At 44.0% G+C, this 130,016-nt stretch overlaps 3 protein-coding genes across 8 annotated transcripts; 2 read left to right on the plus strand and 1 right to left on the minus strand.

The window, feature by feature from the left end:
- The first annotated feature begins 258 nt into the window (after positions 1-258).
- On the plus strand, positions 259-43,431 carry SCYL3 (SCY1 like pseudokinase 3). Its single transcript, XM_045983198.1, is given in 15 exon segments — positions 259-1,166; positions 5,547-5,677; positions 5,679-5,762; positions 15,386-15,571; positions 18,606-18,719; positions 20,594-20,650; positions 21,802-21,904; positions 23,119-23,230; positions 24,969-25,046; positions 26,984-27,123; positions 28,341-28,525; positions 37,488-37,659; positions 40,221-40,379; positions 41,675-42,369; positions 42,782-43,431. Coding segments are annotated over 15 exon segments (2,628 nt in total). The 5' UTR covers positions 259-814; the 3' UTR covers positions 42,842-43,431.
- Positions 43,432-43,568: 137 nt separating this feature from the next.
- On the minus strand, positions 43,569-91,185 carry C17H1orf112 (chromosome 17 C1orf112 homolog). 3 transcript variants are annotated; one of them, XM_045983196.1, is made up of 24 exons: positions 90,969-91,185; positions 88,746-88,785; positions 86,985-87,073; positions 85,022-85,126; positions 84,399-84,539; positions 83,038-83,203; positions 81,456-81,540; positions 79,204-79,342; positions 67,473-67,553; positions 66,061-66,125; positions 62,893-63,041; positions 62,502-62,631; positions 61,214-61,400; positions 60,363-60,445; positions 59,956-60,007; positions 58,580-58,669; positions 54,141-54,326; positions 51,826-51,948; positions 50,675-50,770; positions 48,653-48,766; positions 46,824-46,928; positions 46,082-46,162; positions 44,894-45,013; positions 43,569-43,760 (listed from the first exon to the last, which is right to left on the minus strand). In XM_045983196.1, the coding sequence occupies exons 1-24, from the start codon at positions 91,062-91,064 to the stop codon at positions 43,572-43,574; spliced, it is 2,712 nt and encodes a 903-aa protein (XP_045839152.1). In that variant the 5' UTR covers positions 91,065-91,185; the 3' UTR covers positions 43,569-43,571. The 3 variants fall into 3 exon arrangements, with proteins under 3 accessions (XP_045839152.1, XP_045839151.1, XP_045839153.1); XM_045983195.1 differs by having other exon boundaries at positions 44,894-45,094; XM_045983197.1 differs by lacking the exons at positions 43,569-43,760; positions 44,894-45,013; positions 46,082-46,162; ... (13 more) ...; positions 79,204-79,342; positions 81,456-81,540 and having other exon boundaries at positions 83,041-83,166.
- Positions 91,171-93,704, plus strand: METTL18 (methyltransferase like 18). 4 transcript variants are annotated; one of them, XM_045983204.1, is made up of 2 exons: positions 91,171-91,229; positions 92,219-93,704. In XM_045983204.1, exon 2 carries the CDS (start codon positions 92,341-92,343, stop codon positions 93,526-93,528), a length of 1,188 nt encoding a protein of 395 aa, XP_045839160.1. In that variant the 5' UTR covers positions 91,171-91,229; positions 92,219-92,340; the 3' UTR covers positions 93,529-93,704. The 4 variants fall into 4 exon arrangements, with proteins under 4 accessions (XP_045839160.1, XP_045839157.1, XP_045839159.1 ...); XM_045983201.1 differs by lacking the exon at positions 91,171-91,229 and adding an exon at positions 91,714-91,855; XM_045983203.1 differs by lacking the exon at positions 91,171-91,229 and adding an exon at positions 91,753-91,844.
- The last annotated feature ends 36,312 nt before the right edge of the window (positions 93,705-130,016 follow it).

Consider the following 130,016-nt stretch of genomic DNA (forward strand, 5'->3'; position numbering starts at 1 on the left):
GCCCCCGACAGGCACCGGCTCCCGGCGCTTCGGGACAGCAGCGACCCCCGCCGCCGTCGCTCACCCACACGCGGGAACCGGGCCTCCCACCGCACCCCTTTCCGGCCGCCGGGGACGGCCTGAGGGCCTGGGACGCCGGGAGCCCTCGGCTCCGCGGCCCGCGGCGGGGCTGCGAGCGGGGGCTCCGCGGACCCCGAGGGGTCTGTCCACCGCGTCAGCACGTTCGCTTCTCTCACAACGTCCTGTGAGAACCAACCACCAACACCACGAACCGCACGACCCGTCCCGCCGTGCTCCTCGCCGGATCGCGCGCAGCGTCAAGGGACCCGCCCCGTCGCTCGAGCCGGAACCGCCCCACCCCGGGCGGCTGCGGCCCACGGGGCGCAAACAGGCGCGGCCGCGGGCGGGAGAGACGTCCCCCTGCGACAGGCCGCGGCGGCTTTCCGTCCTCCCTTCTGCGCCCGCCCCCTGACTCCCTGTTAGAGGCGACGGCGGCCATTTTAGGTTCGGGCGGATGTCAAGTTAAACTCGCGGCTTAAGGCCTGAAAACTAAGGTCAAGACCAGCTTGCGAGTTCAACGTAAACTCCAGGAGAGGAAACGGCTTCACAGGCTGACCAGGCCGCCGGGAGCGGGGACTGAAGACGCGACAGGAAACACTCCCCCTCGACCCCGCCCCCCGCGCCCACACTGAAGATGGCACCGGCCTGAGAGTCACCTGTGCGGCCGCTCTAGCTCGGTTCCGGGTTCGTTCTCCTCAGCGGCGGCGTCGGAGGCCTGAAGGCTGGCGTTCTGTCCGCTTCCGGACCCGTCTCTATGGTGTCGGAGGGAGCGTCCCCCGCGAAGACTCCGCGCGTGGTGGCCCCGGCCGCGCAGGGTAGGCGAGGGAGCTTGGTGTCAGCAGGGGGCGAAGAGGGCCCCGAGCCAAGACCCTCGGCCGCCCTCCCGCAGGTAACGGGGAGCTCCGCGCCGCATCCCCCGGCAGTGCGGACCCGGGCCGCGGGGGAGCGGCCGCGAGTGGAGGCGGGGGGGCGCGCGCCCCACTCGCGGGTCGGCGCTCGGCGCGGCTGCCGGTTGAGCTGTGGCCTCCGCCCCGCCTCCCCCTGCCTGTGCGGGGCGCCCTGCGGATCGGGGCTTCGCGGGCGGCGGAACCGGGCCTGGCCGGCAGGTGTGCGACGGAGGCGCCGCCCCGGCCGCCCCCGGCGGAGGCGGAGGGGCCCCGCTGGCCCCGGGCCGCAGTCGGCGCCGCGGGTCGGGCGAGAGTGCGGGGCGCTGAGAGCCGAGCGGGGCTGGGAGCGGGGGCCGCTCCCGTTCTTGGGGGGAAGCGCCGGCCGCGGAGGCCCCCGGAGGCCCAGCTGGCTCCGTGCATGCGTCGTGCTTTTCCTTAGGGCGAGGGGGAAGCGCGTCCCGGAGGAGCGTGTTGGGCAGCCGGGTGCGCCCCGACGCGGGCCCCGAACCCCGGGGTCACCGCTCGCGTAGTTCTGGGACCCGCGTGCGTGTCCGCGGTCGTCTGAGACGCGCTGCGCCGCGCTGCGCTCTCCCGGCCCCGGAGGGCTCGGGTCCGTGCCGCGGGCTGCGCTCGGCACGGGGGACGCGCCTGCAGCCGACCGCAGGGCGGGGGCAGCGGCGTCGCCGGACCACCGCGTCCGCTCCCTGCAGCTCGGTGCGGGCCGCTGTCTCCGGAGCCGCGGAGCACAGAAGCGGGTCGCCTGGGTTCAAGTTTGAGGAGGGAGAGAGAGTCGCGCAGGTGACGCGGGTTTCCTGGTGGAGCGTGTGAGTTGCGGGTGACCTAGGCCAGCGCGTGCGTCGTCCACAGGTGGCGCAGAACCGCGAGGCGCTGCCCTGGGAAGCCGCGGGGCGGGGGCAGGTGACGAGACCGACGCGGTTCCAGCCGGAACCGCCTCCCAGCGTTGCGGAAGGCGGTGGTCAGTCCTGCAGACTAACCTTGCTGGGTCGGGATCTGAGGCTGCGCTTTTCTGTCTTGCTGTGACTTTTTCACTTCAAAGCGGTCGACAGCACATCTCTTTCTTGCCTCCTCATAAAGTTTGCCCTGGACGTAGGCTGTACCCCTCCTGCCCAGAGCACCGCCCTCCTGGTGTGGGTAGGTTAATCGCGCTTTCTCTCCAGAAAGGGAGTCGTTTCGTTTCGTTGTTGTTGTTTTTTCTTTCCGAAGTTGTATTTCTTAGTGTCCTAAGCCCAAAAGACACACTGCTAAGAAAATTACCAGTTTGAACCTCATAAAGATTTCGTAACTCTAGATGTTGAAAAGCCCAGTGTTCCCACAAGGATGTATTTTGCAATTTAGAAATGACTAAGTTGGGCACCTGGGTGGCTCTGTCGGTTAAGCGTCTGCCTTCAGCTCAGGTCATGATCCCAGGACCCTGGGATGAGACCTGCCTCCAGCCCATATTGAGCCCATATTGGGCCCCCTGCTCAGCAGGGGTGCCTGCTTCTCCCTCTCCCTCTGCCACTCCCCCTGCTTGTGTATGCTCTCTCTGTCCAAAAAGAAAAAGAAAAAAGACTAAATGCCTGTTGCTGTACTTCTGCTGACGTCCATTGACTGAGCCAGAGCACCGCTCCTCAATCCCGGTGACCATCTTATCTCCTTTGGGGACTGATATTAAAACTAAACAAACACGTGATAGTCTGCCAAGAGGATTTTCATTTTCTTGCAGTTCTTTACGTGTTGATTTTGGAGAGCTGTGTTTCGTGGCAAACAGAGAAGGAAGTTAGACTAACCTCAGATACACACTTTTCAGAGTAACCCTTCTCGGACTAATTCCTCCAGTCTGACTGGTTTTTCACACGCAGCAGTTACCGTTTTCTGCTGGTGAAATGGCGGCTGGTTTCAAAGAACATGGACCCATTCAAGCTACCTCAGGTGGACCTCTGGCCGCCCCTGGTCGTAGGAGTGTCAGCGAGGCAGGGAGGAAACGGATTTACAGCTGGGTTTCCCAGGGCCTCAAGATGGAGCGTAGCAGCGTGCGCTTGCAGACCTGGCTGAGCTGCTCCAGCCTTTGCTTTTCCTTCTGCTGCCAGCTGCCGTCCTCTGTGCTTGCCAAGTCCTGCTTCTTCATGGCTTTGGCTCGCCATAGCCCTGACTCTACCTCATGGCATCCTTTTTCCTTCAGCTAATGGAACTCTTCTCTCGTCATTCAGATTCCTGAGGCAGGCAAGGATCTGGCCATTTTAGCTCTTCACCCAGGCCCTGGGTGCTAGGGATGGCTAACGTGTGACCTGATTGGCCTTTGGCCCAGGGAAGGGCCTGACCCATTAACTATGCTCTAGAGAAGAGGAGCGAGACCCAAGTGCTGCACGTGACCCTCATGGTTCCGCGGGGGATTGTCCCAGGTCGGGTGGGCACCCACCATCTCCAGAACAGGGGACTTAACAGTAGTTGCTTTTCCCCATGAGCCTCCATGAACACTGATTTTCTTGGTAGTCCTCGTGGAGACTGGGACGTATAGTTGAGACACTTGGCATTTTTAATACCGTTTGCTCTTAAGATAAATTGCAGAGGAGGTATCAATCAGCTCAGGGGATTTGTTACAAAGACAACTTAGTTCTTATCTGCAGAAATATTCTTGGACTTTGAGTCATTTCAAGTTCAGATCGCTTTAGCCCTCGTCGTGTTGTGTTCCTGCTGCACTACGTCGGTGGGCCTGTGGGCCTTGGCGTTGTCTGGTAGGCGTGTGTCTTGAGCAGCATTTCATGCTTCGGTAACACACTGTTGTGTGGAACTTCACTAAAGTGGAAAAAAAATCTCAGTAATGGGTCCGTGTGTGATTGCTGGTATACATTTATTTAAAGGATGGGATTTTTTTAACTGAAATTTTTAAAGATCTTCATCGCACATGGCCCTGGTATTTAGAACTAGCAACTTCTTGCTCCGTTGCCAGAGTCGGTTAAGAGCCTTCGTTATGCTTAATTCTTTACACTGTGGTAAAGCCAGAACTGCATACTGACACGCATTTTTCAAACATATGTAGTTTGGCCTCTACGGGGTAAAAACATTTGAACCAATGTTGGAAAGTATGGAAATTTCCACATAAATCTTCAGGCTCTTGGATCCTTATGGTAGATGGCCTGATCTGGGTGGAACTTTGGGGTGGCTGCTCCCCTCAGAGCCAAGCCTCCAGGTAGGCGGCCGCAGTCCTGCTCGAACTGTGGGAATTTGTATCCCGGCTGCAGAGAAAGATGGGGGAGATACAGGCACGTGTCTGTCTGTCTGGGAATTACCCATGATCTGACCCCTCCCCCAAACCTCTGTTAGGACTTGAGCATGTTTTTTTGTTTGTTTTTGTTTGTTTGGGGTTTTTTGAGCATGTTTTTTCAAGTCTTTCTGTGAATGTATCTCTATACGTGTATGTAGATGCAAGCGTAGATGGAGACATAGATATATGATGTATATTTCTTTTGGAAACAATGTTATTGAGGTCAAATTGACATGTAATCAACCGAACATACTTTAAATCATACAGTTTTCCAAGTTTTGGTATTTGTAATCAGCCTTCACCATAATCAAGATAATAACTCTGTCGATTCCCCCCAAAGTTTCCTTACCCCCCTCCACAATCCTCTCCTCTCCCCCAACCCCTCTGTCTGGGTCTCCACCCCGGGCAGCCGCTGATCTGTTTCCTGTCATTATAGGGTAGTTTGCATTTTCTGGAATTTCACGTATGTGTGCATTTTTTTAGCATTTGGGATGACAGAGTTTTGCACTTTCCCCTTTGGACTTGGCTGGAGCATGAGGAGAGGTGCGGGTGCGCTCTTTGTTGTGGTCATTGCCCTTTATGTTCCGTGAGTTGTCTCTTTCCTTTCCCCTTGTTCCGCTGGTGTTCTCACTGCTTTGCTTGGCCTGTATGAGCTCTCCACTTGTTAACATGTTTTTCCTCATTGTTAGAAATACGCCAGGTTGGGGCGCCTGGGTGGCTCCATCATTAGGCGTCTGCCTTCAGCTAAGGTCATAATCGCAGGGTCCTGGGATCGAGCCCCCCATTCGATTCCCTGCTTGGTGGGAAGCCTGCTTCTCCCTCTCCCACTCCCCCTGCTTGTGTTCCCTCTCTCACTGTGTCTCTGTCAAAAATATATGTAAAATCTTTAAAAAAAATACTCTAGGTTATAATGTTCTTTTTATAATTTTAAGCTGTTGTCTTTTACATTATTGTACAGAAGTTTTCTCACTGATGAATTATCAGATTTTTGCTGCCCTTTCCTGTGAGGCCGGTATGTGCACGGGTTAGGGAGCACGGATGATCTTGTCCTGGTTTTGATCGGCCCCGAGCCCGGGAAGGGTCTCCATGGGAGGGAAGGTGGTGTTGGGGACCGGCAGGAACTGCCTGTGATGCTTAAGTGCATTTTCTCTGGAGCCGTGGGTGGGTACTTGCAGGCTTGGCTGGTAACTGGATGAGCTTTTGCCATTTTTACTGCCACACAGCCTTGCTGGTGAGGACGGGAGGAGCGAGCAGGTGGAGGTCTGGGTCGGGGTGGCCGGGATCTCCCGCACACGGGGCAGACAGACTCAGGCCGGGGGTGTTTTCTGTTTCAGCCCCGCTTGGCCTTGAGGCAGAGGCGCCGCCTTGCCCCACTGCAGAAGGGATGGGATCGGAGAGCAGCGCTTTGAAGAGCTACAAGCTGAAGGAGCCGCCTTTCACCTTGCCCTCTGGACTCGCCGTTTACCCCCGCTGTCCTGCAGGATGGCAGATGCGCTTCTGTCTTCGTGTATAAGCGGGAAAACGAAGACAAAGTTAACAAAGCTGCCAAGGTACCGTAATAGTGAGGCTTCTTCGTGCTTTCTCCCATCTCGTTTTCTGTTTAAAGATGTGAAGTCGAAATTACCGAAGGTCCAAGGAGGCAGATGATCAGGAACAGTGTTCCTATTCCGCTGTCCGTCCTCCGTGGGCAAATCTCCCAATTTATGTGACACGGTCAGATGCCAGGTATAGCCAGAAAGTTCCATGACACTCGGCGTGATAGCTTTTATCGTATTTTTTTCGTGAGAAAGTTTGGAAGGTAATTTTACATGGCCAGTAGAAGGTAAAGGAAGTTAATCTACCTTAGCAGAAATCTCTTAAGTATTGACATTTTGGTAAGTATATTTTTTAATTTGTAAAATTTATTTATTTTTACTTATTTATTTGAATTTTTAACTTTCTAATGTTCGTATTTTAGTTTTTAAATTTGAGCGAGGTTGACACACAGTGTCACATTAGTTTCAGGTGTACAACATAGTGATTCGACTTCCCTGTACGGTAGGCTGTGCGCACCATGAGTGTATTGATGACGGACCTAGAAATAGAATATATTTTAGAAAGTGTGACTGCTGTTTTTTTCTTTTCCCAAGGCATTGTGAGGTCCGAGAAAGATTGTTGAGCTGGAATGTTAGGCTGGACACCCCAGAAAGAACATTGGGCTTGGACTCTAGTTCTTGGGAGGGGCCTCACTTCGATCCTTCACTTCAAGAGGCTTCAGTTTCCTCTTCGGGAGGAGGGCCTCCCCACTCCCACCTTGCGGCTACTGCTTCTGGAAGGGCACCTGCAGGAGACCCCGACCTCTTACCAGAAAACGTGATAGTACCTCGGACTGTGATGCAGTAGAACAATCCTAGCTGTTGTTTTGAACTGGAGAAAACAAACATTTTAGTTGGTATTTCCTTGGATATGGAGTCATTCAGATTATCTTCCGGAAGGTTCGGCAGGGGAAGCAGAGTTGTGGCTGTTCAGTGTTAATGGCAGGCACATTGCTTCAGAGGGACCTAGAGCTTTGTTCTGTTCGAGTTGTGAACTGTAGTCCCTGAGTCCCTCATGCTAGCGATATGTAGGAGATACGGGTATCTCTGGCTTTTGAAATGGTTGTTACCTTTGTGAGTGATTATAAAGGGTTTTAGTTTATCTATTAGTGATACAGTTTCAGCATGTTATTTGTCACATCAGTTCATTTTTTGATGTTATGTCTTTGATGAGGCAGGAAGTTAACTCTTGAAAAGTTAAAAGATGGTGCCTAAGGTTCACATTCCCCTTGGGATGCATTTTCTGTTAGTTGTGGTAAAAAGCATAGCTGGCTATTTCGTTGCTAAGTAATTTCACTTTTTTGTAAGACAATTTTTTTTGTCTTTCTATCCCGTCCAGGTACTGTTAATACTTTTTATTGTGATTCTTGCAGAAGATAAAATGCTTTGCTTCACTGTCAGATTCATATCTGACATGCTTCCTGCTATTTTCATTTAATAAGATTGCACATTTTTAAGTAAAAAAAATTAGGGTGAGGGCGCCTAGGTGGCTCAGTTGTTGAAGCGACTGTCTTCAGCTCAGGTCATGATCCTGGAGTCCCAGGATCGAGTCCCACATCAGGCTCCCTGCTCAGCAGAGTGTCTGCTTCTCCCTCTGACCCTCCTCCCTCTCTTGCTCTCTCTCTCAAATAAATAAATATCTTTTAAAAAAAATTGTGATTAGGATGATTATTACTAGTGAAATACTAGAAATTTATTATCATTCTTAGTTTTTTTTAATAGAACCATAGGATTTTTTAACATTATATTACTCTTTATGGTGTATGTACCAAGAAAGTTGAATAACCCAGATCAGAAATTTTGTTTTGTTTAAGTAGGCTCCATGCGCAGCATGGAGCCCAGCCGGGGGCTTGATGTCACGACTGTGACTGTGATCAAGAGTCAGATGCCCAACCGACTGAGCTACCCAGGGGCCCCAGATGATAAAGTTTTTGAAGGAGAAGAAGATCCACTGTCAGTGTTTGAGGACTTCCGAGCTGGAGGAATTTCAGAACTTGAGAGGGAACGTGTTCCCCCTTCGTACATACTCTTCTAAACCACGGCTGACTCTTTTCCAGAAGTTTTCGGCTCTTGTTCTGCAGGCTGTCTTGTGGCTTTGAATACCTGACACATGAATCTGGGGAATGTGAAATGGCAACAAAATGATACGGAGTTTTGATTTAGATGCAGTACTTGAAAAAATGTATCACGTTTCATCAGGTTTTAGGACCTTGATTTTCCTGGATACCTGAAACATTAATACAGTCAACTCACCTCACTTCCTCCAGAGTTCAGGCTCCCAGTCCTCCCTCTGGTAGTTTCAGTGACCACTTCAAGAGGCTATACAGCGCTTTCCTTGCAAACATTGTTCAGTCGTGAGTGTGCTCTTTCTCTAGGGTTACAAATGAAAACAGGCCCTGTGCGCTGTGACCTCTGGAATAAGACGAAATGCAGGCGTAACCTTTGGCCACAAAACAGTATTAGAGGTCCTCTCGTTTTATCTTGACTTTATTAGCTGTTACAGCATTTTCTCCCTGGCGGTTATGACTCATTTCTAATGAAGAGTAAGGAACGATAAGTCCTAAATCAGAATTTGGTTACTGTGTTTGCCGTCATCTGAGCGCTTCGTTAGGGCCTCACGGGGAGGACGGACTCGCAGAACGATTCCTGACTGTCTTCATGCCACCAAGGCAGCCACATTAACTCTGGGAGTACGTATGTGGCTGTTGTGCCCGGGCCTTCTTCGTGATGCGGAAGGGCTGGTCGGCATTTTTGAGAACACACATCGTGTGGTGATGAGAAGAGGTGACTGCTCGCACTGATCACTTCTGGAATGCTCTACAGCTCTTCCTTCTGTCCACGTGCTTTTAGATCCTTTCGCCGTTAGGCCTTTTTTGTGCTATTTACAACCCTTATTCCAGTAAATCAACTTCCCTACACTGTCAGCTTCTTAAAAAAAAAAATATTTCCTTCCCCATATAATCAAAATCTGGTTCTCTTCGAAGGCTGCTGAGCATTAGCCAGTCAGAAGAGCTTCAGAAGTTCCCCTCCCCCGTCCCTCGGCTGTGTTGGGCCACCTCCGGGGGGCGCGGGCCCCTTCCAGCCCTGCCAGTTTTCAGACTTCACGTTCTCCGCCTCTCCCATGTGGTGGCCGCCTTGTGGCTCTCTGCCCAAGTCAGGTGTCCGCCGGAACCTCTCTGAGCTCCAGATCCACATTCTCACTTGCCTGTGGAAATCTCAACCTGGATATTTCTTTGGCACCTCAGATGCGGGCTTTCCTTCCTGGGATGCTTTCTGACATTCCCATCCTGCTCTGTGTTCCTCGTTTCTCATCGAACCTCTAGGTGCTGGCTTTTAGAGACCCCGTACTTCGTCGCTGTCTCAGGTTCGCGTCTTAAGGGAAGAAGGAAGACTATTTCTCCCTGAAAATTCTTGCTCTTTAGTTCAGGCATCTTGGTTATTCTGTCATATTTCTTCAAGGCAGTGAAACTACCGCTCGCTTCCTGGCTAGAAACTTACAAGTGACTCGGAGCTGAGTAGCCACTGTGTTTTGTGGTTCTCAGAGTGAAAAAGCAGACCAGACCAGGGCAGAATATGGTAGTGAAAAGCTCAGCGCCTAGGGCACGAGTTACCCTGCTGTGGCTCACAACCCGTTTCCGAAAAGTCGAAAGGGTTTGTAGTCAGGACTTTCACACTTAACATCTCCATGTGTGCGTGGATGTGGATGAATGTGGACAGGTTTCCCAGCGCTGCTCTTTTTCAACGATCAAGGTACTTACTCAGAATCCTCTTCCAAAGGCCAGCAGTAAAGCAGTGCATGGGGGGAACAGGGATTCGTAACTCTAGCACAGAGACTTTTTTTTTTAAGATTTTATTTATTTGAGAGAGTGTGTGAGAGAGAGACAGAGCACGAGAGCAGGATGAGGGGCGGACGGAGAAGCAGGCTCTGTGCTGAGCAGGGAGCCCGATGTAGGGCTCGATCCCAGGACCCTGAGGTCATGACCTGAACGAAGGGAGACGCTTGAGGACTGAGCCACCCTCGTGCCCCTACGAGAGCTACTTTCTAGGCGCTCCTTCCGCACAGTCCCCTTTCTCCACCGGAACAAGAGTCATTTATATCTTCCGGTGATGAGAAAAATCTGATCACACTTCACGGGTGCATCTTATCACTCCCTCTGTTCTTTGGGGCAACAGAAGCTTGAATCAAGAAACATTTCTGTTTGATTAATTGCTAACTTCCCTGTGAATGTGGATGTATAATTTATGCAAAATATTGTGTGTGCTGAAGAGGAGTGACGAGTGAGGTTATGGCTAAGTTAAGTGCCCTGTTTGGAATCATGCAATGACTTACTCCTTCCTTTCTTCTTCAGTAAACAAACGAGTCACTGTGGACCAAGAATTCTGCAGCGAATATAGGGTTAAAAAAAAAGGCAGAATGAAATTTATTATTTCATTTATTAACGGGGTGAAATTTACTGACTCTGTATTTCCATGCCAGTACTCAGCCAGGAAGTATTTCTCCGGATTCACTGGTCTGCCCTGAGTATTAGAGGAGTAAAAGAAGGCACAGAAAACCCAAGGAAAATACTTAGAGTCCTAACAAATAAAAGCTGAATGAATATCTTTATTTTCCTGAACGGGCAAAAGTGAAAAGTTAAAAAGTATTTAATTTTTGCTTTGCAAATTAGTTAAAATGATTCTTAAAACGCAAAAAGAAGAGGGAGGCTGCATAATTTTACTCAGAAACCATAGCTTAAAAGGCACTTGCAAGAAGTTCTCTCCACTTAACCATAGTCGTTCAGCCAGCTCACTAGCACAACTCACAGCTCCTCTGGGTCTTTGCTGTGTTTATGTGCATACGTAGGGATTATTTTGAAGGCATATGTACAAATTAATAGTTCACAATTGTGCAAGAATTTTCTAAAGTATTTTTTATTAGAGTAACCTAGGGGAGGCTAATAACAGCTTTCTTCTACAAGCAAAAAATCCTACTGGAGATATTTCTAGAGTTGTCAGAGTTTGAGATTATCTTAAGAAAAGAAAGGAACTAGACCATCCTTTTTCTCAGAAGATTCGCCTACAGTTTTCCCTAATAGACTAGTTCAAAGCAACTGACAGAAAACTTGTACCAGTGCTGTGTTTTGGGCTCCTATTCTTCCAAGAAGATATTTTAGAATGTTCCATTACGGAGTGCTTGTTTGTGAAAATGAAACCTGTGTTGAGGTTTTTCTCCCAGTGGAATCTTGCGTCAGTCTCCTGGTTCGCTGATTGGTTTGCGAGGCTTCCTTGGTGTCCAGTGTCTTGTGCAGGGCAGACCCCAGAGATTGAAGTCTACGTAATTTCTTTGAGAAAAGCTGGGTGATTTGCAAGGAAAACCATCATTCCAGCGTTGTAAATTTTGTTGTAAACGATGATACAGTTATTACTAGCTGGGTTGGCATGGCATCGTGGACGACCGGTCTGAGTTACTCAGGTCAGATTTTCCACAACATGCAGCACGAGGGGAGCTTGGGAAGTCTGCAGCTGATAGGGCTTTAAAACCCTGCAGATCCGCCTCTCACAGTCAGACACAGCACGGCCACGCGCTTGTCATCCGTCTCTGCGTTCTCTGTCTGCTCAGAGACCGGTGTGTGCGGGGAAATTACTACTGGCAGGGGTTCGAAAGCGGGACATCCATAACCTTGGGGCTGTGTACCATGATTCATTGCAGTTCGGGGGAGAAAGTCAAGAGTGTTTTAATTTACTTTTAATCTTTTATTTTGGTACATTCTATCTTGGGGGGATTTTATGGTATTTGTATTTTATTTATGTATGTAAATCAAAAATGTATATTGTAGGTACATATATGAGCTTCTCATCTAATGTTGCTACTGGTGTGAAGTATGTGAGCGAAAATGTTTAGTGCTAACTTTTCAAGATTAATAAAATGGCAACAATTTTAAAGATGGTGAAATATTTTTAAGGGGATTAAGTGCTTGATAAATAGTGAGGTAAAAAGTTAGAAAACAAGGGCACCTGGGTGGCTCAATTGGTTAAGCGACTGCTCTTGGCTCAGGTCATGATCCTGGAGTCCCAGGATCGAGTCCCACATCGGGTTCCCTTCTCATCAGGGAGTCTGCTTCTCCCTCTGACCCTGCCCCTTCTCATGCTCTCTCTCTCATTCTCTCTCTCAAATAAATAAAATCTTTTTGAAAAAGAAGAAGAAGAAAGCAAGATCAACAAAAGATGGCTAAGGTGCTTATCCATTTAAAATGATCCTGTGGCCCGGTGTGGAGTGTTTCTTGGACTCGTTCTCCTGGACTTGGGAAGAGCGTGTGTACGGCAGTTGCTGGGTCTAGTGTTTTCCGACCGTCAGTTTGATCAGGTTTCTTATGCTTTCATTTATTTTCTTGTTTGTTTACTTTTACCAGTTCAGTTGATTGCTGAGAGAGGAGTTTTAAAATCTCTAGCCATGATCCTGGAATCATGGAATTGCTTCTCCCTTTTATTTTTGCTCCGTGTGTATTTTGAGGCTCTGCTGTTAGGGACTTACACATTCATAATTGCGATGTCTTTTTAATGAATTGTCCTTTTACTCTGCAAGAAATGTCCCATTTGATGTCTTGCAATATACTGTCTCGATGTATATTTTCTCTGAGGAGAATACATCCACTCCAGACTTCTTATGCTTAATGTCTTCGCGGTATATCCTTTTCTGTCCATTCACTTTCTGTCCACGTACCTATCTCTGTCTTTATTTTAAAAGTAAGTCTCCTAGGCACCATATTGTTGGGTCTTCTCTTATCTACTCGTAATTGGAGTGTTTAGATCATTAACATTTCATGTAATTATTAATGTTGTTGAATTTTATTATATGTTATTTGTTTTCTATTTGCCCCCTTTTGGATTTTGTTGTTCTGTTCCCCTTCTCTTTTTTTTTTTTTTTTTTTTGGTTTATTTAAATAGCCCTTAGTATTTCATTTTATCTTGATTTTTCAGCTACATTTCTTTATATTTTTTTAAATGGTTGCACTAAGGATTTCGGTTTAATAACTAGCTCATCATCATCTGTCTGGGGTTAGAATTGTACCATTCACATAAAACATAGAAGGCTTGGAATGAGATAGAAGTCTTCAGCCCCAACCCTACTGTCCTTTTGAAACATACGAATCAGTGCCATACACACACAGGCCCACGGTTAAATTGGGGTTAGAGGTACTGATTCCTCGCACAACTGGGCTGACTTTCTCAAAACTTAACTGCTAGTAACATACCGTAGAGTGGAAGACTTGCTGACAGTATAAAGAGTTGATAACGCACCTTACTTGATACATATTATAGCCTTTTTTTTACAGTAAGGTAAGGTAAAGCACACATTAACTGGGAAAGTCGTAAGGAAAAGCCTCGTACAGCACCGTGCAGTGTTTGTTGAAAAAGTCTGCGTAGAAATGGACACGGTTTAAACATGTGTTGTTCGGGGGTTCCCTGCGCATCACTCACGTGGAGAACCTGACCCAGTGGCGGCATGTCTGCTCCGCACAGTCCTGTGCTTCTTACACGAGAGGCCGACGTGGGGCCTTGGAATCCATCCTGATACTGACCGTTTCTGCCGCTCTTCCTTCATTTCTGGAGATCCATGTTTCCCTGTGGTGTCATTTCCTCTTAAGCCTGAAGAACTTCCTATAGCATTTTTTTTCAGGGTGGTTCTTCTGGCAATAACTTTTCTGTTTTCCATCATCAAAAATGCCTTTATTTTATTTTTTTCTTTCCAGAAGGATATATTTGCTACATAATTCAGGGTTGCTACTGTTTTTTCTGTCAGTGCTTTAGAGTAAGAGTTCCCCTTTGTCTTTTGGCCTCTGTGTTTTCTTTTCTTTTTTTTTTTTTAATTTTTTTGTTTATTATTTGACAGAGAGAGATACAGCGAGAGAGGGAACATAAGCAGGGGGAGTGGGAGAGGGAGAAGCAGGCTTCCCACTGGGGGCTCGATCCCAGGACACGTAGGCTCCATCTCAGGACTCTAGGATCACAACTCGAGCCGAAGGCAGACACCCAACCACTGAGCTGCGCAGGCGCCCTGGCCTGTGTTTTCTGATGAGAAATTTGCATCACTCAAATTGTCATTCCCGTCCACGTAATAATGGTTTTCTCTAACTGCCTCTGAGATTTTCTTATTTATCTGATTTTCTCCAGTTTGACGATAATGTGTGTGACGTAGTTTTCTTTGATTTATCCTGTTTGGTGTTTGTTGAACTTCTTAAATCTGTAAACTTAAGTATTTGGCTGAATTTGGAAAGTTCTCAGGCCATTACATTTTTTATGCGCCAGTTCTTTTCTTCTCTTTTTTGGGACTCCAGTTATGTACGTTAGACCTTTATTATTGTCATAGTTTCTTGATGCTGTGATCATTTAAAAAAAATAAAAAAGAAATTTTTCTCTTTGTTCTTCAGACTAGTTAGCATAGGTTCACTGACTCTTGCCTCTCTATCAGTCTACATTTTGTTGTTGAGTCCATTCATTGGGTTTGTTTCTAATATTTTATTTTTCCTTCCTAAAACTTCCTCTTGTTTTAAATAACATTTCTTTCTTTGCTAAGAACTTCTGTTTATTTCCTGTTTTCCTTTACCTCTAGGGAAGAATGGTTGTAACGTAGTGGGGAAGCGGCCTTATATTCTTCTAAGAATTCTGTTATCCGGGCCATTTTGGGGTTGGTATTTCTTGGTTGTCTTTTTGCTTTTTTATGGTTCTTTGTTGAGTAGGAACATTTTGGGTTGCATCCCGCACATTCTGAATGTCATGTTGCATTGATTCTTGTTTGTGTTAAAAATCTTCTGGAGATTACTGAGGTTTTTGAGTCAGCAGTCCATCCCCTTTGGTTCAGGCTTCAAGTTCTCCAGCTGTTCTCCTGCACACTTCCTGTGCGTGGTAGTTCTAACCTCAGTTCATTTCTCAAAAGTTGGCTACGCCAGTTTGGGTCTGTTTTGTCCGTGCTTGATTCAGGAGTTAGTCTGAGACCCGAGTGGGTATAATAGATAACCAGAGCATCTCCTTCTCCAGTTCCTTCCCCTCTGGAATAGCCTCATACTCAGGCTTGTCTGGACTCCTCTCTGTCCTCCTTCTGGCCAGAAAGCTGCCACGGTCTCGGGCAGAGTTTCAGCCCCCTCTGCTACACTGTCCTCCAGGCGGGGCTGCCTTCAGCGCACAGCTGTGAGAAGGGCTGGCCCTAAACCAGACACCTGCTCCCACGGGGGTCTCTTCTGCTAATCTTGACTGCCCTGTTTAGTCTGCGTGCTCTTGTTTACCTTGCCGAGCTCTCAGGTGGCTGTTGCCATACTTTGTTCAGAGTGTATGGTGGTATCGTGGAGAGGCCCGGGCTCCTGGGGGCTTACGCTGTCTGAAGTGAACTGGAAGTCTCTGTAGAATCATTTAAATGTTGGTAAAGTGAATGAAGTCAGAACAGGTCATAGATTTTCCTGTGTCTTATTTGAAATTTAGGGGGGGAGGTGAGGAAAGTAGGGAGCTGGGAGGGACCTTGAACAGAAGTAACCGTGTTCTGACTCTGACCGCGATGTGTGAGAAACTGCAGTTAGTCTGGTTCTGAGTCACTAACTCTCCCAACCCTTGCGTTTGTATCTTTAAAGCATTTGAAGACACTCCGTCACCCTTGCCTGCTAAGGTTTTTGTCTTGCACTGTGGAGGCAGATGGGATTCATTTAGTCACTGAGCGAGTGCAGCCTCTGGAAGTGGCTTTAGAAATGCTGTCTTCCGCCGAGGTCTGTGCTGGCATCTACGACATCCTGCTGGCTCTCATCTTCCTTCACGACAGAGTAAGTACCGCGGACGCAGGCTGCCCCGGGGCCTTGACACAGACCGGAGGGCTGGCATGTGTGGGAGTGTTTCTAAGTTAGGGGAGGTACAGAAATTCTCACGTGAATCTTCCTGCGGGAGACGAGCTCGTTGGAAGGCACGAGAAGGGCTCCAGATAGGTCATGTGTGCAGTGGGCAAGGGCTTCTCTGGCCAGTTTTTTATAGAACTTTATTTTTACAGGACTTTATTTCGGTTTACCACCGTCTCCCTCTGGTTTGGGGGAAATCTTTACCTGAAAACACTTGCATCGGGTATTATTGTTCTTAAGAAAAGAGAAAGCCTTAACATCAGTGTTGCTGTAAACCAGAGTTCCTGTTCGGTCCCCAGAGTTCTGTGACATTTTAGATTTTGAAGGAAGAAATGACCATTTCTTAGGAAAAGGCAGAGCTTTACACACCTGTTCTCATTTGAGTGGGTGTCTACTGAGAGATGGCCTCTTTTTTTTTTTTTAAGGTTATTTATTTATTTGAGAGAGAGTGGGAGGGGGACAGTGAGAGAGGGAGGAGATGGAGGAGAGGGAGGAGAAGGATGCTCCATGGGGACTCGATCCCAGGATCCCAGGATCTCGACCTGAGCCAAAGGCGGACGCTAAACCAACTGAGCCACCCGGGCGCCCCAGGAGACAGCCTCTTAACACTGTGGTCAGGTTTGCTCTTAAGAGGATAAGCATATAGTCTTAGGTTTACTTTTGGTCTATTTTGTGACTGTATTATTGAGCTTTTTTTTTTTTTTTAAGATTTTATTTATTTATTTGACAGACAGAGATCACAAGTAGGCAGAGAGGCAGGCAGAGAGAGGAGAGGAAGCAGGCTCCCTGCTGAGCAGAGAGCCTGATGTGGGGCTCAGTCCCAGGACCTTGGGATCATGACCTGAGCCGAAGGCAGAGGCCTAACCCACTGAGCCACCCAGGAGCCTCTGTTGAGCTATTTCTTTTTTTTTTTTTTTTTTTTTAAAGATTTCATTTATTTATTTGGCAGAGAGAGATCACAAGTAGGCAGAGAGAGAGAGAGAGAGAGGGAAGCAGGCTCCCCGCCGAGCAGAGAGCCCAATGCGGGGCTCGATCCCAGGACCCTGGGATCATGACCTGAGCCGAAGGCAGCCGCTTAACCCACCAAGCCACCCAGGCGCCCCTGTTGAGCTATTTCTTAATGGAATTTACATTCCATTAAGTACTGAGTGAGGCCTTTGGCAGTCCTCTGAGATGAAAAGTTACCAGTCACAGGTTAGAAACACTTGCATTTGACTCATCTTAGTGTATTTTTTTTTTTAACTTTTTCTGTCAATTGGAGACAGATTCCAGATATCACCTTGGATTTATCACCTCTTAAAAATATGTCTAAGATACAGGGCACCTGGGTGGCTCAGTGAGTTAAAGCCTCTGCCTTCGGCTCAGGTCATGATCCCAGGGTCCTGGGATCGAGCCCCACATCAGGGTCCCTGCTCCGCGGAGAGCCTGCTTCCCCCTCTCTCTCTGCCTGCCTTTCTGCCTGCTTGTGATCTCTGTCTGTCAAATAAATAAAATCTTTGAAAAATACATATATGTCTAAGATTCATATAAAGAAGAATTACTAGTGCTTCACATGAAGGAGTATTTTCTTTGTTGGAGCAGGTACATGCACATGGTAGAAAGTTTGGATGGGGTGAGAGCACATGCAGGGAAGAGTAAGCCCCCCTCCCCGAATGCAGCGCCTTACCTCTGTGCAGAAGCCCCCGCGGTGATCAGCCTTAGTCCAGAGAGGGTCGCTGTGTATGTGAACCACATGTCCCTCTGCTTATTCTCCTTTGTTTTTTTCAAATGTAAAAACACCATACACCCTGTTCTGAACCTTCCTTTAGAATATATATATGTATCTTGGAGCATTTCCTATCAAAATTTGCACATACTTGACCTAGTGAATAGAATATTTAAAATACATTTGTCTACTGAAATGATTCTTGGTTTGGAACAAAATACACTTCTATCCTGTTCTCATTTTCTTCTTATTTATTTGACTGGTTTGGTTTTTTTTTAATAGTTTTAAATTTTGGCACTTCTGTGGTCTGGGGGAAAATTCCATTTCCCTCTTCTTCGAGCAGGATTTTTTTTTTTTCCTAACCGACAGTCATTTATTTCTTTTGTCATTGCCCAACATTCCCCAAGTCTTACTCACCAGAAATTAATATAGCTTCTTCATTTCTCCTCCCTGACAATCCTCATCTACCAAAAGGGTTTTTAAAGGTGCAACTGCCCAGGAAAATGTAGAGTGGACAGACCACGTCCTAGACTTGTTTCAAAACTATATTCTGGCAGTATCCAAATCTGGTTTCAATGCTCCCTTGTTTGAAAGTGGTCTTCACAAAAGCCCTCATTTTAAAGCTATGTGGAGCGGTACAGAATACAGACCTCAAGAGTAGTAATCGCCTTTCAGTATTTATCCATATCAGGGTTCGGGGTCTTTGCTCTTTAGGTGGCATGTGCCACAAAAATTGGCAAGAATATAGAAGACCAGTATTTGTGGAAAAGGGGAAGAGAATCTAGAAACACAGCAACAGAGCTGTTCTAAGCAACTCGAGCAGGATTTTTAAATGCCTGCTGACAAGATTTCAGGTGAAGTGGGTCTGGGTCCGTGATAGAATTTAGGTGAGAAAGAACTCAGAGGAGAAAAACAATACAGTAGCCTGTGGGAGCAAAGGTAAACTTTATCGTTAAAGGACTGAAGCAAACGATGTAGGCGGTAACGACGTGTGACCTCACGTTTGAGGAACGTGGTTCTCCTGACGCCGGTGGGAGCAGGGACGGGCGGCAGAGAAGAGCCTCCGTTGCCGTCGCGTGCTCCCCGGCCTCACGGGGCTGAGCCAGGCTTATTCCGTCCCTCATTCCTTCAGGTCGTCCTTCCATTTACCGCGCCGCGAGTGGGATGACTCCCGTATCTCTTCCTGGTGTTCAGTATTTAGTTTTTCAAACTCCTGCTTCAGCAATTCTCGCGGCAGCCTCCTCCTGTTCTTTTCTCCAGGGACAGCTGACACACAACAACGTCTGCTCATCCTCGGTGTTTGTGAGCGAGGACGGGCACTGGAAGCTGGGAGGGATGGAAACCGTCTGCAAAGTTCCTCAGGCCACTGCCGAGGTAAGCCAGGGGATGGGCCCTCGGTGCCACTCAGAACTCGGTAGCATGTTGGTCTGTGAGTCCTGCCTGGGGACTTTGAGCAGCGCTAGGGCGAGCGTAGGTCTGGGGACGTGACTTCGCTGTCGGTGCTCGTGTTCCCAGAACACGGGGCCTTACTCTTCAGAGGGGCCCCCGCCTCCATTCTTGTCTCCCGATTTGGTCGCTGAGGAAACTGAGACTGAGAGGTGAACTGGCTCGGTCAACTTTTTCATGGAACGTGTCTACCCTCTGCTGCTCGAGTACCGGCACTTAATCACATCAGCTAATGTCAAGTGTTGAAATGACCTTCGTGTGTCTGTTTTCTTTGCCAGTGTTTGAGCTTCTTGAGGGGGAGAGAGTCTCTTAGATTTAGTCTCTCCCAGAGTGGTGCCTGGCGTGCATTAGGTACGGAACAAGTGTTCGTTTACAGCCGTCCACGGTGTCCACAGTCACACACTGTCCTGCCAGCCGGAGTCGAGACCCGCTCATCTTAATCCTCGCGGCGGGCTCTGTTGTCGCTGCCTCTGTACCTCTTCACGGTTTGTCTGACCAGGATCTACAAATTTCCCTCCTCAGTGGATGAACCATTCTCTTCTGTTTTGTTTCTTGTTTTCACCATTTTACCTGTTGCCACTAGGCTTGCTCTTTCTGAAAAACAGAACAACACCAAACCAGGCCCCTCATGGCAGCCCTGTGGAAACGGCAGCTCGCTGACTGACTGGCTCTGTCTGGTTTCCCCGTTCTCTTGTGGGGCTTACACACGTGAGCCACGTTAAATGTGCACCCTCGTGGCCTCTTGCCCAGTTCAGATGCTCCTTCCACCACAGAGGTGCTCCTCTAATCACATTTCTGTCCCAGTCAGTCCCTTTCTTCTCAGCATTCACCTTACATCCGGTTAGTGTAACAGCACGTAAGTCATCCTGTGACTCACGTTCCCGAGTCTTCACCGTGGCCTGGGAGGCCCTCCGCAGGCTCTTCCTCAGCCTCCCTTCGGCCTCACATGCCACATCCAGGCACTGAGCTGCACTCTGGCCACCCCCGTGTTCTCTCAGGGCCGGTATCCCGCACCTCTTCTGCCCTTGCCCATTCCGTTGCTGCGCGCCTCAGTCCCGCGGCTCTCTGGAGGATGGAACATAAAGCCAGAAGTCTCCAGTCTAGCCGAGTCTCTTCCTGCCACCCTCCCCTGGGTGTTCCCTCCCCAGCGAAGTCTGTCCCTCCCCCTGTGCTTCACGGCACTCAGCACGTCACTCAGATTGCTAGTTTGCTTCTCGGTTGTGAGCACCTGGCTGGGGCAGGGAGTTCGTCATATTCCTTTTGTATTTCTCGTGCCTTGAGTGGCGTTTGGGACATAGAAGCTCTTGAACAATGGTCTTCGAATCAGTGAATCAATGTCCTTGTTTCGTGGACATCATCTGTGTAGCTCATAAAGTCCTCAACTTTTCTATCTCCTGTGGCAGTGAGCCTTCAGATTGACTTGACTCGGCCAGAAGATTAATGAGGGATTTGTTCTATGTTAGAAAAGCCTTTTATTTGTCAATAACTAGGCAGGATAAGAAAGACGCATCCCTGGTGACTGGTGCAAGGGAGTGAGGTGCAGAGAAGCCTCCGAACAGCAGAGGGCGCCTGCGCGGCGGAGGGGTGAGGCGAGGAACCTCGCGGGGTTCTGAGCCTGGCGCTGTGCCAGGTCCTGTATTCCCGTTCCAATCAGCAGATTGCAAATTGTGTATTTAACATGCAGCACTGGTGTGAAGGCGTCTTTGCTGCTGTTCCCATTGCTGGTTGCTTCTGTAACTTGGTGTAAGAGATTGGTTCACCAAACCTATGTATGAATTATTTTCCTTAATTTATTTCTCTAGTTTCTGAGGAGTATTCAGTCAGTCAGAGACCCAGCATCTGTCCCTCCTGAAGAGATGGTAAGATGATACGCTTCAGCTGTAACGAAGGCTTCTTTGTGTAACTGAGTATGAAACGTAACCTTTCGTCTGCCCCCTCTTTCTTGGCCAAGTTGGATGCCTTTGGCCATGACAGCTTCTCAGACTAATCGCATCACCACAGCAGGGAGCCGTTTTCTTGACAGTCCACTTCCTTTCGGAGGTACGGACGCCTGTGGTACTGTGTAAAGAGAGAGGGCCGGTGCTTCGTCCCCGCTTCGTGGTCTTTGTATGTTGCTGGAAGCCCAAAGAGCTGGGGACGCAGCGCCCCCGCCCTTCCCGCGCTTCCCCTGAGCCACGCATCGGCCTGTCGGTTATGAGCTGGGACTCCCCGAGCCACAGCAGAGTGATTATTGGCATTAATGATCTTGTGTGACGAAGGTTCCCTCTGCAGATTGCCCTGCCAAGTCGATGAACCTTCCTATTCTGTTTTGTTTCTTGTCTTCACCGCCAGCTGCTGGTGAAGAAAGATTGTATTTACCAGTAAATGTGAGGAAGTTGCTTCCTCTAAATTTGTTTTCGTAACTACTGTAAACAGACAGTGATCCCCAGAGACACATTTAACTGCTTTACGGGAAACAGACCCAACTCCAAAGCTGAGTATAGGCCCAAGACTTGAAATAAGCCCTGTTGATCCAGATCGGAACCGTGTGTATGTACTAGTGTTTTTCAGACTGATTTTGGGGTCTTAAATCAAGTTAGAGGTTCTGACAAGCTTTGAGAAAAAGGAGTAAAATAGAAAATCTCATTACGTTCTGTAGGTAGTAAGGCTGAGCATTGTTTTATGAAACTTTTGTTTGCATTGTGTGTATTTATACATATGTGTATGGACTGCTGCCACTAACAATAATAATAACAAAAATTTTTAAAATCTGGGTTGCAGTCAGAAATATTTTTGAAAGCCACAGACATATCCTATATAGCCCTTTTGTTTTCTTTTTGCCCTTGTTTGATATTTTTAAGTCTTTGATAAATTCCTTTCCCTCATCCTGTGGAAGCCTGTAGGCTCGTGGCTGGTACCTGAGGTTAGCTTGGAGTGTCATAAATGCAGATATGAGGGAGGGCTTCAGAGAAAACTGAGATCTGGTTTGTAAGGCAGATTCTCTAGTTTTAATCATCTTTCCTGCTTTCAGTCTCCAGAATTCACGACCCTGCCCGAGTCACACGGACATGCCCGGGACGCCTATGCTTTTGGGACACTGGTGGAAAGTTTGCTCACAATCTTAAGCGGACAGGGTGAGTCGGGATTGTCCCGCTACATCCACAGAATAAGTAGGAAGGTCATTCACAGCCTGTTCTGTGTGGATTCAAAGGACTGCAATCTTTGATCGCAGGAAGGAACCTGTTGCTTACAAATAACCTGTCTAGGGCAGATCTTAACAGCAGTTTCCCTGCTGGAAGAAGCTCTGATTTCTTTACTTTGCGGACTTAAAGCATTTTAAGTAGGAGCCACCTTCAGCTCTGACTCTGGGTATCCACGGTCACTCTCGGGATACTTACTGGGATTGGTCCTTGCGGGCTAAAGCCTCCGTTCCTTACTGGGCCAGCGCGGAAGTGAGCGCTGGTACAGACTGATGCGGAGAGATCTGAAGGAAAGAGGAGGATTCAACATTTTTTTATTAATCCAAAGCAAGCCTAACATTCCCTTATTCTTTCGGAGCCCTTTCGATTTTTTTCTTCTTGGTATAATGTACTTACTGCCTTTTCTTTCGCGGCCCCGGAGAGCCCAGGCTCCTGAGCACGCTGTTTTCTTCTCTCTTGAGCTCTCAGCGGCCGCTTGGAGCCTGCTTCACTCTGCTCCAGCCCCCCAGGCCTTCAGCTGCCCACCTGCTGACGGGCGGGGGCGCGGGAGGCCCACCCCGGGAGTCCCCTGCTGGCCAGGTCGCAGCTCTGATGCGGTTCCGCCCCCCGCGTCTGCAGTGTTCTGGAGTCACGAGCATCATTCAGCTGCTGACTCGGAATTGTCTCAGCCTAGAAATACTTGAGAATTACACCCTTAGGGCCCTAAGGCCTCCCTCGTGGGGCCAAACTTACTACCCCACTGAGTCTGGATGGGTGGTAATCACGTGCCATCCTTGGGAGATCGGAAAACACAGTCGTCCCAGCAACCTGCTGTGTTCTGGGGATGAGGAACCTGGTGGGAGAGGCCTAGGGACCTGCCGCCTCTCCAGCCTTCCCCCGGCTGAGCTTGTCCTCCAGACAGGACAGCCCGGGGGTGAGGGGCTCCGCGGCAAGGCCCGGGGGCGGCAGTGCTGGCTGCGTGGGCAGCTGCGTTTTCTGCTCCGGCCGCGGAGTCTGGCTTCAGGCGAGCAGGAAGCTCTTTGGCAACAGCCAGGCCTTTGTTTGTTTGGGCTTTTACAGGTTGGTTTTTGCTCTCGTCAGTCTCCAGCTATAGAGGTCCTGGAAGGAGGGAGAAGGCATTGGAAACTAACTGTCGCTCTGGATTTCAGTTTCAGCGGACGTTCTCTCCAGCTTGCAACAGACCTTGCACTCAGCCTTGCTGAATCCCCTTCCAAAATGTCGGCCAGCGCTCCGCACCTTACTGTCCCATGACTTCTTCAGGTGAGGGCGCCTGGCGGGCTGTCCCCGCTGCCAGCCTGCACTCGGACCCCGCGTCCGGCCGTGCCGTGTGGCGGCCCCAGGCGCGCGCTCCGGCCTGTGCTTGCCGCTGGCGGTCAGGAGAGGTTCGATCGCGTCCACGTGGGGCAGCAGAGGGCCGCGGTGCGCTGCCTCTCGGGGTCTTACCACAGGAAGTCTGAGGGATTTTAACTGTGGCGAAGGCTGGAGTCTGGAGGCCGCAGCCCAGGGCCCTTAGGACTTGGGTCCGTGCAGAGGCGAGGCTGTGTCCGCCGTTGGCAGCCGTCAGGGAGCCGACTCCCTGCCGCCATCCTGTTGTTGACAAGAGTTTGTTACTGTTGAAATTTTTCTTGTTGGGGGAGAGGAGCTCGTTTTTCTTCAGGCAGAAGATTGTCTTCTTGGTTTAGTAACACGGTGGAAGAGGAGCGCAGAGGCGGTTAGAGGGGGGCGCGCTAGAGTGGTTGCCCTGTCGCTGGACTCAGAGATGGTTTCGAACCTCTCGTCAAGGTCAGTCCTAACTGTGTGTCCTCCTCCTCCTCCTTTCCACCGCCCAGAGTCGCAGCTTTTAGTAGGGAAATCGATCTTATGTTGTTTTGAAACCGAAGACCCTAGTGTGCAGTTGGAGAGCCCCGGGAAGCCCAGAGCGGAGCGAAAGCTGACGTGATCCTGGGAGGGGGGCACGGACCTCTGGGGTAGGACTCGGGCCGCGTTATTTAAGGCAGAGGGGTAGTGTCACTCTGGTTATTAGAATTTTATTTATTGTTTACATTTCAAAGAAACTGTTCAAAACCTTTCTCGTTACAAGAGTCTTTTAAGAGAGGCATTTCTGTGTCCTTTCATATAATTCATACCAATATTTAATTTACCTTGATACAAGATCTCTACAAAGGACAGTCCTTTACAGCAAGTAGATTATCTCATCACTGGTGGTCAGAGTTGTTAGTAAGAATTGTATTTGAAGCAGAGATGGGAGAGAAAGCCAAAACCCACACTGGCTCCCTCTTCTGAAGCTTGCTGCTTACGTGGGAGCCCACTGGATTAGACAGACGTTTGCTTTTCTCTGCTGCTGAGCCAGAGGGAAAGGGGTGTTGATGTAAGACGTGGAGATGCGGGGGGCGGCCGTGCTGGCGGGGCTGCATGCGGATGGGCCAGCAGCCCCGTCCCGTAGGATGGGAGGACTCCCGTAGGATGGGAGGACTGGAGGAGCGCTTCCCTGGGGCTGAGCAGTGTGCGCCTGCTGACCTCTCACCCTCCTCCCTGCTTCGGGCAGGAGCAGTGGGAAGATTCCTGTGACTGGCACGAGAGGTGTCTCTTTGCCCAAGCCTCCCAGAGTCCTTCCTGCCCAGAGCAGACTGGAGGTCCAACCGCTGCTGGTGGCGCTCGGTCACCCAGTACCAGTGCTCTCAGGACAGTTCATGTCACCACATCCTGTTGCAGCAGAAGCTCAGAGGACTCTGACCGCACCGGGTCTGGGAGGGTGTGTTTGCACACCGTGGGCGCTGAAGCACGTATCCGCTTCACAGATCTCGTTGCTGCTCTTAAAATGTTGGATTCTCCACGGCTGGCTCATGGCCTGTGTCTCATGACTGCTTGTCCTTGAAGTGGCACAGGAGAATGCTTCCTTGCCCATTAGCATAGTGTGGTGTGTGGTTACGGCTTCGGTATTTAACGTGCCTTCTCTAACCTGTTGTCCTGCACATTTTTTTTCCTCTTTGGCATTTAGGAATGATTTTCTAGAAGTTGTGAATTTCTTGAAAAGTTTAACATTGAAGAGTGAAGAGGAGAAAACGGAATTTTTCAAGTAAGTTCAGAAAGTGAAGGGCTTACAATTCAGTAACTTGGATTAAGTCCATGTAATCACTTGGGGTGTTCTGGAGAGATGAGTCCACGCTTACTTTCTCGGACCGAGCTTGTTGGACATCCTTTGTGTTGGCCTCCTGGTAGGCCCTGGGATGGACGGTTGGTTCTGGTGGGGGAAACCGTGATGAGCTTGCGGGGGGCGTCCTGAGACCCCAGAGGGGAGGGAGGAGGTGGTGTGGGCCCCAGGACAGCGTGAACTAACGCACAGAGGCAGGGCGTGGTGTGAGCCAAGCATGGCACCGCCAGCAACTGGTCCTGTCGGAGCGCAGAGCCCCAGGCAGGGATGAGTGAGAGATGGGCACCCTCCCGGAGTGGGGGCCGGTGAGGACCAGTGACACTATCGGTAAGCAGTGGGCTTCAGGCATCAAAGCCGTGAAAGCAGCCGTGAGACGGTTACCTCTCCGGGGCTGATCACTCCGGTGTCTGTGGAGGGCGCGGCCTGAGCTCTTCTGGGGGCTTGGGTCAGTCTATAGACCATAGCCGGCTCCAGCGGTACAGTGAAGGCACAGATAAGGGGGCCTTCTGCCGTCAGATTGGCAAGCCCTTAGTGGTGATCCCCAAGAGCATGAGAGAATCCCTCAGGAGAGGCCCCAGCTGCTGGGCACAAGCAGTGTGGAGTCAAGGGTCCCTGTGCAGTCTGTGGGGCTGTGGGCAGAGATGCGCGTGGGCTCCTGGCCACACAGGCCCCGGAGAGACGGCGGCGGCCGTGGAGCCAGCAGTGAGGACTAGGGCGCCGCAGCCTGCAGAGAAAGTGGAGGCTTGGGGGACACCCAGTGCCCAAACTGTAACCTGGGGGCAGCCACCCAGCCTGGTAAGGGGGTGGCTGACCGGTGCGACAAAGCAGTGATGGGGACAGGAGGGCCAGAGAATGTGCACAAGCCCGGTGTTCCCGGCAGAGGCACCGGCGGCCTCGGCTGAGGAGGAGCCGCTGCGGGGAGGGGAGCCAGGCCACAGGTGAGCTCCGAAGGGACGGGAGCGAGGGAGTGAACTCTGGGGAGAACCTCCCGAGACAAACTTCCGAGAAGAAAGAGCACAGAGTAGCCGGAGAAGGCAGTGGAGATGGGAGGGATGTGTTCCGAATGGAAGAGACGTGAGCCGGGCTTCTGGCTGGGGGAGCAGGGCTCGGGGCGCAGAGCAGGGCGCCGTCCAGGCTGCGGGCCCGAGGAGGCCGGGCTGCGGGGTGACAGCCGCTGGGGGCAGCGAGAGGCACAGTCTGCCGCTGGCGACACTGTAGGGGGAATTTGCCCCCGTGACTTCCTAATGCCTGTGTCTTTTTTTTTCCCCCTTGTTTTAAAGATTTACTTACTTGAGAGAGAGAGAGCAGGGCTTGGGGCAGAGGGAGAGAGGGAGAATCCCAAGTACAGAGCCCAACACGGGAATCAGTCCCACGACCCCGAGAGAGTGACCCGAGCCGAAGTCAGGAGTCAGCTGCTGACCCGATGAGCTACCAGGGGCCCAGGACACCGGTGTGTTCTTCACACACAGTGCGTGTGTTATTTTAGGAAGTTTAGTAACAAAAGCTTGTATTTTTATTTACTGTGGACACTCGAGACAATTTCATACCCTACATTTTTTAAATTTGCCGAAAGTCCTTTTAATTGGCTAGGAAGCTCCTGGCTTACTGGGGGAGAGGACCCTGGCGCCGTAAACACGGGGCAGTTTGGAGAACACTTCCCTAGCTCAGGTCGGAGCTTGTCTGCGTGCCGGCAGCCTTGTCTCGCACTCTCTGCGTTTTTCCTAAAATCCTCGGCAGCACCCGTTCACCTTCCCGGGCTGCAGTTCCCTGTGCCCCCCCTCCACACCCTGGGAGCGAGGTCGGAGAGGGCTGTGTCTGAAAGGTCACCCCCAGGTTCCCAGGCTCCTCTGGTCTGCCGCCAGGTTCCTGCTGGACAGAGTCAGCGGCCTGTCGGAGGAGCTGATAGCGTCGCGCTTGGTGCCTCTGCTGCTGAACCAGCTGGTGTTCGCGGAGCCCGTCGCTGTGAAGAGTTTCCTTCCTCATCTGCTCGGCCCCAAAAAAGGTGAATGTTTTTCAAAGGATGATCGGTCATTAAGGAGTTTGGGCATGACGAGCCCTTGTTAGAGCCGAGGGAGATTCCTGCCAGGTGGGGTTAGGCATGTCTCTGAGAACAGTTGTTGGCCCAAGTGACCATTCTGACTCAGGGCGGGCTTCCGGAGCCCACTGGGTCATTAAGGAGCCTCCCCTGGAGAGTCAGGTCTTCTGGAAAACGAGTCCCCACATGTGTACGGCTAGAAGAGGAGACGCACGTGGAGTGTCAGGAGAAGGCTCCGTCCTCACAGGACTTTGCATTTGCAGCGAGGCCTGTGCCTTCTGACTCCCCAAGAGCCACCCATTTAGTTTGTGTTTCCAGTGGAAAGACTGGAAAGCCTAGAAGGAACTTTCCTACTTGGAATTTCTGTTTTTCTCTGAGTGTGAAATGAGGGTGTTGTTCGGACCCTCCGTAGCTTCGCAAGCACTGTGGACGGCTGCGTACCAGGTTAGAGAGCAGAGCGTTAACGTCGCTCTGTGGAATTCCGTGTTAGGTGGGATTCTGCTTTCAGAATTTCTTTTCTTGAAAGATCTCGATCCAGCAAAGCAGCATTATAAGTAACTCTCTTACAACGTAGAATTTCCTTATATCCTTTGCCATTCCCGGAGTTTTTTCTTTGTAGTTCTTGCTGGGTCGAACACGCAGCGGGGTGTGCTTCTCAGTCACCTGGGGAGCCTTTTACAAATGGGCCTGCGGGACTGCGTCGATCCTTGTTTGTAACGGTCCCCAAATGACGACAGGGTGTCTCTCTGGTAACCACTGCCGTAACTGGCAGGAGGGGAGGACCCCCAGCGTCAAGTCCCACTGGGACACTTGCCACCTCCTCGTTGGGCAGGTAGAAGCGAAGCAGCCCTATTGATCTCATCTAGTGTATGAAATTCCCGATTACACCAGCATGGACAGAGTAACTGATTCAGGAGTCAGTGAAAATACAGGCTTGCTTTGTTCCGTTGAGTCTGATCCTGTGTCTCAAAAATATTTCTACAAGTACAGTGTGTTTGAGAAAACTGAGCCGTGAGTGATTTGGGGCAACCAAGAAGGTTTCGTTTGGTTTGGCCCCGAGAACTCATACGGAGGAGTGCTGAGAGTATGCGGCGAGTCCTGCGCTCGGCCTGTGGATTCTCTGTGCCCCTTTCCCGGAAGTGACAGTTCGCCTTTTCCTCTGTCCCTGCCTCTGACGGGCGCAGACACTGCACCGGGGGAGCCGCCTTGTCTGCTGTCGCCGGCCCTGTTCCAGTCGCGGGTGATCCCGGTGCTGCTGCAGCTGTTCGAGGTGCACGAGGAGCACGTGCGGATGGTGCTGCTGTCCCACCTGGAGGCCTACGTGGGGCACTTCACCCAGGAGCAGCTGAAGAAAGTCATCCTGCCGCAGGTCAGGGCGGTGCGGTGCGGAGGGCGCGGCCGGGGCTGGGGGGCGGCGGGGGCCCTGGCTGGGGAGGCTGGAGGCAGCGTCGGGCGTGGAAGCCGCGGGGTCGCAGGGGCTGAGACGAGTCGCATGTCCACTCCGCTCACACGGGCACGTGGACTAAACCAGCATATTTGGTCTTAACCTGGGAAAACCGATTCTGCTTGCTAATTCTTTGCGGAAAAGGAATAGGAATCCTTTGTGGATGCTTTGTGACAGACACTGTTAAGTGTCTGTAATAAAATAATTAAGTAACCATAAAATAATTAAGTCATCATGGAGAGGAGCATGAGATGACTCGGACCCGAGTCTTCCAGCCAGTTTATCAGCCGCTGGGGGCCTGGTAATGACCCCCCGCCCGGGCTCAGGTTTGTGCTGGTGGCGCTGGGGCTCGGAGAGCAAATACCATGATAGAAATCCGTTTTCTTCCGGTTCCGGAGGCCAGAAGTCTGAGCTCACGGTGTCTGCAGTCCGTGCTTCCTCTGAAAGCTCTAGGGGAGAAGCCTTCCATGCCGGCTGCCCCGCTTCCTGGTAGCTCCTGGCGGTCCTTGGTGTGTCTTGGCTTGGAACTGTGTCGTGCCAGTCCGCCTCCGTTGTCCGTCCGTTTCCCCTGTGTCTTCACTTGGCCTTTTTTTTTTTTTTTTTTTTTTTTAAAGATTTTTTTTGCCAGAGAGAGAGTGAGCATGCATGAGCAGGGGGAGCGGCCGGTAGAGGGAGAAGCAGCAGAGAGCCCAGTGAGGGGCTCCATCCCAGGATCCTGGGATCATGACCTGAGCTGAAGGCAGATGTTTAACCCACTGAGTCACCCGGGTGTCCCTTTGCTGGACCTTTTTAAAAAGATCCAGGTCATTGGATTTAGGACCCACTCTAACCAGTGCGACATCATTTTAAGGTCACATTTTGGGTGGACATGAATATATAGGAGACAATATTCAGCTCAGTACAAGATTTTAGAAGATTTTGTCAGCCATGTAGGAACTTTAAAATAATTTGTTTTCCTATGAGATTAATGTATTTGCAAACGATTCCTAAGGCCTGTTTTTATGCCAGGTCTTAGGTCCTGGGGCCGTGGAGGTGTATAACACTTTGCTTTCAAGGAGCTAGGAGGTGGGACAGAGAGGTGTTCATTACCTGTTGCTGGGGTGCCCCAAAACTTAGCGCCTTAAATCAGTAGCCATTTTGGCCTCACAGCTCTTTGGATTGACGGGGCTCAGTTTGGGGATTCTGTCGCAAGCGAGGCCAGCTGACAAGCCGTCCCCTGGCACCTTGGAAGGGATGGCTGAAAGGCTGGGCTTAGCGGGGCCTCTCTTCCCATGGAGTCTCGGGATGTGGCAGGGCGTCTGTTCCCCTTCGCCACATCTCTGACAGTGCCCGTGGACTTCTCACGTGGCTGTCCTGGGCTACCAGAAGCGCCAGGGCAGCTCTCCCGAGGCACAGGTTAGGAATGGACAGTGTCACTTCTGTTCCAGTCTCCTAGTTCCAGTGGGTTGTGCGAGTCAGCCCAGGTTCGGTAGGTGCCGGCTGACACGCTGGCAGGGCTGGCTTTAGGGCCAGGCGGCCACCACGCCGCACGTTGTGTTTACGTCTGCGGCAGTCGCAGCTGCCCTGTTGTCCTCGTGTCTGAAAATGCCGAAGAGGGACGGAGCACTCTGTTTCTGAAATACAGTTCTCCTACGTCTCAGAGTTGGCACCGAGCCGAGCTCAGAGACAGTCCGTGCTCAGTGTGTGCAGACAGTGAAGGCTGCCTGTGTAGGGGAATGGCTTGGCCCATTTTTGAAAAAATGTATTATTTTAGAGCGCGCAGGTGCGAGTGGGGTGGGACAGGGAGGAAGACTCCGAAGCCAACTCCGCACTGAGCGCATGGAGCACGACGCGGGGCTCGATCACGCAGCTGTGGGAACACGACCGGAGCCCAAACCAAGAGGCCGATGCTCGACTGACTGAGCCACCAGGCGGCCCACTTGGCCAATATTTATGTGCTGGGAAGTTCACTTTGGTAGCGGTGTGGACGGTGGGTATAGAAAAGGAGGTCAGGTGGGAAGCCGTTAGTCCAGCAAGGAGAAGGTGAAGAAAGGCCGGGGCAGGTGCGGGGCAGAGGCTGTGGGAGGGACACAGAGGCTGTGGACAGGCGGGACTCAGCTGCTCATTCGAGGCAAGGTGTGAGGAGGCCTCGGGTTTGTGGCCTGGGAGGATTGTTGTGTTACGATTGCCATTGCCATAGTGGTTGGAATTCTAATCATTTGCAAAAGAAACACACGGTAGCTTATTTGCACAGCTTTGTTTTGAGAAAGTGCCTGATTTGTGAGCATTGGGCCTGACATTCTCTGAGTCTTGTTGGAAATCTTGATCTTAGATGAGTGAGGAAACCAGACCAGAAAATGAAATGATGGGTCAAGTCATAATGAGGATTCCTAGAGGAGCTGGGACTGGAACCCGGGGTTCCTGGCACACAGGAGGCTGTGCTGTCATCCGGGGGAGGCCGGCTACCCTGGACCTGAATCTGGCGGTCACGGGTGGCTTTCCTCGCCCCCCGCCCGCACACATGACTCTGCTGGTTCAGAGCAAAGCATCTCCCGAGGGCTGCACGTGACTGTCTTAGTAGTTTCTTCCGGTTGCAAGTAACCGAAACCCACTCAGACGAGCTAAAGCCTAGAGACTTTGCTATAAGGATGTCAGACTGCCTTACGTGGAGACCACGCACCGCTGGGACTCAGCCGGACGGTCTTCACTTCTTTCCTTTCTCCGTTTATCTGTCCCACTTTGACTTCCCGAAGACGGGCTTTCAGTGTTCAATGGACACGTGGCCAGCGTGGTTGTCCCTGTAGTTTCCCAGTTTATTGTCCTCCTTTCAGCAAGCCACAGAGCTAACCGGTCTCTCCACATTCCAGTTCGTGCTGGACGGAGGTCATAGGCTCTGTTTGGGGCAGGTGTCCTGTGCATTGGATGTAAAGACAAGTTTTCCAGGTCCTGTCCTTTGTGTGTGTGAAGCTGGAAAGAGGGGCAGGGCTGGGAACATAAGCACGAGGGACGCAGACGAGGGCTTCTAAGTATGCTCTGTCTCTCGACTGTGATTCTGGTCCTGTGGTGACGCACATATAGATACGGAGAGTGAACGTGTAAAACGGGTTTTTTTTGTTTTGTTTTGTTTTGTTTTTTCTTTTTTACAGATAGAGAGAGAGAGAGATTACAAGTAGGCAGAGCAGCAGCCAGAGAGGGGAGGAAGCAGGCTCCCTGCCAAGCAGAGAGCCCGATACGGGGCTCGATCCCAGAGACCCTGAGATTATGACCTGAGCTGAAGGCAGAGGCTTAACCCACTGAGCCACCCAGGCGCCCCTAAAACGGGTTTTTAATTGAGATGTAATAAACATATAAGCTGTCAGTTTCAGGTGCACCGTATGATTCAGTAGTTGTGTATATCGTGAAACAGTCACCACAGTGAGACTTGTTCCTCTGTAACCATACGTAGTTTACTGAATTCTTCCTTTGCTGAGAACTTGTAAGAGTGATGTTCTTAGCAACTTTATGCAATAAAATAGTATTAGTGATAGTCACTATGCTGTGTGTTACATCCCCATGACCTTTTGTTTTTTTGGATTTATTTGAGAGAAAGAGAGTGAGTGCAAGGAGGGGCAGAGGGAGAGAGAAACTTCAGCAGACCCTGTGCTGAGCCTGGAGCCTGGCCCGGGGCTGGATCTCACGACCCTGAGATCATGACCTGAGCCAAAATCAAGAGTGAGACACTTGACCGACTGAGTCACCCAGGGACCCTTGACTGACTTATTTTATAACTGGAAATTTATACCTTTTTGGCCCCTCCTCACCATCCTCTTTCCCATCTCTGGCACCACCAGTCTGTTCTCTCTATGAGCTTGTTTTGTTATTTTCATCTTTAAAGATATTTTAGTTTTTGGGGGGCACCTGGGTGGCTCAGATGGTTAAGCATCTGCCTTCCGCTCAGGTCCTCATTTCAGGCCCTTGGGATTGAGCCCTGCGTTGGGCCCCCTGCTCAGCAGGGAGTCTGTTCTCGCTCTCCCTCTGCCTGCCTCTCCTGCTCGCTGTCTCTCAGATGTATAAATACAATCTTTATTAAGTAATCTCCAGGCCCAGCATCGCGATCGCACCCACAGCCCTGAGGTCAGGAGTTGCACGCTCCACGGACTGAGCCAGTCGGGCGCCGTTTTGGTTTTTTTCAGATTCCCTGCATAAGTGAGATCGCACAGTGTTTGTCTCTCACTTCACTCAGCACGATGCACTCAGAGTCGATCCAGGTTGTCGCAGATGGCAAGGTTTCATCTCTTACGTGGCTCAGTGGTGTGCGCGTGCGCGTGTGTGTGCGTGTGCGCACGCGTCTGTGTGAAATCACATTTGCCTGATTCCTCGGTCCGTTGACGGACACTTGGTGGCCAGAGCTCCGGTGCTGTAATGCTGCGAGCAGGGGCGTGTGCCACGTGTAAATTAGTGCTTTCCTTGGACAAATTCCCAGAGGTGGAATTGGTGGATCTTATGGTAATTCTTTTCTTTTTTTTCTGACTTTTGGGCGAGCCTCCCTGCTTTTCCACAGTGGCTGCACCCGTTTCCCCTCGAGCGGTGGTGCACCGGCGTTCCCTCTTTTCCACGTGGTCACGTCCTTGTTACTGCTTGTCTCTGTGACGGAAGCCAGTCCGACAGGTGTGCGGCGACGGCTCACTTGTCCTGGCACGCCGCCACGGCCGTGTCACTGTACTGCCGCTGTGCGCGTGCTTTCTGGGACTCACACCGTGACCGGAAGCCTGTCTCCCCCTCCCCTTCCTCCGTTGTCCTCACCCTTGTTCTCCCTCCCCCGGCAACCATCAGTTTGTTCTCTGTATTTACAGGTCTGATTCTGCTTTTTGTTTATCCATTTGTGTGTGTTTTGTTTTTTATTTATTTCATTTATTTTTAAAGATTTTATTTACTTATTTGACAGTTCCAGCAGGGGGAGCAGGAGGGCGAGGGAGCAGCAGGCTCCTGCTGAGTGAAATCCGTATGGCATTAGGCTTTCTTAGTCTGCCTCACTTCCCTTAGCATAACACCCTCTAGGTCCATCCATGTTGTCTCAAATGGCACGATCTCCTCTTCTAACTGTCACGGCCAGGTAGGCTTCCTGTACACCACAGCTTTCTTACCATTTGTCTTTTGATGGACATAGGTTGTTCCCTGTCTTGACTATTAGAAATAGCATTGCAGGAAGCACGGTGTGCAGACATCTTTTCCATTTAGTGTTTGGTATTATTTCTTCTCTGAGTGTTCAGTGTAACTCACTGGTGAAACCATCTGGTCCTGACCTTTCGTTCTTTGGGAGTTTTTGGAGGATGTGGTCTCCTTACCAAAAATCAGCCTGTTCAGATTTTCTGTTCCTTTATGATTCAGTCTTAGTAGGTTGTGTATTTCTAGCAATTTATCCATTTCTTCTAGTTTGCCTAATTTGTTGGCATTCATAAGTAGTCTTTTAGGATCCTCTGTATTTCTGTGGTATCAATTGTAACATCTCTTCCATTTCTGGTTTTATTTGTGTCCTTTTTTCTTGATGCGTTCAGCTGAGGTTTGACAGTTTTGTTTATCTTTTCAAAGAACCAGCTCTTCTGAATTTTTTCTATTTTCTTTTTCATTTTTCATTTTTTTCACTTATTTTTTTCTAGTTCTTTGAGGTATAAAGTTAATGTTTGAGATTTTATTTGTTTCATGAGGTAGGCATTTATCACAGTAAATTCTCCTCCTAAAATTGCTTTGACTGCATTGCATGAATTTTGGTATGTTGTTTTCCATTTCCATTGATCTCATAGGTTTTTTTTGTTTTCTCCTTTGATTTCTTCTTTGACCCATGGGTTGTTCAGTAGCATGTTTAAACTCTATGTATTTGTGAATTTCCTGGTTTTCTTCTTGTAATTGATTTCTAGTTTTATACCACTATGATTGGTAAAGGTGCTTGATAGGGTTTCAGTCTTCTAAATTTATTGAGACTTGTTTTGCGTCCTAACATGTGATCCATCCTGGAAGGTATCCCATGTGTACCTGAAAAGAATGTGTATTTTGCTTTTTGGGGATGGACTGTTCTGTACATATCTGTTAGGTCCCCCTGGTCTGATGTGTCATTTAAAGCCGCTGTTCCCTTGTTGACTTAACGTCTGGATAGGTGGGATGGTGACGTCATCTACGGTTCCTGTCACTCTCGGGCGCTCTGTGTGTGTGGATACTTGCTCTGTGTAGCTGCTTGCATGGTGGGTGTGTAGATCTTTATAAATCTTATATCGTCTTGTTGGACTGCTCCCTTTATCGTTATATTGTCCCCCTCTTTGTCTGCTGCTGCAGTCTTTGTTTTAAGGTCAATTTTATCTGATACAAACTGTTGCTACCTCGGCTTTTCTTCACTTCCGTTTCCATGGAATATCTTTTTCGGTCCCTCCCTTTCAGCTTGTACATGTCTCTAGGTCTGAGTGAGTCTCTTATAGGCGGCATGTTGAGGGGTCTTGTTTTTGTCTAGTTAGTCACCCTGGGCCTTTTGATGAGAGCATTTAGTCTGTTCATATCTAAAGTATGTTGATAGATGTGTACTCCCTGCCATTTTAAAATTGTTTTCTTTTTGTTTTTCTAGTTCTTCTCCATTCCTTTCTTTTCTTGGTCTCTCCTCTTGTGGTTTGTTTTCTAATGTTGTGCTTGCATTCCTTTCCCTTACTTTTTCTGTCGCTGTTACAAGTGTTTGATTTGTGGTTACCACTGGCTCAGGTATAAAATCTTAGTGTATAGCAGTCTCTATTAAGTTGATGGTCACTTCAGTACTTTCTTTAGAACATGTTTGAATTTAATTTTTACTTCCCTTTTATGTGTACGAGGTCATATTTTACATCTTTTTTTATGCGTCCCTTGGCTGATTTTTGCAGATCATAATTGATTTTACTTTTGTGTTTTAACTTCTACATTGGCTCTAAAAGTGATTAGTCTACTGCCTTTACTACGTTTGCTTTTTTACCTGTGAAATTTTTTCCTTTCATTGTTTTCTTACTGTGGATTATGTCCTTTTATTTCCACTCAAATAATTCCTTTTTTTTTTTTTTTTAGACTTTCTTTATTTGAGAGTGAGAGCAAGAGAGGGCATACAGAGGGAGAGGGGGGGAGAGAAGCAGACTCCCCACTGAGCAGGGAGCCCGATGCAGAGCCGGATCACAGGACCCAGAGATCACGACCCAAGCCGAAGCCAGACTCCCAACCAACTGAGCCACCCAGGCGCCCCTCAGATAATTCCTTTTAATGTTTCTTGTAAGGCCAGTTTAGTAGTAATGAACTCCTTTAACTTTTGTCTGGGAAACTCACTCTCTCTCCTATTCTGGAAGATAACCTTGCTGGGTTATTCTTGGTTGCAGGGTTTTCCTTTTGGTATTTGGAATGTCACGCCATTCTCCCTGGCCTGCAGAGCTTCTGCTGAAAAATCAGCTCAGAGCCTTACAGGGTTTTACTTGACTGTTTGCTTTTTGCTGCTTTTAAAACTTTATCTTGATCATTACTTTTTGTCACTTTAATTATAATTTGTCTTGGCATGGACTTTCTTAGGTTAATCTTGTTAAGGGTCTTGTTTGCTGCTTGGATCAGGGTATCTGTTTCCTTCCCCAGATTAGGGATGTCTTCATCTATTATTTCTCAACATATGTTTTCTGCTTCCTTTTCTCCCCTCCTGGGACTCCCTTAATGCCGGTGTTACTGTGCTTGATGATGTCACTCAATTCCTTTAACCTATTCTTTTTTTTTTTCTTTTTGCTTTGCAGTTTTTGTGCTTTCCATTACCATCTCTACCAGATCGCTGATCCATTCTTTTGCATCTGCTAATCAACTGATATTTCCGCTAGTGTATTTTTTATTTCAGTTATTGGATCATTCATCTGTGATGGATTCTTTTTTGCATTTTCTACCTTTGTTGAAATCCTGAGTTCATCCATTTTTTTCTCAAGTCCAGTGAGTTTCTTTATGACAATTACTTCGAATAAGGCATTTTGCTTATCTCCATTTCATTAGCTCTTTTGTTGTTTCATTTGGGGCATAATCCTTTGCTCTTCATTTTGTCTCTGCTTGTTTCTATGCATCAGGAAGTCAGCTACATCTTGAAGGTAGCAGCCTTATATGGAAGAGGACCTGTGGTGCCCTGCAGTGCCTTCCCTGCCAGGTCATCCGTAGCAGGCACTCCAGGGGTGTCTCCTATGTGTGCTTTGTGTGCCCTGCTGTTCTGGCTGAGCCACGTTTGCCTTCAGCACAGGCCGCCCCAGTGACACACTTTGCCTGCTGCGGGCACACTGGGCAGTGTTAGGCCCCTGCACTGTTGAGAGGCCTGAAGCTGCTGTGGGCTCACTGGTAGGTAGGGCTAGTGGTAAGACTACGTGTCTGCAGTTAGCCCGTTTGCCACAGGTATAGCCTCTTGTCACTGTCTTTTGATTGGAGTATTTCAATTCTCCAAGAATTTGGAGAGCCCTCTATAGCTATACTGCCCTGAAGCCTTTCTCAGCTGATCTGACACGAAGCAGGGTCAGTCCCGATGAGTCTTTGCTGGGCGGTCTCCTCGGAATACTCAGTGCTGCTGGCTTAAGAGCGGAGATCTCTGGAGTGCCCAGTTGCCTTCAATCCTAGGGCAGGAGCTGACCTGCATCCTCGACAAGTCTAGAACCTTTTATAGTAGCTTAACAGTAATTTTATTATTTCCAACATATTTATTTTTGTTGTTGTATTTTTAGCCATGTATCAGTCCGTGATTGATTAGGAGGGGAAAATACTGGTTCTGGACCACAGGCAGTTTGAGAGCTACTGACCTCAGACACCGATGTAAGAAACAAAGACATCTGAGCTAGTCTGACTGCAGCCCAGCTGCTTGTTTATGGGGAGAAAGACTGGCAACGTGGCTGTGTACACTTACTACCTGATTTGCTCCTAGGTGTTACTGGGCTTGCGTGATACCAGCGATTCCATTGTGGCCATTACTCTTCACAGCCTGGCAGTGCTGGTGTCTCTGCTTGGACCAGAGGTGGTTGTGGGAGGAGAAAGAACCAAGATCTTCAAACGCACTGCCCCAAGTTTCACTAAAACGGTCGACCTTTCCCCGGAAGGTAAGAATGATTAAAAAGTATAGCTTTTTATTTTAAATGTTTAATTAGATTTTTAACATTATACAAATCATGCAGGTGGGTTGTCTTCCATCAAATGAGAGAGAATGGTAAAGAAACCCAGTTCTTTCTGGGTGTGTAAGGTAGCCAGTTTTAATAGTTTAGTGGGAATCTTTTCTTCCCTTTTGTTAAGCACAGGAACACAGGTGTATGTTAATACACACATGCCCATATATAGGATTTTTTAACAAAACAATGAAGATACGCAATTTTACAACATAATTTTTTTGTGTAGTAGCTTATCAAGGACTGATCTCCAGGTCAGTACATAAAAATGGCACCCTTTTGACAGCTGCCTAATATTTCATTGAATATAATTCATTCAGTGACTTCCCTGTTGATGGATATTGCTTTCATTTCTGGATTATCAATTGCTGCAATTGATGTCTTCTGTGTCCTGTATCTTCATGTAGTCTGGCTTTTATTGCTAGAGGATGAAGTCCCAGAAGTAGACCTATTGGGTCAAAGGGTATATATTTAAAATTTTAATAGATACTGTCACCGGCTAAAAAGGTTGTAGCAGCGTGTAACACTAGATGTTTAAGTTCTTCTGATGTTGATGGCCTTTTAGGTAAAAAGCTGTTGATTTTTAGATACTTCAAGAAATCCTTATTTCTGGCTTGTTCCCATTGGATGTTATATGGGACGGAGCAGTAATTTCTGGTCTTTGTAGGCTATAAAAGTCAAGAGTAAGAATTTTATATCGGCATCATTGCTTCTTTGCTCCTTGGTTTAACCCTGCCTAGGACGGTGACCTTGTTAGGAAACGCAGATCTCAGTCAGTTCTCATGGATAGTGAATTCGACAGTGCACAGAAACTGTCACAGTAGAAAAGAACTGTCAAAATTTTCCTGAATTTTGATGCTGGGAGAATCTGTAAAGCAACACTGGCCTCCTGCAGTTCTGATGGGTCCAACTCTTCTTGGTGCTGATGAAGTCTGTGTCAGGAGCTTGAAGAGGGTGATGAAGCGGCTGCTCCCTCCTCTCCAAGCAGGATGTGTTCGTACACCTTGAGCGAGTGGAGTCTGTGTGTCACCAAACAGCAGATGGGAGGTGTATTTACCTTTCATAGCAGAGGAATATGGGGACGGTGGTGTGTGCAGTTTTGAGATAAGACTCGGGAGTCCCTCTCGAAGGACGGCTTTGCGTGCCAAGTTGGCAGGAGTCCCCAGTCCTTGTACCTGTTGTATTTACTGCCGTTTCCTAGTTCTGGACATTTTATATACCGTTGGCCCATAATCTCTGTACGAAACCAAAAGGGCTCCAAAGCAGGAGTAACAATTTTTACTAAACTTTCCGGAAGACTTAATAAGACAGATCAAAGTCTAATCCCACTGACTTCTCAATTAGGTAAGCTCTTTCTCCAAGACGGTGGAGGAGCTGCGGCGGCAGCCTGCCTTCCCAGCGCCCAGTTAAGAGTGGCCCTTCTTGCAGGACTTGGGAGAATGCTGGGGAGGGGGCACGTATATAGGAGGGGATCCTTGGACTTTTCTCTCCTTCTGTTCTTCTGCACTTTACCTATCCGGTCAGACTTAATATGGGGTAATACTGAGGTTTATGAAAAGGGTTCCTCAGGGAGTCCGTCTGCGTGGAAGAGCGTTGCAGAAGGGGACACTGGGTAAGAACCACTGGCAGGCCGTCAGCAGGGAGCATGGTGGCAGGAGCAAGCAAAAGGGTGCAGGGCTTGCAGAGGTCAGGCCCCGGAGGCCAGACCAGGCCTCCCTGTGATGATGTAGCCCAGGCAGAGGAAGTATTAAGCCAAAAATTTTGCTGTTAATTCTTTGGACCAGTGCTGACAGTTGATTTTGAACTTTCTGGTAAACAGTCCCACCCCACCCTAGCTGGGATTAAATGTCTACCATGACATAAAATTTACCGTTTTCACCATTTTTTCCCATTTTATTACATTTTAATCATATGTAACGCATAAAATGCCTGTTTGCGTGTGGACGTACAGATTGTACAATATACAGAAAACGTATTTTAAAATTTCCCACCACACATTTCATATTCAAACCTGACCAAAAAAGGTTTACAATATCATGTCAAGTTAAAACACATTTATGTTTACAAATACATGTGGATCTTTTTTTAAGATTAGAAAAGTAAACACTAAAGTAGTAAAGTGATTATTTTAGGATGTTAATTATTTTAAATCCATTTTAACTATTTTTAACTGTACACTGTTTGGCATTAAGTACATTCACATTGGTGTGCTGTACTCTTAGACTTCTTATTTCTAAAAGTAGAATCAATTATGATTTTAAATTGCCAAAATGTTAAAGGCCATTTTGTAAAACTCCTCACCTAATGCTTGAATCCTTCCGAGTCCCTTAACATCACGTAGATACTCAGCCTGGCCTGAAACATGCTCTTTCCCTACAACCTATTTTTTTATCTGTGTTAAATGGACCCATTTCCCTTAATTGTTGCTCACTTACCCTGATAGAACAAGAAGGAATTTACTATCCCTTTTATTTTGGGGAGTTTTTATTTATCTTCAGATTCTCCCCCACACGTCGTCTGTAGCCAGCAGAGTCAGATGGCACCAGTCTTGGAGAACCCCTCCTCTGGCGTATTCCCTCAATGTCTCTCTTCTGGCAGCATGCCCATCAGCAAGAAGCACATACAGCAAGCTTGCTACAATGCTCTCTTACAGACAGGTAGAAATATACCATCTATATAGCTTTTCCACTGTTTAGATGAATGTTTTCCTGAGTACCAAGTTTTAAGTTCTGGAAATTAAGGGCACTTTGGGAATACTGAGTCTGATTTCTGTTATCACTTAGAAATCTGTAGTCCATTGGGGTCTCCTCTGTGTTTCCTGGACTGCAGGGCACATACCTCCCGTTTCTTCGTAACTGGTGAGGAGGGCTGCAGGCATTACTTTGGTACTTCTGATGCTGTAGTGCGGCGTTTTCCAGTTGTATCAGAGGATGTTAGTTCTGTTAGATGGCAGGACGTATGCCAGGAGAAAGAGCTGTGTGCTTAAGTAGGTGTGGGGAAATGTTAGTAGCAGAGTCCGGACACATTGCATAAGGTGCCAGGGCCTTGGGCGCCTGGGTGGCTCAGTTGGGTAAGCAACTGCCTTTGGCTCAGGTCATGATCCCAGAGTTCCGGGATCAAGTCCCGCATCGGGCTCCCAGCTCCATGGGGAGTCCTTTCTCCCTTTGACCTTCTCAGCTCTCATGCTCTCTCTCTCAAAGAAATAAAGGCTTTTTTTTTAATATATTTTTTTAAAGGATTTTATTTATTTGAGGGAGAGACAGAGAGAGCACAAGAGGGGAGAAGGTCTGAGGGAGAAGCAGACTCCCCCTTAAGCTGGGAGCCTGATGTGGGACTTGATCCCAGGACTCCAGGATCACGACCTGAGCTGAAGGCAGTCGCCCAACCAACTGAGCCACCCAGGCACCCTTTTTTTTTTTTTTTTTTTAATTAAAGATTTGACTCCCTTTGAGGAAATCTGTTTAAGACAAAGGGTATGTTGGAGCGCCTGGGTGGCTCAGTCTGTTAAGCATCTTAATCTTGATTTCATCTCAGGTCATGAGCCTGCTCAGGATTCTTACTCTCTCTCAAAATAAACAAAACAAAATTTAGAAAGTAAAATGAGGGTATATTGGGTTAAGACAGAGTTACTTGACCACACAACACTTCTTGGAGATGACACTGCCTGGCTTCAGACATTTCTATATTTGTCTGTAGACAGTTATGCCAACAAACTGAATATTTAGTGAATGATTTTATGTTCCAGTTAAAGTATTTGAATAACATGTATCACATCCTTGCTCTCTTCTGCTGGGATATCTTTTGTAAGTAGACCCTAGTCTCCTTGCCTGGGTCTATTTCTAAGAAATGAGAGCCACGCTTTTTGTTTGTTTGTTTGAAGTGTTAACCTTCTCCTAAATATACTGCTTGCTCTTAATACTTTATGAGAGTAGTTTTATACATGTCCCCACAGGTGATCAGTTTCCTCAGCCTATTAAATTTCCCATGAATGGACTCTCAGATGTGAAAAATATCTCAGGAGATCGTGAGCACTTTCCATCAAGTTCTAAAAAGTCTGAGGAGTGGCCTGACTGGAGTGAGCCTGAGGAGCCTGAAAACAAAGCTGTCAGCATCCGGGACTGTCCCACAGAATCCTACGAGGCCTCCACGTCCCCACTTGCTAATGTGCACGCGGAGGAGGCGTGGGACGACCTGGAACCCGGCAGCTCGGATGCTGAGCCAAGTGTGGGAGCTGGAGGCCCAGCTGTGCCCCCAGGTGCCGCTAGGGAACAGGAGGCTCTTCCTGCTTTGCTTTCACTCACTGAAGAGTCCGAGCCTTGGAAACCGAGTCTACCCCAAAAGACCAGTCTTGCACAAAGCGCGGATGACCCAGACCAAACCAGGCCACCAAAAGTGTCGTCACAAGAAAGGCGCCTTACGGCTTCCTCAGAACTTGGTTTAGGAGAGGAGTTCACCATTCAGGTAAAAAAGAAGCCAGTTCCAGATCCAGAGTTGGACTGGTTTGCCGATATGATTCCAGAAATTAAGCCTTCAGCTGCTCTTCTTATTCTGCCTGAATTGAGGACAGAAATGATGGTTTCTGACAAGGATGACGTCTCACCAGTGACGCAGTTTTCCTCAAAATTTGCTGCAGCAGAGATGACTGAGGTGAGGCTTAGTAAGTCGTGCCACTAGTTCCAGGGGTGCCCTTGCGCGTACCAGCGCCCGGTCTCTTGGCCAGACGCGCCCACACACGGTCGCTTCCTGTCAACGGTGTCTGTCCCTCCCCAGAAAGAACTGCAGTGCTTAGACTGGTTAGGGGGCCACTGGTTACTATTACAGCCTTTTTACTTAAAAAGGTTAAATCAAGAATAGGGTGTCACAGACTGTACTTTTATGGTCCCTGGGAAGTTAGTTTCCAGTGCTCTGGTTTCCTAATCTGGAACCAGAGTAATCCTCCTCCTCCTCAGCGTCCTGCTGCGGGAAGGTCCTTTGCCTAGTGCAGGAGGGTTTGGCCCTTTAACATTCGGAAACGACTGGTCTCAGCAGCCTGCCCTTGGTTTGCTTTATCTCGCTGCAGGGAGAGTCTGAAGGCTGGGGAGACGAAGGGGAGCTGAACTGGGAAGATGATAACTGGTGACGACGGGTGTAACTTTAGGGAAAAGGATTTCCTTAAAAAAACAAAAACAAAAATCAAACTAATACCTCAAAGTGGGCTCTGCAGACAAGAAAACCCAAAAGCCTCCGTTTTTGCCGTCTGTGCCGACTGAAGCTCGAGCCCCCGAGTGCTGGCTGGCGCCCCGCGGAGAGGCCCGGCTCTGGATTCGTGGAGGAGGAGCCCATGCGCACCTGACTGAGGCCAGTTTCTGTGAAGAGCAGGTAGCTGCGGAAAGGCTGAAGTTACTGTTTTCCAGGACGATTCCAGAAGAAAATAAACACAAAAATTCCAGCTGATTAGCTTAACTTTGTGCCATTTGTCAGAGGAGTAAGCTTTATTATGAAATAGAACTTAACTGAAAAAGTTTTAGCTGTAAAGTCTATAAATGATCTGAAATTACTGAGGTTTTCCGAGGCAGCTTATTTATTGGTCTACAGCTGCAGCGTCTGTGGCCCTGAGGGTACCCGGGCGGTCCCCGACTGGCCACACGGATTACATTGTACCAAAGTTCTTCCTGAGAAATCTCCCCCACCTGTGCTCTAAATGTCCAATAAAAGACTATTTTCACTAGATCCAGCTTTACAGAAGTGGTTTTGTGTGTGAGCAAACGCAGGCATAGTACGTCATATTCACCTCCAGAGTGCAGCGTAGGGTGGTGAAAGTCGTACCCAGCTCTGTCTGGTGACACGGTCCGGTCCGTTCAAGAGCCGGCCTAGAGTACGCGTCGTCTCAGCTCATCAATCCTTTCCTGGAGCATCGCCATCTTCAGCGGTAGCCAGTCTGGAGCCGGAGCCTTCTGGAGTAAGGACTCTACTGCCTCCAAGGCCCCTGATGCTGCCTGCAGCGCTGACCTGAACTCTTCTTCCAAGGGGAACTCTTGACGGGCTCTCTTTGCATCGGGCTAGCAAATGAGAACAACACGGGGTAAGTAATGCCATGATACCATTCCCAAGATGATCGAAAACTTTCTTTTGGGACTTCAAGAACATAAATTTTATTTCATCATTGGCTCACAAGGGCAGGACGGAACCACCATCCCTGTATCACCTAGAAAAACACGTGAAGGCGTTTCTGATTTGTCACAGTAATTCAGATGCTACTACTATTAGGGCTCAAGGAAACTAGGAATGCTGCCTTGGTTGGGTAATTTCCAGAGAGTGTTCTGACAAAGATCTCGTCCCGACCAAAAAAGCTCGAGGTATGGGTTTTCTAAATGGTTCTGGTTTACTTTTTGATGCTACGTGCTGTGGTCTTTCAGATGCTTTTCAACCCAATAGGAAGTCGTCAGGCTTTCTAGCATCACTGCACCTGGGTGGGGATGGGGACCAAGATGTCTTCTGTAATCACAGTCTAACTAAGGAAGGTCATAAATTCTTAAAGGCTTACTTAGAGCAAAGCTATGTAATTTGTAGGCCTGAAATCTATAAAGTTAAATATGTCTTGAAAACAGGTTATTCACATAGATGTACTTTCTTTACATAAGAATTGTAACTACAACTCACGAGAACATTGTTCCTCTCTCAAACTGCTATTCTAAACACAGTGAGTGCTCAAAACAATATTGTGAATATCCTTAGTCACATCAGCTTTCCACCGTTTAATAGGCAGACGTGATTTCTAGATACTGCCAGAAGTTATTTAGGCCGATCTGATGAATGAAGCTAGGGATCAACCGAAACATTTTGGAAGGTGAGTTCAATGGTTTTCTTCAGTAGTTCAGAAACTACATTTATAGGTTCACCGATCCAGATACATAACTTTCCCAAAGGTTACTATAACAGTTCAAAGTCACATTGAAAAAGAAAATCTGTTGTATTTTTGTAGTCCCACCTCTGTTCTGTGTTGATAGCCTTTCAGGAAGAAATAGGATTTTTTAGAAGAGCAGCTACTGTAAAACAGGAGACTTGTACACGTGTAGGTCGATTGGATTATATTGCGACAGTCAATTTGAGGCCAGAAGCCATACTAGTTTTTTTTTTTTACTTTTGCCAGTAAGAAGGGGAGAATTTCTCCTATCTGAAATGCAGTCCATACCTGTAGAGACGACCACTTTGCAGCTTCTACAGCAACTTTAGCCAAGTGTCCCCGGAAAATGCCTTTTTCCTGTTTCACACGTTCCACTCTGGCAACTGCAGTCTCGTCTACAAACCCGGTCTGCCACGGATCATGACACATCAAGTACACACGTGAACACCAAGCAAATGTGATATTCGCAGAATGAGAAGGCTGGGGCTCCTGGGGGCTCAGAAAGCATCTGACTCTTGATTTCGGCTCGGGTCAGATCTCAAGATCATGAGGTCGAGCCCCGCTTCGGGCTCCGTGCTAGGCACACGTACTCCGCTTAAGATTCTCTCTCTCCCTCTACCCCTGCTGCCCCCAACGAAGAAAAAAGACCATGAACGTGCACGCATGTGTGTTGTGTTTAAGCGCCCGGTGTTAAGCTTTTCCGGCTCATTAGCCTGTGAGCTAGGCAAATTTTGGAAGTTGGACTCATCTGTAAATGCATTATCTTCATGGAATCTGGATGAAATTATAGTGTTCTCCTTCCCTACAGAAAAGTTGAACTGTCATTTTTCCAGGTTTGGAAAAATGACAGTCTTCGATGTGTAGGGTAAGAAACGCATACTTGATCGGGTATGTGGCGGTGGGTAATACACACGTGTGCACAGCCCAGCTTAATAACAGGCGTGGGATTAAAAAAGTAAGTAGTTAAGCATAATTCACTTTCTCTTCGTCTTCTAAACGTGTGACTTACCAGTTCTTCTAGTGCTGCAGTGAGCTCTTACCCTAAAACTACCCCCAGATAAGCTGCAAGCGGGACACAAACATGGAGGTCCAGTGATGGAACAGTTTGGTTCTAACTATAAAAACAGCTTCAAAAATGTCACTGTCTGGAAAACTAGGTCTTGGTCTCTGCCCATGCAGCAGAGCCATGGCTAACGGGTGTCTCGATTCGGGAGGCACACATGGGCCTCTCGGGCCTGCTGCCGTGTGTGCAGTCCGGCAGGAGCCGTTTGGGGGTCTCCCCGGTCCTCCCAGCGCACGAACGAGCAGCTCCACGGCTGTGACTCGTCATACGGGCCAGCCGTTTCATGTGCCACCTCGATGCTAAGCACTACGAAAAATGTAAGCTAAGAAGATACTTCGCTTGGTTACAGTCCTGCAATTTAAAACAACGACAAAATCTGTGATGCTGCTATTTTGAGCTACAGAAATAAATACCTTCTCCAGAAAGGATACAACTTTGTTCCTCGTGTCTTCAGAACGGAGACATTGTGGAACTATCTCCTCCTGATTTGTTCCCTATTAAAAGATAAAGGAGATTAATTTTAATGTATCTCAGCAACTCGCAAAGACAACTCCGTAAGTTTGAAGGGCTACCTTAATCAGAAAGGCAGCCTAAAAGAAAACAGTGTCGAAGGATACTCAAAAGACCACCAGCTCCTGGTTCCTTCAGGGAGCCTCGGGGCCGGGCCGCGTTCTGCACGAGCACAGAGCTGGAGGCGTCCGTCACTTCTGCCCCATCATCCTAATGTCCTGGCCCTTGAGGGGACAGCACAGCTCCAGGCAAGAGAAAAGGAGCACCCCACAGGAGGCTCGCCTTCTCTGTGGCCGCAGCTCACAGGTCCCTGTGTTCATCAACCTAACTCCTAAGTGACCAAGACAAAATGCATTACTCATTTCACACCCAAAAGTACTGTTTGGAAGACGGTGTCCAAGTTGACAAACCTGGTCTGAATGCCTGGTTCTGGTTGTTCCTACTCTCCTAGGACCTTAGGAAACTACCTTCATTTCTCTATGCTCCACTGTTAGATGGTACAAAAGAGATTATTGGTATTATCTCCTCCAAGGAAAAATTTTCATGAATAAGACCAAAAGTAGCTCACTAAGTGTTCTGGAATGTTTTAGAAAATCAAATAATATATTTTGGCGATCACTTTTGATAGGTTGTTCTTATAATTACCTCTGCGAACTGAGTAAACGCCTCCAAGGAATGTTGTTCTACTATCCAATTCCTGTCAGCCAGCAGTAAGGCAAAAATAGAAGACAGACTGGGCAGAAGTTTGTCCTAAAAAGAGAACCAAACCTTATTAACTAGAGGAAAACCTCCGTATCCTATTCTTAATGTCAAGTTTCCCTAATTCTGTCCCAGTGAGCACGCACTGAAACATGTTAGGGCATGTCACTCCTCTGCATAAATGCTTCCAAGCTCCTCACTCCACTCAGAGTAAAACTCGAAGTCCGTAAGCTGCCCTGCACAGCCCCACTGTGTGAGCGTGTTCTCTGCTGGCCCCTCAGTGGGTCAGATGCCTTCTCCTCTCACTACTGCCCCCGTGTGCGGGATGCCTGGCCGGTTCCCTCAGCTTCAGGATACTCAGAGGTCACCTTGGTGAGGACACCACGGCCTGTATATCCTGTTTAAAACTGTACCCCACAAACACACTCTCCATTTCTCTCCACAGCACTCACACTAACTGCTACATCATGTCCTTACTCGTTGCCTTCCAGAGGCTGAGCGTGGGGATTGATTAATTTGGTTCATTAATGAATCCCCAGTGATTAAAACAGCACCTGACACATAGCAAAAACTCAGCAATTTTTTCTTGAATAAATCTATCTTCAGGCTTTAAAGGCCTCTTATATGCTGATGAATCCATCAAACTTTTCAGGCCTCAACTTCACCTTGGGAATATGTAATTTCTGCTAATAAACCATTTGTTCCACAGATGCTGGGCCCGCCAGGGTCCACAGTTACGCATGAATGAAAGAGTACTCCGGAATGTATTTAATGGTAAAAAAGAAGATAGCTCAAATGCAAGTATCTTTGGACACTTTAGTCCAGAGTTGAAAAACTGTCAACCTCTCCGTTTCTGACATGAAAACAAGCAGGATGGTATCATTTGCCTGTAAATAAGTAAGAGCCCTTTAAAAACTAGTCCGTTGTTTTTCTTTCAAAGATATCTATTGAGATAATATCCATCAGATTTTTGCTCCAGTTATGTGAAAAGGTTCTCATCAGTGACCTTTTTTTTTTTTTTTAAAGGATGTATTTATTTATTTATTTGAGAGGGAGAGAGTCTTCAGCAGACTCCTCGCTGAACACAGACCCGACTTGGGCTCGATCTCAAGACCCTGAAATCACGGCTGAGCTGAAACCAAGAGTCAGACACTTACACAGCTGTGCCATTCAGGCGCCCCTCAGGGAGTTTTTTATAGTCTCTCCCATGGAGGTCAAAAAGAAAACAGTCAACGCCCTAGAATTGCTGGATTCGACCACAGCACTGAGGAAGGCAAAACTCAGTTGAGGAGGAGGACCTTCCACTGTGAGGTCTGAAAATTCAGAAGTGTATGCAGTCCTATACGGAATTACATATACTTTCCAACACTTTCAGAAATACTGTCTTAAAAACAAACAGGCTCCCTTTCATGGATGTTAAACTACGAGAACAACTTTGATAAATTTCCTCATTATATACTCTTTCATAAGAGACAAACATGTCTTTCTTCCTCAGGGACTTTGCGTGGTAAAGCCCAACTGGAAGGAGACTCTCAGACCACAGCCAACTCTAAATTCTTTCTATGTCAAAATATATTTTTCTAACAAAAACAAACAAAAAAAAAACCACTTAAAATGAGTTCTTTTGACAAAGTTACCATCTCTTCACAAAATACATCTTCCCCTGACTTTCATTGTCAACAATCCACAGAATTCCAGAAATTAAAAGTCGGGAAATTTTAGTAATTCTCACAAGGATCTTGTTAACACAGGAGCAAAAGAATTAAGAGTATTACCTGGAAAGCTTGAGGTATGAAAAATTTTCCTAGAGAAGATACAAAATCAAGCACTGCCAAACAAACATGGTCCGGAGGCTCTAATTTAAGCAGTGAAGTCTGCAAAGTCACTACCTAAAGTGGTAAAGATCAAAGAACAGTTATAAATGAAAGTAAATCTTTTGTAGAGACGTATGAAGATTCCGATGGGCATGTGGGGAGGGGAAACACAACAAAATCCAAAACAGTCGAACACTACAAAGCCTAAACATATGTGGACTTTGAATAAAATGATCAAATGAGGCCATTATTACAGTGTTCCTCCTACCAACTGCTGTAAAGAAAAGAAAAATGTGTTCCGGAGAAACTATATACTAGTGCTCTTCTTTCAAATCCTTAAAAATTGTTTTGTATTTTAAATTCTAGTGAGGGAGGTTCACTATTTAAAGCAGGGATTGGCAAACTTTCTATGAAGGGCCAGTCAGTCAACATTTTAGGTTTTATAGGTAATATGTTCCTTCCTGCATACTATTTTTTTATTTTTTAATTTTATTTCACAAACCTCTGAAAATATAAAAATCCTTAGTTCTTGTCCCGTAAACAGGAGGGCAGAATCTAGCTACAAAGCCAGAGTTCGCCAACCCCTGATTCAAAGGAACACAGAAAGTCGTCCATAAAAGAAGCAATGCCTAAGTGAACAATTTAGTTATGCTGAAATTTTAGAACTTTAGTTATTTGGGTTTTTTAAAAGTAGGCACAATTCTATCAAGGTTATCCATATTTAATTTCTCAAAGAAGATCACTAGAACTGTCAGAATCCAGTTTGAATCAGTTATTTTACTGCATTCCCATTCTCTGTAATTTAGTAATTCATGGTACACATACAGTAATTTAAAAATAGACCTGACCAGTATTTGTTCATGCTAAGCTCTTAATGTACACAACCACTAACAAAGCTACTAAAACAAACCATTAATAGTTTCACTTCCCAGCATATAGGTCCTATGACAGGGTGTTATTTCTTCCATCATCTTCCTAAATAGGAATTAGTTTTACCTCATAACTTTATTTCTAAACATGCCTGTAAGCTTCGGCCAGCTCTTGATTTGGGGGACCAATTCTGCCCAGTATGGACTAATTCCAGAGCCTCTAACTTCAGAAAAGTGCCTTTTCCTTTTGCCTTTTCCTCTATTGGCTTAGAACCTCCAAAAGGAGACCATACCTAGGCATCATCAAAAGCATCCCCCTGACAGTGACCTCTGACTTCAATTGCAGGGTCAGAGGGAAGCTCTATTCTTAATTTCTTGAGGAATCTCCACACTGTTCTCCAAAGTGGCTGCACCAACTTGCATTCCCACCAACAGTGTAAGAGGGTTCCCCTTTCTCCACATCCTCTCCAACACACGTTGTTTCCTGTCTTGCTAATTTTGGCCGTTCTAACTGGTGTAAGGTGGTATCTCAATGTAGTTTTAATTTGAGTCTCCCTGATGGCTAGTGATGATGAACATTTTTTCATGTGTCTGATAGCCATTTGTATGTCTTCATTGGAGAAGTGTCTGTTCAGACAGACAGAAAACTCAGCAGTCCTCTTAACATCAAAATCATGTTGTTTCTTCAAAGACACAATGAGGATTATCCTTAAGTCCACATCGGTTATATTCCATACTCCCACAGCTGCTGGAATGCCTTTGAAACTGTTTTGAATGTGGGGTTCACACATGATCTATGACTCCTAACCTCAGGGATGTTCTGGAGCAGTTAAACAAATGTTTGACTATTCAGTATCAGGGAGATAAGGACGAACAGATTTAGGCTGAACCAACAGCGCCGTACCCGAACCATACTCTACTGTTAGAGCGAAAGAGACGAGGACACCTCCCTAAGACAAGCAGATCTGCGACACTGAGTTCAGCTCAACAGGAAAGAAGTGACAATCAAACTGAGGAAGAAATCATTAAAAAGGACTGTTTGTAGAAGGCTATTTTAAGTCCTGTTTTTCCAATAATTTCCTCAGCAAAGCATCAACTGGCTTATTGTTCTTACCTGACTTACGAGATGAGGATCTAGAGTCTGAACGAAAAATCCCAATAGTGGAAGTAAAAGACTAAGTGTCTGCTGACCATACGGCTGACCCGTTACCTTAAATAAGAACACAAAAGAGTTCTGGTGAGAATTTTCAATGACATGAAAATAGCAACCTTTTCGTAAGCATTTAATATATCCCGGGCGACCTGCTGTGCTTTCTACTACCTCACGTACACCCCAGAACTTAATGAAGTAGAACTTTACTCACTTTACTAATAGTTAAGAAAAAGGGGGAAAGAGGTTCAATAATTGGCTCAAGATCACGACAGGAAATTTAATGCAGGTGGAGATCTGGTTACTTCTGTTTGCCGCTGAGAAACTTGTGTATGCCTTAGTGTTCTTAAAATTCCATTTCTCTTCCCTGTAACTGTCGTTTTATCGTCGTATCATAAGCTACATCACTGGAAGAGAATCCTCAGGGAGTCCTCACTGAATGATCTGTGAGCACTGGGGACAACGACAGACAGAATACTGCAGAAGGGAAACTGAACTCCACATGAACTTCAATGATAAAACAGTATCCGCAAGACCATCTCTATGGTTTACCAGAAGCGTGAATGTTGCCTCCAGCTTCCAGTGGCTGGCACTACTCAGTCAAAGGAAACAAATGTCATTTGTAAACTACAATAATCTGTGGGACACGCAGCATCGTAACTCTAACCGGTCATCCCCCGGCCTCCGCCACAGCTCGGGAAGAGACACGTGAACCAACCAGAGCCACTCCTTGCCCCTGCCACGTGTAAGCCGAGTCACTCTCCACTGCCCAGAGACGGTATGGAAGACCATGGAACCAGAGAAACAGGCCACACTAGCCCGAAAGAGAGGAGAAACAACAGGAGAAGTAGTCTGCTTTTTTAAATAGGGTCCAAATGGTCACGCAAAAAGCTGGCTGTCCCTGCTGCTCTACAAGGCTCCAGTTTCACTAACGTAATTCCGTCTCTCAGAACTGGCTGGGAGAGTACGAATAGGTGTTTTAAGTTCTAATCACAACTTCTACCAAGCCCCTGAAGAAATTACATACATTTTACTCTACAGGGAAATTTCCAGACTATGCTCTTTTTTCAGTATTTTATTTGTTCTTCAGGGAAATACTCAGTTGCTTTCCTTACCAGGTTAGTGTGTAAAAAAGCCCAGAGCTGACTCCCCATATCCATAATCGCAGTTTGCTGTGGAATATCCAGAGCTTCACGGGCGGAATGACATAGAGCAAGCAACGCAGACAGCAGCGTGTTCTAAAGGGGGGGAGAGACGGAGGAGTCCGAGGTCAGACCCCAGGCTAAAGGAGCTGAGGCCCTGGACGTTATGAGTTACTCTAACCCTTCCTAAACACCCACGTCGAATTTATATTCTGAGACCCAAAGCCATCTTTTCAGCTATTTCTTAATACAAAATTATTTTATTAGAGCTAATTTTCCTTATACACAGAAACATTTGCTTCATTTTCTAAATATTTTTTCCTTTTAGGTTAAAATTTAGTATTAAAATGGAAACATCATTGTATTTTAATAAATAGGCTCAATCAAACGGTCAGTAGCTCTAGCTAATTTATAATGTTCATCAACTAATATTGTTTTTCACATTATGCAGCTAGCAATCTTTTAACATTACTAGATTTTTATTGTTGCTCTTGTTTTATAATGTCTTTAAAATTCCTCAGTAACACTGCATTTAATAAGCAAATACAAAACTTGAGAAGTACACTTATCTAGATTTAAAACAAAACCATCTTTTCTAGATTCACTCCCCTTCACATATTGAATCTTTCTCTGGCCAGGAGTGGGGGTGTTGGGGGACAGTGGGAGTAAAGTGAAGGCCATATGGAAACGGAATGATTAGTAACAATGCCTTTAACCCATTATACTTCAACATTTAAGTTTCAGTGATTCCCGTACAGCTTTTTATTTAAGATTGAAAGTTTAGTCAGGGCAAAGATCTATTCAATTTTAGAAAACAGGTACATTACTTTACCTAATACAAAAGATTTTTCATCTTCAACTACAAAAAATCAGTACACAATAAATATAAAACCTCAACAATTTAACCTACTTTTAACTAGCTGTTTAACAGTTTTCTCAAAATAAGTGCACATAAAAACTTGTATTCCCTTTGCGTATACGTTTTAAATTATCTTGATAATTATCATCAGTTGCATTACGTAACAGTATCAGAACATTTACACTCACTGTGGAGAGAAAAGCCTTTAGAAAACCCTGACCTCCTAACTTAAAATTGCAAATAGGCCCCTAATCCCTTGAATGCCCTGTCCCCATCCCTGTTTTTCTCCAGCTTTCTCCCCAAGCTGATACAACATACTTATACGCATATTTATTACTTATTTTACTGTCCACAGCTGAGTTACAATGCAAGCTCATGAGAACAGGAATTTCTCTTTTGTTCCCTGATGCCTGGAACAGCGCTTGCACATAAGAGCACTCAAAATATGTTTGTTGGGGGGCGCCTGGGTGGCTCAGCGGGTTAAAGCCTCTGCCTTCAGCTCAGGTCATGATCCCAGGGTCCTGGGATCGAGCCCCGCATCGGGCTCTCTGCTTGGCTGGGAGCCTGCTTCCTCCTCTCTCTCTCTCTGCCTGCCTCTCTGCCTACTTGTAATCTCTATCTGTCAAATAAATAAATCTTTAAAAAAAAAAAAAAAAAAAAAAAATATGTTTGTTGGATGAATGAATGAACAAAGAAGGAAATGAAACTAAACTGGAAAATTCAACCACATGTACTATAGTCAATTTTTTCGTAAACTTTTAAAAACCATGTTATTTTTTACTTCTCACAGATGAATTTCTTTTATATTTCATTATTTTAAGAGGGAGTATTCTAAATGAAAAGGTACATAAAGGCTCAGAACAGATGTGTATAAAATGGGGATTGTGTTTTATCAAATAGAAGAATCATGTCTGGGGCGCCTGGGTGGTTCACTCAGTTAAGCGTCTACCTTCAGCTCAGGTCATGATCCCAGGGTGCTGGGATCGAGCCCCACACAGGGCCCCTTGCTCAGTGGGAAGCCTGCTTCTCCCCAGACTGCCATTTCCCCGCTCGTGCTTACTCTCTCCTTCTCTGTGTCAGATAAATAAAATCTTAGGAAAAAAAAAAAAAGTCTGCCTAATCTAATGATGTGTCAGCAAAAATACTACAAATATTTCGTAATAGGTTTCATCTTGGTCCACTGTGTCTTGAACTGCAGTCTCCCTGTCCCCCAATATAATTTATATCAGTCAAGATAATACTAAGTTTCTCACAGACCCCTTTAAAACACAGGAATCTGAAAATCCTGCTAGTTTCTAACCTGAGGGCAGAGACCGTATCTTATTAATAGCCCATCACCGGGACCTCGTACTAGTACTAGTACTGGTACCATGAGCAGTGCTCGGTAAATAGCTGCTAAATGAATCAAATCCATTAAAACTCGTTTTACCAGAGATTCAAGTTCTCTCCAAGTTCGACTACTGCTTAGCCATTCCTGACACCGTGCAGTCCCAACTCTGGTGATGTCATGTCCGGCTTGTTTCCTGAGCTCAGCAGGTAACGCCTGGAGGGAAATACACTGCCAGAGAGGCAGATTTTCTGCTGCTTTGGGGGAAAATTTCTGGACAAACTCCACCTGAAACAAATTGAAGTGTAACATAAGACAATGCGATGACTGGATATTTTTAAGAAGTTTTAAATTGAGTAATAATATCACAAGTACCAGACCACGGTAACTAGAGGAACACGTACCATCATTTCTGCTGCTGTTGCATTTGTTTGCAAAAATGAAAAACACAACTTAAATGGAATGTGATAGGAAGACACTGAGAAATGTTAAAAATAATGCATTTCATTATTAGTCAACCAGCTATTTTTATCCTATTATTTTCCTAAGAGCTTTTGTGCTTGGGACCTTGGAAGTAATATTCCAAAATATGCCAAAAGGCTGATCCGGTAACCCTGGCGGCTGTTATCTCAGCTGACTAGAACACAGAACCTAAAGAAAAGCAAAGGTCATAGGTTTGATTTTCCACTGGGCTGGCTGGCTCTGCTCTCAGACAACACACAGAACTGGTTTCACGAATCAGCCTAGAGCAGTGTGGTTGGCAAATCTATTCTACCACGGAAATAATTCAAAGCCTTTGCCAAGTTAACAGAAAAACAGCACTGTTTTTTTAAAATGAGGCATCAGCAGACAAAACTAAAAACAGAACACAAAAGTTTAAAAGAAAAACACCAAAAACAGTTTAAATGTTAGTCTCCAGTAGAAAACAGCAAAAATACTAATGCACTTAATTTGTGAATAAAGTATAATCTAGGAAGTATATTAATGTAATTTTTAAGTAGAAGAATTCAATTTATAGTATCCCAAATCTGCTTGATAAATGACAAATTCCTATGTTAAGAAAAAACCCACTGTATTAAATTTGAAAAAGAAATCCTATTCCTATGTTTTATATACTATATTTATATTTGAATTTTGTTAGCAGAAAATATTTAGCTGTCAAAACCAAGGGGAAATTGTGTGGCTATCTACTGGAATAGCTGTTAGAGCCAGAAAAATGGACCCTGGAGGAGCTTCGTGTCTATTGTAACACGCAGCTTTATTCGTGAAACCGAACTTCTTCAGCAAAGCCAAGAGAACTGCGCCAACTGATAAACATCAGTTGAACACGACCTTTCTTCTAATAAAATGCAATGAAAGTGAATGAACTAGTTCATTCCCCAAAATAGAAATTATAAATAATGGTGCTCTGGACAACAGAGAAGGGTAGGCATTGACAAAATTCGTTATGTAGAAAGAGTGACCTATGTACTATTCTGAGTTTGAAAACCCTGGTCTCAACACAATTTTCAGTATTTAAAGCCGCCAGTGTTAACAGGGGTCCATAAGAAGTGAAGTATAAGTGAATAATCCGCAGAGACTTAGAAATTCTCTCCTTTAAAGTGAGAAGAGAGGAAGAATACCAGAGTGGCTTAAAATGCAAATAATTATCATACTTTTCACTTTACATTAAAAACAGTAGCACAACCAATAGTGTACTTAAACCAGGTTATATTAAATCCTTTCCTCTTAGGAAACCCCGTACTTTTGCTTGTTTCTACAAACAGAAATACTACCAATAGTTACACACTAAAGAAATACTAGGATATCAGGAACTTCTCTCCATACTGGAACAGAAACACATCCTACTCTCCCTATTTATACTGGCATTTCCCCCAAATTATTACCACACTTTTTTGTAAAGTAAAACAGCACTGTACTGGGATTCACTGATTTCACGGATGTAAATGCTGCATCACTGATACAAAAATCTGGGGTTTTATTTCACTTCTTAAAAACATACCATCTTGTGTGCAAAGGAATAATTATTTCCAGCTTCGCTACTTGCCTCTCCTTTGCCCCAGGCCCTGCTCTCTCTCCGCACTCCTGCCCCAGCCGCCTCTCCACCTGCCCCAACCTAGACCCTGCACCGAAAACGCCTCCATCTCCAACAGCTTCCTCCGGTCCTGCCTACTGCCATCCTGCAGCTCTCCGGAGACGATCTTCTAAGCTAGAACACCCAACACAACCGGATTTGTGCCCGTCTGGGCGCTCGTCACGTACCACCGTTCACTACGAGCACGTTCATAAATTTCTAACTTCTACCAGAACATATGTTTTTTCTGGGATCATGATCTAGTACAGTGGTTTCCAAGTTTTTTATTTTAAACACAAATCGCTATTAAATATGCATGGAAAGAAAAAAAGCAGGTTTCATGCGGTTCAAAGGAGCGAGGCGGCAGACCCAGCAGCCCGCACACAGGAGGCCCCCGAAGCACTGGCAGGGAAGGCCCTGAAGGCGACACTGAGGCAGTGCAAAGTGCAGCTTCTGGAGCGAGGGTCTGGCTAGGACCCCGCCTCGCCCGTCACCACGGGGAGCTTGGAGACATTCTTTTACTGCCCTAAGCTGCTGTTTCTTCATCCGTAGATGAACATCATCCACATACCCCAGGCTGACACAGGAAGTCCAAGGACCGAAGCGTCCAGAACACAGCCCAGTTCTTACTGTGGTCCGTTCCCCTCCCTTCGGGGAGGAGAAAGAGCAGAGCCTGGCAGAAAAACTAACGCTTGTGCGGTGCTGCCTTCAAGCAGCTTCTGTCCCAGGCCTCCCACATCTCAGCCCTGCCCTCCGGGGAAGGTTAGTCTCTCAGGTTTAGGATAAACCAACACCCAAGGACTCTCAGACAAGAATTCAAATTTAGGTATGTCCGTTTAAATTTTAACACTGTAACTTGACCAGGAAATCAGTATTTGATTAAATTAAATGTAACCCCTCAGATATCTATAACACATATACCTGATAGCCTCAATTACTTGGAAAAACTTAGAACTGAGGAGTATCCAAGAGATCTCTAAACATAAACGGGAGTTTATATCAACGTTCCTAGATCACACTGAGAGGTCATTCATTCTGAGCTGTATTATTCTAAACGTTAAAATTTCACAACAACCCTGGGAAGAGAATAATTTTACTCTCATTTAACAACTAAGACAGCGGAGGTTAAAAAGACACCTTCCCTCCCAATCCCACTCCTTTAGGAAGGGCCTCTAAGTTAACAGGACCTCTATGAGGGACAACGTACCAGGAACCAGGGGCAAGAGTTTGAGAAGAGAATAAAAGGTATTAAAATTCGAAGGGATATGCAACAGACAACTCTTCCGGAGTTTGGGAGGGAAGCACATTAACCCTTACATATTTTCTAGAAGGCTAGTAGGTGGGTCTAGTGTGCTTTCAGCCTCGGAACAACCTGCAAGGAAGACGGCTCGGAGGCTGGCATGGCTTCTCTGGTGCCTAACCAACCTCTCGCAGGCAGAAAGGCTCACACGGACCTGAGGCAAATTCTCTATTCACAAGTAACTCCCAGGGCACCTGGGTGGCTCAGTTCCTCGACTGACTCGATTTCAGCTCAGGACAGATCTCAGGGTTGCGAGATTGAGATTAAGCCCCATGTCGGGCTCTGCGCTGGGCGTGGCACCTGCTTGAGATTCTCACCCTCTGCCCTTCCTCCCCCTCTGCACACTTGCTCTCAAATAAATAAATAAATAAAAATAAAAATAAAAGCAAGCACTCCCAATATTTACTGAGCACCCTTCTAAGCATGGCACTATGCTACATATTTTGCATATATGACCTCTAAGTCCGAACAGAAGTTTTCAAATAGTTAACACCTGTCACTCTGTAGACAGGGAACCAAGTTCAGAAACTTCCTTGAGGTCACAGTAAGGTGACCAAGGTCACAGTAAGACCAGATTCAAACCAGAGGATTCAAACCCCCTTCACTAACCTAGTGTTTCCCAAGCTTGTGTCCATGTCAGAATCATACAGGAATTTAACAACAATCATACCACGACTGATGGCCTGCATCATCCAGTTTTAGCAAGAATCCTGCTGAGTCAGTCTGGAAAGCATCCCCCAGCCTTGGTGTGTGTCCAGCAAGAATCCTACTGCCAGTTTAGCAAGAACCACCTCCGTAGCCCTGACATTTTTCCTCTTAGTAATTTTCACCCATCGACCTACACATTGCTCCTTCACTGTAGTCCCTACTAGGCTATGCTATATTCAGACTTGAGCCCAGTTTTACACTGAGGCCTCTTTCCCCTACATCAAGAATCCCAGGATAAAACCCACTTTTATCACTGTACGGCTCTGGTTTTTGTTTAACAACATCAAAATCTAAACACATCTAAAAGCAATAAGCAAAGCAATCAATAGGTCAAAAACTGATGCTCAGATCATATCAACATTTAACTGTGGAATAAATGGGGCAATGGGAAGCCTTCAAAGAGTCTGAATCCTTTTCTCAGCAGATGCTCAAAGACAGTGACTAAGATGATGTCCTTGCCTGTTGGGATGGGGCCATGAAGAAGAAGAGTCGCCTCAACAGTATGGATAGGTTGGTGAGCTGGTAGCATTCTCCAGGGCAAGATTTTATCTGGGAAAAGACAGAAGAGGAGACTGAATTAAAATCGTGGCTTTTACAAGCTTTGATATGCCAAAATAAATAGCAGTTAATAAACAGTTTCTGAGACAGAAGATTGTAAGTTATTTAGATTTTTAATTTAGAGCTTTTCTTTGTTTTTCTTCCATTAACCTAGATTACTTTTATAATGAGAAAGCAATTATGACATTGTATTTGTAAACAACCCTCAGGAATTTCAATTTCGGATTACCATTTGGATGATCACTTGGTATGTTACTCTTCTTACTGAAAGACAACTCATGGAATTTTTTTTAAGATCTAAGTACAGTAGTGCAGAAGTGGATATAACTCTGGATATTCGCTCCATTAAAAGATTTTATAAGCTCAATTTTCTAGACATCAATTCCTATCGTAATACACTAGGAGAGCTTTTACTTAATTAAACAAATGTTTTTTATTTGAAGAAGATACTCTAACATAAAAATTACTTGGATCGGTCTTGTACAAGACATGTTAAGGACTTAGAAGTGGGTACATGTCCAGACAATTAGCCATGGAGACATACATGCCAGCTGTTAGTTATTTCACACTTCCCTGGATTTAGTCTACAACATCTGTAAACAACAAACTAAGACGTGTATGACATAACAGTTACCAAGAAACGAAAGACAAATGGACCCAGATGAGATCTTTATAAAAGGCCAGGGACAAAAAAAACCAAAAACAACATGTCCATATCATATGGAATATATCAAACATCTCAGAACTTAAAAGCAAAGGTCAACGTTGAAAAAATTAAAATAAATCATCACTAAATCATTTTCTCTTTGTAGCTATTTACAAAGTATGACTTCTTTCCCCAAACGCATCAATCACTGTCACATTTGGTCCCTCTCAAATCATCCTGAGAGACAACAAAATCAAGAGGCAGCTTGTCTAAGTCACTTTAAGGGGAAAAAAAAAAAAAAAAACCTCTCAGTAATCCACATTACAACTAACTCTTTTCTTATTTTCTACTTAGCGTTCAATTTTAAATTTACTCATTAACCTACTCTTTCTTTTCCAGAACAATTCATACAACTCTGTAAGATTTTGACAGTATGAAACAATTTCCCTAGTTTGACAGTTTCTGGCACATCTTTCTCAACAGCATCAGCATTAAGCGACAGGAAAGAAACTGTCAAAAAATTTAGCTACCATACTATCTTTCCTTTTGATATTCACATTCTTCAAGATTATCATATCCCTAAATGAACTGCATGTAAAGTCAGTGTTTTAGACCTTGTAATTCTACTCACCAGCTGAGCCACTATGGCGACATGGTGTGCACAGAGTTCAGCAGTCCCGTATCTGTGATACAAGAGAAGATTATCTTTCCAAAATAATTTTTATTATTAGTATTCAGAAAACCAAGGAGATGAACTTCCAAAAAACAATAAATATTCTAAGCTGCAATTTCTCCATGGCCAAGGAACACCACAATATACAAAACTACCTAAGCAACAGTTACTTATTGACTTCAACCACAGAAGGAAAGAGGGAGCCTGGTTCCTGATTTTATGCTATGATACGAAATCAAACCATTCTGAGGAGCTACTAAGGGATTATGGAGACAAAATTTTTCTATAAACTTACAAGTATAAAACATCATTTACTGTCAATTACTACTATAAATCAATCCAAAAACCAAAAAAGCACATTGTACCGGGAAAGGAAGCACCATGCATCCATAGCTAACAGAGACGTGATCATATTAGCACTAAGCACAGCATTCAACAGAGCAACATCCTAATGAAAAACAGAAAGTTCATGATACATTATTATTCATATTACATTTCTCAAAACAATAAAACACCATCACAATCCAAGTACAACAGAACCTCGGTGAGAAGGCTCAACTTTCTAGTATCTGAAGGAGTCTGTAACACCATTCCTTCCACATTTAATGAGTCCCTACTATATATTAAGCATTGGGCTATGGAGAGTCAAAAGTGATTTTAAATGTGGTAACTCAGTCATTAGGATCCACAAAAATCCTAGAGCTGGATCTTAACCACTGTAAAATATCTTTTTTTTTTTTTTACTGTAAAATATCTTAAATGATATTGATCCTTATGTGAATTTTAAGAATTCTTTTCCTACAATTTTATCAACATATTTTCTACTTTAATTCCATTAAAGAAAATCAACATTATGCCTAAGATCTATAGGAGACTTGGTGCTACAGTCTACACTTTCCTTCATTCTCTTTATGAAACTGAATCAGGTAAAATCCTAACACATTTCCTCTTTTCACTTTATCTTTCCATATCTTGCCACCCAAAATGTTTTCTCAAATGTTGTAGCTAGCCATTATATCTGAGTACTACAGGACTCTAGGGTTACCATTTCCTAAGACAGAACTGAATCAAAGGATAAAAGGTACAAACTGAGAGAACAACATTCAAAAAGAATACACACTACCTATTCCTTTCTTCTGTGCAGAAACCAAAAATCTCAATGAAAAGCAAGCAGAGGGGTGATAACCTCAGCGTAGGCAGCAGGTGACAAACTCACCAGTTCAGGGAACAAGGAGGGATGAAAGGAAGCGATGAATGCACAGAGATGAACACAAACATGCTGATACAGGGTGACGGCAACTTCCACTTGCCCTTGACTCTTTACTCCTCGCAGATAAACAGGCAGAGAGAGTTCACCAGCACACTGCTCAAAACTGCAGAAAACAGCTCTGAACAGAGATATCCTGCAGGGAAATGGAGAACACTGAACCCAACACTCTCCACATTGAATATTTAGCAGGTACAATAATAATATGGCATATGGAGGGTTATTTTCCCAAAGCAAAATGTCTCAAGAGGTATATATCAATGAGAGTTTCCAATATGTGTGAACACGCAACCATAAAAATAAAATATAGTCACTGTTAAAGAAATCCCTTAAAGGAGAAGAATTTTTTCCCCTGTATTTTTTTTTTTAATCATTTATCAAATGTCTATCATAGTACTGAACTACACAAAGACAAAATTCATCAAGGAACCTGAAATCTAAATATATATTAGCTATTATATAGAAAACAGGTGTAAGTCACACAGAGGGGCCATTTTAAGATTAAAATAGTTTTAAGAAATCTTCATAGATTTAAGTAACAAATTAGAAATAGGCACAAGATAAAGAGGCAAAGATGACACAGCACGAGAAGACAGGTGTGAACAGCAGTCTGCCCAGAGCGCGGCGTGTGCAGAGAACGAGTGTACCAGTGACGGGACGTGGAGCAATGCTGGACTGCAGCGGCAGAGGGACAGATGTGGAGGCAGAGCTGGATCGGGTTTGCGTGTCTGTGCAGGGAGGGGCGGGAGCTCAGAGCCGGGCTCCAGGAGGTGACTTGCTACCGCACACGGAAGGTGCACAAGGAAAGGGTGAATGCTAGGACCCAGCAATCACGCGTGCAGTGAGTTGCTACAGCCTGGCAGTGGCGAGGAAGATGAATACGAGGAGTGATATTTCCTGGGAGAGAACTTGCAGAATCCAGCATTCTGTTTATCAGAGCTCATCTTGGAGTGGTAGCAAATACATCTACCCTGTTACACTCAACACTTATAACACTAAGTCTACACAAAAGCTTCTAAAACACTAAACAAAATTAATATATTTTTAGCATCTGTTATAGATTTATATGTTTTTTACTTATATTTATAAAGTAGCAATATATATGAGGCCTACGTAGGAATTACTAACTAGAATATCTGATGTAACCAAAAACTTCAGCATCAAGATCAGTCCCGATGACAGGGCATCCCAGCGCATCTGTAAGGTGACCGGATGGAAACACCACCGCGTCTGCTACCTGGCCGTAGCTTCCGAGAGCTGGTTCTCTGTGCACCACAGGGCCTGCACATCCTCGGGCTGAGACGGCAGCTTATCCATGACGACGACCAGCAGAAGACACTGTGGGAGCTGTAGGTCAGGCGGCAGCTCTTGCAGGTGACACAAACATAGTCAGTAAGTCACAACAAATTGCTAAAAATACACTCTCCATATTTTCAACAGAAATCTGATTGTGATGTGTAAAGAAGTCAGAGACGTAACTGCTTTTTGGAATTTTTTTCATTTAAAGAAAAGCAGAAGAAATTTTAAATAAAATCTTTAAAAAGAATGATTATGTAAGGGAAATAACCTTATCTCTAACAAGTCGTAATTAATAGATGATTTAAAATTAAAACGGTCTTGACGCTTACCTAATTTACTGTCTAAAACCACTTGCATGAAAGGTGGGAATGTGAGAAGCTGACTGATGAGCGGGTCCAGTGTAACTAGGAAAGTGCCTGCTATTTCCTCCTGTTGTGCCTTAGAGATCCTGGCAGCGTATAGGCTTGGGGGAAATTTGCTGGAAAGGGGAGGGAAAAAATACATCCATTAAAAGGTATCTTCTAATTGAGGTAGACATAAGTACTCTAAACTGATCTTCCAGCAGTGAAAATATATGAAGAATACACACAGCATGTATTTTATAAAACAAAATTCAAAGTACTAAACTGATACAATTGTATAAAGACCCCCAAACTAAATACATGACAAAATTAAAAGTTTATAATTTTAGACAAATCTTCGGTATTGTTCTGATGCATTTAACACCATTTTGACAGTAGTGTCCTTACAAAAGGACCATGAAGGGGCGCCTGGGTGGTTCAGTTGGTTAAGTGTCTGACTCTTGATCTGGGCTCTGGTCATGATCTCATGATCCTGCAAACAAGTCCTGTGTTGGGCTCCACACTCAGCAGAGGGCCTGTCAGAGATTTTTTCTCTCTCCCTCTCCCTCTGCTCCTCTACCTGCTTTCTCTTGCTCTACAATAAAAATGAATACATCTTAAAAGAAAAAAAAAAAGTCATGTAAATATGACTATCAAATAACCAATAAAAAAACTATATATAGAAAGATACTTCTGATAAATTCTGGCTCAGTCACTTCTGTTAAAAGTTGTTTTAAAATAAAGCAGGATGCTGAATTTGCTATGAGTTAATGCTCAGAAACAAGGGCTTTGCAAGAATTAAACTGTCCCAGAGGAAGACGCAAAGACTTTTTCATGGAAGACTGTCTCAGTTAGTAGACTTGAAACAAAACTTTAGTCAAACCTATGTGAAGTAAAATAAAAACTTGTATTTTGGTGTATTTGTTACTTTTTGCCATTTTATTCTGAGGATTTTTAACTTGAGGATTCCTGAAAATTCCTGTCTACATGCCATGCTCTGCTCCAGGAGCAGGTAACAAAGTAGTGCACAGAATGCACAAGGTCACTGCCTTTATGAAGTTCACATGCTAATGAAGGGAGGCAGTTAGCAAATAAATAAGCAAGAAGTCCATAATATAACAGATGTTAGTAAGTGCCATGGAGAAAAAAATAAAAGAAGATTAAGGTGGACAGAAAATCCTACTGAATTCTGTTTGAATACTAGATCATTCGTGGGTTTGTACAGAGAATTCCATGATCTCATTGATGTCTTATCACTCACTTTGGGTACCATATGGCCAACAGAATAGAGGAAAGCAAGGGAGGAGGCAGGAAGTGGGCAGGATCTCTGTGGAAACCCAGGCAAGGACCCAGTAGTGGACAGCATCAGATGCGAGTTCCGGTGGTGAGAACTGGCCGCGCTGGGGTACGCACACACAGCAAACACACAGTGAAGGTGTGTGATACTGACAGGCTAACAGGTGACATGTGGATATGAGAACAAGGAAAAATGTCAGATATGACAGCAAGGTTTTTTTAGCCTGATCAATTTGAAGAATAGAACTGCCATTTTTTTATTGGGCGGGGCAGGGAAAGGGAGAGAGAATCTCAAGCAGGCTCCCCGCTGAGCACAGAGCTTAATGTGGGGCTCAGTGTCACAATCCTGAGATCACGACCTGAGCTAAAACCAAGAGTCAGATGCTTTACCAACTGTACTACCCAGGCCCCCTCAGATTGCCATCTAAACTGAGATGAGAATGCTACCAGGGAAGCAGGTTCTGTGGGGGGTAGAGATGGAATGGCTGGGAATCAAGAGTTCAGTCTGGGTGAATGTGAGTTCAGACACCCTGATGGGCAGAGTCAGACATTAAAAGGAGAGATGGATTTAACACTGTGAGACGAAATGACCAGAAAGAGATCAGTGAGGCCTGAGAACTAGTCTACTGAGGCACACCCAACTTCAGTGAGGGAGACAAGGAACCTGCTAAGGAGAAGCAGCCAATGAGTTTAGAAGAAAATAAGACAGGTATTCTAGAAGCCAACGGAAGAAAGAGTTGGAGAGGAAGGGTCAAGCGCTGCAGACAGGTTACATAACACGAGGCTGCAAAATGACCCCGGGATGTCACCGATGAACTCAGCAAGAGGGGTTCTGGTCACGTGGTGAAACGGAAAGCCTAACTAAATGGTCTCAAGAAAAAAAAGTACAGACAGTAGTACAGACAGACAACTCCCAGGAGTTCTGTTGTAAACGGAAGCAAAGAAGTGGGAAGGTGTTTGGAGGAGGATATAGAACTGAGAGATTATGCTTTGCATTCTCAGAGATCACAGCACGCTGGTACACTGACAAGACCCAGCTGCGGGGGAAGACTGGTGATACAAGAGGGAAAGGGAACGATTGCTAGAGTGAGGTCCCTGAGCTTGTGAGTGCGGATGAACCAATGCACCCAATGAACCAATGAGAGGCCGGCCTCAGGCAGGCGCACAGAGAGCCAGTTCACGGAACAGGGAGCACATGGACCGAGACACAGGGAGAGCAGTCAACGTGCGGAGGAAGTCATGCTTCCATCTTTCTCAGTGATACACAGTGACGATGTGAACTGACAATGGGAGACAGGGAGAAGGTTTCAGACATGTGGGAAATTTAAGGAGGGAGAAGTATGGGAAAAGTTGTCTAGGAGACTAGAGAGGACTGCTGGACAAATGAGATGACCAAGTATTTCAGTGTCAACTGAGGGCTCCTTGGAGGTAATTGTCAATTTCACATATTACTAGCTCCTATCTAAATTATGATACTTTTCTGTAATTTACATTTTTTTTCTGAGACGGAGTTAACGACTACTAGACAAATCTCACAGAAGTAAAATAAAAAGTTAAAAGATAAAGAAAAATATATCTACACATATATAACCTTTTTTCCCCGGCCTTTGGTATTTATCACCACACCAGTTATTCATCACTCGGGCATTAGGTACTAGTTAAGAATACAAAGAAAAGTGAAGCGCACATGGAAGCTACTCTTTAGAAGCTTCCATCTCCAATTATTTTAAGCAAGCAGATAAAAATTTACTGAAACAGTAAAAAATTACTCAGGTGTTTTATTTTGAATGGCATACACGTAAAGTGTGCGTGGTTCGAATGGCACGTTACGTTTTAACAATGACACGGCGTTCTTCTTACCTGTGTGTCTGAAGATAAAGATGGTGCAGTGCACAGCAAGAATCAGAAAGTAAAGGAAGAAATTCCTAAAATAAAACAATTCTGTTCATTCCTTGCATGCACTTTTCTAACACATATCCTCTCACAAAGATGTGCAAAATAAAATCCTGGATGTACCACGTTAAAAAAAAAAAAAGGTTCTTTCATGAGAATAAAAAGGGGGATAAGGCTAAGTACCTAATTTACCACTAACACTATCACTATAACCACAGTTAGCAGCTATCACGTACTGAATACCTACTAAGTGCTCAGTAGACATGCAGCAAATGACTTTAGTATATCGCTTTATTTCAGTTTAGCCCTCTCAAAACTCTTATGACATATTATTATCCCCATTTCACAGAAAAGAAAGCTAAAGTATCAAGTAACTTGATCAAGTCACAAAGAAAAAACAAGGCTAGGATTCGAGTACAGCTGTGATTGCTCCATTACAGCTGGGCTATCTCTTAGGAAGGAAAATAAATAGTTCTTACTGTATTACAGGATGTAGAAAAAAGCTCTCATTAACTTTTTAAAAATTAAAGATTCCTTTGATAGAAAAGGATTGATTCAAAATGGCATAATTCGGCACAATTTTGCCTCCTACATACCAAACCAGTATCAGATGGCTAAGTGCCCATTAAGTGCCATTGGTGCCAGGACCCTCTCAACGGGCCCTGCCACTGACGCGCCCATCCTGCAAGTGCAGGAGCCAGGGTCCAAGCAGCCAACGACAGAGTGGCGGCCGCCCAGCAGGTCCGGCTCAGGAGCACATGGAATGGGCTGGCAATGTGTCAGAAGTCAGCGTCCCTGCCACAGAACCCTGATTACAACGAAGTCACTGGAGATCTTTATCTCTTCCTCCAAAGCAAGGAAGACAAGTTAAAGACAAATTCAACAGGGACAGAGTATTTTTTTCTTAATCACCTATATGTATTACTAATGTTTCTTTGACCAGCTGCTCTAATCATTCTCTGCTCTTCAAAAAATCTGCCTTGATAACTTACCTACTCTATTCGTGTATCTTCAACTGTCACTGCTATCCTGATGACCCCCCAATATGCAAGTGTTCTCAAAATTAGTTTACAGTTTTAAACCTTTGAACATGTCAACAATTTAAAAATTTTAAATATGGTAGAATTTATAAACAGTATTGAAAGCCAAACTGAATTATCTTCTGAAAACTGACTTGTGCTTATGTAAGTAATTTTATTTATATTTATACTTACCGATGTAACAGATGTTCAACATATACTATTTTAAAAAGAAACCTATAAAATATACTCTTGACAAAATAACTTCAAAATACTGTTTTTGGCGGTAACAATAAAAGCAGGAAAATTTATAATTTATTGTGGATTTCACATTTACACATTATAAAAAATAAGCCTTACCTTGGTATAGTGCAAAAGAGAGTTGGCAAAGAAACGACACAATTTGAGTGTTTTCTGAAATAATTTATAGTCAGCATTATCCTGTTCCCAAAAAAGAAAAAAAGAAAGCATAACAAATAAGAATATGAAATCAACTAAACTTATGAGACAATATTTCCTAAACAGATGCGTTAATAAACATTATAAACATTTTCCAAGCAAACCTAACTCTTCTCTGAACTATTGTTAGAAGCAACACAAACACCAAATGACAGATATTTTAAAAAATTAAGCTCTACTGAAAACAAATCTTAAGTTATAAAGCAAAAGAGGTAGGTGATCATTCCTGGTTGATCTGAAAGTGAAAGAAATTTAAATACCTTATTGCTCTTTGCTATATGGAAATGAACAGACAGTCAAAAAGAAAAAAGTCTCAAATCAATACAAGAATGAGATATGAAAGCAAACAGGAAAAAGATAGGGAGAGAAGACAGTTCACAGAAAATATAAACAGTCAATAAACTAATATTGAAAAAATTCAAATTACAACTTAACTATATATCTTTTGAGGAAAAGGGGGGTGGGCTATTTGCTGAGCAAATATGAAAAAAACTGATAATATCCCAAAGTTGCTGAAGAAGTGAGGTAACAGGCACTTTGTTTTACCATTCCTGGAGCATCAGACAATACACTCCTTGCATTATTATTAAAAGCTAAAGTGTTGAATCCCCTTGATCCAGCAGCAGAAATATATCCTACAGAAACACTAGACAGCACAGAAATGCAACGCAACATTTTTATATAGTGAAAACTGAAATGAATGAAGTATCTGTCAAAAAATTCAAGGTATTTTCATAAACTATAATTGCATAGAGCTATTACAAAGAATTGGGTAGATGTATCTTCCCAGACACAGAAAGCCCTAAGATAATTCAGTAAAAAATCAAGCTGTAAAACAATATGTATAAAATCTTATAATTATTTACAACTGTGTGTCGTGTTAGTATCTGCTCCCTAACCCCACAAAAATAAGTCACAACTTTCCCTGTGGATCTCTCTATAAAGATAAAAGTAGGATTTCACTTTCCATGTTAAATCTTTCTGTAATGTGTGAGGGTTTTGGGAGTAGGTATCACATTTGTTAACTGATAAAACAGTGGCTGTGTGTATGCAGGGGAGGTAGAGACTAGGGAGTCATCCTGCCTGGACGAAACCCCAGCCCCACTACAACTACACATACCTTGGGAAAGCTATTAAACCTCTCTCGAAGACTGCAATGTGTGGCTTATACTACAGTTTATTTTGAGTGTTAAAGTGTTGACACCTGGCAACTTAACTCAATAAATGTGGGTTTTGTCACTCCAAAGTGTTAATACACACTATAATCCCAAAAGCTTAAATTAGTACCATAAAATTAAGTCAAATAGATACTTACTGTCTTTAATTCTGAGAATAATTTCATATGAAGTAACATAACTTTAATGTTAACTATGTTTGATTTCTTTCCAATATAGCAAAACCTTAAATAAACCAATCAAAACAGCACTAGATGATCCATTAATTGACCCTCTTTTATTTTTATTAACAGTATTTGGAAACAGTTACTTTCTTCACCAGAAATCGGTTAGAAGAAAATTCACCTTCTGTGATAATAATAAACATAAATTTTCTTATAAAGTGTTATAGAAGCTTAAAATTACAGACATTAAAGACGAATCTACGCTGACCATGTAATATACTCAATAAGAAATCTTAGGCTTAGGTGTGTATCACAAGAAATCTTCCCTGACTCCATGATTGGGTTCCTACCTTTACTCCCATTAGCCAACATCAAGTTCTCCAAAAATCACACCATTCTCTAATTACCTGTTTATTTTTCTCCCAGCCTAGACTGTAAATTGCTGAGGACAGAAAATGTGACTTACACAGAATAAGATCTCTGGAAGCGCATATTAAATAAATGGCCCGTGACACACAACTTACCATGTTTGCCTGCTTTCAATTTTTCTTTCTCATTCAAGGGAAAATTGTGGAATTTTCCCTTGCAATCCTCCAACCAAAGGATCGAAAGGATTAGTTTGGTTGAAGGATTAATTTTAGTTCATTACTAAGCATACTGATTAAATCTAGAGCTTTTATTCTGACATGTAATCCCATCTAGATGTACTAATTAATTTAAAGCAGGAAGTATGTAGGGGTGCTTGGGTAGCTCAGTTAATTAAGCATCTGCCTTGGCTTGGGTAATGATCTCTGGTTCCTGGAATCAAGCGCCATGTCAGGCTCTCTGCTTGGCAGAGAGCCTGCTTCTCCCTCTCCCTCTCTGAGCATGTGCGCTCTCTCTCAAATAAATAAATAAATCTTTAATAGTTACACATATATAGTTATAATAAGCTATATATTTATGTAGAAAAGGGTATGTTCACTTTCTAAACAGCAACTTACATCAGCATTATATGAGCAAAGGTAGCAATTACGGTGGAAGTTAAATTTATAGTAACTGCCTTACAAATAAATTTCCCTATCTTTATAAAAAACTAAGTCATTGGTGTTAAAAAACTCTACGTTAGAGTCAAGATGGCGGAGGAGTAGCACACTGAGATGACATCAGGTCGCAGGAGTTCAGCTAGAGAGTTACCAAAACATTGGGAACACCTACAAACCAAACCGGAGGTCAAAGAGAACAGCAGCAGCAATTCTAGGAACAGAAAATCGACCACTTCCTGAAAGACAGGACCTGCGGAGAAGAGAATCTGAAGCCACAGAACATAAACCGCAGGGGGAAGGGCCGGCTCCCGGCAAGCAGTGGAGCAGCGGAGAACAAAATCCGAACGGTTAGAATCTGCTCCACTGAGGGATGTTGCTCCACAGGCTAAGCAGGGGTGAAGCCCTCGCTGGGACAGTGTGGTCTCAGTCCCATGGGGTCACAGAAGGATGGGGGTGTCTGAGTGCAGCAGAGCTCACAGGTATTAGAGCGGGGAAGCCGGCTACAGAGACAGAGCCGAAGACAGCTCTCAGCGCGGGGTTACCTTAAACTGTGATCTGAGGCTCAGTCAGGCCATTGCTCTTTCAGCAGGGACCCCACAAGTGGAAGATCCGTGGAGACCCACCGGAGGAGCAGAGCAGCAGGAATCTGCTGGGTTTGGACACCAAATGGGGCCGTGTGCCAGAGACAGCAACGCTGGGTCACAGGCCGGGGGAGCTCGGAGCGCGGCTGGAGACCAGGGGCACGGGAGGGATTAATGGTTTTTCTCCCAGGGCGCACTGAGGGGCAGGACCCCAAGCTCTTGGCTCCTCCGGCCAGAGATTGGGCGGCCGCCATCTTCATTCCCGTCCTCCAAAGCCGTTCGGAAAGCGCTCAGGGAACAAAAGCTCCGAGCGCGAACCCTAGCCCATTGCTTAGCCCCGCCCCTGGCAAGGACGGTGCAATTCTGCCTCTGGCAAAGACATTTGAGAATCACCGCAACAGGCCACTCTGGTAGAGGATCAGCAAGAACATCCAGCCAAGGCCAAGTTCACTGATCAAGGAGAACAGTGGAATTCAGAGGAGGGGAAAGCAAAGCATGAAATTCATGGCTTTCTCCCCATGATTCTTTAATCTTACAAAGTTAATTAAATTTTTAATTTTATTTTTTTCTTCTCCTAATTTTAACTTTTCCTTTTTCCTCTTTTAAAGATTTTTAACTAGTTTATCTTAACAATACCTTTCTAAAGAAAATATTTTTAAACCTTCATTATTATAGTCCTATTTTATCCCTCATTGTATCTAACTTTATTTTTTGTGTAATACAGGGTTTTTTCTTCTAAAGAATTCTGGGATACAGCTTCTTCTAATAGATCAAAATATACCCTAAATCTAGCACAGGGCTTTGTTTTAGTCTCCAGCCTGAGCAAAGTCTCTCCACTTTCTTTTCATTCTTTTCCCAATCAACTTATCTTATCGACTCCTTTTTCAGAATATTTTGAAATTTTCATCTTTGCAGTCATATTCCATCCCTTCATGGTGTTTACCCTTATTTTTGTGTATATACATATATAAGTTTTTCTTTCTTTAAAATTTTGGGAGGTAGTTTCTTCTAAGGGACCAAAATACATCCCAAATTAAGTCGGTGGCTCTGTTCTATTTACCAGTCTAATATATATATATATATATTTTTTTTTTAATTTTTTTAAACGTTTTACCCCCTTTCTTCTCCCCATGATTTGGGGTCTCTTCTGATTAGGTTAACGCACATTTTTCTGGGGTCTTTGCCACACTTTTAGTATTTTATTCTCTCGTTCATATATTCTTATCTGGATAAAATGACAAAGCAGAAAAACTCACCATTAAAGAAAACAAGAGGCAGTACCAAAGGCTAGGGACCTAATGATTATGGACACTGGTAATATGTCAGATCTAGAGTTCAGAATTATCAAGAGTTCAGATTATCAAGGTTCTAGCGGGGCATAAAAAAGTCACAGAAGATATTAGAGAAACCCCTTCTGGAGAAATAAAAGCCCTTTCTGGAGAAATAAAACAACTAAAATAAAACCAAGCTGAAATCAAAAAAGCTATTAATGAGGTACAATCAAAAATGGAGGCTCTTACTGCTGGGATAAATGAGGCAGAAGACAGAATTAGCGATATAGAAGACCAAATGATGGAGAATAAAGAAGCTGAGCAAAAGAGAGGTAAACAACTACTGGACCATGAGAGGAGAATGTGAGAGATAAGTGATATCATAAGAAGAAACAATATTAGAATTGGGATTCCAGAAGAAGAAGAAAGAGAGGGGGTAAGAAGGTATACTGGAGTGAATTATAGTAGAGAATTTCCCTAATACAGCAAAGGGAACAAGCATCAAAATCCAGGAGGCAGAGAACCCCCTCAAAATAAGAATAGGTCCACACCCTGTCATCTAATAGTAAAACTAACAAGTCTTAGTGACAAAGAGAAAATCCTGAAAGCAGCCCAGGACAAGATGTCTGCAACATAAAATGGTAAAAATATTAGACCGTCAGCAGACTTATCCACAGAGACCTGGCAGGCCAGAAAGGACTGGCATGATATACTCAGAGCACTAAACGAGAAAAACATGCAGCCAAGAATATTATATCCAGCTAGGCTGTCACTGAAAATAGGAGGAGAGATAAAAAGCTTCCAGAGCAAACAAAAACTAAAAGAATTTATAAACACGAAACCAGCTCTACAGGAAATATTGAAAGGGGTCCTCTAAGCAAAGAAAGAGCCTAGAAGTAGTAGACCAAAAAGGAATAGAGACAATATACAATAACAGTCACCTTACAGGTAATACAATGGCACTAAATTCATATCTCTCAATAGTTACTCTAATGTAAATGGGCTAAATGCCCCAATCAAAAGACACAGGGTATGAGAATGGATAAAAAAAACAAGACCCATCCATATGCTGTCTACAAGAAACTCATTTTAGACCCAGAGACGCCTCCAGATTTAAAGTGAGGGGGTGGAAAACAATTTACCATGCTAATGGACATTAAAAGAAAGCGAGGGTGGCAATCCTTAGATCAATTAGATTTTAAGCCAAAGACTATAATAAGAGATGAGGAAGGACACTATATCATACTCAAAGGGTCTGTCCAACAAGAAGATCTAACAATTTAAAATATCTATGCCCCTAACATGGGAGCAGTCAACTATAAAAGCCAATTAATAACAAAATCAAAGAAACACACTGTCAATAATACAATAATAGTTGGGGACTTTACACCCCCCGTCACTGAAATGGACAGATCATTCAAGCAAAAGATCAGGCTTTAAATAACACACTGGACCAGATGGACATCACAGATATATTCAGACCACTCCATCCAAAAGCAACAGAATACACATTCTTCTCTAGTGCACATGGAACATTCTCCAAAATAGATCACGTCCTGAGTCACAAATCAGGTCAGATTGGAATCATTCCCTGCATATTTGCAGATTACAATGCTCTGAAGCTAGAACTCATCCACAAAAGGAAAGTTGGAAAGAACCCAAATACATGGAGGTTAAAGAGCATACTACTAAAGAATGAATCGGTCAACCAGGAAATTAAAGAAGAATTGAAAAAATTCATGGAAACAAATGATAATAAAAACACAACTGTTCAAAATCTGTGGGACACAGCAAAGGTAGTCCTGAGAGGAAAATATATAGTGATACAAGCCCTTCTCAAGAAACAAGAAAGGTCTCAAATATACAACCTAACCCTACACCTAAAGAAGCTGGAGAAAGAATGGCAAAGAAAGCCTAAACCCAGCAGCAGAAGAGAAATAATAAAGATCAGAGCAGAAATCAATGAAATAGAAACCAAAAAAAAACAGAAGAACAAATCAACAAAACTAGGAGCTGGTTCTTTGAAAGAATTAATAAGACTGATAAACCCCTGGTCAGACTTACCGAAAAGAAAATAGAAAGGACCCAAACAAATAAAATCATGAATGAAAGAGGAGAGATCACAACCAACACCAAAGAAATACAATTATAAGAATACATTATGAGCAACTATACGCCAGCAAATTTGACAATCTAGAAGAAATGGATGCATTCCTAGAGACATATAAACTACCAAAACTGAACCAGGAAGAAATAGAAAACCTGAACAGACCCATAACCAGTAAGGAGATTGAAGCAGTCATCAAAAATCTCCCAACAAACAAGAGCCCAGGGCCAGACGGCTTCCCAGGGGAATTCTACCAAACATTTAAAGAAGAATTAATTCCTATTCTCCTGAAACTGTTCCAAAAAATAGAAATGGGAAGGAAAACTTCCAAACTCATTTGATGAGGCCAGCATTACTTTGATCCCAAAACCAGACAAAGACCGGATCAAAAAAGAGAATTACAGACCAATATCCTTGATGAACACAGATGCGAAAATTCTCACCACAATACTAGCCAATAGGATCCAACAGCACATTAAAAGGATGATTCACCACAATCAAGTGATTTATTCCTGGGCTGCAAAGTTGGTTCAACATCTGCAAATCAATCAATGTGATATGACACGTTAATAAAAGAACAAGAACCATATGATACTCTCAATAGATGCTGAAAAAGCATTTGACAAAGTACAGCATCCTTTCTTGATCAAAACTCTTGAAGTGTAGGGATAGAGAGCACATACCTCAATATCATCAAAGCCATCTATGAAAAACCCACAGCGAATATCATTCTCAAGGGAGAAAAACTGAGAGCTTTTCCCCTAAGGTCAGGAACACGGCAGGGATGTCCACTATCACCACTGCTATTCAACATAGTACTAGAAGTCCTAGCCTCAGCAATCAGACAACAAAAAGAAATGAAAGGCATCCAAATCGGCAAAGAAGTCGTCAAACTATCACTCTTTGGAGATGATAGGATACTCTATGTGGAAAACCCAAAAGACTCCAATCCAAATCTGCTAGAACTTGTACAGGAATTCAGTAAAGGGTCAGGATATAAAATCAATACACAGAAATCACTTGCATTTCTATACACCAACAACAAGACAGAAGAAAGAGAAATGAAGGAGTCAATCCCATCTACAATTGCACCCAAAACCATAAGATACTAGGAATAAACCTAACCAAAGAGGCAAAAAATCTATACTCAGAAAACTATAAAAAACTCATGAAAGAAATTAAGGAAGACACAAAGAAATGGAAAAATGTTCCATGCTCATGGATTGGAAGAACAAATCTCGTGAAAATATCTATGCTACCTAAACCAATCTACACGTTTAATGGAATCCCTATCAAAATACCATCAATTTTTTTCAAAGAAATGGAACAAATAATCTTAAAATTTATATACAACCAGAAAAGACCTTGAATAGCCAAGCGGCATCACAATTCCAGACTTCAAGCTCTATTACAAAGCTGTCATCATCAAGACAGTATGGTACTGGCACAAAAACAGACACACAGATCAATGGAACAGAATAGAGAGCCCAGAAATAGACCCTCAACTCTACGGTCAACTAATCTTTGACAAAGCAGGAAAGAATGTCCAATGGAAAAGACAGTCTCTTCAACAAATGGTGCTGGGAAAATTGGACAACCACAGGCAAAAAAATGAAACTGTACCATTTCCTTACGTGACACACAAAAATAGACTCAAAATGGATGTACGACCTTAATATGAGAAAGGAATCCATCAAAATCCTTGAGGAGAACACAGGCAGCAACCTCTTCGACCTCAGCTGCAGCAACTTCTTCCCAGGAATATCACCAAAGGCAAGGGAAGCAAGGGCAAAAATGAACTACTGGGACTTCATCAAGATCAAAAGCTTTTGCACAGCAAAGGAAACAGTCAACAAAACCAAAAGACAACTGAAGGAATAGGAGAAGCTATTTGCAAACGACATATCAGATAAAGGGCTAGGATCCAAAATCTAGAAAGAACTTATCAAACTCAACACCCAAAGAACAAAGAATCCAATCAAGAAATGGGCAGAGGACATGAACAGACATTTCTGCAAAGAAGACATCCAGATGGCCAACAAACACATGAAAAAGTGCTCCACACCACTCGGCATCAGGGAAATACAAATCAAAACCACAATGAGATATCACCTCACACCAGTCAGAATGGCCAAAATTAACAAGACAAGAAATAACAAGTGTTGGAGAGGATGTGGAGAAAGGGGAACCCTCCTACACTGTTGGTGGGAATGCAAGCTGGTGCAACCACTCTGGAAAACAGCATGGAGGTTCCTCAAAAGTTGAAAACAGAGCTACTCTACAACCCAGCAATTGCACCACTGGGTATTTACCCTAAAGATACGAATGTAGTGATCCGAAGGGGCACGTGCACCCGAATGTTTATAGCAGCAATGTCCACAATAGCCAAACTATGGAAAGAACCTAGATGTCCATCAACAGATGAATGGATAAAGAAGATGTGGTATATATACACAATGGAATACTATGCAGCCATCAAAAGAAATGAAATCTAGGGGCACCTGGGTTGCTCAGTGAGTTAAGCCTCTGCCTTCAGCTGAGGTCATCATCTCAGGGTCCTGGGATCAAGCCCCACATCAGGCTCTCTGCTCTGACTGCTGCTCTGCCTACATGTGATCTCTCTCTCCCTCTCTGTGTCAAATAAATAAATAAATAAAAATCTTTTTTACAATAATAAATAAATAAATAAATGAAATCTTGCCACTTCCAATGACGTGGATGGAACTTGAGGGTATTATGCTGAGCAAAATAAGTCAATCAGAGAAAGACAATTATTATATGATCTCCCTGATATGAGGAATTTGAGAGGCAGGGCAGGGGGCTTGAGGGGTAGGGAAGGAAAAAATGAAACAAGATGGGATCAGGAGGAAGACAAACCATAAGAGACTCTTAATCTCACAAAACACACTAAGGGTTGCCTGTGAGAGGGAGGTAGGAAGAGGGTGATTGGGTTATAGACATTGGGGAGGGAATGTGCTATGGTGAGTGCTGTGACGTGTGTAAGCCTGACGATTCACAGACCTGTACCTTTGGGGCTAATAATATATTATATGTTAATTAAAAAGTTTAAGAAAAAACTGTACATTAAACAATCTAATACAGTATTCTCTTTCTGAAACCATGTTCAAGACTTAATAGAGAATAAATGCCCATCTTAGAGCTGTTAGAGGTTGAACTGTATCCCCCCAAAAGGATATGTTATAGCCTTAATCCCCGGTACTTTAGAGACTTTATTTGCAAACAGGGCCATTACAGATATAATTAGGTAGGCTGAAGCTACACTGGAGTAGGGTATACCCCCAATTCTGTACGCCTGATGTCCTTATAAGAAGATGGTGTGAAGACTCAGGGAGAGAACAGCACATGATGATGAAGGCAGAGAATGGAGTTCTCCAGCTGGAAGCCAAGGGATGCTAAGGACACCAGAAACTTACAGAATGGCATGGAGCAGACTCTACTCTAGAGCTTTAAAAGAACACAGTCCTCCTGAGACATTTCAGATTTCTATCCTCTGAACTGTGGGAGAATACATCCTGTTGTTTTAAGGCACGCAATTTGTGGTCATTTCTTACGGAAGTCTTGGAACCGAACACAGGGGCCGGTACATCTGTATGCTCGCATAATCAGCATATATGCCGTTATTTTGAAAAGTTTTATTTTGATTTTTTTAAAACAAAGTGAGAAAACTGCTTGGAAGATAATGGTTTGATTCCTCAATAAACATCAATCGTGAACGGCAGAGGGCGTTGCGGCTCACAATTTAAAGTTCAGAATGGAGAAACCAAAGAGACCATCTTGTCCATTTCAGGCAATGGACAGTGAGTAGTGCTAGTCTCTCCACCAGTCCCACATTTTCACAAGGAAAAACATGAACATTTGCATGAAGAGTTAGGAAAGTTTATAATGTAAATTCTTTGATTTCCACATTCAAGTGATTATATAAGCTGAACTTAGATAATACATGTGCAAACAGCCACCCTGGTCAGGCAGCCCCAGGACTTCTCTCTTCCACTATACTATTGCCTGGGCTCTCCCCATGTGTCTCCCGTCCTGCATCTCTTCCGATCTTACTCTCCAGCACAGCTGGAAAGTCTGTGGGGTCAGGTTAAGCAAGAAGGAAACTGGGAAAAAAGGAGGTCAAGGTTGAGAATACAGACGTACAGGCTTAAAGTGAAGAAGGAACAACCTTCCTGCCCTGCCACAAGATACTCAGCCAAAAGCCAACTCCTTACAGAAAGGGGAGGGGAAATGGCAAGGGGACTTGATAACAGGAAGTGGGGGTGGAAAAGAAAAGGGGAAAAGAAAGGATGTAAGGGGAGAACAAATAAGAGAAAGACAAGCAAGAAGGAAAAGGTGAGCTCCTTCCTAAACCTACTCCTGAGTTCCTTCCGAACTCCTTTTCAAAATTCCATCTTCCCCTTGGGTCAGTCCTTTCATATCACCTCTGCCCTAAAAATTACGACCAGTGTTTCAGAAAGGAAGGAACCCTTACACATCCACCCCCACAGGAGCTGGTTGGGGACGAGCACAGATGCAAAGGAATTACCCATATCTGCTAGCAAGTCCACAATGGGAAGAAAGGTTACTGTTACTTTAGGGAAGAAAAATTTAACTCATTTTCCCATTGAAATCATTATATACAACTCTTAGGTCCTGAGTACTATTAATGCTACAATTTAGGGCCATTATGAGTTAAATAAAATTTAAAGAGCTAGTCTGAGAACAGAAGATACTATGTATAAATTGTTATAAGAAAATGAACTATTAATTGCCAGTAAACTTCTTATAAAATTTTATAATACAGTATCTTTTGTAAATGGGATGCCAATTCAACACTAACTTTCTGAAATCAAAATAAATGTAGTAAGTACACATCAATCTGAGAACACTGATACACACACACAGTTACATATCACATCACCACAGGTTCCAACAGATTGCTGAAGAGCAGGCCAACTGTGGGTGAACCAGACAATCTTACATAAACATAGAGCAAGGAGTTAGATTTTTGACCTAGGGTAGAAAAGAATGAAAGGATTCTGAGGAGAATGCCTTGACAACCAGTTATTACATAAAAAGGGGGGCTAGGCAGGAGACAGCTAGTTTCTAGAGGGAGTAAGAGTAGGTAGGAGTCTAATGCAATGTTTGGGGTGAAAAATAATTATGGGCTGTAAATAATCCTAGATGGAAAAAACAACAACAACAAATTGCAACCCTTTTAGGTAAACTGATCCATAGATTCAAATGAGATTTAGTAACTGCCAAATGAATAAAGAGCTACTGTTACATGCTGTTAGACCGTATTTTACCTGTGACTCTGACTGTGTCATCTGCTCAGCTAACTGTAAACAGGAATGGAAGGAGAAAAGAATGTCTTCACACAAGCTGGCAATTATATCTTTGTGTTTCAGCTGATTTTTTATAACCGACTGGTGCTTAAGGCTCTGCCTAAATGAATAAAAAGAAAAGAACACAATCACAAGGAACACATCGAGTAACACAGGTCCATAAAAATATGACTTGAAGTAACATGTAAAAATCACAATGTGTCATATATATTAGACATGGCATAACTGAGACGTGCTGATGATACCTCTGAAGCTGTCATGTTAGCTTATTAAGTGGCTACTTTTTTACTTCCCCTTTACAATATTAGTGGAACTCTTACTAAAAAGTCCCAGGTATTCTGCTAGGCCCTGGGGATGGAAAAGTGAATGAAGACATAATCTCTGCTCTGTCTGCATGGAACTTCTGCTCTAGCACAAGAAAGAACATTAAATAATTTTAAGAATAATCAATTACAGCTGTGATAAATGCTAAGGTAGGGAAGTCCAGGATGCTACAGTAGAGAGATTTAAAATAACGTATTCTCAGGGTAGGAATATCAAAGAACACGATCATGAGGATGGAACATGTCAGCTGAGAACGGAAAGATGAGCAGGAGTCAGCAAGGTGCGGAGGAGCGTCCCAGGCAGAGGGAGGGTGGTGAGAAGGCCCTGGGGTAGGAGAGTTTGGTATTTTGAGGAACTAGGAACAGGGACAGAGCAGCAGACATGGACTGGGGAGGAAGGCAGAGGCCAGAGAGGATTATGTTGTAACCCATAGTAAAATAGGATGGATTTTAAGCAATAGAGTGACATGGTCTAATTGACATTTTCAAAAGATCAGACTGAACACTGGCTAGCAAATGAACTGGAAGAGAACAAGAGTAGAAGACACTCAATGGTAAAGGCGGTGATGTGGCAATTCGCTGGGCTATGGGCCATGCAGAGTTCTTGGGATTTCCTATTGATAAACTCAATTAATTCTCACTATAAACCTACCAAGAGGGAGAATGGTGGTTCAGTTGGTTAAGAGTCTGCCTTGAGTTAGCAGAGCAAAAGTAAAATTAAATTATGCATACACACACACACATACACACACACAAAGTCTGCCTTCAACTTAGGTCATGATCTCGGGGTCCTGGGATCTGAGTCCCACATCAGGCTCCCTGCTCAGCAGGAAATCTGCTTCTCCCTCTCCCTCTGCCCCTTCCCCTTGTTTCTGCTCTCTCTCAAAAAAGTAAATTAAAAAAAATAAAATATACCCACCAAGAAAGCTCTAATTACTCCCATTTTCAGATGAGCAAATTGAGATTCAGAGAAGATAACCAAATTGCCCAAGAGTTCAGGAAGAGTGATTTCAGAATAGATTCAAGCACATGCAGACCGGCTCTGGGTTGACACTTCTGGCCTCTCCACTATTACTTATTGGCAACAATGACTTCCTGGCAGTGCAAGAAAAACATCTAACACCTAAAAATATTATACTGACCTTTACTTTTTATGCATGTGTATAAAGCAGAAGTTCGTAGCCATTTTCTAATACCTCAAATCCACCTCCTCCCACCCCCAGGAATCTGATGAACACTATGGGCATTCTCCCTGGTAACCTTTCATAACGCTCTAGCTAAAATTACTGTATAAATGGAATTAAACTTGAACAACTCAAAGGCATATAATAAGGGGATTATATTCAGCTCTAATTACAACTATTAATTTATCTAAGCCTTAGATAATAAAACACCTTGTGGGTTAAATAACAGCAGCAGTAGGCAATTTCAGAAGTATTAGTGGGAGGCAAACCATAAGAGACTCTTAACCCTAGGGAATAAACTGAGGGTTGCTAGAGGGGAGGCGGGTGGGGGATGGGCACTAAGGAGGGCACTTGTTATGAGCACTGGGCATCATGCAAGTGATAAATCACTAAATTCTACCTCTGAAATGAGTAATACACTATATGTTAACAGACTTGAATTTAAATAATATCTTGAAAAAGAAAAAAAGTATTAGTAACAAAGTAGAACTTTTTAAGTTTTGGATGTAGCCAATTAAAGAGGCCCAGTTTGGTTCGGGAGCTCCGTGTATAGTATCTGGATTAATCAAGACAGCGGTGTCAGTAAATGTTATTTATCCACACCGTACAAAATGTTTTAAATGCAATCTACAAAACTTATGAATAATTAAGATTTTAGATATGGAAAATATATTACAAAAAATAAAAATAAAGAAAGAAAACTTACTTAATTATAAATTTCCAAGTATTGGCATGAAACGCATGGTCCATACTGGAAATAACAGAGCAGATATCCAACAACGAATGAATAACTACAAAAAAAGATAAGAGAACTCTTAGGACATTCAAATGCCATACAGGTGAGTTTCTCCTATATTTAAAACTATCTACTGATCAATTTCGACATCTGTTAAAGTAGGTATTATAGTTAGAAAAAAACCTTTCAAAGTAATTTTTTTTAAAAATAAGTGTCATACTTTGGATTTATGGTTTTTACAAACTACAGAAAATTAATTTTTGATATTTACACCTACCTAAATAAAATTAAATGACCTAAATTAGCTGAAATGTTCAGCAGAATAAAAGTTGTACCCTCTTATAACTGAAATAGTCTGTAGATATTCTAATCCAAAACGACAAAATAAGCTGCAAAGGAAATACCAAACAAGGAATTAGAGCAAATTTGCACAGTATTTATGAAAGGCTTCTACTCTTTCATTTTAGTTGTAAAAATGGTCAGTGACTTCCCCTTCTGAATCCATAGTTCCACTCCACACTGCTCCAGGACTTAGCTTTATGACATGCGTTGGTCAGTAGGATAACAGTAACTATGAGGTCAGCAAAGAGCTAAAAGCTCCTGCCCACTGGGGCTTGCCCTCTCCTGATGATGACCCTGAGGCTGTGGTCAGGCGGCTGAACCCAGGCTAGTCTACTGGATGATGTGCCACATGTGGCCAGCTCAGTGCTTCTGCCTCTGCCAACAGCCAGATGTGACTGTGGTTACTGCAAAAACGTGAACGAGCGAGCCAGTTGTACCACGTGGACCAGAGAAAGCTGTCCCAGCTGAGCCGAACCTAAACTTCTGACTCACAGAATTGTGGATAAATAAAGTAGTTGTTATAACCTAACAGATTTGGGGGGTGTTTTTTTTTTTTTTTTACAGAGCAAGAGGTACCTGGTATACTGCACAAAGTCAACTTAATTCTTTATACAGAAGCTATGAATGAAATCTTTGTCCTTATACATTACTGTTCTTCAAACTCTGGGTTATAATGCCTTGCTGAGTGATAAAATTATGAAGCAGCAATCAGCAATTCTTTAAAAATGCAACAGTATGACAGAGTACATTACACGTAAAACAAGTATTATTTTACATATAATAAATAAATGTGGTATATACAGACACATTCACAAACATACCCATATATACGCAACTATACATGTTCTGGAAAGAAATGCAAACTTCATTTCTTACTGAACTATGGTTTAAAAACTCTGAAAGCTCCTGCCTCAGAATCTGGACTACTTTAGAAAGTATAAAGTTGCATGACTATTTTTGTTAATCACTGTGGAAAAATCACGTATGGTGAATATTAACTGAATATACAAATTTGTTATGGTATCCTGTATCAATTTTATAAATTCTAAAATTTGGAAGATTAAAAATATATTAGGTAGGACTTAAATTTTTTTATACATATTGAGTAAAATACCATGAAGCATTAGAAACAATGTTGGGTTCAATAATTAATGGATATATAGTTTAGTCAGCATATGTCACATATTAAGTAGGAAGTTTTCTCACTTACCTATTACCATATTCAAAATATCATCATTTTCATCTATTAAAGGGTCCATGCAAACCATATCCAGGAGTTCCATTAGCTGCTTTTGAAGACAATAGGCCTCCTTGAAAAGAGCCTGGAGAAGATCTGAAACTAGGTGTAAATGCCCAGAATAGACTGATTCACTATCCTGATCACAAATAAAAATGAGAGAATTAGCAAATCATAAAAAAGCTCAAGAGCCAAATTTACTTTAACTCATTCCATCACTGTACATAACTTTAGTGCTTTCTCCTAAATTACACTTTACTCATTAAACAAATGTTTAGTAACCATCCGTTATGTATCGTGTACTTTAAGAAACACGGGCATGTATAAAGCATGATCTCTGACCTTGGAAATATAGAACTAAAAGCGAGATACGTAACGTTCGGTCAGTACCTGACTTTTAACACCCTATCACCAAAGAGAAGCATTAGTTAAACCAGTGATTTGATTCACCCAATGAAGACCAGTATCAAAACTGCCAGTGACCCACAAATCCTATGCCAGCTTTTATGCTTTAAAGCTGCCTCAGGAATGTAGACATGGACTACAAAAGGGCTGGCGTCCTTTTATAGGTACCTAATCATTAAGGAAATCATCTGGTCCACCAATACCATGACAGAACAATTTCAGGATTCCTGTGACTCAACACAAATCTGTGTCTCTTCTTTCTTTATAGAAAGGAAAAACAAAACAAACAAAAAAAACAAAACCACAAAAGTCCATTTTTAATCACTTCCTTATAACCACTTATTTTCAAACAAATATTTACATACGGGCACACCTCAGAAATAGCTCAGGTTCGACTGCAGACTACTGCAATAAAATGAGTTAAATAAAGTTTCTGTTCTCCCAGTGCATATAAAAGTTATGTTTATATTCCTCTGCAGTTTAAGTGTGCAAAAGCATTATGTTGAAAAAAAGTGTATATACCTTAACTAAAAAATATTTATTGCTAAAAAATACTAACCAGCATCTGAGCTTTCAGCAAGTCATAATCACTGATCACAGATCACCATGACGAATAATGAAAATGTTTGAAACATTTCCAAAATTACCAGAATGTGAAGAAGAGACATGAAATAAGCAAATGTTATTGGAAAAAATGGCACCAACAGACTTGCTGGACATAGGGTTGCCACAAGCCTACGACTTGTAAAAAACAGCATCTGCAGAGTGCAATAAAACTAAGTATGACTGTACGTGGTTCTTTGTTCTATGGAAAAGTCTACTCCAGTAATACAGGCTAACATGCAAAATCTTATGTCCAACACTATTTTCCTCAGCCCTTTTGCCTGTGGATTTCAGGCCATTTAAAGTATACTTAAACTCATACTCACCTTACAATGTACAAATGTACTTTTGATTACATGTAGGATGGAGGAGGGAAGACTATGAATGTTTTCTAGAATGATGGAGTCCTGGGTGGCACAGACATGCTGAACACATCCTGTAAGAGCTGCTAAGAGCTGCACCATTGTCTGGAAATAAGGAGAGAATTTCATTCACACTATGTTTTTGTTCACAAACATAAAAAGTTATCAAACATGCTGGGTACTAGGAATACAGCAGTGAACAAAATAGATCCTGTATTCCTCCTTCACTGAACTTTAGTCTATCAGAACTACAAATATTGGAACAACTGGCCAGCCATTTAGTTTTTTAAAAGTCAGAATCCTAACCCACACATCAAAGCATATGGCAGGTGTTCTACATACAAGTTTTGAAATTATAGGTAGGGCAAGCTATCTTCATCACTTGTCTTATATAAGTTTGGTGTTTATTCAGCATGAAACTGTATAAAAAAATACAATATTTTTTTGCATTCATATCTTTAAGTCTATAAATTTAATTCTAGCAGTGGGCCACTACATAAAGGATATATAGCTAATTAATATCAGTATAAAAATTCTTACACTGTTCAAGGTCTTCCCCCATACCCTTTCTAATAAATTTGACATACCTGTAAAATATTCCTTAGAGTGGTCTGGATTTCTAAATTATGGCTTGACAGTCCTCTGGCTTGACTGGTTAACTCGTACATCATGTCATCAAATAATTTCACAGTCTGGGAAAAGCAAGCATGTTAAAAGAGGAGTAACAGAAAACACAAGAGAGGAAAGACATATCTTTAAAGAAAAAAAAAATCAGACTTTTTTTATTAGTAATAGCCACACGATATTATCTAGCTTAACACCTGCACTTAATAAACAATGCATATGTTTTTCTATAAAACAGTCATATAACACAATCTTTTAAAAACTTCAGACAGAAATTGATTTGTTGTCCATTTCTGTGGTTCGAATCTATTTAATAACATCCATGTAAAAATCACCCAAAGTTCATTTTTTTGGTGCTATAACAAAGGTGAGTGCTACTCTAAACAATAAAAGTTGATGGTCTTCACCAATCGACATTCACATGAGTATTTATAAGTGTATTTTCTGGGGGTGATGATGAATTTGTGTTGAATTACCTATTCCCTTGCATTCTAAATAGTTTCCCGTTTTGATCAACTAAAAATACCATTCCTGGGTTAGAGGTACTATATGTGACCTTAGAACTAAGTTTTTTGTTTTTCGGGTTTTTTTTTTTTTAATGTTATATTCGTCACCATACAGTACATCGTTAGCTTTTGACGAACTGTTCCAAGATTTATTGTTTACCTATAACACCCAGTGCTCCATGCAATACAGGCCCTCCTTAATAACCACCACAGGGCCAACCCATCCCCCACTCCCTCCCCTCTAAAACCCTCAGTTTGTTTCTCAGAGTCCACCATCTCTCATAAGAACTAAGTTCTTTTTTTTTGGTCTGTGAAATTAGCTACCCTAAGATCTCAATACTCAGATTTTTCTAAACAATTTAAATGGCCTAAACATTGCAAGAATAACAACACAATGTAATTAATAGGACACTTTTTCCCAAAGGCAAGCTAACACTCAACATCCTTATTTTAATCTACATAACAGTTGGATCTTTTTCTGGTAGTCAAGAACAAATTCTAAGAAACTTTTAGATAGAGAACAGTAGAATGAATATGAGTAATAGAAATTCTGATGATTACCTGCTTCAAAGCTAAAGTTGAAAAACTTTTAAAAAAATGTTTTACTTTTGGCACCAAAATTCCTTTAATTCCTTCAATTAAAAAAATGCCTGTGCTTTTCAGAGAAAAAATATACTATTATGTATCTAAAAGGTAACAGGAAATAGAGTAAAAGGTAAAATAACAGTTGCTGAACTTAATGTCTTTTCTTGGTTATTTGATTTTACCACCATTCCAGCCTTTTTTTTTATTCTAAGACTTCTTCAATAAAATTTGGCTCCAGGGGAGCCTAGGTGGCTCAGTCAGTTGAATGTCAAACTCTTGGTTTCAGCTCAGGTCCTGGTCTCAGGGTTGTGAGATCTAGCCCTGCATAGGTCTTCGTACTCCCTAGGGAATCTGCTTGGGATTCTTTCTCCTTCTCCCTGTGCTCCTCCCCCATGCTCTCTCCTGCCTTCTCTCTCTAAAATAAATATATAAATCTTTTTTAAAAATTAGACCCATTTTTCTAGACAACAAAATTTAACAATTATTAATAAACTCTACAGAGAAGATCTTAGCTAACTTCATTACTCATCCCAAATATTTATTGTTTATTTTAATTCAATTAAATACAGAAGCACTTTAAATTACCTACAAATAATATAAATTCAATTAAAGGATCTATGCTACTTAAAATGAGAATAGTTTTTAATCACCTCATGATCACACTAATACCATTATGTTCTCACCTGAGATCTATTTCTTACTAAATTATTTGTATATCAAATATGTCTGATACAGTAAAAAAAAAAAAAAGGAGCCAAAGTTAAGAACAAATGATTTAAAACTGAGCATAGATTTAAACAGCCTTAGAACACGTAGATGACTCATAGTACTCCACCTTCGGCAGCACTTGTGAGAAGAAAGTCTCTTCCAGTGTCAGGTGGTTCACATGAGGTAAAAACATTTCCACAATAACTTTCAGAATTTCTATAAAGCAAAATAGTAACATATTTCTAAGTCACGTGGGCCAACAAAGATCACCACCCCTTTCCCAACTGCAAGAATATGTAAGTACTACCAATCTGAAGGTTTGTAGTTTCAAAAATGCCATTTTCTATGTAGAAAAACTATGTTTATTAAAAGATTTTATTGGAACATGTGGGTGGCTCAGTCAGTTGGGTGTCTGCCTTTGGCCCAGGTCACGATCCTGGGACCCTGGGATGGAGCCCAGCATCCAGCTCCTTACTCAGCGGGTAACCTGCTTCTCTCTCTGCCTGGCACTCCCCCTGCTTGTGTGCTCTCTCTCTCTGACAAGTAAGTAAATAATCTTTTTAAAAAATTTATTTCACACACACACACACACACACACACACGAGTGGGGTGGGGGGAGGAGAGGAAGAGGAAGAGAAAGAAGCAGACTCCTCTTGAGCAAGGAGCCTGACACAGGACTCGATCCCAGGGCCCGGAGATTATGACCTGAGCCAAAGGCAAACACTTAACCGACTGAGCCACCCAGGCACCCCTATGTAAACAAACTATTAAGTATCTAAAATAATAACAAGAAAACAAAAACTCAAAAAAAAAAATCTGTATGTCCAGTCTTTGTGGACCACTTAAAGGGTGTGGGTACATCTACTGAATAGAATTTGCTATCATTATAATCACTATTAGAGATCATTTAAAACCATGAAAAAATATTCACAATACTTTAAGGTTAAATGATCAAGCTTCCAAAATAGTATAATCCCAATCTCAATATACACATGTATATACAAAGAATAATAGCCTGGCAAGAATGTATAGAATCAAAATGAAAATGTTCTATACCAAAATCTTAACCATTTCATATTAATGGATATTTCATTATCTTTTCTGATTTTCTGCATGTTTCAAATTTTCTACAATGAACATGTACAAATATTCACTGTAGAAATATATATACTCAGGATAAAAAAATTATTTAAAAAAACTAAACCCAACAGGCAACACAGATTGAAAATCATAAATATCCACAACCAGAGTGAAGTGTAAATAGCATAAGCTAACTCAAAATATGAGTAAACTGTGTAGTCTGGTCTTTAATTCATCTCTTCTCCTAACTAAATAAGTAAATAAATAAGCCAAGTAAGATTAAAGGACACAGACAAGATGAGAAAGTCAACCTGAAAGCAGACAGCAAATGAGGTTTTATGCAAGTCTAACCAGTTTAACAACCAACATTTAAAATTTCAATGTGCTCATAATATGGACATTATCAACAGTTCAGATACCCATCCGAAATAAAATTTGAAGGAATTTGGTCATTTTAAGCCACTGAAATTTAGAGGCTGTAACACTAACCACTAGAATACATTTAAAGGGAGTATGGGAGCACCTGGGTGGCTCAGTGGGTTAAAGGCTCTGCCTTTGGCTCAGGTCATGATCCCAGGGTCCTGGGATCGAGCCCCGAATCGGGCTCTCTGCTCAGCGGGGAGCCTGCTTCCCCCCCCCCACCCCCTCTCTGCCCACCTCTCTGCCTACCTGTGATCTCTGTCAAATAAATAAAATCTTTTTTTTTTTAATAAATAAAATCTTTAAAGGGAGTATGAAACTGTACTGAGATATGAAGGACTCAGTTTTTAATGGCATCAAAGTAAACAATTAAGATAATTTTACTTACGAATATGCTCAATCCAATCGTCAGAATGCTGATACATAGAGTAAAAAAATTAAGGAAGGTAACAGTATCACAGTAATAAGATATTCACTGCTAAGAATAAATCTACAAAGCAGCCTTCTTGAAGTTCAGGCAATATTCAGTAAGAAATTGCAATTAAATTCAAATTCAAATTACTTAATTTTACTTTTAAAAATTTAATGTTCTTAGGTAAACAAACTATAATATAATGAAAGTACTTCAAGGAAATACTTTCAAAACTGAGCAGGGGATAAAATTGTCTTTTCAAACTATGTGTAACTGACATGCTTTTGACAGAGAAACTACTGTAACAACCCACGGATTTCTGGTTTCTAAAACAGAAAAGGAATTTCCTCCTCCTCTGAACCTCTCCAGTATTTTATTTGCACCTGTATAAAGTCACTCAACACTTTCTTCTTTTCATGTTACTTGTGTGACTCTTAAAAAGCTTGTCAGACTGGAATTCTCCTGCACATAGCAGACACATAAATCTGATAGTAAGTTTTCCTACCTCCATTACAAAAGTTGCGGTAATCCCACTATAAACTGTACACTTGTACAGCATTAAGAATTATAAGAAGTTCTTATTATAAAATAAATATTAAAGGATGTCAGCAAGAAAAGTGAACAGATCATAACTCCAGAACACTAACACAAGCACTGATTCTTCTGACAGCTTACTTTGCACACGTTAATTTCACAGCAGCAATCAAAATGAGGCAGTCATTAACTCGTTTTACTTATTTGGAGGGGGTTGAATTTGCCTTACAGAAAATTTTCAGCAAAGGTCAAAAAAACTCTCGCCCCTTCCAAAATTAAACCTAATTTATGATTATGCAGACATGCAGGTAATGACTGGAAAATATGTAAAAGGCAAAATATGAAAATAATGTTTGTGTGATGTGACTATAATTAAAAACTTATCCTTCTTGAAAACTGGCGGGTTGGGGCGCCTGGGTGCCTCCGTGGTTAAGGGTCTGCCTTTGGCTCAGCTCATGGTCCCAGGGAGCTGGGATCGAGCCCCGCATCGGGCTCCCTGCTCTGCGGGAAGCCTGCTTCTCCCTCTCCCACTCCCCTGCTGGTGCGCCCTCTCTCGTTGTGTCTGTGAAATAAATAAAATCTTAGAAAAAAAAAAAAGACAAAAGACAAGACTGGGGGAAGAAGAGGTTTAGGCTGCCCTGCAGGCGGTCTGAGGTGCAGAACCGAGCGGGAACGCGGACCCGCAGCTACTGAAGGCCGCACAGCCCGAAGGGCAGAGAGGACCCGCGCTCCGCCCCGCGTGGCCTGGACCACTGCCCAGCAGGTTCGGAGCGGGCGGACGGCTACGCGCTCTCCCAGTCAGTCGTCGAGGACCGCGGCTCTGAGCCTGCGCGACGTCCAAGAAACGCTGTGCAGCTCGGCGGGGCCGCGCCCACGCGACGCGAGAACGTGTCCCCGAGGCGGCGCGTGCGTCTGCCCGCGGCTGGGAGAATCCGACGCTCCCCGGACTGAAGGTCGTTCTTCCTTCACGCGCAGCTTCGTGCTGAAGGCGGGCTCCCGGCTGGGCTGCCGGAGGGCCGGCTTCCGGGCGCCCACAGCGAGACTAACCGGGCGGCTTCGGGCGGCCGAGGCGGCCAGCCCCCCGGACGCAGCAGGCGAGCCACCTGCGCGGCAGCAGCTCCTCCTCGACGGCCACGACGGGAAGGGCCCCGGGAAGAGGACGGCGCGCGCGTTCCCTGAGCCGCTCACGCCCCCGGCGCCAGGCACGTCCGCGCGCGTCGGTGCCCGCAGCGCTGCGGGGCCCGCACGGTCGCAGCGTCTCGACCCAGCGCTCGGCCGTCTCCGCCTCAGCAGCGGGCAGGGCTCGTCTGCCCCTCACTCAGCGGACCGGTCAGGCCCGTAGCCGTCCCCCGCGCTGCCCCGGCGAACGCGTCCGCCCCGACTGCACGTGCCGGGCGGCCACCGAGGACTCAGCGGCACAGGGAATGGACGAGACGCCACAGGCTCGGACCCCGCCGGGCGGCCACCGGCGCGAACCCGCCCGCGCTCCCGGCGCCCGCGCTTCCCCCGCCCCCTCCTCGGCCTCGGCGGCTCCTCCGTCCACCCGCGACCAGCGAGGGTTCAGACCTCAGAAGCGGCCCCCCCGGCCGCCAGCGCGCCGCGGCCAGAGTGAAGCCGCGAGGCCCGCGCTCCTCCTCCGTGGGGGCGAGGGCCCGGGAAGGATATGAGGAGCCGCGGCAGGACGGACGGCAGCTCCCGGCGGCACAGCTCCTCGGGCCAGCTCCTCAACTCCTCCAGCGGCGCCGCGCGTCCCTCCGACATGCCTCCCCGCGCGCAGCTTCGAGCCGGCCCGCCACCGCCCAGACCGGAAGCTCCCGGCAGGCCTTGCGAGCTCTCGCGGGCGCCAGGACCATAGAGAGGGGGCGGGCGGCGCTCCCGGGACGCTCGAGCCGCGCCTGTTTGGCCCGCGGAGGACTCGCCTCGCCGGTGCGCGCTCCGCTTCCCGAGGGAGGGCCCGGCGTGGCGCGCGGACTGTCCGCGCGGGCTGCCCGGACCTTCTCGGGCCGCGAGCGTTCTCAGGTCCGGGTCGCTGACGCGCCGCCCTGACGCGCTTTGGGGGGTGCAGGCGGAAGCCCCCAGACTTGCCACCGCCTGTTCCTGCGACTTCTGGGCTCCCGGGCCACCTGGGACGTGAGGCCAGAAACGAATCCGAGCCCCGGGGCGCGGGGGGTGTGGGTAGAAACAGGCACGTGTCGCCCACCGCCCCGTGCGACCCCCCGGGAAGGTCCGCGGTCCCGACGTGACGACGCCGCCGGCCGGGCTGGGCGGGAGCGGACGGCGCCGGGGCGCCCCGCGTGCCCAGTGCCGCCCGCAGCCTCGGGGAAGCGGCTCCGCGTGTAGCGACTCTCCGGTCGGGCCGCGTTTAGTTTCTCCGCAGCCGAACCGGCCTTCGCGGGCGGCTCCCGAGTCCTCCCGCTGCGGGCGTCGGCGCTGCGGGTCTTCGCGGGGCGCGTGGCCAAGGTCCCGGGCGGCGGACGCGGCCCGAGGTGGAGAGATCCCGGCGGCTTGCGGAGGTCGAGGCGTCGCGGCAGGACCTCGGCGGTGAGGACGAGGTCAGGCTTGTCTTTCCCGCCGGCCGCTGTGGGCCTTCGTGTTTGTCCGAGTTGCCGCCCTGTTGTGCCCTCGTGTGTGAGGCCTGGGGGTGCGTTTCCCTTTACGTCCGTCTCCCTTCACGGCTTTTACAGAAAAGCGGGGGGGGGGGGGGGGGGGGGGGGCGGGGCTGTGTAATGTTACGTTTTAGTGAAATATGTCATTTTACCTTCTTAAAAAAAAAACCACTTTATTTTATTTATTTTTTAAAAAGCTCCGTGCTCGATGTGGGGCTTGAACGCCAAGATCCAGGGTCACATGCTGGGCCAACTGGCCAGGTGCCCCTCATTTTGCTTTTTAGTAACAATTCTCTTTTTTTTCTCCAGAGCTAATTTGAAAGAGAGAAGACCTGTAAGAAGGCGTGTGGAAGCATCTCTCAGTCTGCGTAACTGTAAGCAGCTGAGGGAAAACTGATCCCAACAAAGGTAACGAAAACTGAAGCAGGTTTATGTGTGTGTCATCAGTTCCACCCAGAAGTCGAATCCTCCGTGGAGTTGAAGGACTGTGCGCCTTTCCTGCGAGGATGACTTTTCAGTTTAATTTTACTGTAGAAAACCTTCTGGAAAGTGAATCCACACCCCGTGGAGATGGAGCTTTGGCCCTGGATTCCTCCAAAGAGTCTTCAGTCTCAGAAAGTGAAAAAGGTCGACGTAGGGGCAGAAAACGTTCTACAGAGCAGCTTGAGTGGCCTCAGGATCATTTGTGGGAGCATAAGCCAGTGGGCAGCGCAGCTCCCTCTCAAGACACAAACGGCTCAGTCCCTGCCGCAAACAGCTCAGGCAACCTGGAGCCACATGAGAAACATCGCGGCGTGAGAGTGGCCAGAGAGCATCCTGTGCCCGAAGACGTAACGAAAGTGCTAGAAAACAAAGTCGTGGAAACATTACCAGGTCCCCAGCATGTTAATGTATCCGTCGTGAAAACCATCTTGTTGAAAGAGAACGTCGCTGGAGAAAACATAGTGTCACAAAGCATTTCTTCTCACTCCGATCTGATTTCTGGGGTTTATGAAGGAGGCTTAAAAATCTGGGAGTGTACCTTTGACCTACTGGCTTATTTCACAAAGGCCCAGGTAAAATTTGCTGGGAAGAAAGTGTTGGATCTTGGCTGTGGATCCGGGTTGCTGGGTATAGCGGCATTCAAGGGAGGGGCCCGAGAAATTCATTTTCAAGATTATAACAGTACGGTGATTGATGAAGTGACCTTACCTAATGTAGTGGCTAACTTTACTGTGGAAGATGAAGGAAATGACGTAAATGAACCCGATGTGAAACGACGCAGGAAATCAAAGATAGCACAAGAATTATGTAAATGCCGGTTATTTTCAGGGGAGTGGTCTGAGTTTTGTAAGCTTATACTAAGTAGTGAAACCTTCTTTGAAAAATATGATCTCATTCTCACCTCAGAAACCATTTACAATCCCGATTATTACAGTACTTTGCACCAGACATTCCTTGGATTGTTAGATAAGAACGGACGGGTGCTTTTAGCAAGCAAAGCACATTATTTTGGTGTAGGTGGAGGCACTTACCTCTTTCAGAAGTTCGTGGAAGAAAGGAATGTGTTTGAGACCAGAACACTTGAAATAATTGATGAAGGACTAAAGAGATTCCTAATTGAAATGACTTTTAAGTAACCGATTTATTGTCCACTGAGTGTCCTAAGTGAAATAAACAGCATAGCCAAAAACTTGTTTCGAATATTTGATTTCTGCTTTGCTATTATTTTTTAAATTACGATGTTTGTTTGTTTATCCAAGTAATATACCAGCTATATTAATAACATGTACTTGCTAGGGAAGATGGAATAAATAGTGTCCTGAGCATTTGATGAGATCTAGGAGATTATTTTGTGGGAACATTTCCTGTTCTCTACCTTTATTTTATTTGGCCTTTCTACCATCTTTGACATTACATAAATTTGTTCTCAGGGAAACTTAACATTTCTTTCTTTTTCTTTTTTTAAAAGATGTTATGTATTTATTTGACAGAGAGAGAGAAAGTGAGCATAAGCAGGGTGAGCTGCAGAGGGAGAGGGAGAAGCAGACTACCCGCGGAGCAGGGAGCCCGATGCGGGGCTCTATACCAGGACCCTGAGATCATGACCTGAGTTGAAGGCGGATGCTTAACCGACTAAGCCACCCAGGTGCCTCAGCACTTGGTATTTTTAGTTTGAACTTCTTCCCAGTCTTCATTAGTTCCTGTTTATACGAAGTGCCTGTGGTCAGATGACCTTGCCATTAATTCTAAGGCCATACAGATGTATCACTAAATGGTATGAACCTAAATACTAGACTGAACACCTTAGGTAATTAGGAAGAAGTTTTTTATTTTTTGTATTCACTTATCTCCTATAAGAGTAAGAATTCTAAGCACTTCAATTCACACTGAGATGGGAGAAATAAAGGGGAATCGTGATAGTATAAAAGTTACACAGAAAACCCAATTAAAAAAAAAAAACAAAAAACCCCCACCAATTGATAACCTAAATTTTCACCTCAAGACACCAAAAAAAGACAAGCAAACTAAACCCAACAGGCAGAAAGAAGGAAATAAAGATTAAAGCAGAGGTCACCAAATAGAGAATAGAGGAACAATAGATAAAATTCAACAAAACCCAAAGTGGGGTCTTTGAAAAGATCAACACACTTGCCAAATCTTCAGCTAGGCTGATCAAGAAAAAGTATCAAATTATTAAAATCAGTAATAAAAGAGGGAGTATTACTAGTGACCTTACAGAAATGAAAGAGCTTCTAAGGAAATTAGGCAAGATTGAACTAAGTGAAAAGACACTGTGTTCAGGGGCTGGGAGACAGTATTGTTAATTCCCCAAATTGAGTCCCTAAGAAAGCCTCCTGTCACTCACACACCAACATTTGTTATCTCTTGTCTCTTTCATGGTAATCACTCCGTGGCTTCTATGAACTTGCAAATTACCTTTTACAACCTTAAAAGACACAAAAGCCAAGTGTTGAGCTCTATTGAATTTAGAATTAAGCCTTTGGATCTCTGTATGGCATTGCGGAAGCCAGATTTTGAAATTAAACTTTTTAATTTTTCTAAAAAAAGATTTTATTTGAGAGAGAGGGAGAAGCAGACTCCCCTGCTAAGCAGGGTGCCCAATGTGGAGCTTGATTCCAGGATCCTGAGATCATGACCTGAGCTGAAGGCTGACGCTTAATGAACTGAGCCACCCAGATGCCCCTAAACTTTTTAAATTTTGATAACTATGGATTCATATGGGAGAATATATGTGAAAAATAATACAAAGAGATTTTGTATTCCCAATGGTGACATTTGCAAAACTATGGTACAGTATTACAACTAGAAAATTGACATTGATATTGTCAAAATAGAAGAGTTTCATCAACACAGAGGTTCCTCTGTTGTCCTTTTTTTTCTTTCTTTCTTTTTTTTTTCTTTTTCCTCGCTCGTTCCTTCCTTTCCTAACCCCCTGGAAACTATAGCCCTGTTCATCTCTATAATTTGTCATTTAAAGCATGTCATACACAGGTGCCCCCGTGGCACAGTCAGTTAAGCGTCCAACTCTCCGGTTTTGGCTCAGATCGTGATTTCAGGGTTGTGGTCTCAGGGTAGTGAGATCAAGCCACCCGTCGGGTTCCACTCCCTGCAGAGTCTGCCAAAGACCCTCTCCTTCTCCACGCCAGCACCCCCATCCCACTCTCTCCTGTCTTGCTCTCTCTCTAAAGTAAATCCTTAAAACATCCTTTTAAAAATAAATAAAAATAAAAACTGGAACCGCACCGTTTGTCACCTTTTGGAATTAATTTATTTCAGTTAACATAATCTAATCATCTAATGTCATTGCATTTATCAATAGGTTGTTCCTTTTGGGGGCGCCTGGGTGGCTCAGTGGGTTAAAGCCTCTGCCTTCCGCTCGGGTCACGATCCCAGGGTCCTGGGATGGAGCCCCGCATCTGGGCTCTCTGCTCTGCAGGGAGCCTGCTTCCTCCTCTCTCTCTGCCTGCCTCTCTGCCTGCTTGTGATCTCTCTCTCTGTCAAATAAATAAAATAAAATCTTAAAAAAAAAAAAAACTTACAGTGCTTATTGTTAACCCCTTCTAGCCAAGGAGTAGGAGACCCTAGGGAAAAAGAATAGCCAAGGAAAATCCCAAATTCTGGGGATCATAGACTCCTTACTAGTTAAATAAGAAAGAGGACAGAAAAAGGTTTTGATTCTAATGTGAAAATGTTCACGTTTGACATACCTGAAGTTGGGATCTGCCTTTCTATTTATAGCTGTGGCATAATTGCAAATAGTTTTTTTTTTCCTTCCTTGGAGGCACCTAGAACAATCATACAACTTGGGCTCAATGAAATGTGCTCTTGACTGGGCATCAGTCAGGCAGGGACTATACAGCACCTTGCCTGACAGAACACTGTGAAGTATCTGCCCCTCACTTCGGTTGTAGTGGCTGCCACTCTTCAGCACTTACTGTATGCTGGGCGGAAAAGTTTTACATGGGCTATCCTTCCTATTCAGAACGGCCCTCGGTCAGGTATTACGGTAATTGCTATCTGCACTTTATAGATAAAGAAGTCGAGACTCAAAGAAATGGGTGATTGATCCCAGTCGCACCCTCCCCTGGACCCAGAATCTGAATAGAAGTCTTTTTAAAAGCTTTTCTCTTTCCACCAGCCCAGTGGACTTGACCTTACCAATGCCTGTCTTTCATTACAGATACTGCTTTTTTAAAAAAAGATTTTATTTATTTATTTGAGAGAGAGCAAGAGAGAGAGAGAGCACCAGATGGGTGAGGCATAGGGATGGGGAGGACAAGACTCCCTACTGAGCAGGGAGCCCGATGCAGGGGCTCAATGCTAGGATCCCCAGGATCAGGACCTGAGCTGAAGGCACTTAACCAACTGAGCCACCCAGGAGCCCCATCGCAATTATTTCTGAGCACCCTTGTATTATTCTGAAATGGAAGTCATAGTTAAATGAACTACACCCAGCATCAATTATATTGGGGGTGCCTGGGCGGCTCAGTCTGACTTGGTCATGATCTCAGGTGCTGGGAGCCTTAAGACCTGCATTGGGCTCCCTGCCCAGTGGGGAGTCTCTTTTTCCTTCTGCCCCTCCCCCACTCGTGTGCACTTTCTCTTTCTCTGAAATAAATAAAATCTTTTAAAAAATTGTATCGTATATAAATTCCTAATGTATATGCAATCACATATGTCATAGACATAATATACATATGTATATTAAACTATAACGAAGAAAGTCACAAATAATTTTTACCTCATCAGGTCAGTGTAAACGTGTAGCGACAGAGAAGACCTGTGTGGTCAGATACTGACACCTGGGCTACCGTTGCTGCAAAACCCACAACACAAAAAACTTAGGATGTAAATTAAAGCGACAAATCTGGAAGAAGGAGGCATAGTAAGTTTTTCATGTAAAGAGTTTAATTTAATCATTTAAAGAGGCATAGACGTTAAAACAGTGAGATTTGAAGTCCAATACCTTGGGTTAAAATTCAGTTTCCCCACCTGTAAAACAGGGTTTATAATGGTATCTCCCTAACAGATTTCTCTTAAGGAACAATAGTTAACACTGAGCACTTATTATATATAGTTCCTTCCAGATGGCTCCCTGGTATAAGTGGAAATTAGTATTTCCAAGAATTCTCATAATATGTAGTCATTCTGTTGCTCAAATAGGAAGCCTTGCTTTTTTTTTTTTTTTTGGTTAAAAACTGAATTTGTGCCTTTACAGGTTACAAATCCCGGTTCAGAACTTGGAGAAACAAGTGAATTCCAGACCTTGCACCCAGCTCCAGCCTCCATTTTCTCCTCTCCGTCCCCTTCACCTCGCAGCTTCTAAGCTGGTCTTTTCGGATGCCTTGGCGTTGCAGATCTGTAAGGATGAAGCCTGCATCTTGTACGTTGTCTCGAAAAAACTCTGTTCCAGTATTCTGTGTCTTCCTTGAAACTGTCCGCGTCTCAGATGTGCCTGGATGATTAGGTCCCATCCCACTGCCGCAGACGTCCTTCAGCCCGATGCTCTGAACCTGAGAGGGAAGGGAATCCTCCACGCTGACCGGGAGTGGACACGCTCCCTGGGTCAAGCGACGCCCGTGCAGTAGTGATTTCAGGGCAGGGGATCAGCTCTTCAGCCAGAGAACACGCTTGTGGAGAGGAGAAACTACCCTCCATGGGGTTTCATCCAGGTGCCTAATAATAGCTATTTGAAAAAGAGGGCTTGTGGGGAAATTCTGCGACCTCATGGACTTCATTCTTTGCCTCCACCCCAGCCAGAATTCCCAGAACTTCTCACTCCGTCACGGGGTGGCGTCATGCTTGCTGATGTTAATTAAGGCTTTTCTTTGGGGAAAAACACACAGTCAACATCACCATCCTAACTCGGACGCAGCCCGGCGGAAAGGGTGTTGTGTGACACAGATTCCTCTCCAGGGCCTGGAGCTCCTCGCCCCCCAGGACGGCTGGAGGAAGCCACCATGCACTTATCACCACTCGGTGTCCTCCCACAATTCTGATTTCTGTCTTCTTAAGGAGCTCGAAGTGAACCCAGATAACCTTTAAACCTGGGTCCATCACTGGGGCGCGTGAGTGGGCGCTGGACTCTTGGTTTCCACTGGGATCGAGATCTTAGGGTGGTGATCTCAGGTTTCGGGGTCAGCCCTGCATTGGACTGTGTGGACCCCACCTTGGTCCTGCCCGGGGCTCCACCCTTGTTGAAGAATCGGCTTGGCTTCCTCTCCCCCCCACCACTCTCTCCCTCTCTCCCTCTCTCTCTGCCTCGCCTAGCCCTCCCCCTACTCTCTCTCCCTCTCTCTGGATTGGATGAATAAATCTTAAAAAAAAAAAAAAAGGCAGGCCCATCATCTATAGAGGAGGTTGTCAAAGGTTGTGCTTTCTCAGGATTAATACCCTATTGGAAAGAAACTATGTAAAAATTACAACAATAACAAACAGCTTGGTAACCCAACTATTACTAAAGACAAGAGGGTATTTTACTCCCCCTCCCCCGAACAGGATAAGTGGCCAATAAAGTTATGATCTCCAAAACAGGTGATGAAGAGGATGCTGTAGGTATCCCTTTCCATGGTGTCCACTGAGGGAACGAGGAAAGATGGGAAGGCTGGCCTTTCAGGGACATCTAACTTGGGCCTTTGCAGTAGAATCAGAAGTACTGGGTCAGGGAACCCCAGATGCCTCAGCCATGCTGCTGCCGGACTGTGTGGTGACTTTGTGCAAAGAAAAGGAAGTTCTGTCCTCCAGGTAGAGTCAGCCCCGCGTGAGGCAGCATGATGGGGCAAAGCAGAACAGGGTATTCTCAGCTCTGTTTGCCTCCTCGGCTCCTCTTGCTAGTCCAGTGGCTTAGTCCTGCAAATTTCCACAACCTTCCAACTAACCAGACATAGGAAAAGGGACAACAAGCTGAGGAGCATCAAGAAATTGATGCCACCAAATGCAGAGAGTGGGCGCTGTGAGAGATCCGGTCTCACAGCCCCGCTGCTGAGCCTCCAAGGCGAGCTGGAGTAAGGCCTTCACCACCTTATCACACAGCACGTGAACTTGAGGGAAACATTCGAACTGGGGGTTAGAGCTACAGACAAGGACTCCCATGTGGCTGCCCCCTTGGACCTGGACACTGTGGTATCGGTTATCAAGGGGACACTGAAGCCTGTTCCTGTTCTCTGTCAGGAGTCTCCGAGGTTCTTGGGCTGTCCTGGCTGCCTAGCAGCTGCAGCACAATTCTGGAAACCTCTTAACATATCCAGCTAGCCGTCTGTGACGCTGTAGCTCTAGAATTTCCTCAGCCCACTCTGTCATCTCCAACGCCCGCCCCCCAACAGCAAGGTCCAGCTCGTGCTCCCAGTATGACAGACGTGCATCATTCAACCATCTCCCCATCAGAAGCTACAAAGAACAAGTCAGTATGCCTCAGGAACCGACCATCAACTCACCCACGCTAAGAAATTCATTTCGTCAAAGAGATATATAGAAAAAAAATATTATCCTTGCTCTCTTCATGGAAATCTAAGGCAGGAAAAGTCTAGGCTCATTCAGATTCTTTACTGGTGTCCAAACTGTCCTAGAATTCAAAATTCTTCTAGGTCTCTGCTAGTCTGGGCTAAATCACTTCTGGTGGATGTCTATGAACTTGATTCTGAAACTTGTCTTAAATAACATGAGAAGACGTTGGGGGCATTTTGGGGGAGAGAATTTGTGTGAAAAGATAGAAAAAAGCCTACAGACTCAAAACCCCCCAACTTGGTCAGTGGCACCCCACATTCCACTAACCCATCTCTAGGCTTCTCTATTATCCAGCCTCCGTGTTTTGGGAATCTTCAGAGGGAGCTGCATTTTCAGTGACTGGTTTTTCTTTCCACAAATTGAACTCTGTTTCCTGTCTCCATTGCTGTTTTCAAGCTTCTCCAGGATTTTTACAACAAGAACCAGAACAGATTCCCTGTTCTAAGGAAACTACCGCAGAGAAACATTTTCTAGGAAGAATGGCACAGAGGTTTCTAATGCTCTCGGTTTTAGTTCCTTTAAAAGGAAATGTGTTCAAACCTGTGTTTTAAACATTACGCTACCATGCTCTTCCCTTTGTGACTGTTTTTCATTTTCCCACAGTGGGAAAAGATCTTATTCTGTGACCTCCCAACAAAATACTCCAGAAACTTTTCTTCCCTGTCTCCTATAGTCCTGTTTGCTGACATAAAACCATGCACTCAGAGATTTGTATCTCTTGGAAATATTCTAGGAATAGGAAGAACTGAGACCCTCCCAGGTGTTAGCCCCTTCAGGTTGAATTTTCTCCAACACTTGGCAAATCACACAGAATCCTGCCGTAAAGCCCAGGTGTGTTCTCATTCCAACAAGAATTCACAAAGTACTTACTTTGTATCAAAAAGACAATTTGTATCTTTAAAAACTTCTGTTAAAGAAATATAATACTTGTAAGAAAAGTTTATTTTTGTGGGGTGTAGTAACTGAATGCATTTGTAGTTACACCGTATTTCTCCCGGATCTTTATAGAGGTGATGTGATAGATAGACGGGTCCTCAAATATATTTAACATTTGTGTTCCCCTTTTACTGTGACTTGTGCATTTCCTTTGTTAATCAAGATACTTTATCAAATTTAATTTATGAAGGCTCAGAGGTTAACTAACAGGAAACAGAACAATAGGGTCACTGATAGCTTTGGACCCAAGCCTCAGAAGAAGAAAGGTACATGAGAGCAAGCGAGCAAGCAAACAAAGCCAGGGAGGGTAGGAAGGAGAGGAGAGAAATGAAGAATGATGGTGAGACAAACACGGAGTTGTGTTAATTAAAATTTTGGGTAGCAGAAAGAGTTCTGGGAAAGGTAAGATGGCGGAACCCAAGGAAAACGACCAGACAACCAGGGAGTCAGGAGTTACCTGGAATTTGCACAATAGTTGAACTTTTAAACAAATGACTAGAGGAGTAAATGCTGGTACTCATGGCAGAGGAGTCCGTCCGGGGACAGTGCTGTGTGACTAAGATAAGAAGCCAATGAGAAGCACTGAAGGCCAGCCCAGATGGCCTTCCGGTGACGTAGCATCTCATCCTGTTCAGTTCTGGTTTATGGGATGACACTGCTGAGCTTTACACCTAGAATGACCGCACATCCCCCTAGAACGACCGCACATCCCCCTAGAATGACCGCACATCCCCCTAGAATGACCATACCTCCCCCTAGAATGACCGCACATCCCCCTAGAATGACCGCACATCCCCCTAGAATGACCATACCTCCCCCTAGAATGACCGCACATCTCCCTAGAATGACCAAACATCCCCCTAGAATGACCATACATCCCACTAGAATGACCATACATCCCCTATATCTGGGGCAGTCCTGGGTCACGCCTGTCGTCCCATCTGGTTTAAAATTCTGACACTCTCATGTGGCATGCTTTGGATAATTTATATGTAAACCTATTTATAAGAATCTTGAAGCACTGTCCTTAACTTCAGAGTTGTGCAGAATAGGGGCGCCTGGGTGGCTCAGTGGGTTAAGCCTCTGCCTTTGGCTCAGGTCATGATCTCAGGGTCCTGGGATCGAGGACCCATATCAGGCTCTCTGCTCAGCAGGGAGCCTGCTTCTCCCTCTCTCTCTGCCTGCCTCTCTGCCTGCTTGTGATCTCTCTCTGTCAAATAGAGGTGAATTATTTTAAAAAAACAATTGTGCAGGGGCACCTAGGTGGCTCAGTGGGTTAAAGCCTCTGCCTTTAGCTCGGGTCATGGTCTCAGGGTCCTAGGATTGAGCCCAACGTTGGGCTCTCTGCTCAGCAGGGAGCCTGCTTCCCTTCCTCTCTCTCTGCCTGCCTCTCTGCCCACTTGTGATCTCTGTCTGTCAAATAAATAAATAAAATCTTTGAAAAAAAAAACAATTGTGCAGAATAAGTCACAATTGAAAAAAAAATTACTCACCAAGTATCAACTTCCAATCATGTGTTAGCCACGCGCCTGAAAATGGGACGTATAGAGAAAATGACATGTCCCATGCTTTTACAGAGCTTCCAGTTTATGGGGGAAATAGTGGCTTCATTAGTGAGCTTCTTGCGTAATGTTGTACTTGCTAGGTAGGCTCTTAACAGGGTTGTCCTTTGAGCTGTAGAGGAAGACCACATGCTTATAATGGGTGTACAAGGGAGAAAATGGAAGGGGAAGAGGATCGGTGGTTATTTCCCAATATCAATCATCTGGTGGTAACTGGGTAGGTCTTCAGACGGAAACAGAAGTTGGACAATCAATCAAAGAGCTAGAAAATTTCACCTTTCTTCTGTTGACTCTGAAGTTCAAGAATTGAATCAGTTCTGAAGGGACAGGTGGCCTCTGCCAAGTGGAGGCAGGCTATTGGGGACCACAGGCTGAAGACGAGTAACTTACCTCTCATAAGGGGAACGTGAATGGGATACTCCCCTTCTCGGTTTGGTTAGAGTCCTCCCCCAGTCGCCAATCCAGAAGACCAGGAATTTTGTTTTATTAGGGGAATTTACTAGTCCCCTTACATACAAATGCAAGCAAATGATTCACATGCAATAGGGGAATGTAATAATGGCGGTCAGTGTCGAGACAGTGCTAGCAGAGGGGAGAATTTCCTTTGGGCCAGTGAAGGAAGACTTCTTATTAGACATAACACCTGAGGGGCGCCTGGGTGGCTCAGTGGGTTAAAGCCTTTGCCTTCAGCTCAGGTCATGATCCCAGCGTCTTGGGATTGAGCCCCACATCGGGCTCTCTGCTCAGCCAGGAGCCTGCTTCCCTCTCTCTCTCTGCCTACTTGTGATCTCTATCTGTCAAATGAATAAATAAAATCTTGAAAAAAAAAAAAAAAGACATAACACTTGACCTCAGACTCAGAAGAGTGGGGTTGGAAGTGCAGAGAACTTACTACCTGCCAAGCACATTCTTAGGCTGGGGCAGGAGACAAGTCTGCATTTCTAACGAGCCTCAGGTGCTGCTGATGGTGCTGTACTCGGGCGGTCCCCTCAGAAGCAGAGCTCCAAATCATGGAGCTACATGACCTGCCGGATGTGGAGACGGCTCAGAGAATGATGAAAGCTTCTACAGCCAATATTTTTCCTGTTAAAATTTGCCACCAGTTAGGGGCGCCTGGGTGGCTCAGTGGTTTGGGCCTCTGCCTTCAGCTCAGGTCATGATCTCAGGGTCCTGGGATCGAGCCCCGCATTGGGCTCTCGGTTCAGTGAGGAGCCTGTTTCTCCCTCTCTCTCTGCCTGCCTCTCTGACTACTTGTGACTTCTCTCTCTCTGTCAAATAAATAAATAAAATATTAAAAAAAAAATTTGCCACCAGTTAAAGTTTCGTTGAAACTTCATCTTACCAATCTAAATTATGTGTTCTACAGGCACTTTTTTTTAAAAAAGGCATTCTTTTAAAATAATCTCGCACAGTCTAATATTTTAGTTTTAAATTGTATGACTGAGAATGAATATTTTTAAAGTTCAGTCTTTTAAAAAGCTATGCCCAAGGGGCCCCTGGGTGGCTCAGTGGATTAAAGCCTCTGTCTTCAGCTCACGTCATGCTCTCAGCCTGGGATCAGCCGGCATCATCGGGCTCTCTGCTCGGCGGGGAGCCTGCTTCCCCCTCCCTCTCTGCCTGCCTCTCTGCCTACTTGTGATCTCTGCCTGTCAAATAAATAAAATCTTAAAAAAAAAAAAAAAGGAAAGAAAGAAAGAACAAAAAAAACCTGTTGTGGGTGCCTGGGTGGCTCAGTCATTAAGCATCTGCCTTCGGCTCAGGTCATGATCCCAGGGTCCTGGGATCAAGCCCCGCCTCGGGCTCTCTGCTCAGCAGGGAGCCTGCTTCCCCTCTCTCTCTGCCTGCTTCTCTGACTCCTTGTGATCTCTCTGTCAAATAAATAAATAAAATCTTTAAAAAAAAAAAAGAAAAAGCTATGCCCAAGATTCAAGGAAAACACCATCCTTCTTATCTGCGAAGCCGATACAGATCTTTAGTTAGAGGACTCTAACTAAACCCGTGGGCTTCACTTGCACGCTACTGATCCGCCCGTGACCTGTGTTTGGTGCAGGAGCTGACTGTGCTGTACTGCAAGCGAGCAGGCTCGGGCTGCGTTCTTATTTTAGTCTGCTTGACCGAGAGCTTGGCACGTCTATAAAGCTCTCAGGGAGAGCAACAGAAACCTTTCTGACATCGTCACTAGCGGTGTAGAGTGTTGTGACTTCCTATTGTTTCTTAACCGCCAGACACATCTCAGACTCAGCAGTGCAGAGCAAAGGTAAGCATCCACGAAAGCAGTAGGAGTGCTGGAACGGCCCCTGGACTAGGAGTCGGACAGCCCTGAGTCCTCGACCTGGCTCACGCCCTCAGTGGGCACGCGCTTCATCAAAGGGCCAGGATCTCTCTTACACTTTCCTCTTCAGTTTATCCCCACTGAGCTATGAGTTTTAAATATAATATTGTATATTAAAGTTTCCTATGAATCTGTGACAGTCGTCTTATTTAAAACTGCTCTTGATTCCCTTTTCTTCTCAATTTGACTAAAACAAATATTCCTAGAGTTGCCACTGCCATTGTTTAGTTCATGGTTTCCTTTGTTTCTCTCTAATCGAGGATTCCCCAATTCACCCAATGCAAATTCAACCAGCGCTAACCTATTCGACCCACACCAGCGCATAACAGTCTTCACAGCTCTCCAATTTCATTTCATCTCTTCCTTGATTAACATCTTTCATGCCTTCCCATTCTCAAAGACCATGATCTCCAGCATGGGGGTATAAGACCCCAAACTGCAATGCAGGAAGAAATATTAGACCAAACCCTTGTATTCATTTTTTATCTAAAACGTAAGAAGAAATTAATTCTAGATTTATCTCCACAGCATAAGAAGCACCAGGAGGTTCGCACCATCTCTGAGTACTCCCCTCATGACTGTCTCTGTCTTTACTTACATTACCTCCGGACCATAACGACCATGCCTACAGAAAAGAGGACTCGTGAAGCCTTCATAAAGAAGGATAAAAGTGGGATTTCTGTGGAAGACCTTCCAGGAGAAATTTGAAGAAAGACTTGTATTGGTACCACTGATTATTCCAAGAGCAGCCCGCTCCAACAGACTTCTGGAGAAAGGTGTAAGTGCCTGAGGAAAGGGCCAGTGTCTTTTTACTCTTTTACCTAAAAAATTTTAGTATCTCTGTTTTTCTCAAGAATAAAGTTCCAGTCACTTAGTCTGCATTCAAGACACACCTAACGTAGCTAACGCTGTTATTTCCATCCTGTCTCTACAACTTCGTTATAACCATTCCACTCAAAGCGATCTTTCATTATCAAAAGTTACTCACCCCCTTACGACCGCCTGCACTTCCTTTCTCTCTCTTTGGATTTTAATTTTCCTTTCAGTTTTATTGAGACATCACTGGCGTACAGCACTAAAGTGCGTAAGTTTAAGGTGTGTGGCGTAGACTTGACTCACATACCTCGCAAAGATTGCCACAACTCAATTAACTTGTCTCATCTCACATAGAAACAAAAAGGGGAAGGAGAAAAAGAGAAAGTATAGTTTTTCTTGTGATGAGAACTTTTAAGATTTACTCTCTTGGCAACTTTTAAATATGCCATGTATCAGAGTTAACGCTAGTTATCAGTACATTATTACCTCCCCAGTACTTATTTATCTTAAAGCCGCTAGTTTGTACTTCTGTCCCTCTACCTCCAATTCTCTCAATCCTCTGATAACTACAAACCTCATCTCCTTTTCTGTGAGTTTTTTTTAAATTCCATATGAGATCACACAGTACCTGTCTTTTTCTGTCTGACTTATTTCATGTAACATAATGCCCCAAAGGTCCGTCCACGTTGCTGCAATGGAAGGATTTCCTTTCTTTTTCATGGCTGCATAGTATTCGTGCGTGTTGTGCGTGCATGCGTGCACATACAGCACGTCTCCTCCCACTGCTCTGTTGATGGACCCTGAAGTTGTTTCCAGTCTCACTACTATAAACAACACCGTAGCGAATATGGAGGTGCAGAGTATCTTTCTGACACAGTGACTTCGTTTCCTTTGTACATAGACCCAGAAGTGGAATTGCTAGATTGGATGATAGTTCGATTTTTTTAATTTTTTGAGGAACCTCCACACTCTTTTCCTTTTTTTGTCTTCGATTTTAACATCACACCCTTCATTTGAGGTTTAACTTAAGCCTCCTCTGTGGTGCCTATCCTAACCTTCGATCCTCTAGTTTGGCTCTTTTCTCTGAACCTCTCTATAAAAGTCTGTGTGACTCCAAATAAAAAGCTTTACAGTACGCACGGTCGCATAACTGACTGCCCAAACTGGGGCAGTGCTTTCTCTACAATAGGAGGTTGGTAAAGAATGATGAACGTTTTCATTGATTTGTGGAAATACTCAGAGTTACCAGATTACATATTATTTCTATCATAAATATTAACATGCAAGAAATCAAATTTGAAAAAAAAACATAGCTTTTCATACAAGAAAACAAAACATTGAACTATGGCACAGAAAAGGTCCTCAAACAGCCATCCTAATGTCAACTTTTGCTCTAACGTTAGCAAAAGGCTAAGATGTATGAAAACCTGGTGAGTAGAAATGTGAATCATTCTTTGTCGTTGTTTATCTTGTGTTCTATGTGGGACTCTCTTGACCTGGTAGACCTGGTTGTATTTTCAGGGGAGCACAGGGCAGTCACTCTGTGGTCAGCAACAAGCCTTCCCCTCAAGCCCGCAGACACAGGCACCTGATACAGTGCTACGGTGCCTTGTTCCCCTCTGGGTCTTTGACCCTCGGGTTAGTTGGCTGAGCCTGGTGTCGACCATCCCAGCACTCCTTTCACTGTCAGTTCTCAGGAGATATTTCCAACCTTGAAACAAAGGAAATCTGACCTCTTCTTCATGATGTCCCTTTACAGTTATTTTATGCTGAACCAAATGCAGCGGCACTGAGCCTTTCGGGAACCGCCCTCTCGTACTGGACACCTTCACTTCCTTCAAGACCCCGCCCTCCTTAGTGAGCACTGCTGGGCTTCCGTGGGCACCACCGGCTCTGGTATCGCCTACGAAGCCCACACTTCCCACAGGGCACAGCTCCAAGGTGCCCAAGCTGTCCCAAAGTGAGGTGCAGAGAACCTTCTGCCCCCCTTTCGGGAGGGATTCCATTCTGTGAGTGCAAAAGCTTCTGATGTACTCAAACTTTTATTCTTTCCTTTAGCAAAGCATTCAGATCCAGCTCCTCTGGACTCTGCCATGGGTTCATTATAGATCTGGGCAGGTACAAAACTGGGAGGAAGACATCATAATTAGAAAACAAGCCTTCTTCCTTTCCCATCACCTAAGGATTTGCTACCAAATCAAGCTCTTTCTTGAAAATAGACTAGTCCTGTCCCAGGTAGAATTGTCAGAGAAAATACAAAGATTTTACTGGAAATGTGATTACTAAAAAAGAATTGATTGTTTATCTGACATCTAAATTTAACTGTACGTCTATATTTACATCTGCTAATTCTAATGGACCCACTCCCCGGGGCTCCTCAGTCTCTCATAATGGTCTTTTGCTGAGTGCAGTTAAGACTCAAGCCACTGAGCTAGTGGCTCAGTTGGTTAAACATCGTCCTTAGGCTCAGGTCGTCATGCTAGGGTCCTGGGATCGAGTCTTGAGTCGGGCTCCTGCTGAGCGGGGAGCCTGCTTCTCTCTCTGCCCCGGTGCTCCCTCTCTCTCTCTCTCATGCGTGCTCTCTCTCTCAAATAAATATATATTTTTAAAAAGACTCAAACCAAAAGCCTGGGCAAATGTTTGTCCAATTTCCTTCATGGTAGATCAACTGACATAAAGGAAACGGCCAAGAATGTGAGAGATGACATAGAAGAATCACATTGGAAATAAGAATACGACCTGTGATGGGAAGGAAATCACCTTTATCCTAATAAAGGAACTGACCACTTAATATCTTAAGTGGTCATTGCCTGTCACCATTCACTAGGCAGCAAAATGTAATCCTACCTCCAAACCTGCAAATAAGCCTGAAACTGGAAACATATGTCAGAGAGGTAAGAGGGGAGACAGGACAGTGCGATATCCTAGAAATGGACAGATGAATGGAGGGAGCGATCAACAGTGTCTAATGCTATAGATTGTCCAAGTAAGACGAAAGCCACTGGATTTAGCAACATGGAGGTCAATGGTGATGTTAATGAGAGCGGTTTTGTGGGTGATTGCAATGGAAACATAAATGGAGTATGTTCAAAAGAAATCTGGAGGAGAGTGACTAGGGACAGAAACTGCCTACAACTAGCTTGAGGAGTGGAGATATAAAGTGACAGTTGGAAGGAGAAATGAGATTTTTGGAATGGTTTCTTAAGCTGGGGGGGGGGAAATAAAATACAGGATGTCTGAGTGATGATAGACTGATTTCTCTGAGATGGAGAACTTGATGCAGAGAAGGAAAGAAAGATAATCACTGGAACAATGGCCCTGGTTGGCAAGGCCATGTGCAAGTGTTGGCCTGAGAAGCCCAGACAGACAATACGCCCATGGTAACAAGAGGAAATGCAAAGTAGATGGTACAGGGGAAGACGAAGCAGTGGGACTTTGTAGAAATCTTCATCTGATGGCTATTTTTTTCAGTGAAATAGCAAACAATGTCATCATTTAAGACTGAGGGTAGGGAAGAAGATCCTGGAAGTCTGAGGAGAGAGGGAATGGTGTGAACAGTCATCCAGACAATAGACAGATGAATGGAACTTGGGAAATATGGTATGAGAGTGTAGGGACCACTTGAAGTTCATAATTACAAATTGCAAGGAAGACCAGTGAGCAAGGTTTTGTGGCTTTTTGGCAATCGCAATCGGCTGCGGGGTGGAGATGCAGACTAGGCAGAGTGCGACTGATGCAGCTTTGGGATTTGGCCGAGAGAGACCAATGACAGGGAGTCCAGTGACTCATTTGTAAGATAACAGTGGTAAATCCTGTACCTGGAATACGTCTCCTCTCCAGTTCACAGTGGAACAACAGCCAACAGCCCTTGGATGGTAGCTCCTAGCAGAATCCTTGCACTGTGTGTGTTGCCTGAGTAAAAGATTACAATAAACATACTTGTGTGGTGCCTCTAGCTGCGCTAAGAAGTAGATCTGGTCAAGCCAGCTACTCATAAGAACCCCTCCTACTCACATCCATTCATTAGTTCTTCATATCTTTTTGCATTTTGCCAACTCGGAACAAGATGAAAAAAGTAGGTTGGCTTCAGCTGGGGGATTTTTTCTTCACCACATTTCAATGTTTTGTGTTTTCCTATATTGGAAAATTGTTGTTTCCTCAATTTTGAATGTTGATTGAGGATAGAAATAATATACAGTCGCTGGTGGCTCTGAGTATGTCTGCACATTGACTAACCCATCAACTTTTGCCAAACTCCTATCTACGCCCTGTCTGAGGTAAGAGCGTAAGACCCATAGTTCCCGACTTGGTAATGGGGAGGCAACAAGCACTAAAAACCTTTGGTGAGTGAGAGAAAACATTTTCTAGGAATTCAGAGAAAAGACTAGAGTCTGGGGGCTTGGGCAGGCTTCAGGGAGGTAGGTCTTGATGTGTAGAAGCAACTAAATTGAAAAAGAAAGAGAAGCCATCGTGGGGAAAGCGTTGGTGTGGGGAATATTTGTTGAGTAAAGCTGAAGATATTGTTCTTGAAAACGGATGAGCCAAATCTTAAAGTCTTAAGGAATTTCGCCTTTTCCCTGAGACATTGGAAAACCATTTCATGTTTTAGCAAAGTGTTGTGAAACACCGACTGTTGCTACATTTCTCATGGTGCTAGGGCATTCTGACAGAATGTTGTTAGGGCTAGCTGTACTTTGGAGGGGTTGGGAATTTTTTTTTTAAAGATTTTATTTTATTTATTTGACAGAGAGAGAGATCACAAGTAGGCAGAGAGGCAGGCAGAGAGAGAGAGAGGAGGAAGCAGGCTCCCTGCGGAGCAGAGAGCCCGACGCGGAGCTCGATCCCAGGACCCTGAGATCATGACCTGAGCCAAAGGCAGAGGCTTAATCCACTGAGCCACCCAGGCGCCCCGGGTTGGGAATTTTTTTAAATGGCTTTATAATATAAATTGAATGATGGTGCCACAATTTACAGTTTCAATGCATATTTTTAAAGCATTTGTATCTTCAACATTAAAACCTTTGTGCATCTTCCTAATTATGCGGCTGAATTATTAGGTCAAAGTGTGTAAATTTTTTTTTTAAGATTTCTGATATATACTGACAAATTACCATCCAGAAAATTTGCACCGATTACCTACCCAACATTTATATGTGAAATATTTTATTTTTTCCAGGAAGAATATATTCTTACACATTTTGCCTATTGGTGGGGAAAAAAGAGATATTTCCTTATTTCAGTGTTTATTTCTTTGCTTGAGAATGAGATGGAACTTTTCACACATATGGATAATCTGGATTTTTTTGCAGTCAAATGCTCTACCACTGAGCTATACCCCCTATCTGGATTTTTTTGTTATGAGTTGCCTTTTCTGCAGCTTATTCTATTAGGAATATTCATTGTTTTCTAACTGTATTTATGTATATAAATATTTATTATATATATGTTTTACAAATATACACATAGGTTATAAATGCTACAATTTTCTTTTCTATTTGTTGCTTGCCTTTTAAATTTGTCTATGGAAACTCTTGATATACATTAATTTTTAAAAAATCAGTATTTTAAAAACTTCTCATTTTATAGGGTGCCTGGGTGGCTCAGTTGGTTAGGCGACCACTTCTGATTTCAGCTCATGTCATGATCTCGGGGTTGCGAGATGGGGTTCCCTCAGCAGGCTCCACATTCAGCATGGAGCCAGCTTAAGGTTCTCTCTGTCCCTCTCTCTCTGTCCCCCCGCCAAAACTCGAGTGCACATGTGTTGTTTGCACACTCTCTCTCTAAAAAACAAAACAAAAAAACTTCTCATTTATGGCAACGTGATGTTTAAAAATGTCCCATCAAAGATTGTATGACTAATGATTCGTGTTTTTTCAAGTATTTTGTTGTTTTCATCTTTAAAAAAAATTATATCAATCCACCCAGAATTTATCTTAATGTAGGATGGGAGGTAGGAATCTAATTTTATCCTTCCCCTTCAGTGATCAGATAGTTATCTTAACCTACCCAGGGCTATCCTTTTTGATGATCTGAAATGTCTTGTTTGTCATATTTTAATTCCCTATACATACATGGATTTTCTTCTGGATTTTCTATCCTGCTTTGTTATTTTGGCCTATTTTGGCAATAGCATCAAACTGTTTTAATCAGTGTACTTTCATAATGTAATTTTAAATCTAGCAAGCAAGAATTTCCTTTCTTAAGCTTTTCTTTTGTAAGGTTGGTGAGATGTTATTCACTATTCATGTATGTTTACTTTTCCCAGGTAAATTTTCAATCGTTCTGACAATTTGTAAACAATTCCTTTGGTATATTGGTTGATGACATATTAAATGTACAGATTCAATTGCTGAGAATTGGAACACTTGGAATATTAAATATCTTAATCAGTAATTTGGCACTTCTCTCCACGTATCCAATTTTTTTTCTTAAGGCCCTATTTATGTTTTTAAATTTCTTCACAAGTCCTACAAATTTATTGAATTTATTTCTATATATATTCTATTTTTTTAATTGTTAAAGTTTATGGAATTATTTCCATTACATTTTTAAGCTAGTAGTTTCTGGCAAATAGAAAAGCTGTTTACTTTGGACATTTCCCTTTTCTTAAGAATTTGTCTTCTTTTTTGAAATACCTCAGTGGGGCACCTGGGTGGCTCAGTGGGTTAAAGCCTCTGCCTTCGGCTCAGGTCATGGTCTCAGGGTCCTGGGATCGAGCCCTACATCGGGCTCTCTGCTCAGCGGGGAGCCTGCTTCCTCCTCTCTCTGCCTGCCTCTCTGCCTCCTTGTGATCTCTCTGTCAAATAAATAAATAAAATCTTAAAAAAAAAAAAAAAAAGAAATACCTCAGATCTCACTCACCTAGAGAAGCCGCCCCCAGAGGTATAAAAAAACGTTTGGTTGAAACCATGCTTTGACTTTTAGATCTGTACCTTAGTAACTGCGTGATCTTGAACCAGCTAGCTAATTGGATCTGAGCACTAGTTTATCTGTAAAATGAGGATTATAAAACTATCCTCATGGGGTTGTGTGTGTGTGTGTGTGTAGATTAAATGAAATCATATGTGCTATACATTTACTAAGTTCCAGTCCTTAGTAAGAGGCACTCAGAACGTGGTCAATAAATGTGTGTCGAGTAAATATTGTCAACCGAGGGCCGTAATCCCCCAAAAGTCAACTGTGGGTGGTTTTCCCTTGCACTTTTTTCAGAGAAGAAAGTAATCAGGTAATAAATGAAAGGCTACGGGCGCCTGAGTGGCTCAGGTGTTAAACGTCTGCCTTCGGCTCGGGTCATGATCCCAGGGTCCCGGGATAGAGCCCCACATCGAGCTACCTGCTCAGTGGGGAGCCTGCTTCTCCTCATTCTCCCCCTGCTTGTGTTACCTCTCTCTCTCTGTCTCTCTCTGTTAAATAAATAAATAAATGAAAGGCTATCAAGCAAGCTTTGATCTAAAATCTGGTGCACGGAGATGCCTGCACACATCATATGATTGGAAGGGACCCAGGAACCCCCATTCATGTATACTTCCTAACCTTTTGTCCAAAGCATTTGAAATGGAGTAGGGAGCCTGCTGTTCAATCAAACAGTGCTCTCTTCTGGGGATTCCTTTGAAAATATAATTACATCAGGACACTAATACTTTCGTGTAAATTATTTTAAAGATTTTAAAAATTTAATTATTTGATAAAGAGATAAAGAGCACTTGTAGGCAGAACAGCAGGCAGAGGGAGAGGAGGAAGCAGGCTCCCCGCCGAGCAGAGAGCCCGATGCAGGGCTTGATCCCAGGACCCTGAGATCATGACCTGAGCCGAAGGCAGAGGCTTAACCCACTGAGCCACCCAGGCGCCCCGCATGTAAATTATTTTATTGAATCACTGTGTGTGTGTGTGTGTGTGTGTGTGTGTGTGTGTCTAGAAGTGAGATACAGAGACAATGATACCTCTGGTGGCTATGGAAGAAGAAGACACACACAAAGAGGGACTCCGAAGATTAATGTTGCTTGTGTGACATTTTCCCAGTAATTTCTCTGAGAAAGGGAACCCGTTTGCAAGTGAAAAACTCTCATTTTCAGTTCAGGGTATTTCCTATTACTCAGTTATCACAGCTTATAAATGTGTGCATTGTAAGTTGGCTAAGTATACAGCAATTCTCCAGGGGCTCTTCACAGTTTCAGGAACAAAGGGAGGAGAAGCATGGTAGGGCAAGGCACAAGGCTGCGGGAAACAGCTTAAATCCTTTGTCTCACCGTGTTAGTCACTGAAGACTATTGTCCGATTGCCATGGAAAGTATCTTCTCAAAGCAAATCTGGTTTGAGCATTGTTTTTCCATCATCTACACCAGTCAAATATATTAGCAATTTTCTTGTTACTGATAGAATTTCGGAAACAGGTCATCCTAAGGACCCCAGTGAGCCTTTGACCTTTCTAAATGGGACTTCAAGCTTTTTATCCAGAACAAAAAGTAACTTTGCAACATGTTAGCCACAATCAATGAAACATCAAAATTTCCACAAAAACATGTCAATATCAATGATCACATTTTAAAATTCTAAGCAAAAAATGTATCCACATTTCAAGGACTCTTTCAGAGTCTTACTTTCATGTTTTACATGAACACCATCAAAAACTAAGGGTGTTCTGTATGGTGACTAACATAACATAATAGTAAAAAAAAAAAAAAAAGTCTTAAAACTCTAAAGCCTCCTGTGGACAGTGTTGGTTCATTTTGTTACCAATATCTCTTTTGTGGCAAATCATAAGTATCCATCCTTCCACACATGTGTCATTCAGCCAGTAAGAATGGAGAATACTGAGCATAGCTCAGTGCTGGGTAGTACAGATGTATAAAAAGAATGATAAAATACCACTCCTTGTCCCAAACCATTTTCATTTCCCATGGACAAAGAAGATATGTTAAGACTCCATGTCTCTGTTCCCTCGTACAAAAAAGTTTCTGTAGCCTCTACTTGCAGTTTACATGTCTTATTTTTCATCATTTCCTTAATATATTCCCAATGAGCTTCTGTCTCACCATTTCACTCAACGGACCCATCACTCGGATTTCCCAACCCAGGGGCGCTTTTCTGTCCTTGCATTATACAACTGCGAGGGAGCCGACGACTGCCGCATCAAACCCTCTCTCCCCTTGCCCTCTGTGATGCCGCACACTCCTGGTTGTCCTCCCGTCTCGTTGCCTGCTCAGTCTCAACCTCCTTTGTCCGTTCATATAGCTCTGATAACTATCTAAATGCTCCCAGAACTCTAAGGCCTTCATCACCTTTTTACCTTGACTACTCAGTATCTCATCTACTCCCACGGCTTTAAATACCATGCATGAGTCAGTGAGGCTCAAGTTATTTTCTTTGGCCGTTTCCTTTCTACTGAGCTCTGATCGTATGCAAGCACCTTCTCGAAATCTTCCCTTGCATGTCTAAAGGGCCCCTCCTGATAAATGTGGCAAAACAAAGTTTATGGTTCTTATTCTCCTTCTTAACTTCATTATCTGGACTCACAGCACTCATTCAGTTCAGGCACAAACATAGGAATCTCTGTTACGTTTCCCCTTTTCCCTACTCCCACATATGATCCATAAACAAATCACATGAGCTCTGCCTACAAAAGAGATTTTAAGTATGTGCCATTTTTTTTATTTCCGTTGCTACAATCCTATTCCAGTCCTGGTCTACGATACTGAAATGGGCCCTAATTTATTTCATTCCCGCATCTTCATAATTAATACTATATAATCATCTTTTTAAAATATAAATCAAAACTTCTAACAGTTTTCAAATGCTGCTGAAATACAATCCATGATAAATTTGTGCAAATTTTCTTATTACACTCGATATGCTCTGCGGGGACTATATTATTCTGCCCCGTCTGTAATTCCAGCCCGAGCATGGTCCATGTCCTCCCTTGCTCACACACACACTACAGGCACACTGTCCCTCTTCTGCTTGCGTGGACAGGCCAGGCTTGCTCCCACCTTAGGGGGCGTGTACTTAGTCATTCACTCTAAACATCTGTGCCCGCATCTTTGCGCACCCAGCTTTCTGGTGGCCTTCAGTCTAAGCTCAGTGTGCTCACCGACTCACAGACAACTTTTCTAACCCTTCCAGCTCGGGTCGACATTCTGCTTCACCGTGCCAGTGTCCATAACCTGTATATTCTTTGCAACAGGTTATCGTTGCCTGAAATGACTCTGTTCAATCACATGCTTACCGATTTACTGTCTATCTTTCCCCCTCTGGAATGTCAGGTCTGTGCGGTCTGGGGTTCAGCTCTCTCATTCACTGCCATATCCTCAGTGCTTACAATGGAGCCTCGTGTGCAAAAGGCTCTCTATCTGTACTGGTTGAATGGTTGAGTGAAAACCCTTCGACTGTTCCCACTGCGTGGAGGAATGTCCAGGGGCTCCACTCCCCAGGGCTTACAAGCTGCCGCCTGCTGCCTTGCCTTCCACTGCCCAGACATCTCTGGACTCTTCTCGGCGTTGACTTGGGCTGTCGCTGCTCACCACCCGCGTATATTGTTCTCAGTCCTCGGATGCTCTCCTGTCTCTGTAGCCACCTTTGCCGGCCTCATTTCTGCTTACCTTTTAGGTCTTAGCTGGGACTCCATTTGCTCTGTGGTCATGGTCGGTCATTTTGCCAAACGGCTTCCGTTCAGACCAGAAAGCTTGGAGTCCACATTTAGTAAGTTCAGAGGTCTCCTTGTCTTCTTGGAACTGGGTGTTTCCCGAAATGTCAATAACAAGACAAATGCTGGTGATTTTGACTGAGACAATGGTTGACAATTTCTGATGAAACTGAGTTTTATTTATTTACTTACTTATAAGTAAGCTCTATGCCCCGTGTGGGGCTTGAACTCATGACCCTGAGATCAAGAGTCGCATGCTCTACTGACGGAGCCAGCCAGGCATCCTGAAAACTTATTTTAAATAGTCTATTACCATAGCAATCAGAAAATAGTCCTAGTGACTAATATAGCAAAAAACAATTTTAAAGGTTAAGTTAAGCAAGGTGTTTCCTATGCAAACCAACGGATTCTGTTTTATTACCCTTCTGCACATGGGCACCTCAGCTCTTCACGGCATGTTTCCTAAGTGATCGTGTTGGGGAATCGGTCTCTAATCACCAAATTTCATGAGAATATTTCTAAGTCAGAGTCAGACGTCTGATTAATTTAAACTGGGCAATATCCTTGAAACAGAGAATTTGTCATTTGTAAAAGTTATTTCTTTCTTCAGGGCAGATAACACGCAGGGAAAAAAAGTGTCCTCCTGTCTACATGTTCCCTGTGACCTTGCAAGTTACCCTTCTGGACTTTCAGACAGGATGAAGTTTCCCCTGCTCTGTGCACTAATTCTTCTTTTACCACAAAACAGTGCACTATAATTGTTTTTCTACTTGTCAGTTAGCAAACAAAATCTCAAGCATGCCTGTGACAACTGAAAGGCAATCATCTTATTCTGCTTGACATTTAATAAATATTTGTTGAATTTGTTGAGTACTGGATTATTGAATGAAAATTAAAAGTAAGTGAGTCAGGATGGAATATCACAAGCTCATCTGTGAACAAGTACGAATTAGAGTCAGAAGAATGTCCTGAGCAGAATAGGCAGAAATCACCACGGGCTGAAGTAGTTGTGGGTTTCTTTGTGGGGCGTGGACAAGAACATGGCATTGGAGGTTGGATATGGTCAAGTAGAGCTGAGTTACAGTTGAGTGACTGGACACAGTTGAGTAGAGGACACTATTCCAGCAACAATCAGTGGCAGAGAAGACTTAGGTGAGAGGCACAGGACCAGTGCGTGGACAAGGACTGGGGTGGAATTAGGGCCATGCAGTCAGGCTGAGGTCTAATGAGGGAAAGCTTTGATGCCTGGGCTAAGGAGTCAGAGCCTTTTTTCTATCGATAATGGGAAAACATTAAAAATATTTAATTGTACAAGTAATATGCTACAAATTCAATTTAAGGAAAATTTATCGACACAGAATGCAGAAGTTTGGGATGGAAGAGAAAGTATGGCAGAAGGAAAGTAGTTTGGTATCTCCCATGAGGTGTGAAGGGAAGGCTTAGATTTGGCAAATGGCTTGGAGAAGATGGAAGCCAATGGTGGTGATACGGCAGGTTAGGGAAGAGATGATCCACTAGTCCTTCTCTTCGAAGTAGTTGTGTGCTTGAACTCCTGGTGGCCTTTGTGGACATCTGCCCTGCATTCTCTATATGCGACAAGTCTCAATGTCCTTCATCAATTCTAAATCAAGACCTTAAAATCCTTAAGATTAGGAGTTTACTTCCTTCCTTCTTTCTTATCTTCCTTCCTTCCTTCCATCCTTTCTTCTTTGCAGTACAACAGACGTAATCTGGTGGACTGGAGACTTGGGCAGAACCTGATGCTGTAGTCTTGAAGCAGAATGTCTTCCTTTCTGGGAAACAACAGTTTTTGCTCTTAAGACCTTCCACTGATTGGATGCTGTTCATTCACGTTATCGAAGGTCGTTTCCTTTACTTAAAGTCAACTGATCTTGTATAACTATAGTTCAGCTATAAAGGTTGGATATTGACATTGGTACAATACACAGCTTCCTCAGATTTCACCAGTTTTATATACGTGCGTGTGCGTGTGTGTGTGTGTGTGTTCTATGCAGTTTTGTCACGGGGTAGATTCATGTAACCACCACCACAGTTAACATATAGAACTCTTCAACCATACGACTCTCCTTTATTGCTTAATGCTTATACTCCACCTTATCTCACTCTCCATCCCAAATTATAGGCAACCACTAATCTGTTTTGTTTTTATTATTTTGTTATTTTAAAATGTTTCATAGATAAAGTCAATATATACCATTTGACAATGGCTTTTTTAAACTTCACTCAGCATTAATTCCCTTGAGATCATCCATGTCACTGCATGTATAAATCAAACTGTAGCTCATAACTACATTTCTTTTTATTTCTGAGTAGCATTCCATTGAAAGGATGTACCACATTTGTTTAACCCTTCACCGGCTAAAGGACATTTGAGCTGTTTCCAGTTTTTTATGAAGGACATCTCTACAAACATTCATATACAAAGTTTCTGTGTTAACAATCTTTTTTTCATTTCTCTGGGGTAAGTGCTCAAAGTTGAAATGCTGGGTTGCATGGTAAGTACACGTTTAGTCTAAGAAACTGCCAAGCTAGTTCCAGGATATCCTTGCCACTTTGCGGTCCCATCAGCCTTCGGTTACTCTTGTCTCCTAAGCTCCAGAACTGTGCTTCCAATTACCTCAGTGTCTCATATGCTCGAACTCAGCTTGTTGAAACTTGAGCTCATTACCTTCCCCTTTAGACCAGTAATCCTGTCTTTGCTGTGTGGACTAACAACCCTTTCCTACCCAAACCAAACACTGAGAGCCATCTGGATTCCTCTCTCGTACCTAATTACCTGTGCCAAATCACCACTGGGGTTGGTCTATTTTATCTTTTACCTCTCAGACAGAAGGGAAGACAGACCATCATCCACCAGAAACCATGATTACCTGTGTTCACATTAGGTTGTCCTACCTTGGGGTACTTTTGTCAAGTTAAGAGCAGGTATTTTTACAGTTGGTAGTTATATTAATGCTCGAAGCAAAGAAAGTGAAAAAGATTAGCTGGTCACCTATAAGTAGGTCTGAATTGCCAACTGAACTCAAATCCCTCCATACAGTAGCAGACTGGAAGACATAGACCTATTCTTGGCAGAGCTCTGGCCTCCGACTTGGGTAAACCTGCAAATGAATGCAATTATATTTATAAAACAACTTATTTTAGCTGTGTGAATAATCAAGTGTTTATGGGATAGTCTGCAGGCTTGGGTCCACTGTCAGTTACGATCATTTGTAAAACAGTCCCTAAAAAAATTGCCCAAGAGTTTAGTTAATAACAATTGTACTTTGGTGACATAGTTACTAAGTGTCTGTATTTAAGATTTCTGAAGGAAATTTTCAAGTGGTTTGAGAGATGGGCCAGAACATGCTTGTTCCTGCTCAGCACTTGGGGCGTTCAATAGAATTTGAGAGTCATGACTCACTGCTGTTACTAGCTACCCTTACCTGGAGGTGACCACATGCCTCCAGACCCCAAACTAGATCTTCCTCGTCCAGGCAGGGAACAAACTATCCTGGGACCAAGCCTCAGGGGCATGACTTACTATTAATCAAATTGATAATCTGAAATAAAGTCCTGCTGAGATGTAAAATAAGGAAATATACAACACGGAGTCGGGTGGCAATCCGCGTAGTGGCCTCCTAGAGGTCCCTCTCTTCCAGTACTCCTCCTAGTTGCATAACCATTTTCACTCCTAGTGGAAAAACCATTGACTCTTCTGCTCTTAGTATAAATGTCTATTAAGAAGTTGCTTATGTTGAGAGAAATCACCAATCCTATGTCCCTAGAGACTGTGTAGTGTGACTGCTTGGCATAATTATAGAGGAGGAAGCCAACTCAGCTTCGTAACAATAGGGAATATGTTCAGGAAATCCCCCATTTAAGCTCATTTCCAACTGGTTTTGCTCAACTAGAGCTAAGGGACTGAAGTCCTTGGAAGTTGTAGCCATTATTACTGTTATGTCCTTCCTTAGGAACAGGTTCCACCAAGCTGCTGTGACTACAGTCCAAGACATTTGGGAAACGAAGCCAGTTTCCTATCTCTTGTCCTCCTGCTTGAGCGTAACTCATTTTCAGTCCCATTTTTCTTCGTAGCCACTCAGGGTCCAGCTCTGAGTTTCCTGTGGATAGACTGGACACAGAGTGAGCCTAAGAAAGCAAGGCTGCAGGTCTGGACGTAATATTTGCCATAGAGGCAGCTAATCCTCTGAGAAGCTTGCCCTGCCCTAGACCTACAGATCTGCAAAATTTTCAGGGAAGAACTCACTATCCGAATTCTTTTTATACTAGCTTTCCATTGCTGCAGTAATAAGTCACCACAAATTAGCAGCTTATAACACAAATTTATTATCTTACAGTTCTGCAGGTCAAAAACCTGACAGGATCTCACCGGGCTAGAATCAAGGTGTCACGGGGCTGTGTTTCTCCCTGAAGGCTCCAGGGAGCGATCCATTTCCTTGCTTATTGGAGTTGCTGGAAGAATTCAGTTATTTGAAGTCCCTGCTTTCTTGCTTGTTGTCAGCTGAGCGCTTTCCCAGTTCCTCAAATCTACATTCCTTGGCTTGTGATTCCCTTCCTCCAGCTTCAAGGCCAGTAGTAGTGGGTGTCCTCATTCTCTCACTTTGAATCTCCTCCTTTGTCCTCTGTCTCATCTCTTTACAACCTAGGTAGGAAAGGTTTCCTGCTTTTAAGGTCTTGTGTGATTAGTCTGGGCTTACATGGGCATTCTGGGACACGCTCACAATGTCAGTCTGTACCCTTAATCACACCAGCAAAGTCCCTCTTGCCATGCAGTGCAACATACAAGACTCGGGGATTCAAGTTTGGGTGTTTTGAAAGGAGGGAGTCCATTACTCTGCCTCTACGTTATCTAAAAGAAAGGATTCGTCATTGATTTATTCAACAAATATTTATTTAGCGCTTGTTATATGCAAGACAGTTTGCAAGGCACTGCATGTTCTGTCCTGTTTAACTTGGGAACTGTGAGAGGCGATGGAGAGGTTGGGCACTGAGAAAATCTACCCCCTGAATGTCCTCTTGAGCCACACTCACGCCATCTACAAGAGGAGGACCGGGAAGGAGCCGATGAGGTGGGAGACCCTCAGACAACCACAGCAGTGGGTGAGATTACCTTTCTCCGACCCCCACGCTGATCCGACTCAGTTTTCACGGATGAGGGCCTGGGTGTGACGGGAGGAGTTGGTAATGGAGTGCTGCCGAGGGAGTGATCCTTCATTCAGAAAGAACTCACGGAACAAGACATAAAAGCGTCCATGTGTGGCACGGGTCACGCTCGCACGCATCCATAGGCTTTGCTCTTTGAGACCTTACAGTGCAGGTCAGAAGCCGTGGCGCTAAGGTGGTTTGATGTCAGGGCAGAGCACTAGTTCGTTTAATTAAAGCGGAAGTCGTGCGTCAGCTCATCTGCAGGTGGAACAGGGCCCGACCAGTGCGGGCTGGCGTCCGGGGGCGCCTGCTTCTCCCTCCACCGGCTGCGCACGCTGCTGTGCTCTTTCTCTCGCTCTGGCAAACAAACAAAGAAAAAAATCTTACAAAAAATATTTTTTAAAAATACAAGATAAATATAAAATATGTTTTATAAAATGCTATCGCTGCTGTTCCCGGAGCACCGGCTCCGTGCCAGATGCCGGGCCGGGCTAAGGTAGCTGTCTCTGGTCTTCCCGGCCATCCGATAAAACAGGCATTGCTATTTTTGTTCCGCAGATGAGAAACTTGTTATGGGTAGAGATTAAATCAATTTCTCAAGGCCATTCAGCTAATAAGTGAGAATCGAGGTTCGAGCCTGAATTATCTGCCTGCAAGCACCAGTAGTTTTTATTTTATACTATATGCCCTGTTTACTAAGAAACAGCAGTGTTTTCCCTCTTTAGAAATACCACAAGGGGACATTGTACTTAACAACATGGGGGACACTTGATCATTATCAGAGTCTACAAGCGCAGAAGAATCTGACTTAGGAAATAAGGAAATAAGAAGAACAGCCGAGGAACACAGGAAAGAAGGAAGTACGTAGGAAGTGGCTGGAAGTCCTTTCCAAAGAAAAATGCTGTTCAGAAACCAGTTATATTTAGAGGTTTCCAGCTTCCAGCCACAGAGCTGTAGGTCGAGCAGAATAACTCTCCCCCAGAAAATGACCGTAAGTTCCGGACTCTGGAGAGTGGCCTACGCGGGTGGGCATCGCAGCGCTGTCTGCAATGGGAGGAAGGAAGGACATAAAGATGAAAAACGTTTCTTTTTTTTTTTCCCAGATTTTTTACCTCAGAGCAAGTTAAAATTTAGATAGAAAAATCCAAAATCTTATCAGCCTAAAGAATCAGAGGGCAGAATTTAGGGCCGTCATAGGAGCTGGAAGGGTGAAATCCAGAAAACGAGAAATCTAGAGAATGGGAGCCAATTCCGCATATAATAAGTCCAAATCTCTAGCTTACCCGTGACCTACAAACAGAACCAGTTTTCCAGGAGATGGTATGAACACGTGCATGTCAGACACTAAGCAAGTTTTCTTTTTAACTGTGTAAAGTTCAGCATTTCCCGAGGGCTCGGTGGTATAGGATGGAGATGAAAAAATAGGCTGGAAGTCACATTTCAGGATAGACCTTTTTAAGTCCATACTCTCTGAATCAACTGTGCCAGCGGAGTTAAACCAACAGTTCTCCTGTCGTGCCTCCGAATAACTTCACCAACATAATGATAATAGCAATTTTCCTGCATTTGCCCTATAGACTTTACGAACCCTTGAGAGGCAGTGGTGTATGGATTAATATTCCCATTTTACAGACAAAGAACAGGTTCAGAGAACACAAAGTGCCCAGAGTCACACTGTAAATTGCAGAACAGGAGCTTAATGCAGATCTACATTCCGTTGACTGGGCGAGGAAGATGGAAGGCCGATTAAGCAGCTCAGTAAATAGCTAGAAGCAAGCTGGCTCCTCTCCTCTTTCTCCACTCGTGGAATGGTAAGCAGAGCACAGTGAAAAGGGAGAACTTGGGTGGGAAGGAATTAGCAAACAGCTCTTCCTGATGGAGGCATCTGCTTCTGAATTCTCACGTGGCTGCCTGCTCTGGAACAGCCGTCTTTCCTAAGATCCTTCCTCTCCCAGTGGCTGGTGCTGGACCTCCATGCTGGACCTCCCAGGGGGCACTGATCCCTCCCCACCCCTTGCCTTACCGTGCTTGGGTATGAGAAAAAAAGCTGATAACCATTTACTATCTTCCATGTGATAGTGACTAAGCTAGATTCTTTAATATCATTTCATCAAAACTGGAATTAATGTCCTCATTTTACACACGAGGAAACTGCCAGAGCTCAGGAAGAGTAGAATAATCAAACTTGTCTCTTTTTCCCTTGCAGTGATAAATTCTTTTGCATTTTATTTTTATTTTTTTGAAAGATTTTTTATTTATTTAACAGAGAAAGAAATCACAAGTAGGCAGAGAGGCAGGCGTGTGGGGGGGGAACAGGCTCGCTGCGGAGCAGAGAGCCCGATGTGGGGCTCGATCCCAGGATCCTGAGATCGTGCCCTGAGCCGAAGGCAGAGGCTTAACCCACTGAGCCATCCAGGCACCCCGATTCTTTTGCATTTTAAAATTAAAATGGTGCATCAAGTATTAAAGAAAAAATTAAAACAGCAAAATCAACCATAATTCCTCATTCTAACAACTACCTTTGGTATATCCTTAGGTACACATATTTTGCTAGAAGCTGTAATTGGATGCATACAAATTTTATGTTTTGCTTTTAAAATTTAGCATCAGAATTACCTTCCACATTACCACAATCTTCACAGTAGACCTTTTAGTGGCTGCATAGTAAATTATTTCCCTAATGGACATTTAGGTTCTTTCCAGTATTTGGTTGCCCAAAGCAAATTGTTATGTTTTGTGCTAATAGCATTTTGTTACTATTTTATTATTTCCTTAGAATAAATTCTCAAGAGTCTTATTATTGAATAAAAGGGTATAAACATTTTTTATAGCCCTTTCCACATTACTAGGCAAAAGACCTTTACGAATCTAAGTGACACACACAAGTAACTGTAGAGTTAGACATCTTGAAAAGAAACCCTGCTGTTTTCCATTTCTGGCAATACGATGAACCTCCAAATTAAAGTAACTAACAGACTGAATAAAATATGAGAACTATCTTCTTAAAAATTACTGACCTGACAAGAAAATAAGGAATCTAACATCCTCAAATTAAAATCAACCACTCCAGAAAATAAGTAACAAAGCTGGTCGTCGCCTTAGGTGGCTTGTTCAATATGAAAGAAAACTACATTGACGGGGTTGTATTCTTCCCAATGTATCATTTTAGGACACATGATTCAATTTGATCCATTTGGTTATGTTGCATTTGATCATTAGAATAAGGCAGTATCCACCAGATTTCTCCATTGAAAAGGCACCTTTCTCATTGACAATTAATAAGTTATCTGTAGGGTGTATCTTGAGACTGCATGAATACCTTGTCCCCAACTATCTTTACCCAATGATAATACAGCCATCAATAGTATTCTTGCCTGAAAGGTGATTTTTTTCCCCATCATTTAACTATTGTCAAATTCAAGCTGTTTCAACCAATTTGCACTTCTTCCAGGAGGATGTGAGAGTTTCCAACATTCCATATCGTCACCAAGCTTGCTACGGTCAGACTGACCAAGTTCTATCATCTCAGTGGAGATGGGATTATATTTTCTATAAGCTGATGGTTAGATTTGGAGGCTTGTTCTGGATTCCGGTTCATTTATTTAGTCACGAATACTTCATACATGATGGCGCATACTTCCTATTCTATCACATCAAGAGGTGCGTGAATGTTCGGCTGTCAATCAACGGGTTCAAATGTGGTCGATCTGATCTACCAACGGACCAATAAGGTTTCTCATAAAAAAACAGAAACAAACAAACAAAAAAACTTGGCATATGGTATTATCTATTTTTTTTTTTTACAAAACAGAATGTTTTATATGTGTATCCATATGTCTTTAAAATGCCTGTATTGCAATGGAACACTATGCAGCCATCGAAAGAAATGAAATCTTGCCATTTGCAATGACATGGATGGAACTAGAGGGGATTATGCTGAGCAAAATAAGTCAATCAGAGAAAGACTTTTATCATATGATCTCTCTGATATGAGGAATTTGAGAGGCAAGACGGGGGATTTGTGGGGGGTAGGGAGGGCAAAAATAAAACAAGATGGGATCAGGAGGGAGAAAAACCATAAGAGACTCTTAATCCCACAAACAAACTGAGGGTTGCTGGGAGGAGTGGGGGAGGGAGAGGGTGTCTGGGTGATGGACATTGGGGAGGGTATGTGCTATGGTGAGTGCTGTGAAGTATGTAAGCCTGACGATCCCTAGACCTGTACCCCTGAGGCAAATAATACATTATATGTTAATAAAAATAAATAATTAAAAAATAAAATAAAGTGCCTGTATTGATTAATATAATTGTCTTTTGCAAAACAATTATTCCTCCAGTTCTGTCATTTCTTCTTCATTATTTAATATTCTTCAATAAGTGAGACCTTCCCCTTCCTTTTTTCTCTATGGGTCTCGGATTCTTTTTTATTCAATGTGTTATAATCTATTAATCTCAATATTCTTTTTAATGCTCAAATTGTCCCAAATGTCACCAGTGAGGATTACTTCAAGCTGTCTCATATGTCCTTTTGACATGTTTCCCTAAGTTTTTGTGTACTTGCTTATTTCTGGCACAGCAAGAAATTCCAGGCTCACCTTGTACATTACTGTCCCAGACCTGAAGTCAGTCATTTCCCCAAGGAAACCTTGTTCCGTTTAGAGGTATGTACTTAGAAATCAAGTTCTGGGCAACAGATGCAGTTATTTCCACTAGGATATCACTGAGTCTAGGCCCCATAGGTGGATAGAACTAGGAGATGTATTTTTTTAAATAATGACTTTATATGGAAATCTCACCACAGGGCCTTTCTCTCATTTGTCAAATCTACATTTATATTTCTCTTCTCCCACAGTGATAATCTTAATTCTTGATAGCTTCAATGTATTTATTCACTTACTCAATCCTGTACTACACAAAAAGTAGTTTCTGGATTAGTGCATCAATGTTATTACCAATAAAATCCTACAAGCTAAAGTCCAAGATACTTTTGTAATTCTTTTTGTCCTTAGACTATATCCACTGAGCATGGACAGTCACGGTGCTATGTTCCACTGGTATTTGGACTGGCTCTTTTTTCTTCTTTTTTGAGCTTATGTTAGTTTATTTTTATTTTTGAATATGCAAATGTAAATATGGTCTCCCATTCAAAACCATATGTAGACACATGTTCAAAGAAGCCTCATTCTCTTCCACTCTATCACCACTAGCAAGGAGATGACCAATCTCATTAGGTTCTGATTTCATTTCTTGCGACTACTATTGCAAAAAAAGCAGATGCACACATACTTATCTTATTTCCCTTCTTCTACACCAAAGGTGGCATACTATACACCCCTTGGCACCTTGAGTTTGTAAAATTAGCAACATAATTGAAAAATGCTCCATTGTAAAGATGTATTATTGTCTATTCATTATGTTTCCTCTTTTGTCCATGTAGAATATTCCCAATATTTTGCCATTGAAATTATACCCTAACATGCAAACTTGTGCATATAGATTTTTATACTGTTGAAGTGTATCTTTACCCCAAATTCCTAGAAGTGAGATTGCTTAATTAAATAATAAATGCATTGTGTAGTTTTGCTGCGTATCGTCAAATTCCCCTCTGTAAGGGTGGTCTCATCTGCACCAGCAACATAGGAAAATGATGTTTCCCCTCAGCCTCACCAGAAGAGTGTGTTGTCAAGCTTTTGAGAGACCCACCCCCCCACTCTTCAAATAGTTTGATCTCATATCGTCCCAATTCTTCCTCCCACCTTCCATAATTTTTTTTTTTTGCTTTGTTAGGACTTTGTTTGGTTCTGTTAACTCTTCAGAAATAGCACAACCTGAGAAGTCTGTCATATTTGCCTTGAAATTTTTACATTTGCAACATTTTGAGAGAGTCCGCTTATTTGTACCTAGTTTGGTCTAAGGCAGGAAGGCTCTGCTGCATAGTCTTAGGACATCCAACCAAATAAAAACAGTTCTAAAAATGATTAGTTCTGAAAAATTCACACACTATTATGCTGACCTTTGCAAAAGCAAAGCCAAATTTCTTCTGGGATCAATCACTCAGCAAAACAAACCTCAAAATAAGTTTCTTCTGCCTTGAACTTTTACATGACTATGTACAAAAGGGAAAATGAGTGTCCAAGCCAACGCCAAAGGTTGTGAGATCGATGGGAAAAAAATGATAGGAAAACATTTTATATTTCTGCTTATGTAGGTAGGAGGTTGGAGAATCTTATTCTTGTACAAAATGTTTTCCTTATTTTTATCAACAGAATTATTTCCATTAGAAGAGAACCAGTATTTACAGAAATGCTTGTCTATACAGTGGGCCCTTAGCTTACAAAAGCAATTTATTTGCAGATTTGAGTGAATGAACATGCCATTTGGTAATTTATAATTTTGCTAAGACTGGAATTTGAATGGTTTACACAGCACACAAGAAAGGCAAGTACACATTGGTAGAATGTCCCCTCGCTAGTGGCTGAGTCATTCTCTCTAGGGCTCAGTGAGTTTTAATTATATATACATAGATTAAGGAGAAAGGGTAAATGCTGTGCATTTTTATTTAGATTGTTCCCAATATTCTGCTATTAAAAATTATGGCCATTGTGAATAACCACATGCATACATTTTTCATACTGTTAGAGGTACATCAGAGAACAGGGTTGTAGGGGGAAAGTATCTATGATCAAGTGGATTGGGAACACACATGCACTCTTCCGAAGGACTTCTCAGAGCCTTTAACATGCTCATCAAGACTCTTCAAGAAGAGAGCCACGTTATGCAGTGTTTCCAAACTTATTTGCCTGTGGTATTTTTTTCCACATCTCTGGAAAGTAGAGTTCTGGGGTAAATAGTTTGTCCACGTATTTTGCTGTGGTGCAAGTATACAGCTGGGAACTCTGGCAGGCCTTGATACCCGCTTCACAGGAAGGTCAGCGTCTCCCTCCAGAGTTCAATCCGTCCTCTCCAGACCTCCCAGACCGCTGTACTGCTTTACCATGGGCAGTCTTTCCTATTTCTTTTCCTTCATTCGATCCGGGATCTGTTTCCCAAGGAAAGGGCTTCACAACGCTAGCGGGGAAATTTCCCACCTGCCCAGGTGGATTGAGTCTATTTTAGGATTCTGGCATTTGCTAATAATTATTTAGTCTTGGTATAAAGGCCAGGCAAATCTTCAATTGCCGTCGGCAAAGCCAGGCCAGCCACCCCTGAAAATTAGCATTTCTAGGGGCAACTGGGTGGCTCAGTTGGTTAAGCATCTGATTCTTGATTTCAGCTCGGGTCATGATCTCAGGGTCATGAGATTTTCTCTCTCTCCCTTTGCCCCTCCCCCCCCATAAAATACAATTAGCATTTCTAGCAGTATTTTACCTAGTACTATTTATTGAATGACTATATATGCTAAGTGCTTTATTCATATTACTTCATGTATTTTTACTCTAAAAAAAAAAAACCCACAGCAATACAATGTAGAAAGAATTCCCATTTTACAGATACCATATTATTTTACAGATGATGAACCTGAACTTCAGAGAGATTTAACATTTCACTGAAAATCACACAGCCCGTTTGTGGCAGTATCTAAAATGTTTGTTTTGCTGGTTTGCATAACTACAATGACCAGATTTTTCTTCCGCTTTGCTCAGCTTCCCAGTAATTCAGCAAAGCAAAGACATTAGTCAATTATCTATTAGATACAGAAAACCCAAAAGAATGCATTTTTGCTTCACTTTTCTGAATATTTCAAGGGAGGAAAGTGACTCATTTCTGATCGCTCCAGATAATCGCCTTCTATCTCCAAGTTTTTTGTTGGTGGGAATTATGGCCGGCTCACACTCCCATCGGAGAAAGTGTTTCATTTCCCCAAGTCAGAGGAGGCTGTCTTAATTAAGGGAAACATTCCACTTGTTAGAATCATAAAGACGCTCCCATGCTAATTACCTTTAGCCAGACTGACTGGAGGCATCTTTCGAAGATAAAGCGATAAAACTGAGCTTCTTAAAAAGGTATTGTTCATCTCTTCCTGTCTTCCTATCTACTAGAAGCAGAGATGAGGCCTTGCTGGTTTATGAAACAGCCCTCTCTATTCCTGTAACGTTCCCCAGGGGATGACCTGTGGGTTTTTGCGCTCTGTTTTCTCTCCAAAATCAACACTGTTGAACAAGGAAAGGAACCTCTAACCATCCAAGGTCAAGGAAGCCAACATCCAGAGAGCAAGGAAATTCTGTTTGGAAAGTTAGCCACAAATCTTCTTCCGTAGTCCTCCTTCTGGACAATGCCTGCATGCTCCCATTGTCAGGTTTATGATTTCTTCCCTCTGCATGCTCTGCTCCACACAAACATTAACTTAGCCCCTGCACCACTGGCAAACAAGGTGAAGGGGATGAAGCTGACCGCCTGTCTCCTGGGTCATACACAGATGGCTCTTGTCTGTGGAAAAGGCACAGTGGTGCACACACAGAGGCAGGGCCAGGAGGCTGGCTTGGTGTGGGAGGGGTCCAGACCAGGATCCTTCTTTCTAGACATCCTTATCATAAAAGAGATTGGTTTCCTACTTTTGTTCTAGTATTGTCCCGTTTTGACCTGAACCGTACAACTTCCCAGAATTAGTTGGGGAAGGTTCCACATATTCTAGTAAAATTTTAAGATTTT

This window comes from Meles meles, chromosome 17, assembly GCF_922984935.1.
Source record: "Meles meles chromosome 17, mMelMel3.1 paternal haplotype, whole genome shotgun sequence".
NCBI lineage: Eukaryota > Metazoa > Chordata > Mammalia > Carnivora > Mustelidae > Meles > Meles meles.

Bases quoted from the DNA above. Each gene is read 5' to 3' on its own strand.
- C17H1orf112 (XM_045983195.1), bottom strand. From the start codon at position 91,064: ATGTCGGAGGGACGCGCGGCGCCGCTGGAGGAGTTGAGGAGCTGGCCC. The intron at 87,074-88,745 runs GTAAGTAAAATT...TTTGCTTTATAG, and splicing joins CGATTGGATTGAGCATATTC to AAATTCTGAAAGTTATTGTG. The intron at 45,095-46,081 runs GTATTTATTTCT...CTGAGCCCCCAG, and splicing joins TTGTATCCTTTCTGGAGAAG to GAGCCCCAGCCTTCTCATTC.
- METTL18 (XM_045983204.1), top strand. From the start codon at position 92,341: ATGTGTGTGTCATCAGTTCCACCCAGAAGTCGAATCCTCCGTGGAGTT.